The sequence below is a fragment of the Homo sapiens genome, chromosome 11 (genome assembly GCF_000001405.40).
Source record: "Homo sapiens chromosome 11, GRCh38.p14 Primary Assembly".
NCBI classification, from domain to species: domain Eukaryota; kingdom Metazoa; phylum Chordata; class Mammalia; order Primates; family Hominidae; genus Homo; species Homo sapiens.
In genome coordinates, this window is record NC_000011.10 from 42152511 (window position 1) to 42296689 (window position 144179).

At 35.9% G+C, this 144179-nt stretch overlaps 2 long non-coding RNA genes across 2 annotated transcripts, besides 1 other annotated feature; one reads left to right on the forward strand and one right to left on the reverse strand.

Annotated features, from left to right (window-relative positions):
- Nucleotides 1-35232: 35232 nt before the first annotated feature.
- On the reverse strand, nt 35233-101180 carry LINC02740 (long intergenic non-protein coding RNA 2740). Its single transcript, NR_038309.1, has 6 exons — nt 101104-101180; nt 88538-88608; nt 87200-87316; nt 85583-85649; nt 36036-36146; nt 35233-35268 (listed from the first exon to the last, which is right to left on the reverse strand). It is a non-coding gene; the product is annotated as a long intergenic non-protein coding RNA 2740 (long non-coding RNA).
- Nucleotides 69864-70118: a silencer, noted in NCBI's record as "fragment chr11:42243924-42244178 (GRCh37/hg19 assembly coordinates)". NCBI's record gives its function as "represses an EF-1alpha promoter that drives an FKBP-Casp9 reporter gene in an ReSE screen in phorbol 12-myristate 13-acetate-treated (for megakaryocytic differentiation) K562 erythroleukemia cells {active_cell/tissue: K562(+PMA)}" and the evidence as "EXISTENCE:reporter gene assay evidence [ECO:0000049][PMID:32094911]".
- Nucleotides 101181-101301: 121 nt separating the features above from the next.
- Nucleotides 101302-109421, forward strand: LOC105376642 (uncharacterized). The gene is made up of 5 exons (XR_931222.3): nt 101302-101518; nt 103164-103221; nt 105139-105236; nt 105791-105852; nt 109337-109421. It is a non-coding gene; the product is annotated as an uncharacterized LOC105376642 (long non-coding RNA).
- Nucleotides 109422-144179: the final 34758 nt, after the last annotated feature.

A 144179-nucleotide genomic window follows, 5' to 3' on the forward strand; every position in this document is an offset into this window, starting at 1 on the left:
CATCATAATCATGTGATCCAATTCTTCATAATAAATTTCTCTCTAAATCTCTTTCTCTCTTCGTGTGTGTGTGGGTGTGTGTGTATGTATAAAATATATCCTACTAATTCTGTTTATTTGAAGAACCCCAAATAATACAAGATGCACTACCATTTGTTTAACAACTCACATAATGGTGGACATTTGGGTAAGTTTTCAGTGTTGGGTTATTTATCAATAGACCTGCTATGAACATTTACATATAAGTTTCTGTGGGAATATATGTTTTTATTTTTCTGGGTTAAATGTCAAACAGTACAATTTCTGAGTCATATTCTAAATCCATTTGTAGTTTTAAAATAATTGTTAATTTTTTTCTAGACTGGATATGCTATTTTGCATTCACACCAAAAATGTGAGTGATTTGGTTTCTCCAGATTATTGCAAGCATTTGTTGTTATCACTATTTCACATTTTAACTATGCTGATAGGTGTGTAGTGATATATCACTTTGGTTTTAATTTTCATTTCCTCAATAGCTAATAAGGCTGAACACCTTTTCATGTAATTATTTTTAATCTGTATATTATTTTTTAGAGTAATTAACAAAACTGAAAAGTTTTATTAAAAATTATAACAAAATAAGCAAACTTTGAGTGAAACTAATCAAGCAAAATTGTAGAAGGCAAAACCTCAGAGAAATAAAATAAAACGTTGACACAGCTATAAATAAATACAAAAGACCTAAAAAAGAAAGAGAATAATAAAATTTAAAAGTTTGTGCTACTTAATAGGAAAACTTAGACATTACAAACAATTTTCTAGGAAGCAATTACAACTAATCAGACTCAAGAAGAAAAGAAAATATGAATAGGTTCAGTAAAAACAAAACCATACAATGGGGATACTACTTCACATTCACTAGTATAATCAGAAACAAATAATCAGATAATAATGTGTTGGTGAGGAAGTGCCAAAATTAGAACCCTCATACACTGCTGGTTGGGAATATATAATTGTACAGCTGCTTTAGAAGACAATTTGAGAATTGTTAAAATAGTAAAATATAAAGTTTTCATATAATCCAGAAATTCTATTCCTAGGTATAATCACTAGAGAAATGAAGGTACATGCAGAAGCTTGTACATGAATGCTTTTAACAGCATTATTTATTATGGCCAAAAAGTGCAAACAACCCAAATGTTCATCAATCAATCTGTATATTATTTTCAGTAAAATGCCTATGTCTTTTTCCCACTGTCTATTCAGTTTATTTAACTTTTAATTGAAGTTTTTTTTATGTTCTAGATACAAGGCCTTTGTCAGATATATATTTGCCAATACTTTCTCCCAGTCAATGTATGGTTTATAATCCTCTTAGAGACGTTCACACAGCAGAAGTTGTTAAATTTAATCAAGTCCAAGGTATATATTTTCTCTTTCATGGATTATATTTTGGTGTCATCTGAAGAATTCTTCATCCAATTCTAGGTCCTAAAGAATTTTTTCCTATGTTTTCATAAAAGTGTAGATTTATGCTTTATATTTAAATCCATAGTTCAACATGAGTTAATTTTTGTAAAAGAGTGAGGTTTAGGTAAAGGATTATTGTTTGTTTTGTTTCTCTTTTTCTATTTTTTTGGTTTTAATTATTTTTTGTGTTGTTGTTGTTGCCTATAGATGCCAAATTGCTACAGCATCAGGTGTTGAAAAGACTATCCTGTCTCCATTGAGTTGGCTTTGTACCTTTTTGAGAAATTAATTAGGAATATTTTACGGCTCTATTTGTTTTCTTTTCTTTCTTTTTTTTTATTGTTATTTTTTGACAGAGTCTCACTCTGTTACCCAGGCTGGAATGCAGTGGGGCAATCTAGGCTCACTGCAACCTCCACCTGCTGGGTTCATGCCATTCTCCTGCCTCAGCCTCCTGAGTAGCTGGTACTACAGGTGCATGCCACCATGCCCAGCTAATTTTTTGTGTTTTTAGTAGAGCTGGGGTTTCACTGTTAGTCAGGATGGTCTTGATCTCCTGACCTCGTGATCCACTTTCCTCGGCCTCCCAAAGTGCTGAGATTACATACATGAGCCACTGCGTCCAGCCTGTTTTCTTATTAATTTATTTTTTTTGCAAATAAAATTTCATAAAACAAAAAATGATAAAAAATTATGAGATTTCTAATACATGTAAAGATAAAATGTGTGATAAAAATGCTCAAAGATTAGGAGAAAAAATAAAAATATTTTGTTGAAAAATAATTTTTACATAACATGGTAAAATATTGACATAAGGATTATACTGTGAGAAGTATAATCTATACATCATGAAGAAGCTGTTAAAATTTAAATACAAAATTATCGCTATTAAGTCAACAAAAGAAATGAAAAGGGAATAAACAAAACTTAGCTATCTAAATAAATAGCAAAATAAAATGTAAAATTGACAGGAAAGTGGAATACAAATAATAATATGGTAGATTTAAGCCACTTATATCAATGATTATATTAAATGTAAATAGTCTACACAATCCAATTAAAAGGCAATTATTTTCAGATTAGATAAAAATGCAGGACCAACTCTGTACAACCTAAAAGAAATCTGTTGAAATATAAAGACATAAATATGTCAAAAGTAAAAAGGTAGTACAAGGTATATCACACTGTCATAAATAAAAATGAGTAGAGGCTATATTTATATCAAAGTGTATTTTGGAGTAAAGAATATTACCAGAGAAAAGAACACTCGTTTTAACATTAAACAAGTTTATTAATTAAGAGGACAAGCAATTCTAAATATTTTTGCATTTAATAATAGAGGTTCAAATGCTGACACGAAATGTGAATAAAGTGCTAGACTAGAAACATTCAAAACAGTGATGGCAAAACAATTCTCCTCATGATAAATAGAAGTAGACAGAAACTTTGTAGAATACACAAAACTGAAAAAACATGATTAACCAACTTTACATAATTGACATTTACAGGGCACTTCACACAGCAGTAGTAAAACATATATTCTTTTCAAGTACCACAAAATATTTGCCATCCTTGGCCATAGAACAACTAACATGTAATTTTAAAGGAGTCAGTGCATAGTCAATATGCTTTTTGACCAAAATGAAATATAGTTAGAAATTCATTACAGAAATACATCTATTAGGGCTGGGTGCGGTGGCTCACGCCTGTAATCCCAGCACTTTCAGAGGCCGAGGCAGGTGGATCACGAGGTCAGGAGATCGAGACCATCCTGGCTAACATGGTGAAACCCTGTCTCTACTAAAAATACAAAAAAATTAGCCAGGCATGGTGGCGGGCGCCTGTAGTCCCAGCTACTCGGGAGGCTGAGGCAGGAGAATGGCATGAACCCAGGAGGCGCAGCTTGCAGTGAGCCGAGATGGCGCCACTGCACTCCAGCCTGGGCAACAAGGCAAGACTCCGTCTCAAAAAAAAAAAAAAAAAAAGAAAGAAATACATCTATTAAAACTTCAACTATTTGGAATCCAAATTAGACATTTCTAAATAAAAAATAAAAAGATAGATAGGCAGTACTGTGAAGTAAATGCAAAGGAATACAAAACAAAATTAAATATGTAGTTATAGATCTATCTTGGGTTCAGATGACTTCACTGAAAAATTTTACCAAATATTTCTGAAAGAAATAATAATTGGACACAACCTCCTTCAAAAAATTAAAGATGAATGGATGTTATTCATTCATTCTCTGAGGCAAGCACTATGTTAACATTAAAATAAGACAAAGACAGTACGATAAAAAAATCTACTGACTAGTATCACTCAATAACATAGATGTAAACGTTTTTAACAAAATTTTAGAAAATCAAATCAATATAACAATATTTAAAAGCAATAACTCATCATGACAAAGTGTGACTTATTCTAGGTATGCAAGGTTAAACATACGAAAACAAATTAATGTTATATATCGTATTAGTAGACAAAACAAGAACAAATATTAATTATTTTATGAAAAACAAAATGAGTATTTATAAAAAACCTAAAATTCTGTAGAAAGATGAAACTGGATCCCTTCCTTACACCTTATACAAAAATCAATTCAAGATGGATTAAAGACTTAAACGTTAGACCTAAAACCATAAAAACCCTAGAAGAAAACCTAGGCATTACCATTCAGGACATAGGCATGGGCAAGGACTTCATGTCTAAAACACCAAAAGCAATGGCAACAAAAGACAAAATTGACAAATGGGATCTAATTAAACTAAAGAGCTTCTGCACAGCAAAAGAAACTACCATCAGAGTGAACAGGCAACCTACAAAATGGGAGAAAATTTTTGCAACCTACTCATCTGACAAAGGGCTAATATCCAGAATCTACAATGAACTCAAACAAATTTACAAGAAAAAAACAAACAACCCCATCAAAAAGTGGGCAAAGGACATGAACAGACACTTCTCAAAAGAAGACATTTATGCAGCCAAAACACACATGAAAAAATGCTCACCATTTTCACTGGCCATCAGAGAAATGCAACTCAAAACCACAATGAGATACCATCTCACACCAGTTAGAATGGCAATCATTAAAAAGTCAGGAAACAACAGGTGCTGGAGAGGATGTGGAGAAATAGGAACACTTTTACACTGTTGATGGGACTGTAAACTAGTTCAACCATTGTGGAAGTCAGTGTGGCGATTCCTCAGGGATCTAGAACTAGAAATACCATTTGACCCAGCCATCCCATTAGTGGGTATATACCCAAAGGACTATAAATCATGCTGCTATAAAGACACATGCACACGTATGTTTATTGCGGCATTATTCACAATAGCAAAGACTTGGAACCAACCCAAATGTCCACCAATGATAGACTGGATTAAGAAAATGTGGCACATATACACCATGGAATGCTATGCAGCCATAAAAAATAATGAGTTCATGTCTTTTGTAGGGACATGGATGAAATTGGAAATCATCATTCTCAGTAAACTATCGCAAGAACAAAAAACCAAACACCGCATATTCTCACTCATAGGTGGGAATTGAACAATGAGAACACATGGACACAGGAAGGGGAACATCACACTCTGGGGACTGTTGTGGGGTGGGGGGAGGGGGGAGGGATAGCATTGGGAGATATACCTAATGCTAGATGACGAGTTAGTGGGTGTGGCGCACCAGCATGGCACATGTATACATATGTAACTAACCTGCACATTGTGCACATGTACCCTAAAACTTAAAGTATAATAATAATAAATTAAAAAAAATTCTAAAAGCACAACCAAGTAAAATAAATAAAATAAATAAATAAATAAATAAATAAAAAACAAACAAAAACAAACAAACAAAAAAACCTAAAATTCATCTCTGAGTTAAAAAAAAACCTCTTATCAAACTGGAGGGATAAAACAGTAGAACTACACAGCCTGATAAAGAGAATCTTTTAAAAAGTCTATAATTAATGTCATACTTGATAGGTAAAGATAAAATATTTTGCACCTAAGACTATAAAAAAGTAAATATACCCTCACCATATCCAGTCAGCATAGTTGGGGTTGTAGCCAGTGTAATAAAGCAAGAAAAAAAGGTGTAAAATAAATCTATGTTGAAAAATAAGAAAGATTTCTATCAAGATGGGATTATAACCTGTGAAGAAATTTTATACAATTTACCGAATAGCTCCTAAACATAATAAATGAATTTAGGGAGGCTGCAGAATACACAAAAATAAAAGAAATAATAAGTTACTGACATTAACAAATACACGACAATTACATTAGCATCTAAATTCAAGAATATTTTAAAGAAAATCTGACAAAACACTTCCAAAACACAGAAGACCACAAAACATTGCTTAGTGAAATTAAAGAAGACATAAATAACTATATACACATATTTATTATTAAATAACCAGTTAATTTAATATCATTACAGCATCAGTCCCCCCAGACAAATTTTCTACAGATTCAATGCAATTCCAATCAAAATCTCAGTAGTATATTTTGTAGAAATTAATAAGGTGATTATAAAAATGATATGGCCTTTCAAAAGACATAGAATATCCAAAACAACCTTGAAAAAAAATTGAAGTATTTACATTACCTAGTTTTAAGGCTTATGATAAGCTGCAATAATCAATACAATATTTCATTAAATATTTCAATTAAATAGTAATTGAATTAAATAAATAATTATTTAATTAAATATTTCATTAAAGATTTCATAATCTTGATTATTGCAGCTTATCATAAGCCTTAAAATCAGGTAATGTAGTAATATCTTGATTATTGTAACATTATAAGCCTTAAAACCAGGTAAAATCGACTCGCGTCACTTTTAAGGACGCATACACTGAAAATGATGGAATAAAAAAAGAGATTTCAAATAAATTGAAACCAAAAGAGAGGAAAGCTGGCTACATTTATGTCAGACAAAATATCCTTTAAGTCAAAAACTGTAAAAAGAGACAATTAGGGCATTTTATAATGATAAAGGGGTCAATTTATTAAGAGGCTTTAACAATTATAAATATACATATACCCAATAATAGAGATTCTAAATATATTTTTAAAATTTAAGGACTCTGAAGGGCGAGAAAGATTGCAACACAATAATAGTGGGGAATTTAATACCCCATTTTCAACAATGAACATATCATTCAAACAGAAAATTAAGAAAACTGTGGACTTGAACTACACTTTAAATGGAACTAACAGACATATGAAGAACTTTCCATCCACAAACAACAGAATATCTGTTTTTCTCAAGTACACATGAAACCTTCTTTGGGCTAGATCATATGTTAGGCCACAAAACAAATCTGATTAAATTTAAGAGAATTCAAATTATATCAACTATATTTTCTGACCACAATGATACAAAACTAGAAATCAGTAATAACAACAACAAAAAACTTTTAAAAAATCACAAATATGTGGAAATTAAGCCACATGCTTCTGTACAATGATGGGTCAAAAAAATGAAAAGGAAAATTTTTAAAAATATCTTAAGACAAATGGAAATACAGTATACCAAAACTTATGGGATGCAGCAAAAGCAATTCCAAGAGGGTCATATATAGCAACCAATGCTTATTAAAAAAAAGTTCAAATAAACAACCTAATGTTAGATCTCAAGGAACTAGAAAAACAAGGAACAAACTAAAGCTAAAGTTAGCAAATTGAAGAAAATAATAAAGATCAGAGTAGAAACAAATGAAATAGAGACAAGAAAGACAAATTAAAAATCAATGAAATAAAAGTTTTTTGAAAAGATGAACAAAAATCAACAAGTTAGCTAAACTGAGAAAAAAGAAAGAAGTCTTAAATAAATAAAATAAGAAAAAAGAGGAGAAATGACAAATGATACGATAGAAACAGAAAAAGATTACTACGAAAAATTACATGCCAACAAGTTGTATAACCTAGATGAAATGAATAAATTCCTAGACACCAAAAACCTACCCAAACTAAATCATGAAAAAATAGAAAATCCAATCAGGCCAATAATGAGTCAAGACATTGAATCAGTGATGATAATTTATTCTATCAAATAAATTCTCAGTGGCTGGGTTGCGGTGGCTCATGCCTGTATCCTAGCACTTTAGAAAGCCAAGGCAGGTGGATCACTTGAGGCCAACAAGACCAGACTTGCCAATATGGCAAAACTCTGTCTCCGCCGAAAATACAAAGATTAGCTGGGCATGGTGACATACGCCTATAATCCCAGCTACTCGGAAGGCTGAGGCACAGGAATCATTTGAACCTGGGAGGTGGAGGCCACAGTGAGCCGAGATCATGCCACTACACTCCAGCCTGGGCATCAGAGAGACTCCGTCTCAAAACAAAACAAAACAAAACAAATATTCCCAGGGCCTGATGGTTTCACTGCTGAATTCTATCAAACATTTAAAGAGGAAATAATACAAATTCTTCTCAAACCCTTTCAAAACATTGAAGAAGAGGAAATACTTCCAAACTCTTTTTTGAAGTCAGTATTATCCTGGCACCAATGCCAGAAAAAAAGACATTAAAAGAAAAGAAAATTGGAGGCCAACACCCTTGAGGAACATAGACGTAACAATCCTCAACAAAATAAAAGTGAACCAAATTTAACAATACATTACAAGGATAGTCAAAACGATCAAGCAAGATTTATCCCTGAGATGTAAGAATGGTTCAAGATATTCAAATGAGTAAACGTAATAGGTTATATTAACAGAATAAATAACAAAAAACACGTGATCATGTCATTAAACACAGAAAAAGTATTGTCAATATTCAACATCTTTTCATGATGTAAACTCTCTCAAAATTAGGTAATCATGTAATGTGTCTCAACACAATAAAGACCATATATGAGAAGCTCACAGCTAACATTATACTCCATGGGGCAAAATTGAAAACCTTTCCTCCAATATCTGGAACAAGGCAAGGATGTCTACTCTCATCAATTCTATTCAACATAGTACTGGAAGTTCTTGCCAGAGTACTTAGACAAGAGAAAGAAAGAAAAGACATCTAAGTAGGAAAGGAAGAATAACGTTTTCACTATTTCTTGATGACATGATTTTACACATGAAAAATCCTACAGATGTCACCAAAAAACTGAACTACTAAATGAATAAAGTTGCAAGATATAAAATCAATACATAAAAATCAGTAATGTTCTATACACAAACAATTTGGGGAAAAAGCTAAGAGAACAATCCCATTTACAATAGCTCAAAATAAATGAAATGCCTAAGAATAAATTTAATCGAGGTAAAAGATCTGTACACTGGAAACTATAAGACATTGATAAAAAATATTGGAGAAGATATATATTAATGAACAGCTGCCCCATGTTCATGGATTAGAAAATATAATATTGTTAAAATGATTATACTACCTGCTATAGGTTGATTTGTTTGATGCGTCAAACCTTATGTTGAAATTTGATGCCCAATGTTGGAGGTGGGGCCTAATGGGAAATGTTTGGGTCATGGGGAGAGATCTATCATGACTGGGCTAGTTCCATATTTGTGGTAATAAGTGAATCCTCATTCTATTCATTCCCACAAGAGCTGGCTGTTAGAAAAGAAACTGACAAATCCTCTCTCTCTTTCTCATTTCTTCTCTCAACCTGTGATCTCTGCACATACTGGCTGCTCTTCCCCTCCATTTCTGCCATGAGTGGAAGCAACTTGAGGACCACACCAGATATAGATACTGACACCATATTTCTTGTATAGCCTGCAGAACCATGAGCCACCTAAGCCTATTTTCTTTTTAAATTGATCCATTATATCAACATAAATGGACTAAGACAGACAATTGATACTGAGGAGGAAGTTGTGGCTATAAAGTTACCTGAAAATGTGGAAGTAGCTTTGGAACTGGTAATAGGCAAAATTTAGAATAATTTTTCAGGCTTAGAAGAAGACAGGAAGATGGGGGAAAGTTTGAAACTTGCTAAAGACTACTTAAGTGGTTGTTACCAAAATGCTGATAGAAATCTACACTGTAAAGGGCATGCTGAGGAGATCTCAGATGAAATGAGCAACTTATTGGGAAACAGTGAAAAAGTCACCCTTATTACACTGTAGCAAAGAAATTCACTACATTGTTTTCATGCCCTGGGAATTTGTGGAAAGCTAAATTTAGCAGTGATGACATAAGGTATCTGTCAGAAAAATATTTCTAAGGAACAAAGTGTTCAAGAAGTTGCATAGCTGCTTTTAACTGCTCATGGTCAGATATGGGAGCAAAGGAATGATCTGAAATTGAAATTTATAATTAAAAGGGAAGCAGAGCATAAAAATTCGCAAAATTCCAGCCTGGCCATGTGGTAGAAAAGAACAGAGGGTTTTCAGGAGGAATCCAAAGGTGCTGCGGAGAAACCACTTGCTAGGGAGATTTTTCAGAATGGCTGTTATCAAAATCGTGAAAGATAACAAGTGTTGGTGAGGGTGATAACCCTCGTATACTGTAGGTGGGAATGTAAATTAGTATAGCTATTCAGGAAAATAGTATGGAGGTTCACCAAAGAAATGAACAAATAAAATTACCATATGATCCAGTAATTCCACTTTTGGGTATATATTGAAAGGATTTGAAATCAGTATGGTGAAGAGAAATCTACACACTAATGTTTCTTGCCGTATTATCCAAAATAGCTAAGTTATGGAATCAACCTAAGTGTCCATCAACAGATAAATGGATAAAGAAAATGTGGTGGCTGGGCATGTTGGCTCATGCCTGTAATTCCCGCACTTTGAGAGGCCAAGGTGGGCAGATAGCTTGAGCTCAGGAGTTCAAGACCAGCCTGGCAACATAGTGAAACCCCATCTCTACAAAAAAATTTTAAAAATAAAAAACTTTGTCAGTTGTGGTGGTTTGTGCCTATAGTCCCCGCTAAATGGGAGGCTAAGGTGGGAGGATTGCTTTAGTTTAGGAGGTGGAGGTTGCAGTGAGCCGAGATTGTGACACTCAACTCCACCCTTGGTGACAGAGTGAAACCCTGTCTCAAAAAAAAAAAAAAAAAATGTGGTACGTATACACAACAAAATACGATACAGACTTAAAGAGGAAGTTATGTAATTTGCCACAACATAGAATAACCCAAATAAGCCAGGCGCAGAGACAAATACCATATGTTCTCACTTACATATGGAATCTAAAACAATCAAATTCATAGAAGCAAAGAACAGAATGGTGATTATCAGAGGCTGGGGAGTGGGGTAATGGGAAGACAATAGTTAAAGGATACAATGTTTTAGATAGGAGAAATAAATGACAAGTGTTTAAGGTGCCATATATGTTAATCAACTTCAATTATTTGAAATTGTATACATATATCAGAGCATCACTTTGTACCCCATGAATTTTTACAAGCATAATTTATCAATAGTCAATAGAAAATAATTAATTAAATATCAGTGTAAAAATAAAACATTTAGATAAAAATTCAGTGAATCTGCTTTTGGAAAATATTTTTTAATACAAAACAAAAACACAAACTATCAAATAAAGAACAATAAGTTAGACTTTTTCACAATTTAATCTCTTGATCTCCAAAAGTCACTTTGTAAATAAACTAAAAGTAATTATTTGTAAAATATATATCCAACAGATGATCTGTAGCTAGAATATATCAATAACTCATAGCCCAATGATAAGCAATCAACTATTTTTAAAGGGTAATTATTTAAAAAGATATTTTACCAAAATAATGTGCAGATGATGAGTAAAGCCATGAAACAGTAATTAACATCATTTTTCATAGGCAAATGCTAATTAAAATTGCAATGAGATATCACTACGTACCAATTAGAATGGCTACAATTAAAAATACTTACCCTGTCATGTCTGTTGAAGTTATGCCACAAATGACTCTCATACCCTGTTGAGAGAAATGTACAAAGAAAATAAATTTGGAAACACTTTAGGAATTTATTAAAAAGACAAAAATAAAGTACCATTTGACCCAGTTAGTTATTCAATTACTAAGTTTCTACACAAGATAAATGCAAGTATATATTCACATAAAGATTTGTACACAAATGTTCATAGCAGCATTTTTTAAAATAATATTTCCAAACTGGAAACAAGTCAAATATCAATCAACAGGTGGATGAATAAACAAGTCATGGTATACCCATATATTGGAATACTACTCAGCAACAAAAATGAAAAACAATGTATTTATACACAAAACAATATGGGTGAATCTCAAAATAATATGCTGAGTGAAAAAAGCCAGATGAAAACAAAGTACTGCCTTCCTGATTAAATTTGTGCATAAAATTATAGGGAATAAATCTGTATGGAAATTCTAGAAACTACAGTGACAGAATGCACATTAATAACATTGTATATGACAGAGAGAAAGAAGGAAATTCAACAGGGCACAAGAAAATTTGAGGGGATGTCATGTAAATTTTCTTGATTTTGGTTTTACTTTCATGGATATATACATGTGTCAAAATTCAACAAAAAAATATATATATACACACACATACACTTACACACATATACATACATACATATGTCAAAACTCAACAAATTATACACACACACACACACACATACTTACACACATATATGCATCTGCCAATAAATTGTAAGTGCACTTTTAAAAATTAGAACATAAACTATATGCTTTCTATATAAGATACACAATTCAAAAATAGGAAACAAAACATCTCGAAATTAAAATGATAATATATACAATGCAAACACCAATAAAAATTATCATATTATATGAAGCAAACACTATTTTGAGGTGACAAATATTAATGGAGATAAAACATTCCATAATAGCTAAAGCATCAATTCAACAGAGAAATATAACAATACTAAATTTATAGGTTTTATAATATAGTTTTAAATTATATGATGTCAAGCTAACAGAGCTAAAAGTGAAAATAAAATAACCCACAATTAATTTTGAGATTTGAACATAGTTTTGTGAGAAACTGCTAGAAAAAGTTGACCAAAAATCAATAAAGAATGGAAGATCTGTAAAACTTCACAGTAACATTTTTCTCAAGTGCATGTGAAAGATTTCCCAAACCATCTGTTGAGCCATAAAACAAGTATCTGTAATTATCCAAGGTGATATCGTGTTTTGTTTTATGATCACAATTAAATTTCAGTGAAACTCAATAATAACATTATAACTAGACAAACTCTGAATCCTGGACATTAAGAAAGTTACTTCTAGATACTTACTGGGTCAAAGAAAATTATCAAAATGAAAATTTGAGAATATTTTTCAAGGAGTTACAATAGTGTTATCACATGCCAAATGTGTGCAATTCAGCTACTACGGTGTTCAGAGGAAAATGTATATACTAAACAACAAGATAGTTTGATAAGCAATGAGCTAAACTTCTTTCCAAAAAGCTGGCAAAGAACATTGAATTAAATCCAAAGCAAGTAAAATGATGTAACCAAGAAATAGAAAACATTAAGTAAGAAAAAAATCCACCAAATGAGAAGCTTATGTTTTTAAACATAAATTGATAAACAGCCAACTAAACTAATTAAGGGGAAAAAGAATGGACTGATAATATAAGAAATGCAAATGTTGCCATTATTTCATATTCCACACATGTTAAAAGGTTAAAAGAGGCTTATCATTAATAATTCCATGCCAATAAACCTGACAATTTGAAAAACACAGCTTATCAAAATTGATATTAAAAAAGCCAAAATTTGAGTAGCTCTCTACTTACTAATATATTAAATTAATTCAAACCTTCCCATTGAGACAGCTCCAACAGCAGATGGTCTCACTGGTAAAATTTTTCAAACATTTAAGGAATAAGACAATCTTCCACAAACTTTTCCAGAGAATAAAAAATGTTAAAGTGCCTCAATACACATTTTATGACCTGGCATAACTAGGTTATCAAAAACCGTAAGGAATATTGCAAGAAAGGAAATTTACAGATCAGTATCTCCCAGGAATAAGGACACAAAAACCCTCAATGTAATATAAATTATTATAATCTTTGATTAAATAAATATTGTATCTTATTAGCATTAAGTAAAAATTATGTCAATAAACAAATGTTCATTCCAGGAGCATAAAATTCCAATTAAAACTGAAAACTCATGAATACTATGCGCCATGTTAACAGAATAAAGAGAAAAAAATTATATCAGTATCTCAATAAGTGTAGAACAACCATTTGATAAATTCCAATATCTATTCATTAAATAACAACAAGGAATATTCTCAGAAAACGAGGAATAGAATGTTTTCAGTCTAGTAAAAAGTATATGCAAAAAAAGCAATAGACAAACAGTAAAAACTCTCAGAAGAAAAAATACAATAAAACATTGAATGTTTTCTTTTGCAGGATAAAAACAAGATAAAAATGCCCATTACCTCCAATTCTATTAAACATATTATTAGAGATAATGTAGTAAATGTCAGTGCAATAGAGAAAATGTAATAAGGCAACAAAATAAAATATATGAGAAAGTCCAGGCATGGTTGCTAACACGTGTAATCCCAGCACTTTGGGAGGCTGAGGTGGGTGGATCCCTTGAGGTCAGGAATTCAAGACCAGCCTGGCCAACATGGTGAAACCCCATCTCCACTAAAACTAACAATAAAAAAATTAGTCGAGTGTGGTGGCGTGCACCTGTAATCTCAGCTACTAGGGAGGCTGAGACATGAGAATCACTTGAACCCAGGAAGCAGAGGTTGCAGTCAGCCAAGATCACACCACTGTCCTCCAGCCTGGGCAACAGAGCAAGACTCTGTCTCAAAAAAATATATATGAGAAAGAAATAAAAATTACTATTATTTACAGATGACATATTTATGCACACAAAAAACAAAATGATTCTGAAAATAAACTGTTAGAAATAATAAAGATTACTGAATAAAATGCTAATATAGAGAAATCAATTGCATTTCTAGAGATTAGTACCACACAATTGTTTATACATTTTACAGGCATTATTTTCAATAGTACAAAAGATATGAAAATCTCAGGATAAATTTAGAGAAGGAATATATCATATACCCTGTTCATGAATTGGAAGACATAATATTATGAAGAGTCAATTCTCCCCAATTTTATTTATAAATAAATCTAATGCAATCTTAATTAAATCCCACCAGGACCTTAAGCAAAAATGTACCACTAATTTTAATGATTAGCAGTGAAAATGACCTAGGATAACCAAGATGATCTTAGAAAAGGAGTGCAAAGCTAAAAGACTTACAGTATTAAATATCAAGAATTATTTTAACACTAAAATGTCTAAAACAATGTAGTATCCATGCGAAAATCTAATGGAACAGAATAAGCAGCCCAGACACAGATACATATACAACAACACTTGATTTTGAACCTAGACGCCACTGAAATTTGGCATGGAAAGGACAGTCCTTTAATTAGCACTTCTTGCTCCACTGGATATTCTATTTAAAAATGAACTTTTTGGCTTCTACTTTACAGCATACAGAAAAATTAATTACATATAGACTAGAACAAAAATTGGGAGGTGAATTGTGGCAGGAATTAAACTGCAAACTTTAAAGAAACAGGTAAAAATCATGTTTATGCTAAAATTTCAAGGAAAAGTGTTGATTCTTGTTTTTTCAAAATTCATAATCCCTAATAACATGTAAATCGGCATTACATTTAACATAGGTTTCTCAGAATCTGTATTTACTACATATACCTTTATTAACATGCTAACATAGAAAATCATTCCTTGACACAATGGCCCAAGAATGAAACTCAAAAAATGGGAATGAAAACACCCTTATTTTCAACATACCGAAATTTGTATGTTTTTTAACAATAAATTTTGAATGTATGTTTCCTTGGGCAATATCTTTAAACCTAAGAAATTTAATTTCATCTGATTACACTTTAAGGAGGAAGATATCCAGTTTTTGTGTTTTATCTTTTAGTTGTAAAACTTTTATAGTCTTAACATAGGAGGAGAGAAAGAAAAGAGGAGAGTAGATGAGTGAATGAAGGCAGGAAAGAAAGAAGAAAAAGGAGAAATAAATAAAGGGAGAGAGAGAGGGTGAGAAAAAATTGTTAAGTAGTAGAGTTCCTCTTAGGTAAAAAGAATAGTTTGTATTTAAGAATCCACTCTACTGGTTATATTTATTAATTCAGATAAGGCCCTTTGTGAATAGTTTTTGTACAATGTGACCAGAAATTATTTAATTAAATTAAAAGAAATTGAATAATTTTATGATGAACTAGAAGGAAACACAGAAAATTGAGGCATTATAAAGAACTATGAGAAACTAAGAAGGAATTTTAAAGCTGGGGCAATTTTACTTTCTATTTAATTTGCTTATTTATTTGTATATTTTCTTTTTTAAGTTGACATATAACCGTTGTACATATTTTGGGGTGTACATATAATATTTTGGTATCTGTATACAATGTGTAATTATCAAATCAGGGTAATTGGAGTATCCATCGCCTCAAAGATTTATCTTTCTTTTGTGTTGGGAACATGACAAGGCTTTTCTTCTAGTTATTTTGAAATATACCATAAAGTATTATTAACTATAAATTTTTTTTTTTTTTGAGACGGAGTCTCGCTCTGTCGCCCAGGCTGGAATGCAGTGGCGCAATCTCAGCTCACTGCAAGCTCCGCCTCCCGGGTTCATGCCATTCTCCTGCCTCAGCCTCCCCAGTAGCTGGGACTAACAGGCTCCCGCCACCACGCCCGGCTAATTTTTTTTTGTATTTTTTAGTGGAGATGGGGTTTCACCGTGTTAGCCAGAATGGTTTGGATCTCCTGACCTCGTGATCTGCCCGCCTTGGCCTCCCAAAGTGCTGGGATTACAGGTGTGAGACACCTTGCCCGGCCTATTAACTACAATTTCCCTACTGTACTATCAAATAGCAGAACTTCTTCCTTCTAACTGTATTTTTGTAGCCCTAACCAGCTTCTCTTTGTCATGCCCCCTTGCTGGTTGTGTTGACACACAACTTGCATGAGGTCTTCAGTAAAGTTTCATATACCCACAGATGTCCTGTTCAACTAGTATTTGGAGAAAATCAAGGGAAAAGAGAAGAATACCATGCCTCACTGGTGCATGGCTGAGAGAAGGGAAAAAAATGGAATTCAGATAGGCAGGTCATTGAGAAGAGAAGTGAGAAGCTAATATAAACATGTGGAAAATTTGCAAAAATCTATGGAAGATCACTACTTTCACAGGATGAGGGGTAAGGAAGTTCAAACCAATTTTCTTTAAATATCAAAGGACTGAGTGACCTTTGATACTTTAGTTGCAATATAACTAGAAGGTAGAATAAAGAGTAGAAGCAAATGACCTCTAAGGCCTCAACTAACTTCGAAATGCTTTGATTCTAAGAGAAGCATATGACTGTTTAGCAATATATCAAAGACTTGCCAGTGTGACTGTGGTTTGGGCCAATTATTGCATTTATTTATGGTTTGGGAACTTCATTTAGGGCTTGAGGTACAAGACTGAAATAACTCAAGTTCAAAGAAATAACAATGACATTGACATTTCACACGATCAGCAAGTCTTTCAGGGAATTACAGAATGGCAACATTTAGAAGTAAGGGATTAGTAGAGAAAACTGTCCCCAAAGCCTCATTACAGAGTAAATCAAACCTGACCTGCTGGCCCAATGTTGCTGTCACATCAGGAGAGAGACCAAACCACTAAAAATGGCAAATGCAGCAAATCCCTTATTGCTTCTTTAGGGTAAAATAGAAAGAGAGATAAATAAGAAGCCTAAACCAAGCCATTCTGCAAGTTCTTAAAACTGGGAGGCCCTAGATACTGCCAGTTTTTCGATCGGATTACCCAAGATAGTTTGTAGTTAATTATCAAATGCAAAAATCAATGTCTGCTTATTAACTCTGAACAAAGAAGTTTTAAGTGTTTGTCATAAAACTCAGAGTCTAGTTATCTTAATCAAAAGTCCAATGATATGCAAAAGGAGTCACTCATGCTTAGTTCTTTACATGCTGACATTTTGAGACAGCAGAGAGAGGCACTATATTTACCATGATGCTAATATGAATAACAGAGGGACTTCTGAGTCGCAACACATTGACGTATCCATAGTGCCCTTATGAACATCATTCTATGATTACAGAGGACTGACTTGGTTGGGCAAGATCATACATAAAATATGAAAAGGAAAATGTATATTTGTCATTAGAATCACTACTTGAACTCCAGGGAAGTGCCAATGGTTAAAAACCAGAAGGTATCATACCCTATGACAGACATATTTTATTGTGAAGAAGGTAAACACCTTGCTTATAATTTCTGTTTTTGCATTGCAAACTATAGATTATACAGTAGGATGAAATGCATAAAGCTGAGGTTTAGGAAATTCAGGCTCCATTTCTAGTTAGGCCACTAACTAGCTGGGTGACATTCAGCAAGTCACTTCATCTCTTTGGCTTACACTTTCCACACCTGTAAAAAGAAAGAGGTAAATTTTGTGACCTCCCTTCCAGATGACAAGGTTTAATGTTAATTTGCTACTTTTTCTTCATCTCTACATTTATAATATAGAATTCCATTTTGAATAATCAGAGGAGATACTTTCCTGGGTCTAAAGACCTAAGGCATATCTAATCATTCATTTACGTCTCACAGAAACATGTATATCTCTCTTTTTCCAACTTTAAATGCCCCACTGTACTCATTGAACTTGAAGGAGTGTTCCCACTGAGCTCTGTGTGAAAAGAAATTGCCATCACATGAATATCTACCCGTCCACATTAAACTAGACATGAAAATATTCCAACCACTCCACTCATCCTATTAATATTCCAGCCTGATGGATATGGAAGAATCACTGACTCATGATCTCTTTCCCAGCTGGTCTCTGCAGAAAGAACTGGAACAATGTGTACATACATTTCACTTATTAATTGCATAACTGGATATTTCAAGATTACTCTGACCCTCTGCAGAGCAAGATAAACACTGTAATAAAAGATTTCCATATGGAGAGGTTACTCTAATTTTTCAAGATCCAAGGATTTATAAGTTAGTCTTTTAAATTGCAAGGGACAGAATACCACTTTCTAGTTGCCTCAGAAATGAGAGTAAGGATGCAAGAACATTTTAGCTCTTATATATGAAAAATTATATGAGTTTCATTTAACTTTGTGCAAGTTATCCTATTTTCATCCCACTCCCCATGCATTTTCCACCTTTCTTCAGCCTTCTCCATGACACTGGAGGATGATTTCTGTTAATTGCCTCACTGACTTCCTTGAAGTTGAGTGATGACAAAGGGAGGTACCAGCTAGAGACTGAAGAGCTAACTGAGAAAAATACCAGAGCATTTCCTTTCAACTCTCTCCATTCTTCAGGGCTGTGTCCACCTCTCTAGCACTATCTGACACCCCCACAAGACACATCGTGACTATTGCAGCTTTTATTGAGCTGGAATAGCACTTTCTTTCCCTGGTTCCTTCAGTTCCAGAGATGGTAACAACTTTTCATTTTCTCTAGACTTTGAGTGTCTCATCCTTTCTTATTTATTATTATCATTTTTTTTTCTGAGATGGAGTTTCGCTCTTGTTCCCCGGGCTGGAGTGCAATGGCGTGATCTCGGCTCACTGCAACCTCCGCCTCCTGGGTTCAAGCGATTCTCCTGCTTCAGTCTTCTGAGTAGCTGGGATTACAGGCACGGAATTTTGCTAGTCCTTTCATAAATAATTGTACCATTAAAATATGCTTTTTTTTTGTATAAACTGTCTGGAGTGAATTCTGCAGGGCTTGGCTGACATAAGCTAAGGTCTAGAGTTCAAACTATGTTACAAAGACCTACTCTCTATTGCTCAGGTTTACGCTCTTTCATCGTGGCTCAGGTGGAAGCAAGATAGTTACTAGTAACTCAAGACATACACCCTTCCATGTTGGTGTCTAGAAAAAGAACATTTTTTTCCAGAAATTTAAACAGGAATATTGAAGGAGCACTCATTAGGCCAACTGGGGGCATATGGCCATGTCTCAACCAATGTTGTGGCCAGGGCAATGAGAAGCAACTGGTCAAACAAAAATCCTTTCCATACCCCCAGAAATATGGGGTGGAGTCAACAGCAGCCAAAGTCCTTGGACTGAGAGCAGGAGAGATGGATTCCAAGAGTACTCTCTCTGTGTCACTTAGGAAAAAAAAAGGAAAGTAGATAAAGTGGCCACAAATTATTAATTCATTTAGTTGGTACCATGAAGGCTGAGCTTGAAAAAAAAAATGTGTTGTCCTTTATTTGAGCTCACCCTACTTCTTCTTTAGGTCCCAGATCTACCTTTAGTTTACTTTCTATCTCTTGGGTCCCCATATAATTAGGATGCCATAATCGGGTCACTGCTTCCACCGATGAAATATTTTCATAATCCTTTTTCATATGATGTTAGGAAAACTCCGTCAATTTTCACTTAAAATTTTTCTGTATTTAATGTTTATTAAAATTAACATACTCTCAGGATAAAGTCCAAGGATCTTGCCATGATGCAGAAGACTATACTGAATCCAATTCCCTTCCTATTCTATGATCTCATTTTGCACCAAGATATCCTCATTGCTCTCTCTGTTAAAACTTCATTGAAGTATTTTAATTTCTGTAACACACTAAGCTTGCTTCTTCCTCAGGGATTTTGCATTTGCTGCTACCTCCCCTTGGAAGGCTCCTTCCCACATGTTCACAGGCTGATTCGTTCTGATCATTTGGGTCCCAGCTCAAACGTTAACTCCTAACTGAGACTGTCTTACGCCCTCTCACTTTTTCTTAATCCATTTTTCTATTTTATGGCACTGCCATAAAATTTATCTTTGTTCAAAATTACCTTATTAATTTGTTACTTTTCTCTCTCTTGCCAGATTGTCTACTCCTCCTGTCTGACACATGGGAGGCGCTTAGTAAACATTAATTGAATGAATAACCATGGTAACAAAGCAATGCAAAGAAATCATATCTTTTTACTCAAAAGGAATGGCACAATTTTAGATACTAGAGGAAAGGAGGTTGGGGGAAGGTCCCTTGACATCCAAGACATCTACGTTTTATTAGATATATTATTGAAATATATAAGAAAATAAAGTTTTAGAAATACAATGATAAAAATATATTTAATGGTGCTTAAAATAGGTTTGGCAAGTATTTTTATTTCTTTCCCAATTAGGTAAAGAAATTGGATAGTGGGAGTAGAGACCATATTGATAGGGTAGAAACATAATTGTCAGTTGCCAACATTGGCAAATACTGTTGTTCCTAATAGACACACACTGTCTAGTGAATTGGAAATTGATTCAGAAATGGGCTGCAAGATGTCTATTGCAGACCACCTGTCTTCAGATTTTCATATTTTTAGTGCCAACCACTCCTTCCCCACATGCAACACTGAGAAATAGTGAAGATTTAACAGAGATTGATAATTATTATGAAATGCAGGTATACATGAGAACAGAAGGCTGAAATAAATATGGTGTTTTTGTAAATGCTGTGTTGCAATACGAACAATATGTAGTAATGCATAATTGAAAGTCTTGGATAAGTATAGCAGCACTCGCTTGATTAGGTTAAGATTAGCTCGGCTGAAATTCTATCTCCTCCACTTTCTGCTTGACATTGGAAAAATCTCTTTGCTCTTCTGAGCCTCACTTTTCTCATCATAAAAATAGTAGTAAGATATAAAATGCCTAAAATATTATACATGTATTATTGTGAGGGACCAATGTTATAGCCCATGTAAAAAATTTAGCATACTGTCTCATACAGACAGTAAGCTCTCAATAAATGTTGGCTGTTATTAATACAATGATCACTATTGCATTCATTAATTACTCTGAGAATGCAAGGGAGTTATCAATATCTATTTTCAAAGCCAAAATTTCTCCCACTTTAGGATTTATTCCTAAGTATATTAGTATCTACCTAAAAGAAATATCAAAAAATGAAGATTTTTAAATAAGTACAAATATTACTAATGTTTATATTTGTACATCTTATAAAGAGTTTATCTCTTTGAAATTCAGTTTCATTATTTGCAAATTATAAAAGTAAGAAAAATATAAATCTCTCAGGGTAATTAAGATGATTAAGTGAAATAATAATTATAAAAGAGACTTTAGCAGGGTGGATATGTAGCAAACACTCAGTAAATGGCCATTAATATTACTATTATTACACATTAAGATTAATTTTTATGTGGGGCTTTTTAGTATTTGTGACAAATTTTGTAATTCCTTTTATCACTATGAGGAGACTGAGACTCGGAAGCTAAAGACTCACTTAGGTAGAAGCTAGAAAAATAGCATCTTGACCTTAGATCTTTTCAGGTCAATAGCTTTCTTCTTTCCACCACACCTTGTCACTTCTGATGTTTGGTTTGTATTTAAAGTCTCTAGCATAATAAAGAAAAATGGATCTATTATCTTTCTATGGCTTCATTAGAAGACAAAAGCAAAGGAGTATACTTACAAGTATTGCTAATATAACTCAGATACAGTTCCTGAGTTCAAAACTTAATAAGTCTAAATTTATTCAGCAGAAAAAGAAATTCTGCAAAATCCAACTGCAAAACGACTTCTAAGTAGTAGACTTTGGTCCATTTCCCATCTCTGAATACAAATGCTCCAGGACTCAAAAGTGGTAAAACACATCCCCTGCAGTTGGGTGGATATGCCAGATCTCTGAATTCCTAATTCAAACAGTGGTGGCATACATTTTAGGGAAGCCCTTGACATAAAGTCATATTTTATATGAGCCAGAACTAATATTTTTAAGCTGAAGGAACTGCCATTTTTACTAGTTCTTTGCAACACAAGTCATTCTCCTTTACCTGTTTATGGTGCCCCCTGTCCTTTTAAATGTAAGTTGCTTTACATCATATTCTGCATCTTCTGTAAACCACTTTCCTTTTCAGTACCTATCATTCTCTTTCAAAGTTCCATATATTTGTACACATTGTTCCCAGTGCTGGGAAAGTTCCATTCTCCCAATCTCAGTTCTCATTTTCCATTCCACACCCTCCCATATGGCATAGCACCACCGTTTAGAATATTGGCTCTTCTTGCCTCCATGAAGTCTTCCCCCAGGGCCTGTTGTCTCTTCCACCACAGAGTTCATCAGAGTATGGCTCCTTGAATACGATCCTATTTTTTATTTATACCATCCAATATTGTTTTTAATCTGCCCATGAAATATTTGCAGAAGCTTACTGTCTCAGGAACTATCCCAAAGACTCACAGAGTGAACATATCAAATACATTCACTGCCTTCATGGTTCTGCCAAAATAGTGATTATTTTTAACTACTGATCTCTCCTGGATGTATCATGGGTACCATGAAAGCAGAGTGTATCTCATTCATCATCAAACCCACAGTGGCTAGCACAAGGCCTGGCACGCATCAGTTGCTGATTAAATATTTGCTGAATCATAGTGGTTAACAAGCTGAATTCTGTATTATCATAAATATTTGTGATTCAGAGTCAGACAATTCAGTCTAAGATTTGACTTCAGCTTCTTCTCTGCAGATTCCCAAAGGACTGGTTTCTTACATTAGAGGCAACTGAATCTGCCCTTCAGCACAATTTGTTGACTTTGAGAAGTTATTCCCCAAGTATTGTACCAAGTTTTGCTTAACAAGGTGCCAGAGGTGCTGGAATCATTGCAGACAATATTTACTCACATGCTCATGGCCCTTGGAGCTAGGGAAGGCTGGGAGGACATACAGGGAACATTATAGATAAGGACAGCCTAGTTAATATTATAAAAGAAGCAGGGATAAAGCTCCTGTTTCAGAAAGTGTCTTGGCACGAGCTTTCCCTTTGCAAAAGGCAATTGAAAATGGGCAAAGAAATCTTTTAATTTTCTGATTGTCTTCATAATTTGACTAGAGTATCTTCACTTGTGGTGAAATCTGAATCCATTCTGATCCTGTCCTCTCTGGCTCTTACTGTGACTGTATCTTTGAACACATATATTATATAACTTATACAACAAGTACAAATAATACAACTTATTTATTTAATCAACTAGATAAATAGGTTTACCAAGAACCTATTACATGCCAAAGCCTATGATAGACACAGAGATTATAAGGAAAAATAAGACATAGTTACAAATTCACCAATATTTGCTGTTCTCAGAATACAGGGCAGAAAAACATAGTATCAATATAATAGGTGCCATCTTAAAGGTTTAAACACATGCTGGGAAATCCAAGAGGAGTCAGCAATTGAGTATTGTCCATGAATACAGGCAAACATCCAGAGGAGGTGACACTGAGCTGCGATTTGAAAAATGAGGGAAGAGTAATTGGAAACATCTCCACAATAACCTCTTCACTTTTTCCCTGCCTCCATTCCCACACACTTTCATCAGTTACCACACAGCTGCCCAAATGATCTTTTATAATGAAAAATGGAACATACTGCCCACCTGCTTTTCAACCCACTTAGAATAAAATCCAAGCTCCTCACCATGGCCCACACTCTCTTGACACTTGTCTACCTCTGATATCACATCACATAAAATTCACTCCTCACTAAAGATACTCCAGAAATAATATGTTCTGTCTGTCCCTTGGACAAGCCAAGCTCAATTTTATTTCTGTACCTTTATACAGGCTGTCTCTTCTGCCTGAAACTTTTAGCCCACGCCACCCCCAATTTGCATGGTTGACATATTTTTGTCATTTAGTTCTCAGCACAAAAATTACTGTTCAGAGAGGCTTTTTCTAAATGCCCAATATGAATGAAGTGGACTATTCACTTCCAACGTATCACTTTTTATCCTGTTGTTGTTTTTTTTAAGTGAGAATTCAAGCACCAGGAAATAAGATTCATGCATTCAATCTGTCTTGGACATTGTCTTATTCCCAACTCACAGAATATTTCCTGGTACACAGTAAGCACTCTTAATGTTCTTATCTGATTGATTTCTCATCTGTCATCTATTTCATGATGATGTATATATTATAATTCTTATGAAGATAGCTTACTGAACATATTTGGGAGTCTTTAGGAGACTCCAAACTTTTCCTATATATTTGCTTAAGCTACCATAACAAGGGACCACAGACAGGGTGCCTTAAAGCACAGAACTTTATTTTCTCACAATTCTAGAGGCAAAATATGCAAGGTCATGATTTCAGCAGGATTAGTTCATCCCAAGGCTTCTCTCTTTGGCTTGTAGATGGCTGCCTTTTGCTGGTATCTTCATACAGTCTTCTCCCTGTGTGTGTACACAGCCAGCCCTCCACATCTGTGAGATCTATATCCACACATTCAATCAACTGCAGATCAAAATGTTCAAAAAAGATAACAAATAACAATAAAATAATACAATAAGTTTTACAAAGAAATAGCAACGCAACAAAACACTATACAACAATATAATACAAATAAAAAACTACAGTATAACAACTATCACATTTACATTGTATTAGGTATTATAAGTAATCTAGAAATGTACAAGAAGATGTGGATAGGTTATATGCAAATACTATGCCATTTCATAAAAGGAACTTGAGCATCTGTGGATTTCTCAGAGGGTCCTGAAACCACAGCCTCATGGATACCAAGAAATGACTGTATTTGTTCCCTAATCCCATCTTTCTATAAGGATACAAGTCATATAGGATTAGGGCTCACTCTAAAGCTTCCATCAATCTTAGTCACCTCTTTAAAGATCTTATCTCCAAATACAGTCATATACTGAGATGAGACGTCAATATATGAATTTTGGGGGTCCACAATTGAGCCCACAAGGCCATATAATATGTCACTATGAATCTACTAGAAAATATAGAGTTCATGATATAAAATAATTTATAATCCATAAAACTTTCCTGATTTAGACCATGGGTCTTGATTTGTTCTTTATTTCAGCAAACGCTGGTATAATATGATACTGATATGCTTAAGCTCATGTAATGGAGACACAAAATACAGTAACTCAAGAAAGATACATGTTTATTTTTGTTTCAGTTCAGACATAAGTGGCTATTCTATGGCAAGTGGGCAGTTTTCCTTCGGGAGGTTGTCCAGGAGCACAGTTCCCTTCTAACTTGTTATCCACTATTCACTAAGGTGGTTTTCTCATGTCTGCATGGCTGAATCTACCCCCACTAGTACAACTTTCTCCTTTAGACCAAGAGAAAGGGCTAGAGAAGAAATGGTGAACAAGCAGTTTTCTTTTCAGGACATGGGCTTGAAGTTAAGCCCTTCACTTCCTCTCACATTCCATGGAATTAATTTACTCATATCATCATACCATTTGCAAAGAAAGCTTGGAAATGCAGTCTCAATCTGGTTGAGTATGAGATCTGTCACATGATTATACCATATGTGGTGGTTGAGAAGTTCTAGTACTAAAAGAAAGTCGTAAGGAACAGATATTGGGGAACAATTTCTGTTACAAGAGTGGATATTGAGGGACAATTAATCTCTGCCAAATTAATTAGATTTTTAACTATATCCAAAATACTTGCAGCAGTATTTTGGACAGAGAGTAGCATAAGACATGGTCTTTTCCACTTATGTAACATTCTTATTTAAAAGTGTAAGATTAGCTCAATCTGTTGTAATTATCATTGGAACCTGAGATTATTTTTATACCAAGTTTGACAAAAATTCCATTCACCATGGTCATATTTTTTGATCATCCTAGCATTACCTATGAGAAAAACTTAAGTCAAAATATTTTGCATAATGTCATGCTGTTTTATACAAGCAGAAACATAACAGAAAGGCACAATAAATAAAACTATAAATAAAACAATAATAAATAAAACAATAAATAAAACAATTAAATAAATAAAGGCACAATAAAGTAAAAGATAGAGGCATCTAAATGACACAGTTTTGGAAGGGCCCTCACCTGTGTAAGCATCAGCCAATGAACAAAAGAATAACTATAGGCAAGGTACTTAATGCTTCCAAATCTCAGTTTTTATATTGCTACACTTAGAATAATACTTACCTTGAGGGTTCTTCTAAAGGCTTAGGCTGATGTGTGAAAATCAACCTGCAGAACTCAATAAACAGAAATACAATTTGGTGGTTTTCTTTACTTAAGAACATGGTTTCTAGATAAGATTATCTGATATTTGTTAATCATTTGTGACATCAGGTAATACTCTTAAACTCCCTAAGTCTCAGTTTTCTCAACTTTAGAACAAAAATAACAATAGCACCAGATTGACAGTAGTGTTACTGTCAGATTTGAGTAAAACAATGCATGTAAACTGCCTATCAAGGTGCTTGGTGCATCCTAAGTGTTTAGTCAATATCATTGCCATGATTTTTTTCTCTGCTGAATATTGTGGCTTAGGTCATTAGACAAGAGTCTTCCTCCAGCCCCATCTAAGGCCCTGGTTCTTTATCAATTGTCTGCGCTGCTGCTGAGTAAAAAGTGAAGATACACAGCACATCTGTTTCCCATTTAAGAGGCCTTCAGGCTGGGTGCTTTAAAGATTAAACTGCATTATTGTCATTATCCATGTGAAGACTTCTTTCCACGGTGAAGCTATTCATACTTAGAGTGGAAAATTACAACTTCCAAAATTGTCTCCCCAGGGGAAATCTAATGGGTATTTTTTTAATGTCTTTTGTAAATGATTGCTATCAAATGAAGAATTCTGATTAAGGTCATTGAAACTTTTTAACAGATAGTGAGAGGAAAATCATTGGGCATATTCCTAGTCACATTCATTCCCCCATTACCCTTTGACCCATTAATTCAACAGGACTATTTAGCTGCCCTTTTTATGTTAATGGAAACACAAAAAGTTGGAAAATTTCTGACTAAAATTTTAATTGCCCATTTGAGGCAATTAACATTTTACCATCAAGTAATTGCCCATTTGAGGACAATAAGTTCAAGTCATAAGAATAAACACCAGGGGACACCATTCAGTTCTAGGAAGATTCAGAATTGACATCACTCCCTCTCGCAAGACTTATTATTTTCTAATATAGAAGACATGTTATTGGAATATATCCCAAGAACACACTCTTTTCAAGCACTAGGAGATAAAAACCTTTCTTGCATAACACTACCTATATGCTAGTTATTACCATGTCAGTTCTAAAAGTCACGTTGGAACCAGTTAAAATAATTATTTAAGAAAAAACTAAATCAACTTAATTTGCCACCTGTTTGGGAGCCTGTGTGCTCCATCAGTTGACTAGACAAACAGGTAGCTTGCATAGCCTAAGGAAGGAAAAAATCAATCTTCTAAGAATAAAGCTAGTGTCAAAGTAACAGGTATCCTTGAAGCTTGATTTAAGATCAGTGAATTACAAACATTTGTTGTGGTGGAATGAAAACATAACAGAAAAAGTTCTCCTTGACATGGAGGTACTTACTACTTAACAATTAGAAAATCAGATCTTGTCACATTCTGAATTTGTTGATTTCCTCATCATTAGATTCAAGTTAAGACGATTGTGGTAGGAAAACTACATGAAGATGTTTACTTCTTTCTGCATCCCACCAGGAGGCATATATGCTAGGGTTTTCCCACTATCAATGAGGCGAAGACTGAGAACTTGATAAATACGCCAAGTGAATCATTTTATATGAAGGTAAATTCTTCTTTGGAATTATTAGGTAAACTGTGGAGAGATACTTTGAGACCATGTTAATATCCTGCTCCCTAAAAGTATTTCAGAGACAGGGGAAATACTTTCTAGTATCCTTCGATAATGCTTGTCTATATCAGTTACTGCATTGGCTGTCAGAAAATGGTGACTTTGTAATTTTATCATTCCTTTATTCAACCGGACTTGTTGATTTTGGCTTACACATATTGAGGATCTTCTAAATTTGCTTTGTTATGGGGCAGCTCACAGAAAAAATTCAGCAAAATTAGAACTGAAAGTTCTAACCATCTTTCAAAAGCTTACAGTACTAAATTTCCCAACCCTTCTTGCATCTCTCTTTACTATTTCTGCTATTCTTATTTTGTTCTGATTTATTCCATGCCTTTCCATTCTGCCTCAAAACCTTTTTGAAAGAAATTTATATAAGAAAATACTTATTTCTGGAATCTGAATAATGTCTTTCTGTTCTTGAATGGCCAGAAAGGGAGAGAAGAAGGGCTTTTTATGACTGTGTCAGAGATTCTTAAACTATATTAAAGAACTAGCAACATGCTTTCAGAAGAGGTTTTCTGCTTATACACAAACAAAGAGGAGGGCAAGATTAAAGAAATTAAAAATTCTGAAGAAACACACATTACACTGATTTCTAGTCAATGGGACCTGGGTCTGGCATTTGTCAATTTTATACATAAACCGAGTAATACTGGCTTTGTGATTTGTTTAAATACATATCATCTTTAGGAGTAGATATGTCATTTCCTTTCAAAAGGTTGTAAGAAAAGGAGCAGTACAGAGAACTTACTTGAAAATGCAATTCAAAATGTATATTCTTTTTTAATTACTCAGTGTATTATTTGAAAAGAAAAGGACAACAGCTCTCATCATTCATCCATAGGTCTGTGAATCTTTTCTCAAAATAAGTTTGCCATTTTTTGCCAGCAAAATGCATTCAGTTCCAGGCAAGTGGTTCCACATTAACGTGCCATTTCTGTTAGATGTTAAGCCAAATTTTTACACACTCCAAGAATGATTCTGTGAAGCACTTGTGTGAAGCTTTCCAATTGTGCTTCTTTAAAATAGTTCAACAAACTCCCTGGGAGAAGGTTGAGAAAGCTCTTTACCAATTGGCCAACCACAATTATTCTCTAACCCAGAAGTCTCTTCTGTTGACCAAATGGTTGAGTGGTTTACAGGAGAATGTCAATAGGACCAAACATTTTGACCATCCTGAATGGCTTGCATCTTAAGCCTTTAATCAAAGCAGCTATTCATTCATTTTAGAGCAACATATCTATAAGAGCAGCAGTGAGATATTGAACTCTTACTTATTGTTCCCATACTGAGCTGAAATGCTGAGGCATAGATATGGAAGGCACCACAGATACTAGGCACATAAATGCCACTTCACCTGCCAGATGGATAACCCTGAATGCCTTTTGCAAGACATCTCAAATCTCTTCACTAGTGCACAGGCTTCACATGGTTATACAGTATAGCACCACAGATATTCAGGGCCAACAACTCTATGGAAGGCATGAAAATGCTTTGCCTCCCAGAAGATGTTAGGCTCCAAGAGGTTTGTAAATTGAGACTTATCTGAATGTTCACTTCAAATCAGAGAGGAACAATTTTTTTTTCCAAAAATTGTTGATCTGAAACTTGTACAATAAAAATAATATAAAGCTTATATGTTGATCGTTGTCATTGTATTGCAACTCCCTACTATGCTTCACCTCTCTGAGAGGTGTACAAATTCCTAGACAGTGGTAATAATGGGGAAACCCACAACCACACTGTAACTTCTCTCACTTTCTCTTTTCTTTGTCTCTCTTTCACTCAACTTTGCAAGCAAACCTGATATGGTAAAAATAATAGTGGGAGTTAGAATTTGAATAATTTACCATTATTGCTCAAAACTTGGGTAAGCTATTTTCTCAATATACTTTCATTGGTAAAATTAAGTCAGTTGTTTCCACATTGTATGTTTTTTGATGATTGAGAATAAAAACATGAAAGACACCAGATACAGACTCAAAGTCAATATGATACTGACAGTTTGATAGAAAACAATCTCTGAAACATAACCCACAAAGCCTCCCTCATCAACCACCAGATTTCTAATTGCTATTCATTTATTCATCCATCAACATATACTGAGTACTTGTTATGTGACAGGCATTGTGTTAAGAGAAACATAGTCCTAATTCTGAAAAAAAGACATTCCTTAATGACCAGCATGGACAAGTACAAGGATGACTGCCATTTTGTGGAGCTATAGATAATGAAAGCAGTATTTTAAGAGTTGATTTCAGCTTTCTATATGAAGTTCACAGTTATATCATAAATTGTCTTTATAAGAATACTTTAAAAATGATTTAAGAACTTAGAAGCCAAACATCTAAATCCAAGTCCTTTTCTTTTCCTGCTCTCCACTCATTAAATTGCATGAACTTGAAATAGTTATCTAACATCTTAGTTTTATCTAATTTTGAACTTTATAACATAAATGAAATAATATGCAATGTGCAACTTTAGCTTCTTTTGCTTAACACAGTTTTTTAGATATTCTTATTGTTTTTATAAATTAGTAGTTCATTATTTTTCATTGCTGGCTAGTATTCTATGAATGCAGAATTATTTATGTATGCATTTTCTTATTTATGAGTATTCAGATTGTTTAAATTGAGGGTATAAATGAATAAAGTTGCTATGATTATTCATATACAAGTCTTTTTGAAGAAATATGTTTTTATTTCCCTTTGATAAAGAAGATCGAAATAACTGGCTCTTAGGATATGTGTATGTTCAACTTCATAAAAAACTGCAAAACTGTAAAAAAAAAAGAAATAGTTATCTAACATCTTTTACATCATTTCATCTGTGATATGAGGTAATAATTGCATTTATTGGTTCATTAAGATAATTTAAGATAATACCACTAGAACAGTTTGTGGCATGTTTAAATCCTTGACATGTGGTAGCTATTGTTAGAAAGCCACTAACACATATATTAAAAAAATTATTTAATGTCTTTTATCTTGGAATTCATTTGGTTATGGTAATCTAATAGGACAAATAATACAGTTATGAATCCCAAATTTATAGAACTTTGATTCTTGGAAGAAGAGAAAAGCAGATAACAGGATTTTAAGAGATCATCTAGCCAAACATTTTATTGTGCAGATAATAAAACCAAAGCCAAGAGAGATATAAATAGTAGTTTTGAAAGCTACTGTGCACATATCTCATACTTTTTGAAGTACTTTAAATATTTTAATCACAATAAGTCTACAGCATATTTACTGTTAGCATTTTCATTTTACCAGTAAAGAAACTGAGTAACAGAGTTTTCAAGTCAATTACCCCAGGTCACATGGCTAATAAGCAGCAGAGATGGAAATCTGATTTGGACAGTCTGGCTTTAAGAGCCAAGTATTTAGCCAGTAAGGCACACTGCCTTTTAATGTAGAGGACTTGCCTAAGGGTAATAATCATCAACACTTGTGACAAATGAAGAGCTAGATGAAAGTATATCAGATTCAGAGCAATACGGCATCACCACATCACACACCCCCTAATTTGTATTTAAGTACTTCTTACAGAGAAAGCAATTTGAATTTCAAACTTCTTGAAGAGTTTCTAAATATCAGATCACCATTCAGAAAGTCCAACTAAATATCTGCATTAATACTCAGGCACCAAATAAAAAAAATTACTCTAAATCAAAATGCCTAGTCTTTTTAAACAAGATCAGAAATTATCTGAACTGAATTTACTCCATAATAATTTTTTCAAAATACCTAAACTCTTTATCACTTCTTAAAATTGTATTGTCACACTCATGCTTATCAGGTTCACAGAGCAAGAAATATTTTATTTTTATTGCTATTAAAGTAAGTAGCATACTTTTCTGTTAGTCATCAGGAAATTATTGTCCATAAAACTTTCCTAGGAGAAAAAATAATTAAAATTCTTCTTCTTCTGAGAATCCATATTTACTACTACTTGGGTGTATTAGTCAGCTTATAATAGATAAATGGAAAAGCAGCAGTGACAAACATCCCTAAATTTCGTACACTGAAAATGTGTTTCTTTCTCAAATAAACCTCACAGATTGGCTAGAGTTCTTTTCTACTCAGAATCTAAGCTGATAATGCTTCCATATTTTTGTAGTTACTGTATCTGCAAAAAGACTTTAGTGGTCACAACAGCAGGGGAAGAGAGAATTGGAGGGCCACCTACTGGCTCTTTTGTCCTCTTGCCTATATATGAAACACATAGATTCTGTGCACAGTTTACTCACAAAAGCTAGCACTTTTCCCTGCCTAATTGCAAGGGTGTGGGAAACTGTAATACTACTTCAGAAGTGCAGAAGGAAAAAGCATAAGATTTGAGTAAGCACTATAAGTCTATACCACAATGAATCTGTACATACTTCTTGCTGGACAGATAAGGATATAGAATGACTGATGTTAAACGTTCCATCGCAATGCAACTGTTACTACTATTATTACTAAAGCTGCTATACTACTCATATACCATATAGCAAGCAAGTATTATGTGCTAAGTACTATGTTAGCAAATTTTATAGAATATCTAATTTCACAAAACAAGGCCATGAACTATTATTATTTCCAGCTAACAAATAAGAAATCTGAAGTTTAGAAAGTTTAGCATCTTGTTCAAGATCCCACAGATAAGAAGTGATGGAAATACTTTGTTTGCATATAGTTCATTATGACTTCAAAATATTTGCTATTTCCACAGTGAAATAAATTTAAGAGAGCAGGCTGGGAATTCAAAGCAAAGTATATTAGATAAATCTTCTATGTGCTAAACAGAAGAAGGAAGCATCTCTCTGCATTGAGGAATGTACTATTGTATTAGGTAATTAAGGCTTATACAGAAGTAACTATTCTTTGATATTTTTTTCATTGATGACAACCACATTGCTACTGTATTTAGGTTTTATGCACCAGCCAAAGTGTTAGAGCCTATCTGTCTAACATCTGAAATGTTTACTCAAACACTACAAAGTAGGTATTTTTATTCCCTTGTTATGGATGAGAAAAGAGACCCAGAGAATTCAGGTGACTCGAACTAGACTACACATTATACATAGAAGATCTGAGATTTGAATTTATATGCTTTTGGCGCAGAATTCACGTTTTGAACTATGTTAGATCAATTTCACCTGCTAAACTTCTCAACATTCAAGGCTTAGCTAAAGCATTACTTGCCCTGTGAGTCATAGTAGAAACCCCAGTTACAGGTAGGAATGTTCTCTTCTCCACCTTCCAAAAATACTGAGTGAAAGCCACTATGGTAGCCATTATCACATTCTATTGTTACTGTCTATTTACATCACTATCTTACAGACAGACCGCAGACACCGTGAAGTAAGCCTAGGCAAATGAGGTGGTTGTTGTTAGCCTTAAAAAGAGGTGGGAGGATTTTCACAGAGGTCCCCTTGTCCCAGGAAAGCCTCAAAAGATACCAGCCTCAAATTAAATGGACCATTCTATACTTTGGTAGCAGGTAAACTTCAAGCCACTTATGCAGTACCCGCTTTTCTGAACTGGCATAGCGAGTGTCTGGAGTCAAGGACTTGAAGCGTGAACCATCAGCAGAGCTCAACAATGCTCAATTAGTAAACATATATTGAGTGTGCATTTACTATTGTAGGACCTATGCTAGGCACCGGCAATGCAACACTAAATAAGATAGGCATGGTCTATGGCTTCATAGAACTCATTTTTGTGGGAGTTTAGATAACCAACCAGAAAGCAAATTATCAAAACAAAATTTGTGGTACGTAGTGCTTTGCAGAGAAGTTCACAACAGTGGCTCATGCCTGTAATCCCAGCACTTTGGGAGGCCGAGACGGGTGGACCACGAGGTCAGGAGATCAAGACCATCCTGGCTAACATGGTGAAACCCCATCTCTACTAAAAATACAAAAAATCAGCCAGGTGTGTTGGCGGGCGCCTGTAGTCCCAGCTACTCGGGAGGCTGAGGCAGGAGAATGGCGTGAACTCGGGAGGCGGAGCTTGCAGTGAGCCGAGATTGCGCCACTGCACTGTAGCCTGGGGGACAGAGCGAGACTCGGTCTCAAAAAATAAATAAATAAATAAAATAAAATAACAATGATAAATAAATATAAAATGTTAGATAATAGAAAATAGGGAGATAGCTAGCTAGACAGCTGGATAGATAAACTCAAACAGGGTTATATGACACAGTGGATAAAGAAGGCCACTTTGTATAGTGCAGCCAAGGAAGACCTTTCTAAAAAGATGACAGTTAAGCAAATACCTGAATAATAAAAAAGAGCTAAGTAGATAAGATACAGGGTAAAAATATACAAGGAATATATGTTTTTACATACTTTTGCACTCAAGGTGGAAGATAGTCCTCAAGGTGGAAGATCAGATATATTCTGACAACTCCCATGTATAACTGCAACCCTCAATTTCCCCCTGAATTCCAGATGGCACATGGACATTACTACCTGGATATCTAATACAAATGTCAACTTAAAAAAATGATTTTCCCCAAATTTTTGTTCCCCAATATTGGCAAATAAGACCACAATTCACCTACTTGTTATTGCCAAAAAGCTTAATCATTATTTCTGGGATAGAATCAAAAATCCTGTAGGATCTAACCTCAAAAGATTTCCTTGATACAACGACTTCTCAACACCTTCATCTCCACCCAATCACACTACCATCATTTTCCACCTGGACAATAGCAAATTCCATATATTGTCTTTCTGATTCTACTCTTTCATTCTGACATTTTATTTTCTGTTCAGCAGCCAGAGAGTTTGCATCCATTTTCTGCACAAAATATCCATTGCTTCCCTCCATCAGTTAGAATTAAATTTTGAACTTTTACCAAAGACTTGGGGTTGGAGTGAATGGGAAGATATTGGTCAAGGGTATGAAGTTGAAGATAAACAGGAAGAATAAAATGGTAAGTACTGAAAGAGAAAAAAAAAAATCCTTACCATGGGCTGGTCTCTCACTCCCTTTATACCTGTTTTCTTACCTCTCCCTTTATCTGTCACTCTGCTCCAGTAACTGTGACTTCTCTTGCTGTTCCCTAAACAAAGCACGAATATTCTTGTCCCAGAATCTTTGTACTAGATCTCAAGACATACGAAGGGATAGCAAATTCTATTGTGTCCATTCTTCCATCTTCAGCATCTCTCTCTGGAATATAAAAGTTCTCAATAAATATTTGCTGAAAAAATATTTGCTCTGTTGCCCAGGCTGGAGTGCAGTGGCGCCATCTCAACTCACTGCAACCTCTGCCTCCCAGGTTCAAGTGTTTCTCCTGCCTCAGCCTCCTGAGTAGCTGGGATTATAGGGGCACACCACCATGCCCGGCTGCTTTTTGTATTTTTAGTAGAGACGGGGTTTCACCATGTTGTTCAGGCTGATATTGAACTCCTGACCTCAGGTGTTCCACCTGCCTCGGCCTCCCAAAGTGCTGGGATTAGAGGCATGAGCCACCGCGCCCAGCCCCTCTTTCTTTTCTCTACTGAAAAAGTCTTGGTTTTCCTGGCTACTTGAGTGAACTAATCAATTTCATTCCATTCAAACAGTTGAACATTATATTTAACATCCTCCTAAACACAAATAACTGATAGAAGGACACATATGTTGCCTATTTTAACTGCAATAAAGTATATAAGTGCCAGAAGGAGTCACTGAACAGAACCTGATGTAAGAATTAGGTTTATTACAGTTATTTCCTGCACTAAGAAGACACACGGACCTAAGAATGACAAAGACTAGAGTTCAACGTTCAGCCTTTTCTTTGGCTGGGTGACATTAGTTATATAACCTAAACCTCAGTGACACTCTCCGAACCTCAGTGTCTTCATCTCTAAAACAAGAATACTAAAAACCACTATTAAACTTTGCTATGACTAGTAAAATAAAATAGGATACAGAAAGAACATGCAACAGAGTACTTCTTTTTCTGCTCCCAGTGAAGAGTCAAAGAGATCAGCCTTAATTATTGAGTACTTGCTTAAAGGACAAACCACCACCTGTTGTGCTTCTGCTTCATGAACTTCTATCTCCTGCTGACAAACCATAGAAACAGTGAGATATTAATTCATTACAACCATTGGAGAATTATGATATCAGAAGGCAAAGCAATAAACTACAAATGTTATGCCAACATTTGGTGCTGAGACTAGACTCCCTGCCAGTTCAGAGAGGTTGCTTAATAGGAGCATACTTCATAAGGAACCTGAATGTTTGTTTGCTTTTGAGAATCAGAGAGCCCAGGTTCTAGTCTGTTAGCTTTCCGTAGTAATGATTTTTTCTGTTTTCAAATAAAAATGCCAAGCTGAGTGGCTGGTTTCCCCTTTGGGCTATAATGAAGCAGCTTTTGAGAGTTCCAGAGGCCACATTTTCAGAAGGAAGCTGCAAAAGGGTGTCCTACAGCTTTAAGAGGAACCCAAACAAAGCCAATTAGAATAGCTTTCTGTAACCTTTCCAGACCTTCCTAATTCATTTTCTTAACAAGCATCAAATTTACTTACATGTAAAATCTGGTCACGTCTACTTCAGCAATAACGAAAAATGGTTTGATTGGACAGTTACAAATATTTATTGGACAGAACTAAATGTCTTTCAAGATTATCAGGTGTTGCCAGTGTTTATGCCCAGAGAAGATGTAATCATTTTGTTTTCATCACCTGTTGCTTTTTAATTTCCTCTCTCATTGAGAATCCTATTGCCACAGAAACAATAACATCACTGTCTATATGTGTATATACAAACTGCACAGGAGCTTTGGTGCTGGGACAAGATATGCTAAAATAATAAAGAAAAGCAGATTATGCCTTCCAAAGAGCTTTGAAAATACTGAAAACGATATGTTATCAGTGGCCACATTTACACAATGAAGATCATGAGAAGAAAAGAATTATAAATTTTCTGAAATTTATTTGAATATCTTTCAAGGATAAACTAAAATAATCTAATAAAATTATCATTACTATTTAGCTTATTATGGATTACACCAAAGACATAGCTAACTGAAGAGGGATGCAGACTCAAAAGAACCTGGGTCCAAGATTCAAGATGTTGACCACAAAATTGCTATGGGAATTGAGCTGTTTGGTTGTTTGTTGTTTTCTATGAGCTCCAGTCTCCTCAGTTGGAAAATGTGGTAGGAAATACTTATTCCCAGGGTTCTATGAAATGTCACATGAAATCACTGAGATGGAAGCTCTGTGAATATTGCAAATTAGAGTGCAAAATATTGGTTATTATTGTATATTTTACAGTAATATATATTTAATAAAAAACAAATCTGTGCAGAAGACCAGTGGGGATTTGGAGCCCCTCTGCTGCTTGAAAAAATAGTTTCACATTGTGTTTGTTTTCTAGAGCTTATACTAGTAAGGTGGTTTTTTGTTTGTTTGTTTGTTTGTGTTTTTTTGAGATGGAGTCTCTGTCACCCAGACTGGAGTGCAATGACATGATCTCGGCTCACTGCAACCTCCGCCTCCAGGGTTCAAGCGATTCTCCTGCCTTAGCCTCCCAAATAGCTGTGATTACAGGTGCCCATCACCACACCCGGCTATTTTTCGTATTTTTAATAGAGAGCAGGTTTCGCCATGTTGACCAGGCTGGTCTCAAACTCCTGACTTCTGGTGATCCACCCACCTCGGCCTCCCAAAGTGCTGAGATCACAGGTGCAAGCCACTGCACCCAGCCCATACTAATAAGTTTTAATCCTGTCAGGGACATATGGCTCTTCACATAAGTAGGAAACATTATCCTAAAGTAGCCTTGGATGAAGCCAAGCTCAAGAGGCCAAACCTGAGTAGGAAAATCCAATCGCATATTGTCCCTTAGAGTTTACAGTCCTGAATACATCTGAAAATAGGAATCAAAGACCCTCCCACCCCCACCTGCCCTAAGGAAAACTGACTAATTACCATAGAATAATGTAACTTCTCATCCCTTCCAGAGTGTGCTGGTGCTGAAAGGGCAATCAATGGACTAGGGAGATCTGCAGGGCTACAGCTGTGTCTCTGGGGCTTCTTTGACAAAGAGCATGATGCAGGGACCTATAATCCAACCTCAGATTTGAAAGAGTAATTTGTATCTAAGCAAAAAAATATTTAGTGGGAGGAAACACATACTATCTGAGCTGGTTTTCTAACCCTTTGTGAGTACAGACTAACACATACTATGACCATGGAAGGTTGGTTTGCTTGCTTGCTTTCTTGTTTACTGTCCACTAAGACTGAGACCTTTCCTTCAAAAACAAAGGCAGGAAATTCTCAAGAAATCTTTCTCTAACCTCTGCATTCCCTAACCCATCTTTGGTTAGGTACTTCTTCTCTAGCCCACATCTAAGTTACTATTTTCTATTGATTTTTCTCTCATCTCCACTGAACTCCTGGTTCCTTGAGGGCACAGGTGGAATCTATTCAGTTCCTGTTGTTACTACAGTGCTGAAGAACCTGCTGGTCTATATAAAGCATTCAGTAAGTATTCTGGAAGAATTAAAAACACATAGGAATCTGCTGGAAAGAAGTATTTAATACAACCTTTGAAGTTTTCAGAAATGTGATTTTATTATGTTATTGATCAGAACAGGATGATGTGAGATATTCTTTCCCTTTCAAAAACAGACAGCCAAAAACAAGAAAACAACAAAATTCCTCTTACCATTTTAGAAAGGGAATCAGATACTGAGAATCAGATTCTAGCACCTCAGGAATTCAGTCACATATCTTAAGTAGTAACTGTCTCGACTTTGTTGTTTCTGTCACACCATCTTTCTAAAGTAATTGCTAGCAATATCTTTCTAAATGAAAATGTCTGTGGAGAAGTAAAACTGATGTTAAAAATATGATCTTTGCCAGAGTGAAAGAAAAGAAGATAAAATTTGTTCATACCATAAATGGATGTACGGGTGGATAGATGGATAAATGAACCATTGAGAATAATTCAAGCAGGAAAAATAAAAAAAATATTGCAATGAACAGGAAGATGATCCATCCCCATACATACACACATGCATGTATACATGCATGCATATACATATTATATATGTGTTTACAAATATAATTATGTATAGTATACACACATATAAAATAAAGGAGAGACATGGAGCAATATTTAGACTTAAGTTACATGTTCTAATATTTAGTGGGAAAGCTTAGCGCCTATTCTGATAGGTTGAAATGAATGGTTTCCATGGTATTCAGATGCCATTTGAGGTCAGGAGAGCAAGAGATATTTGCATTTATTCTATGCAGTACAGAATAAATTATCTGTGTCCCTATGGTGTTCTCAAAATAGGAATATATAGGGTTGAGGGCAATAGAAGCACTCTATCATTATCTAGGTTGTCCTATGAAGAACATTTTGGTAAGCCAGGATAGAGTCCAGGTCTAGAGGTTCTATCCTTTCTTCTGGGTATATACACAAATATCAATACATTACAACAATCAAGGGGAATAAATGGACATCAGAAGAAAAAAAGAAAGCTGGACAGGTAGCCTTTGTGAAAGACAGGTATAAGTTGGGCACATGCAAAAAAATACAAATATCTTCACATAGATATGGTGACTATATATTCGGATATACCTGAGATAATCCCAGTTTCAACTGTTGCTCACTATAATTTTTAATAGTGCTTCTTTTCCTTTTAAAGGTGTCTTGGTTTAGATGATAAAGACCAAATTTATAGATCATCTTATTACCCAGGACACATGCATGGAAAAGGAAAATGAGCCAGAAGATTTTAATTTTAACATAGACAACCACCCTTCTGGTCAATACATGTGTCAAAGATTTGCCTAGATTTTATTTTCTTTTTATTAGAAATAGCTGCAAAGGAGACAGAAGAATGCTCAAGAATCTCTATCCCCTTGGCCTATTCCAATGTACACCTAAAATTTTAAATTCTTCTAAAATTTTAATTCCTTTACAAGTTTGCTTAGTCCATATGTACAACTATATAGAGAGAGTGACAGAGATTGTGTGTTATGTATATATACTAGATGTGTGTGTGTCTGTATATATATATATATATGTATATATATACACATGTCTACACACACACACACATATACCAGTCCTATATATATAAAGTTTATTCACTCTAGATATGGTACTTTTCCATTCCATACCCTTCATTTCTATCCTTATTTGTTGTGTGAATGAACTGTTTTTCTTCCCTCCTTTATCATAGGGGAAATGTAGAGATAATACAGAAACACTAATGGCAACATTTTTAAATTTTCTACTATAAGCCAGTCATGGATAGTTACATGTACATACACTATCCCTGTTATGGTCTGAATGTTGTATACTTCCAAAATTCATGTGTTAAAATCTAATCCACAATGTGTTGGTATTCAGAGCTGGGGCCTTCAAAAGGTGACTAGGTCATGAGGGTAAAGACCTGGCAAATAGGATTAATGCCCTTATAAAAGAGACCAGCGGGAGCGTGGCCACCACCCCCAACCATGTGAAGACACAAGAAGAGACCATCTATCTACAAGGAATGGGCCCTCACCAGCCCCTCAACCTCTAGATCCTTGATCTCGGAGTTCTCAGCCTCCAGAACTGCTATTAATTGAGCATTAAATTGCTATTGTTTACAAATTGCCTAGTCTAAGGTATTTTGTTATAGCAGGCTGAACAAACTGTGACAGTCTCTTTGATCTGCTTAGCAAAAAGAAAGAGGCAAGAAGTCAAAGAAGAAAGTAGGAGAGGTAACAATGGAGGCAGGGGGTTGGAATGGTGTGAAGCAGAGGTCATGAGCCAGCAAGGCAGGTGGCCCTATAGAAGCTGAAAAAGGCATGGAAACAGATTTTCCCCGAGAGCCTCCACAAGGAACCAGCCCTACCAACACTTTGTTCTTAGTTCAGAGAAACTGATTTTAAACTTTTGGGCTCTAGAACTTTAAGAAAATGAGTTTGTTAAAATAAACAATTTTACAGGATTTTCTATATAATTCCCATAGATATCTAGGGAAATGTATAGGATTAAAAGACTCCTGTGATTGTATCAGCCTTACTCAGATGATCCAGAAGAATGTTTCCACATCAAAATTTTTAAAGTAATCACATCCAAGTCCCTTATGCCATGTAAGGTAACATTCCTAGGTTCTTGAAAATAGAATGTGGATATTGTTTGGTGGACAATTCTTCAGCCTACTGCACCACATATACTGTACTTCATTTGCTGTCTCCGTGGTTTGCACTTTACCTGTAGTGTGAGTTGCTGTTTCTCAACATCCTCCTCAATACCCAAATAATCAGAAATGTATATTTTTGATAAACTAGATGAAAAACAGCCTCTCATATTTTTATCTTATTTCCAGTAAGTTTGAATATTTTTCATACATTTATTGAACTATTTTTTAGCCCTTCTGTGTATTTCTTGTTTAAATAACTTGTGCTTTTCTATTGAGCTGTTTGCTATTATTTATTTGCACTACAAGTTCTAAATACTAATGTTTTGCCTGTTAAAGGTTTGCAAATGTGTTATCCAAAATTGAGTAATCGAATTTGTAAATCCTTTCTTTCATGCTCTATGCTTTCTGCTTGTTATTCAATGAATGCTTTCATATCTGAAGTCAAACATAAGTTCTGTTCCAAATCTTTCTAAAAGTTTATAAGGTTCTGGCTTTTTTGTTTGTCTCATTTTCCATGCTCTGATTTTTAACCCATCTAAAATATATGTATTTTTCTCATATGTAAAGTAAGTACCAATTTAATTATTTTTCCAAAATTGAAAGCCAAATTTCCTAGCACCAGTATTTAAATATACCTGTTCCCCTTTAAACTGTTGGATTGCTGCCATTATATAGCAAGTTTCCTGATACATGTTGGTTCTCAGTTCTCTACTTTGTTCCAAATGGAGTCTATTATTGTATCAGCACTACACTGATTTCATTCACATATGTCAGCATTTGGGGGTGGAGGGTATTAGGGAGTAGTTTCTACATCTTTTATATCATACTACTAATTATGAAATTGAAATTACATATCTGTTTAGTGATATTGTTTTCTGCTTGATCAGGTTCCCAGGGAGTGTGTGTTTAGTCCCTCACTGTATCTGTTAATTTATCTTCATGTGTCCTGTATTTGTTTCTTTAGGTTTATTTGATCTTATATTAAGTTTCAGATCATTTTGACGATAAACTAGGCATTCCTTTTGTCAGTATAAAATATTGTTCCTTGTGCAGACACATTTCCTTTTAGTTTTATTGTATCTATTATTAATATTGCTATAGCATATTTGTTTGGGTTATAATTTTGCTGGCATATTCCTCTCTACCCTTTATTTCCAATGCATTTGGGTTATATTGTTTTCATATGTTCTACCAAATTACTTCCTTATTCTTTCTCTGAACTTCTACATAACTTCCATTATTTCACATTGGCTGGCACATATTGGACATTTCAGCTATGCACAATGAGAGAGAAAATAGAAAATAGATGATCATTATGTAAGTATCTATTAATACACAGAAGGAACCTAGTTTTGTTTGGAGACAGATCAGGATGTGAGAATACAACCTTTCACCATGTTTTTTCATTAGTTAATTTCAGCTAATATGATATGTTAGGATGACACATTCCCCTTCATTCTCCTCTCCACGGGCTTTCCTCCCAATTCTTAGTTCCCAGAAGAGGGAGATGTGAGCCTTACCAGGCTTGATAGCAGATACATGCATGTCAGTGTAATCACTTCCCAGTTTTATAATCCTGTGTATGGTATTTAAACACTCCGAGTCTTAGTTCCATCATTGCTCAACTGGAATTGCTCCCCACTATTTCATGATATTGCTCTCCAGATTAAGTGAAATGCCATCTTTAAAATACCTCATAAGGCTCATGAGGCACAAGGCATGAAGTTGATGCTCTCTGTAGCACCTTCTACATAGTGGATACTAATGAAATGCATGTGAAATGATGTGAAATTATGTTGGGTTACTTGGAAAGAAAAGTTATTTCCATATTTCTAAAGGCATGTAACACTTATCTAATATTAATTACATAAACATCTTAGACTTCTTTTGTAGTCTAACCTTCATCCCCAGGGAATAAGTTTAACAAACATAAATCTCTGCAGTCAGATCAAACGTCTAATAAAATAAATCACACAGATCTGTTTTTCTCAAGTAACAGAGCTAATATCATAAAGGCATCATTTCTCAAAAGAAAAAAAAAAAAGACGCTGAATTGATTTAGGATCTCTGTCAGTGCTACCCCAGCACATCATCAACAAATCTCTCTTACAAAACACTAACTTGTTTTCTATGTCATTCACAGAAATATCCCATAGGGAAAAACTGTAAGAGCAATAGAAATACAACATTATTAGGGGGTCAGACCATAGGCCTTCCTTTCTCTTTCTTTTTCTCCCTCTCTTTTCTTACATTCCTGTTAACACTCATACTTGCCAAGATTCCTTGTTAGAATGGGTATAGAAAATTGGTAAGTTTCAGCACCAAGGTAGTGGTGGAAGACTTAAAATTTACAGACAATGGAGAGAAAGTAACTCTGAAACATTTCTTAGGTTATTTATCAGGACCAATGACTGGCAAAACTACACACTCCGCAACATGTATTTTTCAACACTCTTACACCTCCCTTCTGAGAACTTCCTTCTCACCATTTGACACATTCCCCGTCAGAGCTAAGATTCTCTTGTTCACAGCACAAGTTCTGAGGTCAAGAAACTTGGACTTGAAAGAAATGAAAAACATGGCTTTTATACAAACATATAGTGAGCACATGTCAAAGGTTTATTTAACTCATAAATAGGGTAAGTAGCAGAATATTGTAAAGCTTGCTCGAAGGAGACTTAGAGAAAATAAGGAAATACAGACACTGAAAAACATTGCTGAAGTAAGATTACTGCAGAGATTACATGTGCATGATGCGCAAGTTTGTTACATAGGAAACGAGTGCCATGGTCGTTTGCTGCACAGATCAACCCATCCCCTAGTTATTAAACCCAGGATGCATTAGCTACTCTTCCTGATACTCTCCCTGCCTCCCCCCGAACAGGCCCCAGTGTGTGTTGCTTCCCCACCCCACCATGCATCCACATGTTCTCACCGTTCAGCTTGCACTTATAAGTGAGAAAATGTGGAGTTTGGTTTTCTGTTCCTGTGTTAGTTTGCTAAGGATAATGGCTTCCAGCTCCATCCACGTCCATGCAAAGGACATGATCTCATTCCTTTTTATGGCTGCATAGTATTCTACTGTGTATATGTATCACATTTTCTTCATCCAGTTTATCATTGATGGGCATTTGGGTTGATTCCATGTCTTTGTTATTGTAAGTATTGCTGCAATGAACATACACATGCATGCCAGACCTTAAAATAAAAGTTGAAAAAAAAAAGTCAAAAATAACAGATGTTGGTTAGATTGTGGGAAAAAAAAGGGAATGCTTATATAGAGCTGGTAGGAATGTAAAGTAGTTCAGCCCCTGTGGAAGGCAGTTTGGAGATTTCTCAAAGAACTTAAAACAGAACTATCACTCAAAGCAGCACTCCCATTACTGGGTATGTACCCAAAGGAATATAAATCATTCTACCAAAAAGACATACACATTCAATTTTCATCACAGCACTATTCACAATAGCAAAGACATGGAATCATCCTAGATGCCCACTGACAGTGAAGTGGATAAATAAAATGTGGTACATATACACCATGGAATACTATGCAGCCATTAAAAATAAAATTACGTCCTTTGTAGCAACATGGATACAGCTGGAGGCCATTATCCTAAGTGAGTTAATGCAGAAACAGAAAACCAAATACCATACATTCTCACTTATAAGTGGGAGCAGTACACAAGGACACAAAGATGTGAACAATAAACACCAGAGCTTACTTGAGGGGGAGGATGGAAGGAGGGTAAGGGTTGAAAAACTACCTACTGGATACTATGCTCACCACCTGGGTGACAAAGTCATTTGTACACCAAACTCCAACAACGTGGATTTACCCATTTAACAAACCTGCACATGTACCTACTGAACCTAAAATTAAAGATGGAAAAAAAATACTACAGGGAGAATAAATCCATAACTTTTACAGTTATCATTTCTACTGAACAGAAGTAATTTGCATGCCTACCAGAAAAATGCATCTCAAAACATATAATTTTACAGAGCCATGGTTCTAATCAATAGAAAATAGTATGTCAATCAAAAGTGCATTAAGCTACAGAACTAAGTAATCCTTAAGCAGACCAGTTAGACAATACTCCAGTAAAATTTTGAAAAGACATAGAGTCATCCTTTAGTGCATTTTTCCACATTTTAGATAATATTTCTTAACAGTACAAAATATTTGTCAAAGTTCTTTAATGTTGTTATGCTTTTCCAGATATTCATTATTACTGTAATTTCTACTACTACTATCAACACAATCATTAATTATTTTGAGGGAGCTTATATGCCTAGAAGCCTTTGGAAATGTATTATTTCTTTCATTAGCTTTTTCCCCTTATTTTTTGTTCTAAGTGGTTCAAATAGAGATGAGGAAAAACTTCGAAGGTTTTCTGAAGCTTTTAACCTAAAAAGGAAATATGCAAGAAAATAAAAGGGTAGAATATGTTCTGCAAGAGTTATGTACGTTATGAGGATACAATAAAGCTAGCAACTTTATATAATTTTGCCCAAAGGAGACAAAAAACCTCCATGGATAAAATCTTACTTCAGATGTATACCCAGGCAGCCAATGGGCAGAAGAATGAGACTTTGAGCTAAAGAATTATACATATACAATTGTAGCTGAAAAAACTCATAACCCACACTTAAACATAACTGAAAAGAGTTTATTGTGGCTAAAACACAGAAGGTATGGGGAAAAGTGATAAGAGATGAGAGTGGCGAGGTGAGATATCATCAACTTGCAAAGTTTTCTAGTTTTAAATCATAGAAGTTGCAAACAAATTGACATATTCGCATTATAAGCAAGAGACTGAACTGGGGGCCAAGGTACCTCAATTCTATTTTTATTTTATTTATTTATTTATTTTTGAGATGGAGTTTTTCACTCTTGTCTCCCAGGCTGGAGTGCAATGGCAGGATCTCAGCTCACCACAATCTCTGCCTCCCAGGTTCAAGCGATTCTCCTGCCTCAGCCTCCAGAGTAGCTGGGATTACAGGCACCCGCCAACATGCCCAGTCAATTTGTGTATTTTTTCTTTTAGTAGAGATGGTGTTTCACCATGTTGGTCAGGCTGGTCTCGAACTCCTGACCTCAGGTGTTCCACCCGCCTTGGCGTCCCAAAGTGCTGGGATTACAGGCATGAGCCACTGTGCCCGGCCAATACCTAGATTCTAAAACCTGTTCAGCCAATAGCTGAATTTCAAAATTTTTTCAAAGTTATTTCAAAACTTAGATTTTCTTTCTCGGCCTCTATTTTCTATCTGTAAAATGAGGGTTGCTGGACCACATGAGCTAAATCCCATAAATTGAACAATGCTTATAACATGCTGAGTGCCCTTGGGGTCAAACCTTTGAAAGTGACGGAAAAGGAGTAACAGTGGGCAGAGGGAGTAGTTGAGCCTAACGTAGAATGCAGAGAAGTCTCAGCCAACTCCATTAGAAGCTCTGGAGCTAGAATGGCCCTTCAGAGTAGTCCCGAGTTGGGTGGCCACTTGGGCTACTCCAGGACTTTGGGCAAGGTGGCTCTATAAGTGATTCAATCCTTGAAGGAACTGACAGTGAAGGCTATTGGCCAACAGCACTCTCAACACTGGGAAAAGAAGTCACTGGAGGGAGGCCTGGGTCACACATCACAGTATCCACACCAAAGAAGCTTATGATTAATCACATTCTGTCCTGCTATTTATCTTCCCCTTCTTCTCCCTACCTCGACACTGTTTTACCTATGTAAAATTATTTACAGATCCTCAAACACGACATGAAAGCATTTTTTTTAACAACCTCCAGCATTACCATCCTGACCTACTACTTCTGTGTTCTCAACTTAGGGATCACTTTCTTCTGAATGCTTTCCAGGACAACCTGGTATTGTCCAAGTTTCTTACTCTGTGCTCACTATTGGCCATTAGTCATTCTTTCTTCATGCATCTGACTACCCTTATAAATGGAACCAACTTGAAAGTATTTAATGGGTCTTCTTATATCTAGCACATATGAGGTACATATAGTAAATACCAGATGCATCTTTGTTGAAAACAAACAGACAAGTAAATGAATGCATGAATTTCAGAGATAGTAAATTAAAACGACAATGCAAGTACGTCAATCTAAAAATCTGAGAAACAATCGGAAAAATTAAAAGCTAAATCCAATACCTCATGTTCTTACTTATAAGAAGGAACTTAATGGTGAGAACACGCGGACACATAGAGGGGAAGAACATATTCTGGGGCCTGTCAGAGGTTGGAGGTTGGGAGGAGGGGGAGGATCAGGAAAAATAACTAATGTATACTAGGCTTAAGACTTGGGTGATGAAATAATCTGTATAGCAAACCCCCACGACACAAGTTTATCTATATAGCAAACCTGCACTTGTACCCCTAACTTAAAACAAAAGTTAAAAAAAGAAAAATTATATAATTTATAGTGGCTTATGTTAAAAAATTAAAAATTGTAACGTTACCAATAACAGAAAAAAAACAGGGTTGAGACAGAAACAGAAGCTAAATTTCTCTGAATATATCTTGTTTTGATAGATTCAACTTGAACTAAATAGTTACATAATTATAAAACAAAATACAAACTTTGCAAAACTATAAAAAACAAAATTAAAACAAATTATGAAAAGAGAAAATACCAATTTGACATAGGAGCTTTTTTCGTCATGAAATGTTCTGCATAAAGTGCCCAGGAGTGCACCTGCACTAGCAGAAGCCTGCGGGAGAGGCGCGGAGCTGTCTATGACTCACGGTTGTTTCCCTAACTGCGTTTCTTAGTGTTATCTTCTAATTTTGAGGTTTGATTTCTACTACCCCTTGGTTATTGGTCTCTTTTGTCTTCAGACTTCAAAGAAAAGAAGAAAAAACAAGAACCTCCATGCATGTGTACACTGTTGCACAACCTATAAGCAGCAATTTTAAATCAGTATTCTTGGCAAAGCTGTTAAAATGCCTTCATTCCTGGTTCTTCAGGTATTCTAATCGTTTATTTCCTGGATTTTTTTTTTTTTTTTTTTTTTTTTAGATGGAGTCTCTCTCTATCGTCCAGGCTGGAGTGCAGTGGCAAAGTCTCGGCTCACTGCAAGCTCCGCCTCCCGGGTTGACGTCATTCTCCTGCCTCAGCCTCCCGAGTAGCTGGGACTACAGGCGCCCACCACCACGTTCAGCTAATTTTTTGTATTTTCAGTAGAGGTGGGGTTTCACTGTGTTACCCAGGATGGTCTCCATCTCCTGACCTCGTAATCCACCCGCCATGGCCTCCCAAAGTGCTGGGATTACAGGCGTGAGCCACCGCACCTGGCCTTTACTGGATATTTTAAATGGCATTTCATATCACTTATCTTTAAATCAAATGCTTTTACATTTTTAATCCCTTTTATCATTAAAATAGTCCAGGGTGGGATATATTGGAGTCAATATTTTTCACGTAAATTACAGGAGACTCAGAGAGGCCACAGAGTTGCTTAAAGTCACACAGTTAGGTAGAATCTGCTCCCAAACCCAGTTGTTTGAATTCTACCCTGCGTCCCCTTTATATTACCATAGCTGAAGTAAGAATCTTACCATATTGTCTCTAATACCAACATTAGAGACATATTTATTTGGTACTTACAGGTCTTGGTGCTCTAAGAAATAAAAGACGAATATTCCTAAGAAGGGAATATGTGTCTAATGATGTAAAAGCAGAAAAGAAGCAGCAACTATTGCCTAGTGATTTAAGGTTGCCATCTCCTTTACTTTTTCAAAAACCCCAGTATACACATTCCTTTTACAGACAAAGAAATCAAGGCTCAGAGCGGTTGAACTACTTGCTTAAGATCCACAACCAATTATGGAAAAATTATGATTGGAACTCAATTATTTCCGGCTCCAAAACCTCTTGTCTTTTTATTATACATTCATATACCCTCCAGGTTTCAGACTTTCATCCTCCTTCACACTTAGAAAATAGCATCAACAAGTTTAAATCAAACCAAATTGCTCTGGTCCCTTGTGGGAACTGAAGTTCACGCCCCCACCTGCAATTCTGAGTGAGACTGCTAGATCCAGAGCTATGCATCATTTAAGATCATTAGTGTAAAATCAATAGCTGCAGGAAATAATTGTAAGTATCCCCGTGACCTTGCCCCCTGTGATACTTCATCTTTGAAGGTTATTTAATTAAAGTCCAAGCAAGATGGGTTAGCTCTGGAGTGTCACGTAAAGTGGAATTGACATGACCCAACAGGATAACGGCCTTCACTACTAGCCTTGCAATGTGTGGCTCAGGAAGAGAAGGTCTCAAAATATTTGGAGCCAGAAGACCTAAGATTCTGTGAAGGATCACTGCCTTGTAGGTGATTAGATTGTCTCTGACATTATAAGACATAAGCTGTGTACCAAACGTAGGCAGTTATTTAGTAAATATCTACGGAAATGCTACTGTATGCTAAATTTTCATGCTGTAATGAAGCTGAATATAATATCAACCCTAATTAGCCTCCAGGAGATCATATTTGAATGGAGGCAAATGTCCAATAACTATCTTAGTTGGTTCAGGCTGCTGTAACAAAATGCTATAGCCTAGGGGACTTACACAAAATACATTGATGTCTCACAGTTCTGGAGGCTGAAAGTTCAAAATCAGGGTGCCAGCATGATTGGGTTCTGGGAGGGTTATCTTCCAGATTGCAGATTGTTGAATTCCTCTTGTATCCTCGCATAGCAGAAAGAAGGCTCTCTGGGACCCCCTGTAAAGGGCCACACACTAATCTCATTTACGATGGGGTCGCCCTTATTACCTAATTACCTGTAAAAGACCCCACCTCCTAATACTATCATATTGGGATTAGATGTCAACATTTGAATTTTGGGAGGAAAAAAATATTTCACTTTGTAGCCCAATGTCTTCTGGTGTATGATATCTGCATAGACATAATTGCAGTATATACCTTTCAACAATCTAGATTCTGTCAAATCTTGTAAACATTTTAAGAGGGGGTAAATTTGAATACAATTGACCCTTGAACAACACAGGTTTGAACTTCATGGGTCCACTTCTATATGTGGATTTCCTTTTGCCTCTGCCACCCCTGAGACATCCTTTTCTTCCTCCTTTTAAGCCTACTCAACATAAAGACAACGAGGATGAATGATCTTTATAATGATTTGCTTCCACCTAATAAATAGTAAATATATTTTCTCTTCCTTATGACTTGTTAAATATCATTTTCTTTTCTCTAGCTTACTTTATTGTAAGAATACAGTATATAGTATACATAGCATACAATATATGTGTTAATTGACTGTTTATATTATAGGCTTCTGGTCAACAGGGGAGTTAAAATTGATCCATAGATTTTCAACTATGTGTGGGTCAGCACCCATACCCACTGCATTGTTCAAGAGTCAACTGTGTTTTTGTTCCATGTTGATACAGGAGCTAGAAAGAAATTACTTAGGCAGTTATTGAGGGTAAAAGAGTCCTCAGTAAGACTTTCCCTGTAATAAAAAGCAGCCCCCAAATCATTTCTTTTCTAACAATGATCAGCCTGAAAAATCAAGCTGCAGACATAGATAAGCAAGCTGGACACTTGCATAGGTAAATGCCGGCAGCTGTGCCAGTAGAAAAAGGCTACCTGGGGCCAGGCATATTCAACATGGAGGCTCCATCTTTCCTTTTCTTTGTCAAGCACATGTGCATTAAAGAAGCAGGCAACATGGCACCAGCCAGGTGGAGAACCTATCTGCATAGTAAAAGATTAGGGTGGATTGGCCAGCTTCTTTGCGTGCAGAGTAAATGGCACACCCTGTGCAACCAATCCTTTGTGCCCTATGTAAATCAGACACCACCTCATCAAGCTCGTCTATAAAGCCCTGTGCATTTCACCACAGAATCAGAAGACCCACTCGGGAGCCCCTCTCTCTCTGCAGGAAAAAGACCTTCTCTCTTTCTTTTTCCTATTAAACCTCTGCTCTTAACCTCACTCCTTGTGTGTCCACATCCTTGATTTCCTTGGCATGAGGCAACAATCCTCATGTGTTACCCAGATGAATGATACCACTTCAATGTCACCTCCCTTTGGAATTCAGACCACAGCCTGAATTTCCACGAGAGCATCTCCAATTCCCAGACTGCTGGGGTTCACACTTCCCTTGACAATGCTTGCTTTGCTTCCAATACTTGCAGGTTATTATCTACCCCTAAATTAATGCTGCTTCTATTTTGTAGTAATAGCACACTTAACTACTTGGCACCAAACATAAACTCAGAACTCACTTTATTTTAGGTCACAAATCAGTAAAAACATCCATTTATTCATTATTTCAACACATATTTGTTAAGAATCGACAGTTGTAGTTCTTTTATTAGTGAATAATTATTTTATAATCATATTAAATTATTTTTCTTACCATAATTAATTCTGATTTTATCTAATTCATATAACAGACATTTTCAGTGTACACACTAAGTGCTATGTAGTATTTAAAATGCCATGGATACAACCATAAATGAAACAGGTTATTTGCCCTGAGGAACTTACATTCCATTTGGAGAGGCAAACTAAAGAAATAAAAAGCAAACAAATCAATAATTAAATCTACTTTTATAGTTCTATGAAAAAATACAGGTAAATTAATTGGATACACAGTGTCTGGGGTGGGTATGAATATTCTCATTGATTGGGTGACCCTGAAAGAATACTACAAGAATATGAGAGTTGAGATTCATATTTTACTAAAATATTTACTGAAGACATAGCAAAAACAAACTTTAACCCGGAAACTAGGTATGGCTCTTCTCAAGTCTATAGCCCCACCCCAGCTCAAAGTGTGTACCTCTGTAATAGAGACCTGTGCTTACATTTTGTACTGTCAACTGGGTTCATTTAGGACTTTCATTTCCTAAAAGTCTTTTCTTGTATGACTCTGAGTTATTATTAAAGCAAACACTTACATTCTGAAGGTCTTAGATAGAATGTAAAGAATAGATAAAATGTCTTCTCTGCCTCTTCCCTCACCAAGTCCCACTGTCTTTCCTGATTGTTGACCTTGGGTAACAACAACATCCCCAGACTATTGTACAGTTAGGAAGAAGCTTTCCAGAGATAGCTCCATGGGCTTCCCCTTGGTGATCCCACCTGGCAGTTGGATGTGCTTGATGTCTTAGACTTCCCTACAAGTTCTAATGTATTCAACCATGTGTTTTAAGAGAAATACTCAGGGGCATTTTTAAATTGTCTTCCTACTTCTTTTCTAGACATGAGTCTTCCTATTTCTCCCACAATTCTGTACTTTCTAACTCCTTTTAAAAATATCTTATACCATTCCCGGGCAAGAAGGTCGAATAGGAAGAGTTCTGGTCTGCAGCTCCCAACAAGACCAGTACAGAAGGTGGGTGATTTCCACATTTCCAACTGAGGTAGCTGGCTCATCTCATTGGGACTGGTTAGACAGTGGGTGCAGCCCAAGGAAAGAGAGCAGAAGCAGGGTGGGGTGTCACCTCACCCGGAAAGTGCAAGAGGTCAGGGAACTCCCTCCCCTAGCCAAGGGAAACCATCAGTGAGGGATGGTGCTATCCAGCCCAGATACTACGCTTTTCCCACTGCCTTCACAACCTGCAGACCAGGAGATTCCCTCGAGTGACTATACCACCAGGGCCCTGGGTTTCAAGCACAAAACTGGGCAGCCATTTCGGCAGACACCCAGCTACCTGCAGAGTTTTTTTTCATACCCCAGTGGCACCTGGAATACCAGCAAGACAGAACCATTCACTCCCCTGAAAAAGGGGCTGAAGCCAGGGAGGCAGTCTTGCTCAGCAGATCCCACCCCACAAAGCCCAACAAGCTAAGATCCACTGGCTTGAAATTCTTGCTGCCATCACAGCAGTCTGAAGTCAACCTGAGATGCTTGAGCTTGGTGAGGGGAGGGGTTGTTTACCATTACTGAGGCCTGAGTAGGCGGTTTTCTCTCACTGTGTAAACAAAGCTGCCAGGAAGTTTGGACTGGGCAGAGTCCACTGCAGGGCCACAAAGCCACTGTAGCCAAACTGTCTCTCTAGATTCCTCCTCTATAGGCAGGGCATCTCTGAAAGAAAGGCAGCAGCCCCAGTCAGAGGCTTATAAATAAAACTCCCACCTCCCTGGGACAGAGCACCTGGGGGAAGGGGTGGCTGTGGGTGCAGCTTCAGCAGACTTAAACGTTCCTACCTGCCAGCTCTGAAGAGAGCAATGGATCTCCTAGCACAGTGCTCAAGCTCTGCTAAGGGACAGATTGCCTCAAGTGGGTTCCTGACCCCTGTGCCTTCTATCAGGGGAGATACTTCCAAGCAGGGGTCAACAGACACCTCATACAGGAGAGCTCTGGCTGGCATCTGGCAGGTGCCAGAGGAAGGAACAGGCAGCAATCTTTGCTGTTCTGCAGCCTCTGCTGGTGATACCCAGGCAAACAGGGTCTGGAATGGACCTCCAGCAAACACCAGCAGACCTGCAACAGAGGGGCCTGACTGTTAGAAGGTAAACTAACAAAGAGAAAGCAATAGCATCAACATCAACAAAAAGGATGACCACGCAAAAACCCCATCCGAAGATCATCAACATCAAAGACCAAAGGTAGATAAATTCACAAAGATGAGGAAAAACCAGCGCAAAAAGTCTGAAAATTCCCAAAACCAGAATGCCTCTTCTCCTCCAAAGGATCAGAACTCCTTGCCAGCAAGGGAACAAAACTGGATGGAGAATGAGTTTGACAAATTGACAGAAGTAGGCTTCAGAAGGTGGGTAATAACAAACTCCTCCAAGCTAAAAGAGCATGTTCTAACCCAATACAAGCAAGCTGAGAACCTTGATAAAAGGTTACAGGAACTGCTAACTAGAATAACCAGTTTAGAGAGAAACATAAATGACCTGATGGAGCTGAAAAACACAGCACGAGAACTTCATGAAGCATACACAAGTATCAATAGCCGAATCGATCAAGTAGAAGAAAGGATATGAGAGATTGAAGATCAACTTAATGAAATAAAGCATGAAGACAAGATTAAAGAAAAAAGAATGAAAAGGAATGAACAAAGCCTTCATGAAATATGGGACTATGTGAAAAGACCAAACCTACATTTGATTGGTGTACCTGAAAGTGATGGGGAGAATGGAACCAAGTTGGAAAACACTCTTCAGGATATTATCCAGGAGAACTTCCCCAACCTAGTAAGACAGACCAACATTCAAATTCAGGAAATACAGAAAACGTCACAAAGATACTCCTTGAGAAGAGCAACCCCAAGACACATAATTGTCAGATTCACCAAGGTTGAAATGAAGGAAAAAATGTTAAGGGCAGCCAGAGAGAAAGGTTGGGTTACCCACAAAGGGAAGCCCATCAGACTAACAGTGGATCTCTTGGCAGAAACCCTATAAGCCAGAAGACAGTGAAGGTTAACATTCAACATTTGTAAAAGAATTTTCACCGAGAATTTCATATCCAGCCAAACTAAGCTTCATAAGTGAAGGAGAAATAAAATCCATTACAGACAAGCAAATGCTGAGGGATTTTGTTACCACCAGGCCTGCCTTACAAGAGCTCCTGTAGGAAGCACTAAATGTGGAAAGGAAAAACCAGTACCAGCCACTGCAAAAACATACCAAAATATGAAGACCATTGACAATATGAAGAAACTGCATCAACTAATGGGCAAAATAACCAGCTAGCATCATAATGACGGGCTCAAATTCAAACATAACCATATTCACCTTAAATGTAAATGGGCTAAATGCCCCAGTTAAAGACACAGACTGGCAAATTGGATAAAAAGTCAAGACCCATCGCTGTGCTGTATTCAGGAGACCCATCTCACATGCAAAGACACATATAGGCTCAAAATAAAGGGATGGAGGAATATTTACCAAGCAAATGGAAAGCAAAAAAAAAAAAAAAAAAAAAAAAAGCAGGAGTTGCAATCCTAGTCTCTGATGAACAGACTTTAAACCAACAAAGATCGAAAAAGACAAAGAAAGACATTATATAATGGTAAAGGGATGAATGCAACTAGAAGAGTTAACTATTCTAATATATATGCACCCAATACTAGAGCACCCAGATTCGTAAAGCAAGTTCTTAGAGACCTACAAAGAGATTTAGACTCCCACACAATAATAGTGGGTGACTTTAACACCCCACTCTCAGTATTAGACAAATCAATGAGAAAGAAAATTAACAAGGATATTCAGGATTAGAACTCAGCTCTGGACCAAGCAGACCTAGCAGACATTTACGGAACTCTCAACCCCAAATCAACAGAATATACATTCTTCTCAGCATCAGAATATACATTCTTCTCAGCACCACATAGCATTTATTCTAAAATTGACCACATAATCGGAAGTAAAACACTTTTCAACAAATGCAAAACATGGAAATAATAACAAACAGCCTCTCAAACCACAGTGCAATCAAATTAGAACTCAGGATTAAGAAACTCACTCACAACCGCACAACTACATGGAAACTGAACAACCTGCTCCTGAATGACTGACTACTGGCTAAATGATGAAATTAAGGCAGAAATAAATAAGTTCTTTGAAATCAATGAAAACAAAGACATAATGTAGGAGAATCTCTGGGACACAGCTAAAGCAGTGTTTAGAGGGAAATTTATAGCAGTAAATGCCCACAGGAGAAAGTGGGAAAGATCTAAAATTGACACCCTAACATCACAATTAAAAGAACTAGAGAAGCAAGAGCAAACACATTCAAAAGCTAGCAGAAGACAAGAAATAACTAAGATCAGAGCAGAACTGAAAGAGATAGAGACATGAAAAATCCTTCAGAAACCAATGAAACCAGCAGCTGGTTTTTTGAAAATATTAACAAAATAGATAGACTGCTAGCCAGACTAATAAAGAAGAAAAGAGAGAAGAATCAAATAGACACAATAAAATATGATAAAGAGGATATCACCACTGACCCCACAGAAATACAAACTACCATCAGATAATACTAAAAACACCTCTAGCAAATAAGCTAGAAAATCTAGAAGAACTGGATAAATTCCTGGACACATACACCCTCCTAAGACTAACCCAGGAAGAAGTCAAATCCCTGAATAGAACAATAACAAGTTCTGAAATTGAGGCAGTAATTAATAGCCTACCAAAAAAAAGAAGCCCAGGACCAGATGGATTCACAGCCAAATTCTACCAGAGGTACAAAGAGGAGCTGGTACCATTCCTTCTAAAACTATTCCAAACAATTGAAAAAAGGGACTCCTCCCTAATTCATTTTAAGAGGCCAGCATCATCCTGATATCAAAACATGGCAGAGACACAACAAAAAAAGAAAATTTCAGGCCAATATACCTGATGAACATTGATCCAAAAATCCTCAATAAAATACTGACAAACTGAATCCAGCAGCACATTAAGAAGCTTATCCACCACAATCTAGTCGGCTTTATCCCTGAGATGCAAGTCTGGTTCAACATATACAAATCAATCAGCAAAATCCATCACATAAACAGAACCAGTGACAAAAACCACATGATTATCTCAATAGATGCAGAAAAGGCCTTTGATAAAATCAGTACCTCTTCAGGCTAAAAACACTCAATAAACTAGGTATTGATGGAAGGCAACTCAAAATAATAAGAGCTATTTATGACAAAGCCACAGCCAATATCATACTAAATGGGCAAAAGCTGGAAGCATTCACTTTGAAAACCGGCACAAGAAAGAGATGCCCTTTCTCACCAATCCTATTCAACATAGTATTGGAAGTTCTGGCCAGGGCAATCAGGCAAGAGAAAGAAATAAAGCATATTCAAATAAGAAGAGAGGAAGTCACATTATCTCTGTTTGCAGATAACGTGATTGTATATTTAGAAAACCCCATCATCTCAGCCCAAAAACTCCTTAAGCTAATAAGCAACTTCGGCAAAGTCTCAGGATACAAACTCAATGTGCAAAAATCACGAGCATTCCTATACACCCATAAGAGACAAACAGAGAGCCAAATCATGGTAAACTACCATTCACAATTGCTTCAAAGAGAACAAAATACCTAGGAATACAACTTACAAGGGATGTGAAGGACCTCTTCAAGGAGAACTACAAACCACTGCTCAAGGAAATAAGAGAGGACACAAACAAATAGAAAAACATTCCATGCTCATGGATAGAAAGAATCAGTATCATGAAAATGGCCATACTGCCCAAAGTAATTTATAGATTCAGTACAGAGGTCTCTGAAATAACACCATGCATCTACGACCTTCTGATATTTGACAAACCTAACAAAAGCAAGCAGTGGAGAAAGCATTCCTTATTTAATAAAAGGTGTTAGGAAAACTGGCCAGCCATATGCAGAAAACTGAAACTGGACCCCTTCCTTACACCTTATACAAATATTAACTCAAGATGGATTAAAGATTTAGATGTAAGACCTAAAACCATAAAAACCCTAGAAGAAAACCTAGGCCATACCATTCAGAACATAGACATGGGCAAAGACTTCATGAATAAAACACCAAAAGCAATGGCAACAAAAGCCAAAACTGACAAATGTGATCTAATTAAACTAAAGAGCTTCTGCCCAGCAAAAGAAACTATCACTAGAGTCAACAGGCAACCTGCAAAATGGGAGAAAATTTTTGCAATCTATCCATTTGACAAAGGGCTAATACCGAGAATCTACAAGGAACTTAAATAAATTTACGAGAAAAAACAACCCCATCAAAAAGCCGACAAAGGATATAAACAGACACTTTTCAAAAGAAGACATTTATGCGGCCAACAAACATGAAACAATGCTTATCATCACTGGCCATTAGAGAAAAGCAAATCAAAACCACAATGAGATACCATCTCACGCCAATTAGAATGGCAATCATTAAAAAGTCAGGAAACAACAGGTGCTGGAGAGGATGTGGAGAAATAGGAATGCTTTTACACTGTTGGTGGGAGTGTAAATTAGCTCAAGCATTGTGGAAGACAGTGTGGCAACTCCTCAAGGATCTAGAATTAGAAATACCATTTGACCCAGCAATCCCATTACTGGGTATATACCCAAAGGATTATAAATCATGCTACTACAAAGACACATGCACATGTATGTTTATTGCAGCATTGTTCACAGTAGCAAAGACTTGGAACCAACCCAAATGGTCATCAATGATAGACTGGATTAAGAAAATGTGGCCCATATACACCATGGAATACTGTGCAGCCATAAAGAAGAATAAGTTCATGTCCTTTGCAGGGACATGGATGAAGCTGTGAACCATCATTCTCAGCAAACTAGCACAGGAACAGAAAACCAAACACCGCATGTTCTCACTCATAAGTAGGAGTTGAACAATGAGAACACATGGACATAGGGAGGAGAACATCACACAGTGGGGCCTGTCGAGGGGGTGGAGGACACACTGAGGGACAGCATTAAGAGAAATAACTAATGTAGATGACTAGTTGATGGGTGCAGCAAACCACCATGGCACATGTATACCTATGTAACAAGCCTGCATGTTCTGCATATGTATCCCAGAACTTAAGGTATTTTATATATATATATAAATAAATATATATATATATATATATATATATCTTATACCATAACATTTACAGTACTTCTGTTTCTCTGAAGGATAATTATACTGATCCTGAAAGTGGTTCCAAAGAACATAATCTTAAGAATGGAAATCCACAGTTGGTTCTCTGATGGGCTAGAGTTAAAGACACTAATAACATGTTTGCCAGTAATAAATGGAGTGATGGTAGTTCATAGCATGCAATGGAAGAACTGTCATTTAAATTATTCACCTGTAGTTATCTGGAATCAGATGTGTATAAAAGACAAAGCTTTGTCAGACTATAAAACAATTCAGTAGAAATGAAAAGTATACAACTTATGAAGCTGGTTGATTGGTTGATTAATTTACAAGTGTGCTTATGCATATAGAAAAAAAAATGATGAACACAGGTTTAAATTCTCAGCTCAAGTTTTTGTTTGTTTGTTTGTTTTCAGAAGCTAGAAAGTTGTTATTACTGGAAGGAGGGACTTTGGGAAGAGCAGAGTGAGAACCTCTATACGTTTTACTCTATAGAAGCAAAAAGAAAACTGGCAAAGTTGTTCAAATCAACTTTTTTAGAACTCTGGAAATTAACCAAAGAATTTCAACAATCCAAGGAGCATTTATCTAAGAAAACTGCCTAATTTCAGTAAGAAGAGTGGAGATTTGTGTCATTTTAACCTGGTTGACTCCCATGCCCCACTCTGTAACACCATGGTAAGTCTTTGAAACAGGAGTAACTCCCAATGTTGGACATGTGGCCTAGAGAGAAGTATTTGTATTTAGGGTCAAATTCCTCATAAATGCCTCGGGTCATCTCCTTGGTAATGACTGAGCTCTTGCTCTGGGTTCACGTGAGATCTGATCATTTAAAAGTATGTGGCACCCATTCTTACTATCTCTCACTTGCTCCTGCTTTCACCATGTGACATGCCTGTTCCTTCCCCTTCACCTTCTGCCATGATAGTAAGCTTCCTGAGGCCTTCCCTGGAAGCCAAGTAAATGCCTGCACCATACTTCCTGTAAGTTCCTGAAGAACTGTAAGCCAATTAAATGTATTTTCTTCATGAATTATCCAGTCTTAGGTATTTCTTTATAGCAGTCAAAGAACAGCCTAATACAGAAAATTGGTACCAGAAGAAGGATATTGTTATAAATATACCTGAAGATGGGGAAGGAAAGTTGGAACTTGGTAATGGGCAGAGGTTGAAAAAGTTTGGAGGGCTCAGAAGTCAGAGAGATGTGGGACAGTTTGGAACTTCCTAGAGACTGATAATATGGCTGTGACCAAAATTCAAAATTCTAACAGTGATATGGACAGTGAAGTCCAGGCTGCTGAAGTCTCAGATGGAAATGAGAAATTTATTGGCAACTGGAGCAAAGGTCACATGTATTATGTCTTAGCAAAGAGCTGGGCTGTATTCTGTTCATGCCCTAGGGATCTGTGGAAGCTTGAACTTCAGAGTGTTGATTTAGGATATCTGGTGGAAGAAATTTCTAAGAAACAAAGCATTCAACATGTGGTGTGTTTGCTTTTAAGAGCCTAGCCTCAAATGTGGAAGCAAATAAATGACTTAAAGTTGGAATGTATATTTAAAAGAGAAGCAGAATGTACAGGTTTGGAAATTTGCAGCCTGGCCATGTGGCAGAGACAGAAAAAGCTTTCTCAGGAGAGGAATTCAAGCAGGCTATGGAGCAAACACTTGCTAAAGATATTTGCCTAACTAAAAGAGAGCCAAGTGCTAATAGCTGAGAAAATAGGTAAAAGGCCTCAAAGTCATTACAGAGATCTAAAAGGCAGCCCCTCCTATTACAGGCCCTGAGGCCTAGGAAGACAGGTACCACTCAAGGTACCACTGTTCTGCACAGTCTTGGGACACTGGTTGCTGCATCCTGGCCATCCCAACTCCACCTGTGGCTCAAAGGGGTCCAGCTACAATTTGAGTGGCTACTCCAGCTCCAGAGGGGGCAAACTGTGAGGCTTGATGGTTTCCACACGTGTTAAGCCTGTGAGCACACAGAATGCAACAGGAAAAAGGCTTGGCAGCTCCCAATCAGGTCTCCAAAGATGTATGAGAAATCCTGGGTGCCCAGGCAGAAGCCTGCTGCAGGTTGGAACCCTCACAGAGAACCTCTACTAGGCCAGTGCCAAGGGGAAATGTAGGGTTGGAGCTTCCACACAGAGTCCCAGTAAGGTACTGTCTAGTGGAGCTGTGGGAAGGGGCCACTGTCCTCTAGACCCCAGAACGGTAGATCCACTGGCAGCTTGCACCCTCTGCCTGGAAAAGCCACAAGCACTCAACAATCTGTGAGAGTAGTCACAGGAGCTGAAACCTACAAAGACACAGAGGTGGAGCAACCCAAGTCTGTGGGAGTCCACCCCATGTAGCAGTGCACCTTGGATGAACAAGATGGAGTCAAAGATTATTTTGGATCTTTAATATTTAATGGTTGCCCTGCTGGGTTTTGAACTTTCATGGGTACTATAGCCCCTTTCTCTTGGGCAATTTTTCACTTTTGGAATGAGAATGCTTACCCAATGCCTATACCTCCCTGTTGTATCTTGTTTTTGTTTTACAGGCTTGTAAGTGAAAGAAACTCATTTCAAATGAGAAACTGGGCTTTGGACTTTTAATTAAATTTTATTTAGTTAAAAACTTTGAGGTAATTCTGGAATGAGTTAACACTTTCAGGGACTATTGGGAAGGTGTGATTGTATTTTGCCATGTGAGAATATGAGATGCTGGGACAGGGGGTGAGGGGGTGTTCAGAATGATATAGCTTGAATATTTGTCCCTGCCCTAATAGCATTCTTCTCTCTCTCTCTCTTTTTTTTTGAGACAGAGTCTTGCTCTGTCACCCAAGCTGGGGTGCAATGGCATGATCTTGGCTCACTGCAACCTCCACCTCCCAGGTTCAAATGATTCTCCTGCCTCAGCCTTCTGAGTAGCTGGGATTATAGGCATGCACCACCACACCTAGCTAATTTTTTGTATTTTTAGTAAAAACAGGGTTTCACCATGTTGGCCAGGCTGGTCTCAAACTCCAGACTTCTGGTGATCTGCCTGCCTTAGCCTCCCAAAGTACTGGGATTACAGGCATGAGTCACTGCACCTGGCCCAAATCTGATGTTAAAATGTAATCCCCAGTGTTGGGGGTGAGATCAGGCGGGAGGTGTTTGAATCATGGGATTCATTGTTCATGAATGGCTTGGCCCATCCCCTTGGTAATTTGTGAGCTCTCGCTCTCTCTCTGAGTTCACATGAGATCTGGTTGCTTAAAAGTGTGTGGCAACTCCCCCTCCTCACCCTCTCTCACTTGCCCCTGCTTTCACCATGTGACAGGCCTGCACCCCCTTTCCTTTCTGCCTAATTTTAAGCTTCCTGAGGCTCCCTAGAAGCTGAGCAGATGCCAGCACCATTCTTCCTGTGAAATCTACAGAATTGTGATCCAATTAAACCTCTTTTCTTTATAAATTACTCAGTCTCAGATATTTCTTTACAGCAATGCAAGAATGGTTTAATACAGAGTACAAGATTTGTATACTGAAAATCACAAAACATGACTAAGGGAAATTAAGGATCTAAGTGAATTGAGAAACATACAATACTCATGTACTGGAATACTCAATATTGCTAAGATGAAAATTATTTTCTATCCCATCCCGCAGTCCTGTTGCTTCTTGATCCCTGAAAATAAAAGAGGATACAAACAAATGGAAGAACATTCCATGCTCATGGGTAGGAAGAATCAATATCGTGAAAATGGCCATACTGCCCAAGGTAATTTACAGATTCAATGCCATCCCCATCAAGCTACCAATGACTTTCTTCACAGAATTGGAAAAAACTACTTTAAAGTTCATATGGAACCAAAAAAGAGCCCGCATCGCCAAGTCAATCCTAAGCCAAAAGAACAAAGCTGGAGGCATCACACTACCTGACTTCAAACTATACTACAAGGCTACAGTAACCAAAACAGCATGGTACTGGTACCAAAACAGAGATATAGATCAATGGAACAGAACAGAGCCCTCAGAAATAATGCCGCATATCTACAACTATCTGATCTTTGACAAACCTGACAAAAACAAGCAATGGGGAAAGGATTCCCTATTTAACAAATGGTGCTGGGAAAACTGGCTAGCCATATGTAGAAAGCTGAAACTGGATCCCTTCCTTACACCTTATACAAAAATCAATTCAAGATGGATTAAAGATTTAAACGTTAGACCTAAAACCATAAAAACCCTAGAAGAAAACCTAGGCATTACCATTCAGGACATAGGCGTGGGCAAGGACTTCATGTCCAAAACACCAAAAGCAATGGCAACAAAAGCCAAAATTGACAAATGGGATCTAATTAAACTAAAGAGCTTCTGCACAGCAAAAGAAACTACCATCAGAGTGAACAGGCAACCTACAACATGGGAGAAAATTTTCGCAACGTACTCATCTGACAAAGGGCTAATATCCAGAATCTACAATGAACTCAAACAAATTTACAAGAAAAAAACAAACAACCCCATCAAAAAGTGGGCGAAGGACATGAACAGACACTTCTCAAAAGAAGACATTTATGCAGCCAAAAAACACATGAAGAAATGCTCATCATCACTGGCCATCAGGGAAATGCAAATCAAAACCACAATGAGATATCATCTCACACCAGTTAGAATGGCAATCATTAAAAAGTCAGGAAACAACAGGTGCTGGAGAGGATGTGGAGAAATAGGAACACTTTTACACTGTTGATGGGACTGAAAACTAGTTCAAAAAACACATGAAAAAATGCTCATCATCACTGGCCATCAGAGAATGCAAATCAAAACCACAATGAGATACCATCTCACACCAGTTAGAATGGCAATCATTAAAAAGTCAGGAAACAACAGGTGCTGGAGAGGATGTGGAGAAATAGGAACACTTTTACACTGTTGGTGGGACTGTAAACTAGTTCAACCATTGTGGAAGTCAGTGTGGCGATTCCTCAGGGATCTAGAACTAGAAATACCATTTGACCCAGCCATCCCATTACTGGGTATATACCCAAAGGACCATAAATCATGCTGTTATAAAGACACATGCACACGTATGTTTATTGCGGCACTATTCACAATAGCAAAGACTTGGAACCAACCCAAATGTCCAACAATGATAGACTGGATTAAGAAAATGTGGCACATATACACAATGGAATACTATGCAGCCATAAAAAATGATGAGTTCATGTCCTTTGTAGGGACATGGATGAAATTGGAAACCATCATTCTCAGTAAACTATCGCAAGAACAAAAAACCAAACACCGCATATTCTCACTCATAGGTGGGAATTGAACAATGAGATCACATGGACACAGGAAGGGGAATATCACACTCTGGGGACTGTGGTGGGGTCAGGGGAGGGGGGAGGGATAGCATTGGGAGATATACCTAATGCTAGATGACGAGTTAGTGGGTGCAGCGCACCAGCATGGCACATGTATACATATGTAACTAACCTGCACAATGTGCACATGTACCCTAAAACTTAGAGTATAATAAAAAAAAAAAATTAAAAAAAAAAAAAAAAGAATTGAAGAGGAAAACAGGTCCCATGAAACCACTGTCTGTCCAGAAAAGTAGAGGGCTGACACTGTGAAGTCAGAGCACACTTCTCCTAGGTTTCTGGGTACCTAAGGAAACCAATGAGCCAAGACACTTAAGGCACTGAAGCCTTCCCTCCTCCCAGTAGTTTGTTGTTACTAGCCAAAAATAGCATAGCAAAACAAAAATAAAGGTGCCCACCTTTATTTAGCTGAATCTCCTTGTTGCCACAGAAATTACTTCACTTTTGCCATTCTCATGCTGTCAAAGGCTATCAAATATCCCTCTCTGAATGTAGAAGGGAATAAACTAGACAGAATGTAGGACTGGACTAGCCACATTGTAGAACATAGAGTTAGCATGGTGGAAAGGGAAAGAATCCTGTTTTTAAATTTTTTTAAATTGTCTTTGAGCTGTGCAGTTAGCCTCTTAACATATGCAATGTAGACTTCAGAAGAGCTTACCAGAATGGGAATTTGAGCACGCAAGACGGCCCAGAAAAAGAAGAAGTGATATGCAGAGAAGTTCTAGGTGAAGACAGAAAGTGGAGCCCTGAGATACTCCTATAGCTCATATTTTATGAGGAACAAGTGTTACGATTTGGGTCCTAGAATTGTAGCCTAAGAACTAGTGTCTGGAAAACTGAGGTTTAAACTTGGGAAACATGAGGGTAAGAGGAAATAAATGTTAGGTTCCTGGACACAAGGAAAGGAAGGTGGCAGGAAGGTAATTGGGGATCCTGATGGCGCTTTAAAACGTTCGTCATTTTTGCCTGGAAAGTAAATAAAGATGATTTTCAAACTTCCCTGCAAATGAGGTAAAGCCTGTGGCTGTTCTCTCAGAGGGGGTCCAGTGTTCCTAGGCTGAAGGTATTTACAGTAAAGGTGCATAATCAGGTGTCATAGTCATTAGCAGGTGCCCCAGAATTCTTTATACATGACTAGAATGGGGGATAGAAGTGGACTAAGATACAGGATCATGAAATGGTAAAAAAACAAAAACAGAAACAAAAAAACACAAAAAAAAACCCTACTGTTCAACATATGATTAAAAAAAAATGTGGATTCACCAGAAAAAAATTGATGAAACTGTATTTTAACATTGGCTGATGGCTAGTGCCTTTTACAGTGGGTTTGGCATCATTTAAACAAAATATGTGTCAACCAGAATGGTATGTATGGATAAATATCTATTATCACTTTGGATTTTTAATTTCTAATATGTATTCCATAAGACATAATCTAAAGATTTGCAATCACCTTGTATCCATTTCATGTTATTAGATGTTGCCATAGACTTTCCTCTAGATTAAAATTGACAAAAGATTGCGTGAGCCCAGGAGTTTGAAACCAGCCTGGGCAATATAGTGAGACCTCCTCTCTACTAAAAATAAAAAGGTTAGCTGGGCATACTGGTGAATGCCTGTAGTCCCAGCTACTTAGGAGGCTGGAGCTGAAGGATCCCTTGAGCCCATGAGGTTGAGGCTGCAGTGAGCCATGATCATGCCACTGCATTCCAGCCTGGGTGACACAGTGAGACTCTGTCTCAAAATAAAATAAAATAAATAGGTCAGGAGTTCAAGACCAGCCTGATCGATATAGTGAAACCTCGTCTCTACTAAAAATACAAAAATTAGCTGGGCATGGTGGCGTAGCCCCAGATATTCAGGAGGCTGAGACAGGAGAATTGCTTGCACCCCAGAGGCAGAGGTTGCAGTGAGCTGAGATCATGTCACTGCACTCCAGCCTGGGCAACAGAGCAAGACTCTGTCTCAAAAAAAAAAAAAATCATCAAGTGTCTTCTCTAATGACAATGGAATAAAACTAGAAATCAATAAGAGGAATTTTAGAAACTATACAAACACTTGGAAATTAACCAGTATGGTCCAGAATGACCAGAGGATCAATGAAGAAATTAAGAAGAAAACTTTAAAATTTATTGAAACCAATGTTAATGGAAACACAACATACCAAAACCTATGGAATACAATGAAAAGGGTACCAAGAAAGAAGTTTATAGCTATAAGTGCCTACTTCAAACAAGAAGAAAAACTTCAAATAAACAACCTAACAATGCCTCATAAATAACTGGAAAAGTGGGAGTATAGCAAACACAAAGTTAGTAGAAAAGAAATAATAAAGACCAGAAGAGAAATAAGTGAAATTGAAATGAAGGAAACAATACAAATGATCAAGGAATCAAAAAGCTGGTCTTTTGAAAAGATAAATAAAGCCAGACTACCTAAAAAAAGAAGCCAGAAGACCCAAATAAATAAAATCAGACATGAAATAAAACATTACAACTGATACTACATATGTACAAAGGATCATTAGAGATTATTATGAGCACCTATATGCCAATAAGTTGGAAAATCTAGAAGGAGTGGATAAATTCCTAGACACATACAACCTACCAATATTGAATCATGAAGAAATCCAAAATCTGAAAAGACCAATAACATGTAACAAAATAGAAGCCAAAATAAAAAGTCTCCTCTCAAAGAAAAGACCAGGAACTGAAGGATTCACTGCTGAATTTTTCAAATATTTAATGAAGAACTAATACAAATCCTACTCAAACTATTCTGAAAAACGAGGCAGAAAGAATACTTCCAAACTCATTATATCAGACAAGTCCCACCCTGATACCAAAACCAGACAAAGACACATCAAAAAAAAAAAAACTACGGTTCAATATCTGATGATTATTGATGCAAAAATCCTCAATATAATACTAGCAAGACAAATGCAACAACACATTAAGAAGGTCATTCATCATGACCAAGTGGGATTTATCCCAGGGATGCAAGGATGGTTTGACATATGTAAATCAACCAAGGTGATACATCATATCAACTTAATGAAGGACAAAAACCATATGATTATTTCAATTGTTGCTGAAAAAGCATTTGATAAAATTCAATATCATTTTATTATTATAAATTCCCCAAAAACTGGGTATAGGAGGAACATACCTTAACACAATAAAAGCCATATATGACAGATCCACAGCTAGTATCATACTGAATGGGGAAAAACTAAAAGTCTTTCTTCTAAGATCTGGAACACAATAAGGCTGCCCACTTCCACCACTGTTATTCAACATAATACTGAAAGTCCTTGCTACAGAAATCAGACAAGAGAAAAAAATAAAAGACATTCAAATTGTAAAGGAAGAGGTCAAATCATCCTTGTTTGCAGATGATATAATCTTACATTTTGAAAAACCAAAGACTCCACCAAAAAACTACTAGAACTGAACTGTTAGAACAAATTCTGTAAAGTTGCAGGATATAAAACTGACATACAAAAAGCAGTAGTATTTCTACATGCCAACAGTGAATAATCTGAAAAATAAATCAAGAATGTAATGTAATTTACAATAGTAGTCCCAGCTACTCAGGAGGCTGAAGCTGAAGGATCCCTTGAGCCCATGAGGTTGAGGCTGCAGTGAGCCATGATCATGCCACTGCATTCCAGCCTGGGTGACGCAGTGAGACTCTGTCTCAAAATAAAATAAAATAAATAGGTCAGGAGTTCTATTTGGATCTATTCTGGATCTTTTGTGGTTCCATATAACATATAGAATTTTATAAACTTTTAGAATCAAATAAAATTAAATACCTAAGAATTAAATTAACCAATGTAATGAAAAATCTCTACAATGAAAACTGTAAAACACTGATGCAAGCATTTGAAGAGGGCACAAAAATTGGAAAGATACTGCATGTTTATGGATTGGAATAATCAATATTGTTAAAACACCCATACTACCCAAAGTTAAATCCCTATCAAAATACAAATGACATTCTTCACAGAAAAAAAAATTCTAAAAGTTATATGGAACCACAAAAGATCCAGAATAGCCAAAACTATCCTAAGCAAAAACAACAAAACTGGAGGAATCACATTACCTGACTTCTAATTATACTACAGAGCTACAGAAACCAAAACAGCATAAAAACTGGCATAAAAACAGATACACAGAGCCATGGAACAGAATAGAGAACCCAGAAACAAAACCCTAGATCTACAGTGAATTCAATTTCAACAAAGGTGCCAAGAACATACATTGGGGAAAGGACCGTCCCTTTCAATTAATGAGGCAGGGAAAACTGGATACGCATAAGCAGAAGAATAAAACTAGAACCCTATCTCTTGCCATATATAAAAATCAAATCAAAATGGATTAAAGACTTACATCTAAGACCTCAAACTATTAAGTTGGTGCAAAAGTAATTGCGTGGGTTTTTTTTTTTTTTGCCACTAAAAGTAACTGCAAAAACTGTGATTGCTTTTACACCAACTAATATAAAACTACTGCAAGAAAACATTGGATAAAATATCCAGGACATTGGAGTGGACGAAAATTTCTTGAGTAATAGCCCATAGGCACAGGCAACCAAAGTAAAAATGTACAAATGAGATCATATCCAGTTAAAAGCCTGCACAGCAAAGGAAACAATCAACAGAGTGAAGAGACAACCCACAGAATAGGAGAAAATACTTATAAACTATCCTTCTGACAAAATATTAATAATCAGAATATGGAAGTCGAACAAATAACTCTATAGGAAAAAATCTAATGCTCTGATTTTTAAAATGGGCAAAATACACGAATAGATATTTTTCAAATGAAAACATACAAATGGCAAACAGGTATATGAAAAGGTGCTCCACATCCTTGATAATTAGAGAAATGCAGATCAAAACTAAAATGGCATAGTATCCCACCCTAGTTAAAATGGTTTTTGTTTATCTAAACGACAGGAAATAACAAATGCTAGTGAGGATGTGGAGAAAAAAGAACCGTCATACACTGATGTTCAAATGTAAATCAGCACAACCACTTAGAGAACCGTTTGGAGGTTCCTCAAAAAACTAAAAATTGAGCTAATAAATGATCCGTTAATTCCACTGCTAGGTATATACCCAAAAGAAAGAAAACCAATATATCAAAGGAATATCTGCCCTCTCGTGTTTATTGCAGCACCATTCATAATAGCCAAGATGTGGAAGTAACCTAAGTGTCTGTCAATAGTCGAATGAATAAATAAAATGTGGTATATGCCATCTCACGCCAGTTAGAATGGCGATTATGAAAAAGTCAGGAAGCAACATATGCTGGAGAACATGAGGAGAAATAGGAACACTTTTACACTGTTGGTGGGAGTGTAAATTAGTTCAACCATTATGGAAGACAGTGTGGTGATTCCTCAAGGATCTAGAACCAGAAACACAATTTGATCCAGCAATCCCATTACTGGGTATTTACCCAAAGGATTATAAATTATTCTACTATAAAGACACATGCACACGTATGGTTATTGCAGCAATATTCACAATAACCAAGACTTGGAACCAACCCAAATGCCCATCAAGGATAGACTGGATAAAGAAAATGTGGCACATATATACCATGGAATACTACGCAGCCATAAAAAAGAACGAGTTCATGTCCTTGCAGGGACATGGATGAAGCTGGAAACCATCATTCTCAGCAAACTAACACAGGAACAGAAAACCAAACACCGCATGCTCTCACTCATAAGTGGGAGTTGAACAATGAGAATACATGGACACAGGGAAGAGAACATCACATACCTGGGCTCGTTGGGGGCTGGGGGACAAGTGGAGGGATAGCATTAGGAGAAATACCTAATGTGGATGATGGTTTGATGGGTGCAGCAAACCACCATGGCACAGGTATACCTATGTAACAAACATGCACATTCTGCACATGTATCCCAGAACTTAAAGTATAATAATAATAATAATAAAAGAAAATGTGATATATATACACAATGGAGTACTAGTCAGCCACAAAGATGGAAGAAGATCCTTTCATTAGAAAAAAACATAAATGGAACTGAATGGTTTATTTAAGTGAAATAAACCAGGGACAGAAAGACCAACTTTGCATGTTCTCACTTATTTGTGGAAGCTAAAAATTAAAACAATTGAAATCATTGAGATAGAAAGGAGAATGATGGTTACCAGAGGCTGGAAAGGGTAGTGAGGAGATGGGGGAAGTGGAGATTGTTAATGGGTACAAATAATAGCTAGAAAAAACTAATAAGATCTAGTATTTAATAGCACACCAGGGTGATTACAGTAAATAATAATTTAAATGTACAATTTAACTAAAAGAGTATAATTGGAGTATTTGTAACACAAAGGATAAATGCTCGAGGTGATGGATTGCCCATTTACCATGATGTGATTATTACACATTGTATGCCTGTATCAAAATATCCCATATACCCCATAAATATATACCCATACTATGTACACACGAAAATTAAAAATAAAAAAAATCCACCTATAATTCATAATTAGAATTAGCTAATAGTGTGCTTCATAACTGCAAGATTTCTCTCATTCTTTTTGTTGTAATTTTAATATCTATTTTCCATAGCATACAGGCCTTTTACAAATATCTAAATGAGTGGATAAATGAATAAAATGATGAATACATTATAAGTGTACAAGTTAATATTTTGTATATTTTGTTTTATACTACATTTTCACATATTATTTCTTTTCCTTTTATATTTTTTCTTTATGTTTTTTATTTATTTATTTATTTATTTATTTTGAGACTGAATCTGACTCTGTCACCCAGGCTGGAGTGCAGTGGCATGGTCTTGGCTCACTGCAACCTCTGCCCCCCGACTTCAAGCAATTCTCCTGCCTCAGCCTCCTGAGTAGCTGGGATTATAGGTGCCTGCCACTGCACCTGGCTAATTTTTGTATTTTTAGTAGATACGGAGTTTCACCATCTTGGCCAGGCTGGTCTTGAACTGCTGACCTTGTGATCCACCCGCCTTGGCCTCCTGAAGTGCTGGGATTACAGACATGAACCACTGAGCCAGGCGTGTATTTTTTCTTTTTTATATGATTGCAAGTATACCATGTATACACTATTGATTAATTCCTTTTTATTTATCATTTCTAAATTATCATGTGTCTGTAAACTATAAAATATCAATTAAAATTGCTGTATAGTATTCCACTGAGTGATTGATTAATTTATCTTGCCAGTATTACCTCTTTAGATATCGAGGCTGCTTTCCATTATTTTTATTATAACTAGCACAACCAGCAATATCTTTATTCAGAACCACAAGCATATTTGATACATGGCATAATAACATTATGAACTTATTCCTATCCTCAAATACTTATCTTTACACCCCACCGGCAAAAACACATTTGCTAAGTTTTTCAAAAAAATTTTTTTTGTGTGAAAAATGTTTGTGGGCTTAGATTTTGCTACAAAGAGCATTTAATTTTATTTCTTCTTGTTGTTTTGAGAAAAATGTTCAACGATTTATGCATTATTAACATACTGCACATTGTATTGGATTAAAACGTTCAGAGCCCATTTACATGCTCTGTATGCTGCTCTAAGGTTGAAATTTAGACAAAGCTTTTCCCATATTCCTGGCTGACTTCCAGGGAGAAAATTGCTTGACTAGGTGAGAAGCAAGGTACAAGGCAGGTATTATTCCAGTTGATACAGTTTATACATGTATCAGTGTGCTAATTTGCCAAGGAAGGAATAAATTTTGGACATTCTTCCCACCAACAAAATTTTTTAGAAACTTATTCTTACTCACAGATTTTTATGCTGTATATAATAAAACACTCTCCATTGCAGAGACTTCCTCACTTTATGAACTGATTATGCCACACAGAGGTTTCCCAGGCAGCATCTGTTGCTACGACTATTTGCTCTTTATCCAGACATTGGCTTAACATTTGAACCCACAGGCTGAGTTTAAATACGTTGGATTAGTTATAGGCCACATGCTTTTGTATTTTATTATGTTATTAGATAAAATTACAGATACATGAATTGCTAACCAATTTTGCTTTTGTAATACAATGGACTGGTATGGAAACGCAAGTAAAAAATAGTGGAAAAATTATGTTATAAATCTAAAAAAAGAGGCTGATAAATCTCATGAAGAAATGCAAACTGAGAAAACCTAATTGTGATACAACCCATGGCTTCTTGTAACACATTACATGGTTTTTTGAAGACTTACTTTACTTATCTGTCTCTCCCACTTAAGATAATCTCCTTGAGGACAATAGTTTTGTATATTACATTTCTATATAAGCATAACTTAGCCCAAGTGTCATAAAAGATATTTAATAAATCTAGGCCTATCAAATAAGTATAATATAAACCAACACCAATGGTGTGACACAATTAGTTTTGAAAGAGAACAGATGACATTGTAGGTATAAACATCAGTTTGGTGGATAACTCAGATGGGGCCATTATACGATCACGCAGAGTAATGAAGTTATGCAGGTAAATCTCCTTAAAAGCAGCAAACATCCTTTACCTTTTTATTTTAAAAAATTAAACAGAAAATTAAATGCAGCAACATATATTAATTACTATATTGAGTACAAAGTTAAACAGCCACTAAATCATGAAGTGCAAAAAGTTTTTCCTATAATTGTAAACCCATCCACGTTAAGCAAATGTTGGATTTTAATTTGTAATCAAGCTCCAGAATACATTCTTTAATTAAATAAAAACCCTCCTTTAATGCAAAGTTAAATTTTCAAATTTAAGCCACCAAAATTAAGAAAAAAATCAAAGCTAAGCTTCTTGTGAGAGCATGGAGTACATAATAAACAATGAGCAAATAACATCTTATATTAGATGCTATAATGTAAGCAAATATTGTTGTAAGCAGCTTAGTGTCTGTCTACATTTAACAACTTTGTTGCTTTCATTTTCAAGATTAAGTCCTTTCCATGACTAATGCTTTTTGATAGATATTTTCTTTTTATTTTTTCTTTTTTTGTGGAGGTGGTGGGTGGGGTGGAATTTAAGGCTAGTTGTACTTCATTGGGGGTAAAGTTTGAAAATCTTATTTTCAAACTAAACCTCTCTAAAGAGTGCCTGCCTCCATTTTGTACCTTTATAGCAGTACAGGAAAGCCATTCACCTGCCCCCAGCTTTCAAAGAAAGCATTTGCATATCCTACTTCTGTTCTTGCTTGTGTCCTAGTTCCTTTTTTTTTTTTTTTTTTGAGATAAGTCTTGCTCTTGTCCCCCAGGCTTGAGTGCAATGGCTGGGATCTTGGCTCACTGCAACTTCCACCTCCAGATTCAAATGATTCTCCTGTCTCTGACTCCCAAGTAGCTGGGATTAAGGCGCCCCCATGCCCAGCTAATTTTTGTATTTTTAGTAGATACGGGGTTTCACCATGTTGGCCAGGCTGGTCTGGAACTCCTGACCTCGGGTGATCTGCCCACCTCGGCCTCCCAAAGTGATGGAATTACAGGCATGAGCCTCTGAGCCAGGACCCTAGTTCCTCTTATTTTGAGGCCACTTTTCTTTCTCATCTTCTCTTTCATTTCTCTGTCTCAGATTAACTTGCGCTTTAAACTTTGGTCTTCTAGCCCAGTCAATCCTCAACTGCCACAGGGTCACTTTGGGCATGAATCTGATTCCCAGTATTTTTCTTGGACTTTATTGATGCTTCAACAGACGAAGAGCAGAAATGAACTTGCAAAACTGTACAAATTTCAATAGAAAGCATTGTTTTTGTTGTTGTTGATCTTATCTAGTTTTATAGTAAGTCCCGAAGTCCCAGAAGTTTAGCATTTAAATCTTTGAATCATTACCTTTAAAAAAAAAATGATCATTAACAGATATCAAAGCATCTGAAATCAAAACTAGGCTTGCAAAACTGATACCAAGCACCATTAGAGATCAGTACTACCACTTGTTTGCCTTTAAAAAAATGTGGGGTCACTCAGTAATGAATTTTGCTCCCCTTTAGTAGGATGCTAAATGAATACTGCCAGTAATTGTATAAAATTAAGACTTTATACTGGCTCCATTCAATCCCAGGAATGGATAATGAAATACATAAAGGTCTTGCAATTACTCCAGGAGAGGATGCTTTTAGAATATGGTCTTCCTCTAATAAAACTCATCCCTAACTCAAGCTCATTTACATTGTTGTTTGTGAATATCCCTCATTAGAATCGCCCTTACTCAAAGTATCTTTCCTGTTTGTTCAGTGTTCAGTGTTCCTGGGGGGAAAAAATCTCATACCTTAGCAGTGTTAAGTTTAGTTGCCAAAAACCATGTCTCAAATACAAAATTTTTATAAAGGCTGCTGTTACGAAAAGCATGAGGGGCTTTGCAAGGGATGGGAACACCGGGACTATATCCTGCTTGACCACTTGTTAGCTGCAGAACTGTGGGCAAGTCAATTTACCTCTTATAGTCTCAGATTCCTTGTCTCTAAACTGGACATAAAAATGATTTCTCAAATATTTAGGACTGCATGTGCAATTTAAATGAATGCATATAGTGTAGTTGGCAGGCATAAGAGCTGACAGATACCAGAATCTTCAAATGGTAAATAGTAGCTCTTATTGGCTTTCTGAGTACTTATAACAGTGGCTCTGCAGCTGAGCTGCTTTGAAAAAAAAAGCAATATTTATTCATGTTTTACATTTAAACATTGAGTGAATGAGTAGATTTTTAAAATTTTTAATTTTTTACCCCTGATTGTTTTATCTTTCTAAAACATTAAGTACTTGGCACATTTTTTTCAAATGAGTATTTGAATATGAGGAAAATACACAGAACAACAAAGCAATCATAACCAAACAATTTCTCCTCCTAAACGCCCATGTTAATAAGTTTAGTTTTTATTCTATTAGCTTAATTAGTTTTTTTTCTTAGAATGGTAAGATAGCAGAGTGATGAGAAGTATAAAATCTTGAACCACATTGCACTGGTGGTCTACTAAGTTGTAAGACTTTAGGCAAATCACCTTAGCTCTTTTGTCGCAGGTTCTTCACAGGTTAAATTGATACTATGGTAGTATCTCTTCAGAGCGATTTTGATATAAATTAATCAATATTTTTAAAGATATTACAACAAAACTTAATTATAAAATAAATAGCTAACCAAAGCAAATGGATAGGATGGATTTAATATGCTAGAACTATATTAGTATTTTATGTGCTGCATTGCCTAGAAATTAAGATTTTCCTTGAAATTAAGATTTTCAAGCAGAAAAGATTGGGGAAGAAAAGATGAGAAACTAATCAGAAACTAAAGCCTTCAGCAGTATCTCTCCTAGGTTATTTTAACAGGCATGGGACGTACTAAAAAGAAACTGTATATCCTGGATGTAGATATACAAACTGTATTCAGTTGGCTCAAATGCAGACCTGGAGATCTGAAGTCACATTAATCTCTGCCTGGAGGGCTTTAATTTATTGCTATATTTCCCAGTTGATGTTTCTGTCAAGAACAGCTCTTTTTGGGCCAAACCTGGGTGTCTGCCAGGGCTGGAGGCTTTTACACCCCACATAGATGTAGAGGGCAAAGTTTGGAGATATAATAACATCTAGAGAAGGGTTTCTCAACCATAGCTCTAATGACATTTAGGGCCAGATAATTTTACATTATGGGCATTTGTCCTGTGCATTGTGAGATGTTTAGCAGCATCTCTGGCCTCTACCTACTGGATGCTAGTAACACCTCTCTCCCCTAGTTTAGGACAGCATACAAATTTTTCTAAACATTATCAAATGTCACCTGGGAGACAAAATTTCACCCAGTGGAGAACTGCTGCTCTAGAGATAAGATAACTATAAGAAGCTATAAATTATTGGCTATAAATAATCTCATTGTCTCTATATGAAAACCTTAAGTAGAGTATCACCAAAAGAACACCACAAAGAATTAAAACATTAACACAACCTAAACAAATAATGTAGAAGCTGAGAATGAAGGATGGTTTGATATCAAGAAATCTGTTTATCAAGACATAATGTGGTTGGTAGGTGCCAAGAATTAAAGAACTTAATCATATCTCAATTTCTTCCAGAAAGGTATTTTTTAAAGCTCAAAAATTATTTTAAATAAAAGATACATACAAGAATAATAAATAGTGGGGTATTTTTTAAACATGTAAAAATAATCTTTTAAAATGTGTTTACCAATTCAACAAATATGTTAATATCTGTACTATTTTATTTACTATATGTGTGGTCAAAATATAGCGAGTTTTAGAAAACATAGAAGTCCCTACTTTTAGGGAGCTTACATTCTAGATGTGCTTGTAGAGTAGAGAAAATAAATACACAAAATGATTAAAAACATGAGGGGAAAGAAAGCTCTTAGATAGAGTGGTCAAGGAATGAGCCTTAACAAAGTGGCATTTTAGCTAAAACCTGAGGAATAAAGAACATCCAGCCGCAAGGAGAGCCTGGAGATAAGCATTAGGGGAATTGATGAAAGCTAAGATATTAAAGCTGAAAAGAGCTTAGAACCACAACAAAGGAAACAGAGTAGTTGAGTGTGTGAGCGAAGGAAAGGCAAAGCACAATAAGACCAGAGGGGCAAACAGACACCAAGTATTGATGAGAGATTGGATTTTATTCTAAGTGCAGTGGAAAGCAGTGTTAAGGTTTAAGTGGGAAGATGGCAGAATACGATTTCCATTTTTAAAAGAGTCCCCTGCTGTGTGACAAATGGAATTGAGCAGAGGCAACAGTAGGAGCAGAGAAATCAGTATTTAGAAATCAGTGCTATAGTAGCTTATGCTTAACATGGTTGTGCCTTGGTGTGGAGAGTGGAGATGGAGTTGGGGGAAAGTGGATAGATTTGAGATATTTTGAAGACAGAACTGATAGAGCTTGCAAATTGTGTGGAAGGAAAGCATCAAGACTCTATTACATTATTGGCTTAAGCAACTGGAGAAATAATGATATTGTTTGGTGATATGCAAGACAGAGAGTGATTTTTAGGAGAAGCAGGGGCCACAGATCAAAGTTTCAGTAACAGCAGGGAGACAGTTGCATACATGAACATGAATATGCAAGCTCAGGGGAGAAGTCATAACATGAGGTAAGGCATTTGGGGGTCACTAAAAAATTAGTATTTTTTTTTTGTTTTTGAGACAGAGTCTTGCTCTGTCTCCCAGGCTGAAGTGCAATGGCATCATCTCAGCTCATCCCTAGTAGCTAGGATTACAGGTGCATGCCACCATGGCCAGCTAATTTTATTTGTATTTTTCGTAGAGATGGGGTTTTGCCATGTTAACCAGGTTGTTCTCAAACTCCTGACCTCAGGTGATCCACCCACCTCAGCCTCCCAAAGTGTTGGGATTACAGGCATGAGCCAGTGTGCCCAGCCAAAAATAAGTAGTATTTAAAACCATGGGAAACAATTTGAACAGCCAAATAGATATGACAGAGAAAGGGGAGGAGGAGGATCCCAAACTTGGCCCCGGTGTTCTAAACACAAGAGATTGAGTAGGGAAGATGGAGTAAACGAAAGTAAAAGTTGCAACAACAGGGTTAATAAAACCAAAATGAAAATTGTTTCAAAAAGGCAAAGCATGCTGAATATGCTGATGTGTTAAGTAAGTCTAAGACTCAGGATTGTTCCTTAGTCTTGATAACATCCAGGTCATTGGTGACTGTGACATGAGTTTGGCAGAATAGTGGGAGAGGGAGCCAGAATGAAATGGGTTAAAGAGGCAGAAAAGGGCAGAAAAAAGGCAAAACTTAAGGCAAGATATGTTCTCAAATGAGGTTTTGCTTTGTTTTCAACAGGAATGATACTAGACCATGTTGTTTTGTCGGTGGTGGTAATTTATGGAGAGAGAGGAGGGCAAGGAGAATAAAACAGTAAAAGAGAAAATGAATAAATAAGTTTTCTGCAGAGGCAAATTACTTGCTCAAAGAAAATACACTGGGATCCAGTATACTAATGGATTTATTGGTAGAGAGGAGCAGGGTTCTGTCATTTTAATGAGAAAATATGGATAAAGATGTAGGTGCATTTGTAGATGTGATGAAGGTAAAACAAGGGAACACCAGTCAGATGGTCTCTATTTTTTCAAAGTAACAGGAAGGAAGGTCGTCAGCTAAGAACAAGTGGGTAAGGGGTCTGTGAGAGGTTTCAGGAAAGAAAAGAGGTTATGAGTGAAAATCCAAAATTGTACTGAGTTGTGAAACTGTAGGATTTTTACATTACATGGTAAAGAAGAATAGCCACAATTTAAGAGACATTGGAAAGAAGGAAATTGATAAAGCTCTATTTGCAGATTGAAGTGTTTGTACACTGAGATCCAAGAAATTTCCTATTAATGGCAATTCATTAAAGTGGCTGGTTAGAGAATACAAACGTAAGTCTCAGCAGCATTTATAGATATCGGCAATAATTTCTTAAAAAACAAAATGGACAATTACCACTTTCTCATATTATATCTGTATTTAATATCATGGCTAAGCTATACTTTGAACTATTGATCCATGCATTTTTTGTGTAATTTTCTTCCTTCAGATCTTTCAGTGGTATCTTGAAGGCCCCTTTTCTTCTCCCCTTATGTCTGCTGAGAAAAACACTGGAGAGGTCACAGACCCAAGAGCCAGCAGGAAAGATTCAGATGATTAGAAAGAAAATGAATTGTGAATTGCTCATATATCCTCCCCTGTGAAAAAGTCTTCAACACTCTGGACAACTGTAAGCCCCTCTAAATGGAAGGATGGCAAACTTGTACTCCTTGGAGTCGGAAAAGAGGGGGCAAATATAGAATATTGTTCCATAGCCAAGAAACAACTGGACTTAACTAATTAGAAACGCCACCCCTGCTGCATATGTTTACTTGTTTATTGTCACTTTAACAATTCCCTAATGATAGTCAATAAGCTATTTGCAATATTACTGTAAGGCACATTCTTTGTATGTGTCTTTGATTTCATGCATACTGTGCCTTTTTGGTTGATCCTCAGAATAGGGCCACCACTAATTTTTACCACCACCAGCAATGACTGGCAACTTGTTGTCAAATTGGCAGAACTTTTTGGCTATTTTCTTTCATAACCTTCCAATGAAATTATGTGGCATATGTAACTACTATATTTTGTAATTTGTTTGTATTTGTTTCTACATGTGGCCCTGTTGATGCCCAATTATTTTAAGGAAAGGAGAGAGGTGTTTAAAATGCATTAATATGCCAATTTTCTGGTGTTATTGAAATCGTCACCTAAATCTACTCCAAAGTTGTTCAGGACTCTCTCACTTTAGAGACACTTAACCAAGTTAGTCCAGGGTCAGCTGACCAATTCCCATTTTCCTTCCTTTGCTGGTTTTGTTTTGAGTGTCCAGGGGTTGCCTTAGGCTGGGTAGTTGGTCTCTCTAGTTTCAATATCAACTCTAGGTGTGACCCACTAGAGAGCTTTACATTCTGCGTAGAAAGCTTGTTTCTCGCAGTAAATTTGCACTTAAGTGTCTCCATGGTTCTCTAAGGGGAACCCAGGGGAAGCTGCTTTTATCTCCAAGTCATCTTGTCCCAGACATGATACAAGATGTGAGTTGTCTGCACATCTCTGTTGCTCCATTAGCCAGATCCCTTCTGCTTTCTATGTTCTAGTCATTCTTCAAATGGTCTCAGCAACAATTTATCATTTTTTAGTGCTCTTCACCAAAGAAGAGCACTAAAGTCTTTTAAACTTTGACGTCCTTATTTTTAATTTACAATATTTCGACTATTTCTTATTCATAGAAATCTGTTATTGTTTCATATGCCTTGAGTCCTTCTAGGGATAAATAATTTAATTAAAGGTAAAGTTTTCCATCATTTATTTAAGGCTACCTTGAACATTACTTCTGGTTGTTGTGTGTTTTTTCTTTGGTGTTGCTCTTCCTTACACATTGAGTGAGTTTTGGATATCCATTTATTCCTGTGGTTGAAATACATGAAAATTCCTGTTCACCTGCTGAGACTACGTGATCTAGGTATTGAGAAGGCATCAATACATTAGAGCAGGCATGAGAGAAAATCACTTCGCAGAGCATCCCCTAGTTTCCTGGCTTGAGGGTTCACTGGGGAATGGCTGTCTTTGCAACTTTAAACAGAAGCCTAAAGCCTGCAAAGAAGCCTTTGCCTTCTGCCTCCCTCGGCTATATGTGTGTTGCTTTAGTGATTCTGATTCTTTCTGCATCCCAGCAGTCATGCTGGGAGTCCTCCCCAGGCAGATACATTACCGTTTTCCAGACCATTTTAATACAATCACAGAAGGGAGAAAGAGGAAGCATAGGAAATGTACTAGGGCAAGGGAGGCTGAGCCGCTTTTCTTAATCATTCATTATACTGTGTACATCATGCTACAATGTTTTTATTCATCTCATTTAATCCTCTCAGCAGCTTTTCAAGATAGTTATTATTCAGCATTTTATGGGTAAAGAAAATGAGAGATACAGGTCAAATAAATTGATAGGTTCAAAAGGAGACAAAAAGTTCGCATTTAATTTTAATTTTTATCTTTAGACCAGTCTTTTGCCTTAGGAAGTAGTAATATGGTTTACTTTAACCACACTTAGGTAGACTTCCTCAAACCCAATAACCATCCTTTTATTACTCTCTAGGTTTAGAAAAACCTTTGCTAAATTTTCTCCAGTTTCCAGCTTGGGAAGCTGTGGCTCAGTCAGATATATCATAACAGGTCATATTCCAATAGCAAGGGAAAGTCATTCATTTTGTAAATTAGAAGGTATTTTTCAACAAAGATCATATATTTTAGTTAGGTGTCTTCATCCCCAGCAGCAGCAGAATGTGCATGATATGATTGAGACATTGGCCATATCAGTAGCTGTCACAATTTATATTGATTGTACTAGCTAGGCTGTGTCCTCTTTTCCCCTCACCACCCCTAATATATCCCTTTGGACTCATTCTCTGGAAATAATAATGAAAACCAATCATTAATTATGAGTACAACCTCAAAAATTTTAGAAGTTACCTGGGAAGAGAAGAGGAGTTTATAAGAAGGCAGATATAAACATCTAAGATAATAGGTTGGAGAGATGGAATGATCAGGTTAAAAGGGCCTGAATTTGAGAATCACTTGGTTTTTGAAGTCTGGGACCCAGCTGGATGAAAGGCATGTTGTCTTCAACAGTACTTACTGATAAATATCTATGGGATATTGTTATGGGGATAAAAAGATTTTAGAGGGGCAGCATAAGATAAAAGACTGTCTCCAGTTTTGTTTTTGCCATTAACTAACTCTTCTTCTCCAGCCACCTACCCTCTTTTTGTGTAAAACGAAGCAGTTGCCCTAATTTTAAGTGTCCTTCTAACTTTAAGAGACTATGAAACTGACATGTATCCCACAAGCTAGAGTGCAAGGTTATCTACAGGAAAAGAGGAGGAGAGCAACCAGACAGCACATTTAAGTGCCAGGAGGGCAAGAGAATAAATGTCTCACAAACCAAAGGAAGGAATAAAGCTCATGCCCAGCCTCTTCTAAGGTTTACGTGAGCAAAGGATTTTAGAAGTCCTTTGCAAACTGGGAAGTTCTATATAAACGTGAGAGCTGATTTTCTTTTTTCGTAGTCATTTACAGATCTCCTTATCTGTGCCAGCCACTTTTTTAGGCACCAAAAATGCTAAAGACTCTTGCTTAGCAATGTAGAAAGCAGTCTTTATTGTGGGCAGGGAACATTTTTGCAGATAATATGACTTCACAGAGCATTTCCAATTAAAAGTTGGGTACAAAACAGAGATTTTTGGGTGATTGCCTTGGGGTAAGGCTTGAAAGGATAAGTCATAGGGAACTCCTGTCATAAAGACCATGAGCTGTCTGCTGTAACCCAGCAGCCTGAGGGCTGAAGAGAGTGGTTCTAATAGGTGGATGAAATTATAGTCACTGCCTTCCAAAATATCTTATTCTATTTCCATAATAAGCTAGACTATAAATGAGTTATGTTGAAAGATAATAAATAAAAATGTGAAGGCTTACTTCTGAGTGTATGAAAAACTTGGCTCTCCTTTACAAATCACTGGGATTCCAAAGCACCAGACAAATCCCATCACCAATGACTTCTACTGATGCACTGGAGAGGGATGAGTCATAAAATGCAGAGTAGAGGGAGGACAGACAACAAGCAAATAGTCTTATCTATAAATGCACGCAGTCCTTTGTTCTAATGCTGAAGGAGTAGAACATAGTTCAGTGACAGAGTTGAATAAGAAAGTCCTAATTTAGATTGGGTGGCCAATATGAAGAGGCAAGTTTTAAACTGAGTCAGAAAGAGTGAGTAGGAGTAGCCAACCGCAGACTTGAGAGCCAAGAGTAGCAGCATGGAGGAAAAAAGCCAGGGCATAAAAGAACCGGGCACATTTGAGCAGGCTTCACCTTCAGAAATCCTATTCATCTAACCTGGGAAATGCCAGAGACCACTAGGAAAGCCTCCATAAAGTTACTTTTTTTTTTTCAGCTGCTTCCTAGTCAACAAATCTTTTGTATATCAATGAACTCGTCATTAAAATAAAAACAAGAACAACAAAAACAAAAGGCTCCCAAATTTAGGAAGGCGACATAAGAATAGTAGCCCACTGTTCCATTATTGCTCAAAGTACTTTAACTGTTACCTTATTTATAGAAACTCTCCCATATTTATGCTCAAAGCTATATTTGCTTGACTAGTAGAAAATTTCAAAAAAGACCAAGAATTAGGAAGTTTGTACCATTCTGTCTAAGACAAGGTCCCTTTGCTACATAAAGTCCCCTGGATGGACAGAAAGTTGAACCTTTAGCATTAGTGCCTACCACCTATTCTGTCTCCCTTTCTGGTTGTTCTCTTCCGTTTTAGTAGTTTCCTAGAGTTGTTGTGTTATGTTTATACATAACAGATATATGTAATCTGTGTATTATGTTTACATAATTACTTGTTACATAATTATGTAACACATTCTAATAAAATTAGAGGCTTACAACAACAGAAATTTATTTTTTCATAGTTCTGGACATCAGAAATCCAAAATCAGTTTCAATGTGTCATATCAAGGTATTAGTAGGACTGTACTTCTTCAGAGGTGCTAGGGGAGAAGCTGTTTCCTAGCCTCTTTCAGCTTCTAGTGGCTGCCAGTGGATTTGTCAGTGGCTGCTTCACTGCAATCTCTGCCTGTGTGGTCACACTGCATTTTCCTCTCACATTGAAGACTGCATTTAAAGTCATCCTGGATAATCCAGTATAATCGCCGTATCTCAAGGTGCTTAACCTAATGGCATCTGCAAAGACCCATTCTTTAAAAATCATTCTATTATAAAGACACATGCATGCATATGTTCATTGCAAGACTATTTACAATAGCAAAGATATGGAATCAACCTAAATACTCATCAGTGATAGACTGGATGAAGAAAATATGATACATATACTCATGGAATACTATGCAGCCATAACAAAGAATGAGATCATGTCCTCTGCAGGGATATGGATGGAGCTGGAGGCCATTATCCTTAGCAAACTAACACAGGAACAAAAAAAAAAAAAACAAAGACTGCATGTTTTCACTTAAAAGTGGAAGCTAAGTGATGAGAATACATGGACACATAGAGGGCAACAAAACACACTGAGGCCTATCAGAGGGTGGAGGATGGAAGGAGGAAGAGGATCAGGAAGAATAAGTAATGGGTACTAGGCATAATACGTGGGTGATGAAATTAGTTGTACAACAATCTCATATGACACAAGTTTACCTGTGTAACAAATCTGCACGTGTACCCCTCAGGTTAAAAGTTAGAAAATATAAAAAATAAAAGTGAAAATTTTAAAAATAGTTAATGCATAACAGATGCATATAGTTTTGGGGTACATGTGATAATTTAAAACATTCATATCATCTGTAAAGATCAAATCAATGTACTTGAGATATCCATTACCTTAAATGTTTGTCTTTATGCTAGAAACATTGAAATTATTCTCTTCTACCTATTTTGAAATGTATAATACATTACCATAAACTATTGTCATCCAACTGATCTATCTAACACTAGGTTTCATTTCTCCTATCAACCCATATATGCATACCAATTAATCAAAGACCTTTTCATGTACCTTTTTAAAAATTTGGTTTTGACATTTAATAACTGTATATATGTATAAAGTATAGTGTGATGTTTTAATACATGAATACATTGTGTAAAAACCAGAGTATTTGAGATATCTATTACCTCATACATTAATCATTTCTTTATTGGGAAAACATTCAAAATCTTCTCTTCTAGCTATTTTGAAATACACAATACAGTATAATCACAAACTACAGTCATACTACTCTGCAGTGAAATACCAGAATTTATTCCTCCTATCTCACTGGAACCTTGTTCTCCTTGGCCAATCTTGCCTTATTCCTTCTTTCCCCCCATCCTCCCCAGTCTCTGACAACCACTATTCTACTCTCAACTTCAATGAGAGCAGCTTCTTCTGATTTCACATATAAGCAAGATCATGTGATATTTGTCTATGTTCCTGGCACATTTCACTTAAAATAATATCCTCCAGTTCATCCATGTTGCCACAAATACAGAATTTTTTTATGGCTTAATAGTATTCCATTGTGTATATATACAATATTTTCTTTATCCATTGATCTGTTAGACACTTAGGTTGATTATATATGTTGGCTTTTGTAAATAGTGCTGCAATAAACATGAGAGTGCAGATATCTCTCAGACATACTAATTCCATCTCTTTGGCTATATACCTAGAAGTGAGGTTGTTGAATCATCATGGTAGTTCTACATTTAACTTTTTGAAGAACCTCAAAAAAATACCCTTTTTACATATAAATTAGCATTTCCAGTTTCTAGCCATTAGGTTCTGATATCTTTGGGTGATATTTTTCTGTCTATGACACCCTCCCTCCCACATTACTCTATTGCTCTACTGCCTAGAGGTGTCAGTTCATGGTCATACATTGCAAAATTCTCCAGGGCCTTGACTTTTTTTAGGCTACTACATATCTCTTCTAAGCCTCCAGGGCTCTCCTCCCTCCCCATAGTATGAAAATAATTTTGTTTCACACTTTCTCTTTTTTTACAGGGTGTTCTCACAGAAGAGCTTCTAGGGCTCCTAATTAGAGAGCTTTTTCCTTTATACCAGAGACCTGCCCATGTGAGATGAGTCACAGAGACAAGAAGGAATCCAAGCTGGATCTAGAATTACTAATCCCCCTATCATCCACGTTCCATTCCTAAGTCAGGGATCATTCTGCTATAATGTATTGTTTCACATAATGATTTTCTTATAGCTGTGTGTTTGTCTTTCCCAGTGCCAGGCTTTGTTCAGTCCCTCGATTCACTAGAAATATGTAAGAGTAGAGAAATCCTATTTGCCAGTAGAGTCACTTACCTTCTTATACTGGAGAGAGATTATTCCCCTTATCCCCTGCCCCACCACACACACATACGATGGAGTGCTGTTACAAGAAAAATAAAGCGGGTCATAAGTGAAAAAACATCACATGGGAATTCCATACTAAAGACCATTTGGTGAAAGCACTATGCTAGGTATGTTATGTTTGGCTACATCCTCTCACTTATTTTTTCTGGGGTTAATTAGATTGTTTTGGTTGCAAAAAATTAAGAGTTACTCGAGTAACCCAAGCAATGAATATTTATTGAATGGTAACAAATACTTTACAGCTAAATTACTGCAGGCATCTTGTAGAAATAATTAAGACCTTAGCTGTGCTTCCAGGCCACATCAAAATGAAGATGGTTACACAGCTATAAGCCTACAAAATCGTAAGAAAATCACAAGAAAAGATGCATAATCAGAATTATAAAAACAATAAACAGGAAAGGATGTATAGTAAAAAGTTAAAGAGAAAAACCTAGCTTAGCAACTGAAAGGTTAGTCTGTATTCTATATATATCTTTTGACCTCACTGGCTCTTCTTTACCTGCATAGAAAGAGTTTGCCAATGCCCACTCTGGTGCTCTGTCATTATCCCAAGTAGGCTATTCATTACGTATCTTGGCACATCTACTTGTGGCCCTTCTACCAATCTCCAAACTATCTTTATATATTTCAAGATATAATTCCTCCAGGAAGAGGATTGATCCACCAAGTGTCCATTGGACTTGTTGGGCAGAGCTTTCTTTACAGCTCACCTCCATGGACCTGCAGACTGACTTTCTTTGGGGTAAGTGTCCATTTGTGGACCAATCAGCTATGGATGGTGAGGCCATGTGGTACTGGCCAGCATCATAGATGATTGTAGATGATTAAATTGAAGACCACAACAAATTGGAGATGGGAACCTCATAGAAGGTGAATTTGAGTGTGGAAGGTATGTAAGTCTTAGCCTATGGAGGACACCTACTTGCTCAGAGACCATGGAAATGAGCCCCACATCATTGGCATTTGAGCTTAGTGCAAAGCTTTCTTTCCCTCTCAGAATGACAGCAGGAGAGCTCGGTTATATAACGGATGTATCTGGAGACTAGTAACCATGCACACACAGTCTGACCCTGCCTGGAATGAGATCCCCAAAGAGACAACTAGGTAATGTGTTAAACCTTTAACATGAGCCAAGGGCTGAGTCAGCACTGAGGTAGCCACTCTCCTTGGCGCTGTTAGATACACATGGCAAGACTTCATTCTCATCATGTTTATGGCTCCAGCATTGCCTAAGGGAGTTATAAAAGCTAGTAGCGGCCTGTGTAATTTTTTCTGGCATGGCTAAGAGAAAAGCCTTGAACTTGGAGACTGATCTCTGGGTATAAAGTGGTAATGGGCGATCATTCACACCTTTCCTTCCCAGCTGCATTAAATAACACTTTGGTATTCAGCCATAATTCACAATCTGCAGCGGCTGTGTCAGAGGGAAGGGGGACGTTCATTCACTGTTTGACTGCAATTTCAAACACAAATGCAGTGAGGAATAGTCTTGCTGAGCCTAGAGAAATTATTATTCTAGATGCGGCTTTTTTAATTTGTGCAAATGTTGGATCCTGTACTTACAGAAAAAAAGGAAAAAAGTGGCTGTGACCAGGCAGATGGTTGCATCTTCGAGTAGTGGGGATAAGGCACAATTTTCCTTTAATGAGGTGATTTTTTTTTCTGCTGAAGTCTTGAACTCTGAAAAAGAAAATTGTGTTTGAACATATAAAAGGAACGCAGATGGAGTGTCCTCAGTGAGGTGTTAAAACACAAAGTCATTCCATTTCTGGGAGACGTAACACATAAATTTGCAATCTCAAATGATGGCAATGTCTCTGGGGGTGGGTGGGACTGCTGTCCTTGTGAAATGCCCATCCTGTCCCTGAACACTTGGGCTCAGGAGCACTAGACATTCAAGTTCATGGCAGAGAAGACATGCCCCTCCTGTACATTTCCAGAGCAGCCCCTTCTAATAAGCCACATAAGGTAAAGGAAGAGAAAGCAGAGGTCTGTGAGATAGAGGAATGGATAAAGAATGTTCTTTCCTTGGCTTCTTGGAGCTAAATTGAGAACAAGTGAAAACCATTAATGTCTGATATGCATGGAGGCAGTATAATACAGTTTAATATTAATTATTATTATTATAGATTTCACAGTCAGGTAGGCTTTGATTTGAATTCCAGTCTCTCATTTCCTAGCGGAAAGACCTCAGACAAGTCACATTAGTTGTCCCAATTTTGGTTCCTTCAACTGTCAGAGAATGATATTAATACGTACAAGGTGCTATGATAATTAAATTGGGTAGTGTCTGTAAAGCACTTAGCATAGTGCCTAAAAAAATGAACGTGACCTAGCTCAGCATGAGCTGACTCCTGCCTTTCTTGCCGGCCTCATCTGAACCAATTTCCTAATTTGTCTCTACCCTTATGACACCCTGGCCTTATTTTTTTGTTTCTCAAATCCTTCCGGCTTTTTCTAGTTTATGAACCATTGACTGTAATGTCTCTACTGCATAGTCTCCCAGTCTCTAACACTTCTGTTGCCAGTGTAATGTTTTTCAACATTTACTTTCACCTCTTAAATGAGGTTCCTCAAATAAATACATCAGTCTTTCTTTACACAGAATACGTGAGATTGTGATTATGTGTGTGTTTTGTTTTTTCTTAGCACCTTGCAGTTTTCTGCCACTGCATTTATTATAGTTTTAGTTATTATATAACTTATCTTTTAAAATGTTAGCATCTTGTGTTGAACTGAAAGCTTTATGAAGGAAAAAAACCTGCGTGGTCTTATTCACCAGTTACCTCCAGCCCCTGTCACAGTAACTAGTACCCAGGAGTTATTAAACCTTGTGGATTAAGTGATAATTCCATTCTCTGAATGTGAATCACAGGAAGAAAATCAGTGATCATTACCCACCTGGAAGGATGAGACGGCATCTGTGTAGCAAATGGGAAATATTTTCTGGGTCCAGACAAGCGATCATGGTCCTACAAAGAACAGAATTGCATCTCTGTTTTCCTTTTCCTTCTTCTATTTCTCAATGTATAGTGTCTTAGTTTGAGCTGCTTTAACAAATAGTCACAGACTGGGTAGTTTAAACAACAGAAATGTAATTTCTCACAGTTGTGGAGGCTGGAAGTCCAAGATAAAGGTGCCAGCAGATCTGGTGTCTGTTGCAGGGTGGCTTCCTGGTTTGCAAATGCCCATCTTCTCATTGTGGCCTCACATGGCAGCGAGCAGAGACAAAGAGCATCTTCTCCTGTCTCTTCTAATAAAGACCTAATCTAATTCATTAGTGTTCCACCTTCATTAATGAACTAACTCCCAAAGTCCCCACCTCCTAATACCAGCACATTGGGGGTTAGGATTTCAATATATGAATTTCGGAGGGACACAAATATTCAGTGCATAACATATACCCAACACAAGAGAGTCAATCAGAATGCACGGGCCCTTTACAGATAGGCCAGTTCTCCTGACAGAACTCGCACATGTTTCTCAGCCCAATTTTGATTGTACTCATTGATTTGGTAAGACATGGTCCAAAGGGTTTTCAGGAAGATTCAACATATCTGATAATGTGGCTATGTTCCCAAGTAGATATTTTAATTTCAGGACCATATTTAACTGTGAAATTTAGCTTCCTCAATGCCAAAAGGTAGTTCATACAACTTGACAAAAATCAGCCACAAAGACTCAAACTCCTGGTGTATACACATTCTACTATTATATGATTCTCTTGGAAGAAAGGTGTGTTTTCTTGTTTCTGGGTCTCCAGGGCCTGAAACAGTACCTAATATACGCTGGCACTTCATACATTTGTTGAATGAGTGAATGAATTGCTCAAACATAAGCTGATAACCCACATTGCAAGTATATATGGGAAACAAATTTATTGAGTGTCTGTTGCAGATATGTTTCATTTAGTAACTTATTTATTTCATACAACAATCTTACTGAAATGTAGCCCCTATTTACAGATAAAAATTCTGACCAAATCTGTCTTTTATTAAGCACAACACAGAGCTGGTCCCAGACTTCACGGAGTGTAAGAAAGATAATTACAGTGCTGCCTGGGGAGGTCTAACGTAGAAATTATATTGAGAAACTCTCTGTAAAAGAATATAGGAGTCCGTGAAAGAACACTTAAAATCTCCATGGACAAGATACAATTTTTGAAAGAAGTAATTTTATTCTGAACCCAAAATAATGAGAAGCAAATACTCAGATGACAAGCAGTAGATGAGATTTCCAGAAACAGAAAACAGCTAATGTGAATGCTTGTCTTAGAGGTTTGATTGGCAAACCTGAGAAAGACACAGAATGTTGGTGGGGATGGAAGGTAGAGCTTACGTGAGGAGCTGTGAGAGATTAGGCTGGCAGGGACTGGACTCACAGCAGTCCCATAATCCTAAGGTACAGAAAAACTATTACAAGCTTTTGAGCCAGGAAAGTACAAATATATATATATATATATATATATATATATATATATATATATATATATATTTTTAATTTTCCAAAATTATATTCTGTTATAGCATTGAAAATGGATTGAGGAAGGGTACAACTGCAAGAAGTAAGTGAGGGCCAGAAACAAAGGATTCCTCAGTAAGAAATAAGGGTGGTCCACAATAAAGAAGGTAAATTATCTGGGATGGGGGATACGGATATATTTTGGAATATTCAGAAAAGAATCAACACCTTGTGTAGTGGGTATTATGTCTAATTTATAGATACAAGATTCTAAGGTAAATGGAGGAAAATTGATGTGTCTGATGTGTCTGAGAACAGAGGGGGATCTCAAGACCAGGTAGCCCCCAGAGCTTAACTCTTCTCACCATGTGAAACCGTCTCCCAGTAGCCTAATGACCCAGACCTGTGAACTCTGTCATCTCCAACAGAGACCACCATTATCCACAACACAGCTTGAGCCTTCTCTGTATGGCAATCACACCACCTTCTGTTTCTTCCCCTTAAATATTGGCTGTTGTGCAAAGCACTTCAAATTATTAAATGCAAATTATCTTAGAAAATCGATTTCAGGATGCTTAGCCAGAGACTTTATTAAGCAGTTATTGATTGAAAGCAGAAAAGTTAACATGCAAATCAAATCTAGATTACCGGAGTCTCTCTCACACACATCTTCTAATACAGAGAGGATGCTGCTACTTAAAAAACAAACAAAAATGTTCCTTGTTGGCACCTCAGAAGCAAGCACCTCTTTGCTTATTTGTTTCTCTCCTTGACAAAAATAAACAAATCTTTAAAAACATAATGAGTCAGGACATTCTCTCTGTGGTAAATAAGTGGCTCTAAGGGACTCCAGAAGGCCCCTGTTGAGGGTCATTACCCCTTTGGGGCCCTCTGGGAAGCATTCAGTAAATAATTGCTTCCCCACCTTACATGGACACCCCAGTGTTCTAAGCATGGGCCAGGGCCAGAGAGTAACTTCTAAACTGGGAGGATTTGGCTGATTAACTTTCCATTAAACGTTTCCCAACTCCATGCTGAAACTTCAGGGATCAAGCTGAGAGCGGAGAAAAAAGTAACAATCTGAATGCTTGGCTGGTAATTAACATCACCAGGTGACAAATCAATACTACCTGGCTGTTCCCATAAACAATGATAACAGGGAGGACTAGACTTCCAGCCTTTAGCCTCCTGGTTATTTTTCTGTGGCTCCTATTGCTTTAAAGACAAAAGGTGAAACAGGGCCGGGTGGTATTTCTTCAGCTGTAGGTGGTATTGAGGTCTAAAAATGCAAACAGGTACTTCAAAGAAAAGAGTTTTGGCTGAAAAGTAAATACGATATAACCTGGAATGTTGAACAAAAATGTGAATTTAGGTGAGTGGTTTTTCAATGTTAACATATATAAGAATAACTAGATGATTTATTTATAAAGTAGATTTCAGAAATTAAGTTTCAGGAGTATTCATAAGTTTTCCAGGAGATTTTGGTGTGGGTAGGTCACAAATTACATGTGAAGAATCATGTTAAATACACAACTGTTTCATTTATTAGGTAGTTTTATCCAAAAAACTTAACAAGTATTTGTTTCTTAACAACTTATAGCTCTCTGAAAAAGTAATGCATATAATTTCCAAGAAAAAGTGATGTTCTTCTTTCTTAAATGACCACAAGTGGTGATTGCTAATGGGAGGTATGCACGTGTGGGGCACTGCCCACCTTTTCAAAGCTTGCAATGAGGTCAGACACTGCCCTCCTCATTTCCTGTTTCACATTGAAACATGGGGTTTCATTTTTATCCCAGCAACTGCTGAAAACTCAGCTTCCCAAAGATATGACAGCATTGAAGCGAATGTAAAGCAAACTAGCAATTCACACTGTGCCTGTCAGAAATGAGTATCACTTGGTTTTCCTAACAAGTTAAAATGTCCCAGTGTGTCCCTGGAATTTGGTGTAGCATCTCAATGTGCCTCAGCACACACCTTGGGAATCATGGGTGTAAGCAGCAGTAAAACCAGGCAGATTAGATGGGCTCTGACCCCCAGGGCCTATGTTAATTGGCAGATAATGGGCAGTTGAATGGAAGTTTGAGAATGAGGGATTGCCCATCCTTTTGGAAATAGAAGATGCTTTTTAATTTCAGGGCAAATGGTCTCTAGCATTCTAACTTGAGGCTTCTCAGTAAGCCTAACTGGAAGAATTTGTTACTAAATGGTATGGTTTTGTTAAGCCTAAAGAACTTTTAATTTAGAAATGCTATTTCTTTTCTGCATACCTACTGCGATGACTCGGGAAAATAGTAAAATACATACATTAGCTTATTTAATCTGCCCAACACATCTATGAAATATCGTTAGCCCTATTTTCTAGTTGAGGAAGCTAGAAATCAAATTGGCTAAGATACTTACCCAATATCCTACAGAGAGTAAATACTGCAGTGAGTCCCAGAACCCGTGTCTGACTCAAAAGCCCAAACTCTTTCCTCTATAAGCAAGGGCTTCAATTTTGAGAGAAAGCTACTTCTCAGGTGCCCACTATGTAGATCTGGAAGGTTCAGTTTGAGATTCCAATAAATTCCAGGTATAGATAACTCCCCTCTGACACCCAGATTTTTTTTTTAGTTAAGTTATTTGAGTAAATCATGTTATCACCTTATCTTATTGGGATTTAGTTCTTTTATCTACTTATGTTTACATAAAATAATGTTATCTGTGTTATTCTGTCAACCCAGGTCACTTAAAATCATCAGATTTTCATTGAGCCTTAAAAATGTCTCAAGCACTAAACTATGGGTGACAAATATATGGATTAGAAATTCTCTACACACTGGATGCTAAAAACTGTGTGTGTGTGTGTGTGTGTGTGTGTGTGTGTGTGTATGAGAGAGATATATATATATATAATTGGAGACACAAAAGGAGATGCAGTTTCATTGTGCCAGGATCAATAAAAGGGGATTTTTTTTGTCCTATTTTGTAACTTATACTAAAACAGACACCACTCCTCATATCTTCTGTGCTTCTACTAATTTACTACTCACACAAACAGTTTTTAGCACCTAGTGTGTAGAGAATTTCTAATCCATATATTTGTCACCCATAGTTTAGAGCTTGAGATATTTTTAAGGCTCAATTAAAATCTGATGATTTTAAGTGAACTGGTTTAACATTAGAATAACACAGATAGCATTATTTTAGGTAAACATAAGTAGATAAAGGAACTAAGTCTCAAAGAGATAAGGTGATAACATGATTTACTCAAGTGACATAACTAAAAAGCTGAACAATTTTTTGAGAACCATTTATAGCCATTAACTGTTCTTTTTCCCCTATTTTTAAAAATTTGTTTTCAGAGCGTTAACTATGTGTAAGTGGTTGAAGGAAACATAGAATCCATAAAAACTCTTACCTAAACATAATGCTCTAACCTAACTAAAGGTTAAAGAATCTAAGGAAACTTTGTGTTTAGTACCACTAAAAACACACAAAAGTACTGATATTCATAGATTTTTAGGGCCTACAATTGTCCTTAATGTTATTCAATATTAAATACTCGTATTAGCTACTGTTATTATTAAAGAGTATTTAAATCTCTAACTCAAAATATATAGATGTTATTTGTATAGATAATGACATAGATATGCACACAGATATACATATCGAGTTAAAAACTGTCAGTGTTTTCTCTTCACATTCTGGGATTTCCCTAATATTTTAGTCATATTGATATGTCAATTTCCAAGGCAGGAAAAAGCAAGGAAGCAATTATTTTAATTATTTTCTGTTAGCTTTCTGATCCCAATTACTAAAGAATGGTATTAACCTGAAGTATTTATTTATTCATGTGTGTGTGTGTATTTATATATATATATATATAAAATATAAGTATATATATTTACATACACCACTGTTCAATTGATATGTATATATTGAACCGTGGTTTACAGAGAGTGGGGACGAAGGGGAAGAAGCATTGATTTTGTTTTGGTAATTTTCATTTCAATTTCCATTTCATTATTAAGCAGAAAAACGTGCACATTAAGCTGAAAACATGAGTGACATAATTCTCTTTAGTACTACAGAGGTTTACATTTTAACATTTACTTGACTGTGTTTATGCTCCATGGATAAATGGGTAAGTGGTTAAGAGAGCACATACAGAAATTAAAAAAAAAATATTATGGTATCTTCAAACCAGAGAAGGAGAAAACATTTAATTACAGAGTGAAATTGATGCTGTTTTGATAGCTGAAAGTACAATCTTCTACCTCTAAATTATATTAATTAGAAGGTGGAGGTTTTCAGCCCCTATTACACGCTCAGCATGGTGCTTGGGTTGGGGGTTCAGTAATAAACAAGAAAGATTCAATTTCTTGGCATTTGCGGCATCACTTAGTTTTATACAATCCTCACAGCAGCCTCTGTAGGTAGATCTTGTCTTCTTCATTTTACAAATGTGCAAACCAAATTCAAGGAGGTGAAGTAATTTGTCTATGATCACATATGTAGGAAGTGTTGGAGTCGTAACATGAACTCAAGCCTTTTTTATTTTGAAGTCTAATTATTTTCGCTATACTTGGATTCCTCTCAGTCCAGACATATTAAAGATAAACAACTAATTACTTATTAATTGCTTCTCAATCTTTTTTCAACTTAGACTGGTTTCATAGATAATTTTACACTCTCTAGAAAACACGATAATCTTAACTTTGAATATAGTCTAATATTACATATGATAATGGTAATCACTCATTTCAGAAACCATAGGATTCCCTCTAACTTTTTACATCTCAGGTTTATCACCATTAGGCTTGCAAAAGTAATTAGGAAGAATCACCATGTTCCATTTATACCCCCATTTCAAACAATTAATGGTGTAGAGCTGTTGTATTAGTACGTTCTCACATTGCTATAAAGAACTGCCTGAGACTGGGTAATTTATAAAGAAGAAGAGGTTTAATTGACTCACAGTTCCACAGGCTGTATAGAAAGCATGGCTGAGGAGGCCTCAGGAAACTTACAATCATTGCGGAAGGCCAAGGGAAAGCAGGCAAGTCTCATTCTCACATGGCGGGAAATGAAGGAAGAGAGAGAGAGAAGGGGAAGGTGCTACACACTTTTAAACAACCAGATCTCATAAGAACTCACTCCTTATCATGAGAACAGCAAAGCGGAAATCTGCCATCATGATCTGATCATCTTGCATCAGGCCCCTCCTCCAACACCGGGAATTAGAATTCAACATGAGATTTGGACAGAGACACAAATACAAACCATATCAACTGTCTTTTCTAAATTCTGTCCCCTGATCGACTACTTCATCCTCATCATGGAAGCTTATTAAAAAATAAAGATTCTGGCCAGGCACGGTGGCTCACGCCTATAATCCCAGCACTTTGGGAGGCCGAGGTGGGTGGACCGCCTGAGTTAAGTAGTTCCAGACCATCCTGTGCAACATGGTGAAACTTCGTCTCTATTAAAAACACAAAAACTAGCCAGATGTGGTGGTGCGTGCCTGCAATTCCAGCTACTCAGAAGGCTGAGGCACAAGAATCATTTAAGCCCAGGAGGCAGAGGTTGCAGTGAGCCGAGATCATGCCACTACACTCCAGCCTGGGTGACAGAGTGAGACCCTGTCTAAAATAAAATAAAATAAAAATAAAATAAAGTAAAATGAGATTTTCTACCCTCTATTGAATTAGCATTTCTAGGAGATAAAAAAAAAAAAAAAGCCTGAGGAGTCCGATTTTAATCCATTTGCCTAGGTCATTTCAGTCTAAAACCACTATGAGAACTACTTCTATATGAAATACTATACTATATATGGAGTAGAAGTATATCTCATGCCCTTTATTACTAAAGCTGATTATTAAAAGGTCAAAACCTCAACTGGAATAGTAGCAAGTTCAGTACTGTTCTTTTAGAGGGGACTGGACTTCTCACCACTGTTGTTGAGAAAACAAACCAAAAAATCAAAAAATAAAGATTTATGCAAAATGGATTCTATTCCTAGGACAAAACAGGGAAAGTCCTGGACTATAAGTGTTTTACTGATTTGTTATTGCTTCTGTTTCTCTTCCTGCCACATCATTGCCATTAAAAGTCAGTCTTTGGCCAGGTGCAGTGGCTCACGCCTGTAATCCCAGCACTTTGGGAGGCCGAGGCGGGAGGATCACCTGAGGTCAGGAGTTCAAGGCCAGCCTGGCCAACATGGCAAAACCACATCTCTACTAAAAGTACAAAAATTAGCTGGGCATGGTGGCAGGCACCTGTAATCCCAGCTACTCAAAAGGCTGACGCATGAGAATTGTTTGAACCCGGGAGGCGGAGGTTGCAGTGAACCGAGATCCCGGTATTGCACTCCAGCCTGGGTGACAAGAGTGAGACTCCATCTCAAAAACAAACAGACAAACAAACAAAATGTCAGTCTTTTTAGATTAGACCTCCTGAACATTGAAGAAAAGTGATGTCAATCATTTGAGACTGAGCATGGAAATCTGCTCAGTACTTCAACTCCAATTTTCATCCTCAACACAGCTATCCACCTAAGTCTCCCTAGGAGTTATGTCTAATGTGGCCTCCATATCCTGCCCTCAATTCAAAAGCAAAGTAGTGCCTTCTACTCCCTTTCTCAGTCAAGAGAGCTTGACGGCTTCCAGTGGACATAGACCTCTGAATTAAGACACGCCCATTTGTGAAAAGTTCCCAGTATTTCCTCTACCTTATCTCTGGAAACTTTTCATTCTTTATTACAAAGGATGATTATACTATTCCTTCTTTCCAATAGAGCTTAATTGTCTTTTAAAAGGTCGAGACTTTAAAACCACTAAAGATGTTTTCCTGAGAGGGTCATTCATGCCGGGTCTGCAATACAATTCACTCTTCCCAGGATCACCAAATGAATCTCTGAGTCTTCTTAAAAATAATAAAAGTAACAGCAGAAATTCATGTTAGGGCTTTGTAGCATGGATATAAATGCATGCATTCCTTATTACTGACATCATGGTCTCCATTTTTTTCAATTACTATGTTCCCTATGTCAAGACGAAACAAAGGAGAAAAAGCTGCTTTTTAAGAATGTACACTAATTCCCTCCTAAATCATTGTGCTAAAATATCAAAAGAAATTATAGCTGTCTGCGCTAGAGATGTATGAAGTGATGTGTCCACACCTTTTCAGTTCCTGTTAGTAATCAAAACAAGTGTTTCTAAACCACTTTCTCTTTGCTCCGTAGAACACAAATTCTAGAGGATGATAATATGTTTTACACACACAACACAATTTCCTCCATCAAGTGTTATAGAAAACAACCAGTACAACAAAATCTTTTACTGCAGATTCCATAAATCAATCTGAATCTTCAGAAAAAAATTGTAATTTTATAGTTTTCCTCAAGCTAAATTCATGGAACCATTTTTCCACTGAATATCTTGAATGACTGACATTTTACAAAGTTCACCCTAGGAAATGTTAATTGCAGCCAACTTCTGTTATTCATCATTCAGTCAACCAATTTTGAATACCAGCAATGTTATCAGCAATCCTATGAGAAATGGTGTAGGAATGGAAAAGTGTCTAGGAAGGAAAGGAAAACAATACACAATATGATAAACATTATCTTACTTGTCATACACTATGATATAATAACACTAATAGTTATCGTAACTACCTCATATGCATTCTCATTTAACTCTTTCCAATGTTTTCTGAACTCCAGCAACCGTGCAGAGCACATAGAAGTCACAATAGAAATATGAAGTCATTCACCGACACTTTTTCCTTCCTTGCATAAGAATATGTTTTAAAAATCTGTATCTATGAATACACAAATACAGTATCATAGTCATGCAAAAAGGTATCATATTATACATATTATGACTGTGTGTTTTAAGTGCAATATGTTTTTTCTTTTAGATATACCATCCCCATAATAGATACCGCATGTTAGGCTTATATACCATAGTTTTTTCCATGATCATATGATTACATACATATGCCTGTACATCTTTAAAGCCTGTAGACACAGCTGGAATTCTCATTTAAGAAACATCAGTGGGCCAGGCACGGTAGCTCACACTTGTAATCCCAGCATTTTGGGAGGCCGAGACAGGATGATCACGAGGTCAGGAGATTGAGACCATCCTGGCTAACGGAGTGAAACCTCGTCTCTACTAAAAATATAAAAAATTCGCCGGGTGTGGTGGCACATGCCTGTAGTCCCAGCTACTTGAGAGGCTGAGGCAGGAGAATTGCTTGAACTCAGGAGGCAGAGGTTGCAGTGAGCCTAGATCACGCCACTGCACTCCAGCCTGGGTGATAGAGTGAGAGCCCATCTCAAAAAATAAAAAAAATAAAAATAAAGACACCTCAGTGATCTTGATTTCAGAAGACATTCTATAGAAACCTAAAATATCTAGGACATCAAGCTGAAAAGGGACTCAGAAGAGTTCTGCCATGGATATGAATAAGTTTTAATGAAATTTGATCAATTTTTTTTACATGTTCATTTTTAGGTATGAATAAAGTTATATAAGATAAGCTTCGATACTTAGTAGAATCTAAATGAGCACTTCAAATGAGAGTTAATTTTTTAAGTTATAAAAAAGTCTTCCAGTTCAAGACCAGCCTGGGCAATATGGTGAAACCCCATCTCTACAAAAACTACAAAAATTAGATGGGCATGCTGGTGCATGCCTGTGGTCCAAGCTACTCGAGAGGCTGAAATAGGAGGATTGCTCGAGCCCAGGAAATGAAGGCTGCAGTGAGCCATGATTGCACCACTGCACTCCACACTGGGTGACAAAGCAGGACCCTGTCCCCCTCCACCCCCCAGTGAAAACCTTCTGTTATGGTTTAATCTCAGCATGTTTTCTTATATGAAATGATAGTGGGTTTTGCAATCAATGATACCTTAGGTTCAATAAAATATAGTACATAAACACATATGCATACATATGAATTTTTTATCTTTTTTATGAAAATAGAATCATAGTTTATATAGTTTAATATTACATTGTTTTTCTCAATGCTATCTTATGGAAATTTCTCCAAATCTAAATAATATATCTCAAATTAATCTATTTTATTGGCTAAATATTTCCCAATGAATTCATTATTGCATTCCTCTATTGATAGGCATTCACTTTATTCTGCTTTGTTTCCACTATAAACAATGGTATAATAAATATGCTTATAAATGTGTCTTTACATACTGTAGATTTGTTTATTTGCAATAGATTTACAGAAATGGGATTGTTGGGTCAAGATGAGTATGGCTATAGTTTGAATATGTGCCCTCCAAAATCAGGTATTGCCAATGTGTTAATATTAAAAGCTGGTGCCTGTAAGAGGTCATGGTTGTTCCTCCTTCATTGATGGGATTAAAACCCTTATAAGCCCCACATAGCATTAGGCTATCGTTTGCCCTTCTGCATTTTGCCAAGTGAAGACACAGTGTTCCTACCCTCCAGAGGATAAAGTGTCAAGGCAGCATCTTGGAAGCAGAGAATGAGCCCTCACCAGGCAACCAAACCTGCTGGTATTAATACATTGTTCTGGGACTTCCCAACCACCAGAACCGTGGGAAAATAAATTTATATTCTTTATAAGTGACTCAGTCTGAGGTGTTCTGTTATAACAGCACAAATTGACTAAGACATGTATCCAATATAAAATCTGATAGACCTTGCCAGTTTGCTTTCCTGAAGGATGAAAAGACTCTAACTTATTTTAGCAGTGTGTGAAAATATTTTTTCTTACAATCATAACAGAAATAGATATTATGATTCTTTTTGAAGTTGGCTATACTTTAACTGATTTTTGAATACCTTGTCTATATTTATATGTCATTAGGTTTTTTTTAAGGATTTTCCTATTGATATATTTTATCTATTTTTCTATTTGGCTATCTTTTTGTCAGTTTATAGGAACTATTTGTATATGATAGGTAAAATATTTTTGTTATCAGAAATATATTTGTTCCAAATCTTTGACTACTGTCTTTATATATGAAAATTTTTCCTCATTAAATTATTCTTAATTTTTCATCTTTATCTTTAATCTTATTACTCCAGAGTATGCAGATTTGGTTAATTTCTACTAGATTTTCTTGCAAGTTTTTTGTTGCTCTTTTGTTCTTTTAATTTTTTATTCCTTTTGGAATTTATTTTGTATACATTAAAATCGATGTTGAATTTTATTTTTATCCAGTATGTCATCACCACTTACTAAATATTGCATCCTATCCCACTTATTTGACTGGACTCTTAATTTTACATATACTACCTTCTTATATACACAGATACATGATCTGAATTATCTTTCAGGTTCCGGTGACATGTTGATCTATCCCTCTACCAATAGCACATTGACTATCACAAGGCTTGATAATGTATTAATAGCTAGATGACAAATACCTCTCACTAATCTTTTATTTTCCCCCCAACTCCTTCTCTTACCTATTCCCAGACATTTATTCTGCTATGTAAGCTTTAAGAAATTTTCTTCCAACCCTTTTTAGCAGCTGTCACTGTTTAAAGAAGGAAGAAGGAAGAATTTAACCTAACATTAGTGAGATAATGTATATAAAGTAACATACTTTGTGAATGGCAGAGGGAATATTTTATCCAGCCCAATCTGATAGATCTGATTGTAAAATAATTAGCATTACACCCAATTCTACCTACATGGTTTCCTTTGATGCTTACCAAAGACTTGTAGCTATAGTTTTCTATTTTTACAGATAAGGAAGTGAGATGACTAAAAGGGGAACTAATTTGTGCATGTCATTTTTAGGCATATTTCCTTATTCTTTTTATTTTTTATTTTTTTAGACAGAGTCTTGCTCTGTTGCCAGGCTGGAGTGCAGTGGCGTGATCTTGGCTCACCACAACCTCCACCTCCTGGTTTCAAGTGATTCTCCAGCCTCAGCCTCCCGAGTAGCTGGGAATACACGTGTGCACCACCACACCCAGCTAATTTTTGTCTAAGTACCTGTCTAAATACCAAAATACCTTTATCCTCAGCATGAAAATGCCTGTGCACTTTGCAGAAATCAGTCTAAGCAGCTCTGGACATGAAAGTGAAGCAAAGTGGGTGTGATCATCTGAGGAAAAAAAAAATCTGCATTCAATGTGCAACATCACAATCAGTAGGGCATTCTGTTGCCAGTAACCTGGATACTGAGCCTGGTTTTGACCAACGGCAAATTTTCGGAACTCCTGACAATGCAGCAGGAATCACAAGCCTTTTGAATCAAATCCTGTGATTCAGGTCTTAAAACCTGAACTTGACTGCCTCCCCATGGGAGTCACAAGTTCAGAACTACTGGCTTTTGTAAAATTAGATCAATGAAAACCTTGATACAATCCTTGTCCACATCTTCAAAACCAGAAGACCTCATATTCCAGTTTGCCCAGAATAGTCCAGGTTTATGTCTATTGTCCAAGTTTGCTTAATAAGAAAGTCCCTTTACTCTCAAAATTATCTCAGCAGGGATAATACATTATATGGTCATGCTATTCAGAAAGAGACAATGTGAGACATGGCATATGTAGTAGTACAGAGCTGAACGAGCTCACAGGGTAAGGTTTACAGGGTTATTAGCAGAGAGCCAGAGGGCAAAAACTCCAGGAAAAAACAGCCATCACTTGTTATATGTTATTGCTATCTTAAAGAACCATTTTCTGGTCAGGTGAGGTGGCTAAAGCCTGTAATCACAGCACTTTGGGAGGCTAAGGCAGGCAGATCACTTGAGGCCAGAGTTCAAGATCAGCCTGGTCAACATGACAAAACCCCATCACTTTGCCTGTTGCCATCCATGTAAGATGTGACTTGCTCTTTCTTGCCTTCCACCATGATTATGAGGCTTCTGCAGCCACGTGGAACTGTAAGTGCAATTAAACCTAGTTCTTTTGTAAATTACCCAGTCTCAGGTATGTCTTTATCAGCAGCATGAAAATGAACTAATATAACACTCAACCTCTCTTTTCTGTCTATATGAAGTTACCTATTATCAATATTTTATATAAATAAAAACATACAATATGTGATATTTTGTACACATATACACATATATACACATATACACATTTATAATATAAATAAAGCACATATATAAAATGCATATATAATTTATATTTCTTTCCATATATATAAAAATACAAAAAAAACACATTTTTTGTGTTTATCCATTGATCGACATTTGGGTTTTTCTACCTTTGGTTATTATGAATAGCAGTGTTATGAACATTGATGTGAAATTATTTGTTTTCAGTTTTGGGAGGGTATATATACCTACCTAGGATTGAAATTGCTGTGTCATATGGTAACTCTATGTTTAAATTTTTTAGATGATTGCTGAACCATGTTCTACAGTGGATATCATGTTACATTCCCGCCAGCAATGTACAACTGTTCTACTTTCACCCTATCCTTGCCAACACTTTTTTTTTTCATTTTTTAAAATTCTAGTAGGTGTGAAGTGCTATCCATTGTGAATTTTCTATATCTGGGATTTTGTAATCTGTAAATAGAGATAGTTTTACCTCTTCCTTTTTAATTTGGACATTATTTATTTATTTTTGCTAATTGCTTCACTGAGAACTTCCAGTACAGTGTTAAACAGAAGGATCAAAGTTAGCATTCTAACTTTTCTTTCTCCTGATGTTAGCGGGAGAGCTTTCAGTCTTTAACCATTGAATATGATTGTGGTTGTTGATTCTTCATAAATGACTTTTATCAGGTTGAGGAAGTTATCTCTACTCCTAGTTTGTTGAGCATTTTATCATAAAAGTCTGATGGATTTTGTTATATGTCCTTTCTCATAAATAAGATTCTGGGTAAAACAAAATAAAAGATGAAAAGAATAATGAATGATTGATCAGGAAAACTAAAATTAAAGGATGAGTTGATTTATAATTAGATAGAAGAGAAATGAGAATTACTTTAGATGTAGAAGGAACAACATGATCAAACCCTCATAGGCCTATGTAAGCATGATATAAGAATAGTAGGTGACTTTAGCTGCTTTTCAGTAACTCCCTACATTATGTTTGAAAACAATTCTATGTAGGTGTTCCAACAGCCCCAGCTGAGATCTCAGATAACAGCCAGTGTCAATTGTTAAGCAGGTGAGTAAAGAAGTTTTCATGATGATTTCTGACCAAGCCATAATCTCTTAACTGTGTGATGCTGATTAAGAACCACCTGACTGAAATCAGTAAATCCCCAAACCTATCAGAGATAAATAAAGAAATGATTGTTTTTGCTTTAAGCTGCTGAGTTTGGGGGCATTCTGTCACACAGTAGTAGATAAATGAAAAACAGAAACAAAACAAAAACTCCATAATCATACTGTAGAAGTAAGGTTGGATTATGCAGAGAGAAGTAGATTTCATACAAGGCTTGAGTAGAGTTGTTTATAAATTCAAGTTATTCATTCACTAGGCATTTTATCTAACATGCACAAGGCCAAGTCACAGACACTAAAAAAACAAACATGAGCACAAAATAGTCCCTGCTTCAGAGACAGTCAGTACCCAAGGAGGAGAACAGACCATACCGAAGGCAAGCAACAGTAAAAGAGCATGTGTCCTACAAGAATGGTGGTGCATGCTCAATGTCATGGGAGCACAAAGGAGGAAGTGAGATTCTATGTAGAGACAAGAAAAGGAAGAGATTTTCAAAATAAAAGGAGGAATTCATTTTGAAATGTGGAAAATAGGGAGGAGAATTTCCAGTAAAAAGGAACAACAAGTATATATACAAGTACATAAGTGTTAAATTATGTGGTTTATCCAGGGCCTGTAAGAAGTCAATCATGGCTCCTGACTAACATGGTGAAACCCCGTCTCTACTAAAAATGCAAAAAATTAGCCGGGCATGGTGGCCGGCGCCTGTAATCCTAGCTACTCGGGAGGCTGAGGCAGGAGAATAGCATGAACCTGGGAGGCAGAGGTTGCAGTGAGCAGAGATCGCGCCACTGCACTTCAGCCCCTGGGCGACAGTGTGAGACTCTGCCTCAAAAAAGAAAAAAAAAAAAAAAAAGAGAAGTCAAACATGGCTTGAGTATTGGGGACAGGGAGGGGTGACAAGAAATAGTGCAAGATGAAGTGAGTGACATTTTAAAGTAATTCGGGCTCTAATCTGTACTCTGAAGGAAGACAATCACTAAGATGAATATTAGCATAATATATTATACAAAGATAAAAAGACATCCTGATGACTTCAGATTTTTTTCAGGAGAAAAGGGGTTTTCTCATCAGAATCACTATAAGCTATACTGTCTTTCTTAGCAAACAGTACAGAAAATACAGTCTAGTCACCGTAAGAGCCCTTTGGAAAGGGATTGGTCATTTAAATTAAGTCATAATATGCACGTAAAATTTAACGGATGATATCAAATGGTATCTCTTCTAACTTCCCTCTTCTCTTTTCTGACTATATTTCTCTTTACTACTACTATACACACAAAACCTCCAATTAAATAAGAATTATTCATATATCCTTCCATAACAACTTCCTTACAAAGAATAATAAAATGATAATCACAAATACAACTAAAAAGTGCTATCAAGTGAAGGCATTAGTGCACCTCTATGATCCAATCACCACATTAACACTTGGAGACATAGTTCCAAGCCTTCCCAAAGTATCTTTTTTCTCTGATTATGACAGAGCTCTTGATCATCCTTCCTGGCAGCCTTCTTTCACTGCAAGTCAAAAATTATGATGACCCTTTGGAATATACTGTTCAAATTTTAAAATGTCAGCTTAAATATCTCACTGAAGCTTGTGAACCCCTAGCAAAGAATAGGAATGCAGCTTCCAAATAAACAACTGATTTGCTTGGATGGTGTCCAAAAAGGGTGATAAGTGTCCCCTTGAAAGGGTGCATTGGAATTACATTACCCTGGGTCTATATAAAATATTATTACTAATATATTCTGCATGCATGTTTACTATTAATAATACTATTAAATAATAATAGCTATGTGCCTGATGATGATCTTAGCACTTTTGTTGATTAAGTCATTTAATCTCCACAGTCAGCATTATAAGATAGTTATCTCTCATTTGGGATGCTCACTCTTGGAACCCAGCCACCATGTTGTGAGAAAGCTCAGGCCACATGCAGAGGCCACATGTGAGTATTTCAGCCAACAGCTCCAGCTGAGGCCCCAGCCAGCAAACAACGTCAACTTCAGGCATGTGTACCAATGAGCCTTCAGATACTAGCGTCTCAGCCTTGGAGTTCTGCAGCTGAGACCCTAGAAACCATGGAGCATCCCTCCTGTGCCCTGTATAAATTCCTGACCCACAGAAACTGTGAGAATGGTATGGTAATTTATAATGCAAAAACAGATAACTAATAGAGTAATAGAGTGGGTAACTAATATTTACACATTGCAGATGAGGAAACACTGCTGTAACTATTTCTTACAGTGTCTGTTTTCTCCAATAAGCTTCATTAGGCCAAAGATCAAGTCTTATTCATCTTTGTATTGTTTGCCCTAAGCACTGGTCCTGGCACTAATAGCAAGCAATGAACATCTGTTCAATAAAAGGAGAATGAGAACTGTAGTTAGAGAGTAGAAAGAGCCATTCTCCTAAGTGAACTTATCCTTTCTTTACCCAATTCTCCCTGAGGACAGTCATTATTCACATAAGCAAGAAAACTAAACTATTCATTTATTACAGAAAGTGAAGCCTGTGAAAATTGAATAAAGGAGGTGAATCACAATCTGGAGCTGACTTAAGAGGTATTTTTGCAGGAAGACTGTTGAACCTAAAGTATCTTTCCACCAACTACTGAGACAAAGGAATCTTCTTTTTTCCTAACATTATTTTTAGCAATGGAAGTCTTCTAAACCAATAGATGGCAATGCCAGCTAGTAATGAAAGAGCCCAGAGACCAGAATCCTTCCTATCTTTAAACTTTAATTTATTATACGTTGTCTCCCTCAGATGCTGTGGCCCGCTCCCTGGTTTTATGTACAAATAGCAGAGAAACACCTATAAGCCTCTAGCAATTCTTTCAGTTCCTTTTCTGTGTCTGTGCTTCCCTTGGCAGGATTCTGTGTGTGCTTTGCATCCAGTGGGGTGTTACTGTAATGCTTTGTAACAGAATCTGCCCTTGCACTACTGGTACCATTTGGCAAAAAGGGCTAGGAGTTGAAGTCCCCCTGAGGTATCCCATAGACAATGACTGATGGATGTAAGCTTATGAAGCTCAGCTCTTCTTGACTTAGGAAAAATTCTTCAGAGTGATTTACATTCCAGAACTCCCCTTCAGGATCCATTTGAGGCCAGAACTTATGATTTTCTTCCTTGCCCAGCTTACCTTAGTATCTTAAAGGTTTGTCCTGGGTGTATGATTTTTTTAAAATAAATCAATTGTCACAAATCCTAATCATAGAGTCTGCTTCTGGAAAACTAACTTCAAGCAAAAGTGTATCAGCAACTTTTTTGAGAAAAAGAAGTAAGATCCTGTTAACAAATGATCATAAAGGAGGGCACTATTTTAACTCCCTTAGCTATTATTTAACTTCCCAATTGTATTCAAATTTCCCTAGAGTATTACAACAATGTGCAAAAAACAGGCATCCACCAGGCACAAAGAAAATAGAGAATAGTGACTTCAGTATCAGTGAGAAGTAATGATTACTTTATGACATTAGCTGTCATCTTAGGTGCAAGCTCTATGAGAGCTCACATATTCAAATGTGTCAGATTATACACACACACACACACACACACACAGCATATCACAATTTTCTCCTAGTTTAACACTCTTTTTATGTCCAACAATTTCCATTACCACAACAACTCACATTCCATAATACCCAATCAGGATATCAAGAGATAGTTGGGAGGAGGCAGCTTACAAGTAAAACATGTCCTCCTAGGATGAAGATATTTGTTCTTGGTTGTATGATTTACATCCTCATTTTCTCCTTGTGAACCTTCCAACATTTTCTTGACAACAATGCCAATTGGCACTGCTGAATTCCAAACACATAAGAGTATTTCCAATAATTTTGGATCTGAGTTATATAAATATTGTGTTGTACATAGGTAAAGAGAAAACTACATTTTTTGCCCAAATCACATAAAAGGTCTGTAACCCATCTGAAAGTAATACAAAGTATAGGCAGGTTTCCTTTTCTATGCCAAGAAAATATGAATGTGAAACTAGGTAAAAGCAAAAGATGTGTACTTACTGCTTGAGCAAGACTCACAACTGTTAACCTTAACTCTGTTGGAATATTCTCCTTTGTAAACCTACCTAACAAGATACTTCAACTCTGAAGTAATAGCTTATCATAACTCAACAACATACTTATTCTACCTGTCATACAATGATAGATGTGCCACCTCCACATAATTTTGTTTGACACAAGGACTGTTGTGGCCTAATAATCACCACTCAAAATATAGTCAAATCTTATCAGGGTAAGGAATAAGTTCAATTTTACTACAAGCCAGACACTTTGCCAATAATGCTGATCCTATGCTAAACGGATTAAGTAAGGGTCATTGGGAAGGGCAGAGAAAGACCAACTTTGACCACAGGGTTGACCCCATCCATCAAGTTCAAACCTTAGATATAACAAAATCTAAGTCAAAAATTGCAATCTCTAGGGCATGGTATAAAATAACATTCAGTCTGGAGAACTGTACAGGAAAGTCTGGTTTGGGTGGAAGCTGGGTGATCTACAGAGTGCCGCACTGGGGTTTTAAGCAGCAAATCTTGGTATTGAATAAGAATCAAAATTATCATTTGATAGTAATTCATGTGAGAGTAATCAAACCCAGAATATGAGTCCCTGGAAAAGAAGCTAGCATAGATAAGATGATGGATTCAGATTCAGAAACAGCTTGCAGATTATTGAATAAAAATCAGGCAGCAGAGACCCACGGATGTTGACTAATATGGCACACAGTGAAATTAGTAAAGAGACTGCATTGCAATTCTCCACTGTGTTAAGGATTGATATAGTGAACCCCTCTCTGCTTTCACCCAGGCAAGTGATGCAGGGTAGAGACTTTTGAAGTATGTACAGATCCCACTGGTCATGAGGAAGAGGTGGCAGTGCCCAACTGTACAGGATTCTAATAGGTTCTAGCATCTTCTTCCTCCTTCTCCTTCTCCTCTTCCTCCTCCTCCTTTTCTTCTCCTTCTTTTCATCCCCCTCCTCCCTCCTAATGATGATGATCATCATCAAAATTTATTGAGCTCTTGCCATGTGCCAAGTACTGTTGTAAACACTTCGCATATAATAACTGATTTAATCTTTACAACATTGATACCAGAAAGGTGGTGTACAGACCCAATTTTACAGAAAAGGAAGCTAAAGCACAGAGTTCTTATATAATTTGCTCTAGTTTCCAGGATAGTTAAGGGTGGTTCCAAAAGTTAAACTCAGGCAGGTATTAGAGCCCCACAGTCTAGGAAAATACATCCCAGTGGCCAGTGATTTCTATACTAGCAAGTACTGTTATGCATGGCAGACTGTGTCTTATATTCAAAGGAATTGCCTTTGAATTTGCAGAAAGAAATTCATGTGTCTCTCTTAAATCTCATTTTAAACTATCATTTCTAAAATTCCCCTAAGATTCATCTACTCCACAGGTAGCTCTTCATCTTCTGAAATCCTTTATTGCTTATTTGAGACTTACTGTTTATACCGAATCACTAGTTCTCACTGTATTTGTTTGCCTTGTAAGCCTAACTGTGCTGAATTATTTTTGAAGAAAGATATTAGAGGTACTGCATATATAGAGCCTGGCATAGAGTCAGCACTTAATAGAATCCTGTTGACAGATTAATTGCAGATTTGATAAAACAGGGATTTTCCCGCAATGGGATATATTGCCAAGAAGATGCCATCAAATCCCCTTTCAGGAGATATTTATAAATAAGATTCATTTTCAGCCACTTCAGGTCATTTACTGAGTTCCTACTAGAAGTGAAAGGAATGGCCTCCAAAATTCCCTTCTAAGCGTGTGATTTGTTAACACTGGGAACTGTCTTTCTAAACTCCCATATCCCTTTCCTTCAAGGTATTTACAACAATGAGACTCAATAATCCTGCCCTTATCCATAATATAATGTTTTGGAAAGATCATAAGCTTTGGGATTAGTCAGTTTGGGATATTCATTTTTAGTCTATAATGTAAAATCTTGGAAAACGTGATCAGTTTTTACCTCTCTAAGCTGCTGTTTTTTTTTTTCACTTGCAGAATGAATTCAATGACAGCTACCTCATAGGTTTGTTCTAAAAAAAAATGTAAAATTGTGTAAGTTAACACAGTGTCTGTAAAACCATAAACACTCAAAAGATTTTAGTGCTCTTTAATTTCTTCTAACTTAATCTTTGATAAAAAGATATTCCCATAAGTTATTATGTTTCAGTAGAGAATGGCCATTTGTCATGGGTTAGTTTGTGAATATGCATGAATATATATATAAGATTGTTACACCACAAAGCTCAAATTAATTAGAAGATAGATAAACTCTAGATATCAACCCTGGGGATGGCTACAATCTGATAACACAAAAAAGTAATCCATATAGCACTTCTAAATAATAAAAAAATTACTAGCATTTAGATAATAAATTGTTTGTTTCCAGAAAGTGAGTGGCTATAATACGATGGCCGTCCATTGCAGAGCTCAGAGAGACAAGGACTCCCCAAGCAGTTGCCAAAGCTATAAAAAGAAAATGTTAACAACTGGAAAGATTTTAACATTTATATAAATCAGTGTGGTAGCAAATAACATAAACAGCAAAATAACTAATAAAAATGTAGTTCATTATTTCTATACCAGAATATCTCAGCTTTGAAAAGTTACAGAGGGAGACAAAGAATAACGTGAAATTGACATATTAACATTGGTATTAGTAAGGGGTTGTATCATTTAGGACTGGGAAAGAGTGCTGAAAGAGGTATCAAAAGATTATTTCAAACCAGGACACGGTTCAGAGATACATGAGAGATCAGAACTAAGACAAACATAATCATGAGCCATTCCAGAGTAAGACATATTTTTAATCTCTCTACAGAGTTAAGATCCTTAAAAAACCACTTTAGTTTGTTACAGATAGAAATTTTAACAAAAGGTGTAGTCAATGTCTTGGTTTCCAGAATGGCCTGATTCCAAAGTTAATCAGTGGCTTTTATTAATACAGCCCTAAATTATACTTGACCTTTTGTGGGTGGTAAAAGAATTTGTCATCATAAAATATAAACCAAATATATGCAATGATTTTTGTGAGCATGCACACACACATACTCACTCACAATTTAGTTCCAATATAGTAACCTGTGGGGGAAAAATTACTTTAATATTATAAAATCCACAAAGCAAATAAGTCAATTCAGGATTCACTGACTTCTTAGACTAGGGCAGAATTCCAAACACTTTTATGTTAGAAAAATCAACTCCCAGGAAATGAATGTCGTCAGTAACTAACAGTAAATATGAATGATCTCCACATATAACAGATCATAAATGCCGGAAATATTTATACATATTTAAAATACATGAATGCTTCTCTTTTGGTGACTGTATAAATGAAATTCACTTAAACTTTTGCATTTGTGATGCTTCTTGAGTTAGTGTTTAATAGCAATTATAAATTTAACTTTGTATACACAGACAAATTATACAATCCAAGTTTAAATTAATTTTCATTAATAAAAACAATATAGTGCATTGAGAATATCCAACTGCATTCAATTGCATTTGATTTAGCCACTAAAATTCATCTGAAATAAGCAGTAATTTAATGTCTGCAATATTAATTCTAAATTCAAATGATACACTAATTACAGACTTTTCAGACAGCTAATTACTTCAGTTGGAAATACAGAATTACTTTCATTTATTAGACACTTGTTTAACTTAGAGCATTACACATTTTAGATGCTATTTTTCCTTTTGCATAATGACCCTCTACGGTTCATGGGTCAAAGACTATGAATTAACATATAATTACTTCAGCTATAACTACTTGACACCATTCATGGGAAATAGTTAAGTAAACAGGACATCTAGATCCACATTGCGACTACTTGCAGAAAATTTTAGTTTCTCTGGAATAGGAAACCATGCCATCATCAACTTATTGCACCCATCAGTATCTACCACATAATATGTGCTCTCTATACGCAGTAAATGGAACCATGGATATTATTCTTGGGAGAATTTGGTACGTACTAGTTCATACACACTTTCCTACCTGTAAAACATTAAGCCGTTTTTCAACCAATAAACATGTGTCTTAGTGGTGGGACTGAGGGACTTGGAAAGAAAAGACATTGCTAAATATGGTGAGAAACTGAATATATAAATAGACAATGATCAGATTGTATAGGATGGTGCAAAAGTCATTATGATTTTTGCCATTAAAAGTAATGACTTTTGCACCAACCTGTATAAAAATTAAAACTCTGACCCACAATTGGCATTAATCTGCCTAAAAACTCAACCCATTATCTTCAGTAACCAGCCCAGGAAGCTAGCCTACCATCTAAAGGAAATACCTATAAGAAGTCAGACCACTGTCTCTAACAAGAAATCCAGAAAGCCAAATGATAGCCCCTGTAATGATTGGGCCCCAGTGATCAATACTTGATTAATAACTGACAGCTTCCCTAATTTTTGTTCCTACTTCCAACATAAGACTAACAGCTTCTCCAGACTAACAGCTTCCAATCAGAGCACACCTGAAGGCTTCTTTACTTTTGATGATTAAGCTTTCCCACTCCTATACCTGCTTTTGAGGCTCTAAAATCAAGTGATAGTGGCCACCTCCCTCACTATGGCAAGTTTTGAATAAGTAGCATTTTTTGTTCTCATTTGAGTGGCTGTTGTTTACTTCCTCAATGAAAAAAATTCTGGATGGTGAGTTTATGAATAATTTTTTGAAAATTTTATTCTGTATATTACAAATGTTCTAGTGAGTTTGCTTACTCAATGTTTAACATAAAGAAGTGATACGAACTATAGGCAATAGATTTAGACTAAGTTCCACCTTTACAGTCTGTGTGGTCTCTGACAAGTAATCTAACTTCTCCATAACACAATTTGTACGACTGAAAGATGGGAATAATCCATGCAACCATCCTTTTGGGTTATCACAAATATTAAAAGAGAAAATATATGTTATAACTTATAACTGTATCAATGAGTGGAAGTACTGTGAACCATTCACATCATTTGTAATATACAGAATAGTGAATGAGTAAACTCCTAGAACATTTGTAATATACAGAATAATACAATTTAATAGAGTTTTATAATCAGAAACTGTAAGTGTTATTTAGCCAAATAGAGAAAATATATCCTTTATATTAACATGTTTACATACTCCGGGTGCAGGTGGGTATAGACAGGGGTGGAAGTTCAGGAGACATCTTGGGGAAACACTTGGGAAGACTGTGTGTTATGGCTCCCCAGGTAGAATATTATCCTGCGTTATTGGGAACCACCGTGAAATGCTGCATGTGTTACTCTGAAATGGCGGAGTTCAGAACATGCTACCCCAAAATATGATGCATTTTATGAAACAGCAGAAGCAGAAAATTCTCTCTGATCTCTAGCCTTCTGCCTTGAAGCAAGCCGTGAAAGAATTCTCTGACCTTCCTCTAAGGTAAGTCACGTGACTCTCATTCCAGCGAACCCTTCGCAACACTAGAGAAAGGGAATGTGGCACAAGTACACTAAGAATTGGAATAAACAGGCTTTGCTCATACTTCTGTATGACTGACCATAAAAATACAGAGATTTTTCTGTTCATTGAGTCTTCATTTTTTAAAATATTCCCATGTCACATAAAACTTACATTAAATAAATGGCTGTGCTTTTCTCTTGTTAATTTGTCTTAGTGATAAAGGTCTCAGCCCTGAACCTCACAATGGGTGAGAAATCTTTTCTCCCCTGCAGTACTTTTCTTTCTTACTCAAGAATAAACATGACCAGAGCTCTGATTATCTTCCAACTCTTGACATCCAAGTTTTGAAACGTCCTTTGTAAAGAACTGCTAATTTCTGGCAACCAATTGCTGACAATCTAAAGACATTAGTAACGTTACTGATTTCAGTGTATATGAAGGCTACATATACCTTCAGCATGATGATCTTTTATTGCTGTGAGAACGTATCTTTTTATCATCCCTTCCCATGAAATAAATAAACCCAGCAATAAAGTGATATGGAAAGAAAAACAGCTCTTAAGATTGATTGTAATGTGACAAGGACCTGAATATGTTTATGTATATTTAATTTCATAACATTGCAATAAAATAGGACTATTATTTCTCCCATTTTCAAATTAAGAAACTGAGACCTAAATGGGTAAGTAACTTGTTCAAGATGTAATGTTTAATACTGTCTTAATTTACACAGGTTTATTCCAAAGGTCACACTCTGAATTATCAGTCATAATTTTTCCCAGTCCGTCCCTGAAAAGAAAACACACACATGCACACAGAGACATGATTATAAAACACGGGTCAAGTACTAACAAGAGGAATAAATTGATCATGTTATTTTATATCTTGTAGTCTAATATTCATATTGCCTCTCACATATCTGGGTTTGGTAAAGAATTCATTCACCCATATCTAAGAGGTTAGGATTACCAGTCTTAAGAAGCAAATAAATAAATTATATTTCAAACAGAGTTTAACATATGAAAAGTGTTTTGCTTATTGAAAATTTGAGAGGGGGCTTGTTACTTCCCTCATTTTCTAATATGTACCTTGTGAATTGTATAATATACAGGCACTCAATGTTTAACATAAAGAAGTGATAAGAACTATAGGCAATAGATTTAGACTACTAAGTTCCACCTTTACAGGCTGTGTGGTCTCTGACAAGTAATTTAACTTCTCCATGACACAATTTGTACAACTGAAAGATGGGAATAATCCAGGCAGCTATCCTTTTGGGTTATCACAAATATTAAAAGAGATAATATATGTCATAACTTATAACTGTATCAATGAGTGGAAGTACCTTGATCCATTCACATCAAAATTTCTCTATTTCAAACAACATAAAAGTTTGAAAAAAAATGCCAAGATGGCATATCATTAATTGATAGAGTTTATGCTCTTTCAGAGACTCTTTTAGAAACCAGCTAAATAGGTTTTCAAACATACAATACCATTATGAGAGATGAGGAGAAAGAGAAGAGGAGGGTAAATGAAGAAGGAATAAAGAGAGTGGAGAAGAGAATAGAGTAGAAAGAAAGAAAGAAAGAAGGCCAACATACACACTATTAATTGTTTTATTTTCTATTTATAAAGCAGAACCCTGAAACCCTTTGTCTTTCCTGATAATCTTTAAAAACTCTCCCAATAATTCACTTTTCAGTAGTTTTCCACTTGTTTCTAAGTACCTCAGAGCAGGGAGAAGCAGTTGATTTCCTGATGTAATTATAAGCTGTATTTTAATTAGATTAGTGATAACTAATGCATTTTAAGTTTCTGACTTTGTTGCTTAGGTAGAATACTAATTGAAAACAAAATGGTTAGAAGCAGGCAAATCAGGTTACAGGTTGAACTGACACCATGCTGTCCTCAGTAAATAATCAAAAAGGAATAACAAAGTCTTTCCTGATCCTGTTCTCTGCTTCTTGTTTTCTCCTACGTTGTAAACTAGAAAAAGATATTTAGTGTAGGACACTGTATTTCTTCAGCATAGGTAATGTATGAACATGAACTATAGCACAGTGGATGAGACAAGAGAGAAAGAATGAAAAAAAATATGAGTATGACAGAAAGAGTGAGAGAGTGAGGCAGAGAGAAAGAGAGGGTAAGAAGATAGAGCCAAAGCCAGAAGCAGAGGCAGACAGACACAGAGACAGGGACACATACTGGCTCAGCTGAGGATTCTACTTACTTATTCTATTATGGAAGTTTATCAACATTTTTAATAGAAAAGGTAGTATGTGAGTTTTTTATTCTCATCTATATTAACATCAACAATTCTATCCACAAACCAATCCTATTCTGGTCCTATCAGAACTTCTCTCTCATTCACAATGTTTATCATTTGTTGTGACCTTAAAATTTTTGATTTACCTAAATAATATTTTTCTCATTAATTTGAGCACACAATGTGTCTATTTTGTTTTGTGTCCTTTACACTTATTTTGCTTCTATAGTGCCAGGCTATGTGCATCCTGTCTTCATATATGTTATCTAATACTGTAGCAGGACAAGCAGCAGACAAGTACCCCTCAGACACCTAGTTGTGGAAGGAAAGGGCTTTATTCAGCTGGGAGCATCGGCAAGACTCAAGTCTCCAAAAACCGAGCTCCCCTAGTGAGCAATTCCTGTTCTTTTTAAGGGCTTACAACTCTAAGGGGGTCTGCATGAGAGGGTCGTGATCAATTAAGCAAGCAGTGGGTACATGACTGGGGGCTGCATGCACTGGTAATCAGAACAGAAAAGAACCGGACAGGGATTTTCACAGTGCTTTTCCATACAATGTCTGGAATCTATAGTTAACATAACCAGTTAGGTCGGGGTCAGTCTTTAACTACCAGGCCCAGGGTGTGGCAACAGGCTGTCTGCCTGTGGATTTCATTTCTGCCTTTTAGTTTTGACTTCTTCTTTCTTTGGAGGCAGAAATTGGGCATAAGAAAGTATGAGTTGTGGTCTCCTCCCATATTCCAGGCATGTGCTCAATAAATGCCATAAGAATGTCCTGAGTGAATGAAAGGGTGAATGCGTGGACAGATAATTTGTTTACTTCCTAAACAAAGCTTTTCACATAAGAATTTTTTTAAATTAGCTAATGAGCACCTAATGTATGCTAGGCTCTTGGGAAAAAAAGAATGAACACAACACAATTTTGTTTCTACTCTGTTTAACAAACAGTGATGCAGACTTATTATTTGCCAGTTATTGTTCTACATGCTTTCCAAATATTAACCAATTTAATCCTTTTAACAAGCCTATTATGTAAGTACAATTATATACAGAAACACAGACTCAGAGTAGTTAAGTGATTTGCCTAGGACTATTCAGCTAATAAGAATTTGAATTGAGATTCAAACACAGGTATGCAGGAATATGAATTGTAACTTATTTTTCTTGGATTTTGCTACTCAGACTATAAAAATATATGCATACACAACACACATTTCTGACTTTTTTGTTTAATTACCTTCTTTTTAAACTCATTAATATCCTTGTATACTCATAGGTATTCATCACGTGTGCACGGCACAATAGGTAAAATGTATCCGAGAAAACACCAAATATTTAGAATTAAACAAACACATTCTAGTAATTAAAGGATCAAAGAAAAATTGCAAGGAAAAATAAGGGATGTTATGAATGATAAAAGCATATCAAAATTTTGGAGATGAGCTAAAAAAACTTAAATGAAATATATAGCTTCGAATGCTAACACAAGAAAAGACAAAATGTCAGTGACCTAAGTTTTCACTTTAATATGTGGGAAAATAAAAAAGCAATACGAAAGAAATAAAGATGAGAGCAGAGTTCAGCATAATAAACAGAGGAAAACAACAGAGAAAATTAAGTGTCAAAAGTTAGTTGTTACAAAAATAAACATAATTGATAAACCTCTAGCAAAACAAATAAAGGGACACAATATATAAATATCAGCCATGAAAGAGAGATTATTACTAGATTGTACAGACACTAAAAAGATTCTAAGATAATATTACTTGTAACTCTATGCAAAAAAACATTACACCTGCGTAGCTCAGACAAATTTTTTGAGAAACATCACTGGCCAAAACTGATAGGAGGCAAAACAGAAAATTTGAATAGTCCTCTGAATGTGAGTTTCATTTTGACAACTCCAAAACAGGTAAAACAATAAACCCAGATCATTTTACTGCTAGGATGTATCAAACATTAAAGAAGAAATAACATCAATCTTAAAAAACTCTGTCATGAAACATAAAAGAAGGAAATACTTCCAAACTCATTATGTAAAGTCACATAAAATTGGTACCAAACTACATGACAAAAAAAGAACACTATAGATTTACATTCCATTACTTATGGTCTAGCGATATTCCTAGTAAATAGCAATATTCTTAGTAAAAAATATTTTTAAAAGCTAGAATAGAATGGAAATTCATCTATCTGATAAAGGATATCTACAACAAACTTAGATAATATCAACTTAGTGTTGAAATCCTAAAATATTTTGTCTAAAATCTAGAATAAGGCATTTCTATTCAGTATTACACTGGATGATCTAGTCTTTGTAATACGACAAAAAAACAGAAGTAGCTGAAAAAATACAGCAAAGAGACAATTAAAACTGTCTTTACTTGCAGAAAATATAAATTTTTATATAGAATATCCTTAAAAATTTACAAATGTTAAATAAACAACAGGAAAAATTAAGAGTTGAAGTTGGTTATTTACAAAGATCAACAAAATTGATTAACCCATCACTAGGCATGTCAAGAAAATGACACCATATATTAATATCAGGCATGAAAGAGTGGGTATTACATAGATTGTATAGACATTGAAAAGATACTGAGAAAATAAAATTGAAGATTAAGTTAACAAGTTTGCAGACACAAAGTTAATGTACAGAATCAATCATTATTTTATATGCTAGCAGCAAAGAATTGGAAAACAAAATATAATTCCATACACAATAATCTCAAAAAAGAGAATATTTAAAAAACAATTTTCACAAAAATGTTTGGACCTACACGGGAAACTATAAAATTTTGCTGAGAGCAAAAAAAGCACAATTTATGGAGATTTACATAATATTCATGAATTAGAAGACTCAACATTATTAATGTAGATTCTACTAATTCCAATTGGTTTTTTTTGGAAAAGATTACAAATTGAATATAAAAGCTATATAGGCATGCAAAGTGCAAAGAATATCATAAGCAATATTGAAAAAGATGAACAAAATTGAAGAAATTATACTATATGATTTCAAAACTTACTTTAAAGTTATCACAAACAATATGGCATTGGGCATATAAATCAATAGATTTGAATATAAATTTCAAACATAGACCTACATATATACATCCATTGTTTTAAATGAAGGCACTAAAACAAAATATAATATGGGAATAACTATTTGTTTTTAAAAAAATAAATCTTGACTCCTACCTCATACAACAGTCTTCCTTTATTCACGGGGAATATTCCAAGACCCTCAGTGGATGCCTGAAACCATGGTTAGTACCGAACAATATACATATTTTTTTCCTATACATACATATCTATGAAAAAGTTTAATTTTTAAAATCAGGCATAGTAAGAGATTAACAAAATAATAATAAAATAAATTATATAATATGCTATAATAAAAGTTATGTTAATGTGCCCCTCCTCAAAATATCTTATTGCATGTAATATTTTCAGATCACAGTTGACCCTGTATAACTAAAACCGTAGAAAGCAAAACCATACATAGGGATGAACTAATGTATACAAAAGTGAGTTAGAGATGGATAAAAGATCCACATGTAAAATAAATAATATAAAGCTTTTAAAATAAAACATAAGGAAATGTCTTCACAACTTGGGACTAGGCAAAAACAGGTCATTTAAAGCAATAACCATACAATAACAAATCGATAAATTAGACTTCATCAAAAATAAACATTTTTCCATCTAGGGCATAATTAAGAAAATGAATAAATAAGCCACATACTGGGAGAATATATTTGCAAAATATGTGTGTCACTAAATCTGATATCTGGAAATACCTCCTATGACTCAAAATTAAAAGACAAACAACTCAGAAATAGATGACATATGTGAGTAAGCATTTCACAAGAAAAATACAAATAAATGAAAAATATCTCAACCTCATTAGACTCTTGGGAAATGCGATTAAAACCATAATGTGATACTACTATCACATTTGAATTGAGATTCAAACACAGGTATGCAGGAAGTATTTCACGTTTGGATTTTGCTACTCAGACTATAAAAATACAAGCATACACAACACACATTTCTGACATTTTTGTTTAATTATCTTCTAAATTTCTAAATTTAGAAGAGTGACAAAACCAAAAGCTGGAAAGGATATGGAGCAACTCGAAGTCTTACAAACAGTTGGTGCAGATGTAAAATGGTGTAACTACTTTGGAAGAAGTTGTCCTGCAAGTTCTTATAAAACTATGCACATATTAATCCTGTGACCCAGCAATTCTACACATATGCCTCTATAAAAAATATATCAAAATATATGCTTAACAAAAACTGGACAAGAATGTTTCAGGCAGATTTATTCATAATAAGCCAGAATTAGAAATAGCTCAAGTGTCCATATATGGGCAAATGCATTTTTATTCTTTTATTTTATTTTTTTGAGATGGAGTCTCGCTCTGTCGCCCAAGCTGGAGTGCAGTGGAGGCGATCTCGGCTCACTGCAAGCTCCGCCTCCCAGATTCAGGCCATTCTCCTGCCTCAGCCTTCTGAGTAGCTGGGACTACAGGAGCCCGCCACCACGCCCGGCTAATTTTTTGTATTTTTTTAGTAGAGATGGGGTTTCACCGTGTTAGCCAGGATGGTCTCGATCTCCTGACCTTGTGATCCACCCACCTCGGCCTACCACAAATGCATTTTTAAAAAAGTTTGTTATACTTATACAATGGAATAATATGAAGCCTTACAAAAGAAAGAGAGGCCATTAGAAAATACTAATACAAACAAAATATCAATAATCTATCTCATAATATGATACTGAATGGAAAAAACCTTACACTAAGGACTACATAATATCTTTGATATTCATACACAATACAGTGGCTGTTGGAGCCTTTTGTCTATAGCTTCTTGCATTTCTGCACATTTGGGAACAAAGGGAACCAAATAACATAAATAAGATGTTTACGATACTTGTTGTGCCTTGAACAATAAAAATCTTTTTCTTTAACTCAGGAATCGTGTGTCTCTAACCAGCATCCCTGAAACTGTGGCAGGTTAAATTGTTAGCTTGCCAGTATTGGCAAAAATTTCGGACTTTTCACAGTTTTGACCGTAGCAACATCTGGCTAATTAAATTTAAATTTTTATTAAATGTAATTTATAATTCAATTACTCAGAACTACCAGCCACCTTTCAAGTGCTCAATACCCACACGTGGCTAGTAGCTACTATATTAGAGAGCGTACTTATAGAACATTTGCATCATTGCAGACAGTTTGGTTGCACAGAGGTGTTTTCAACAGCAAAAACTGTAGCGGAAAGAAGTCAAGAGCGGCTGCTGTGCTGCTGGGGCCAGGAAAACGCATGGGCATGAAGGGGTTTCCTGGGTGGATGGTAATGTTCTAAGATATCTTGATAAATATTTAGTTTACACACATATATTCAGTTGTCAAAACTTCGTGAATATACATCTAAAATTTGTGTATTTAATTTTATGTAAATTTTACAGCTACAAATTTGTAAACAGATGCTGAACTAGTTAATAATTTAAATGCTAAATGAATATATTTATGCCTGTAATTTATGTTAGTGAGGAGTGTAGTGATGTCTGCAGTCCACTGTGAAGTTAATCAATAAAATAGGATAGGTTGATAGATACATTCGTATGTACAGAGTTTAATAGTTGGATCTGTGATAAAACAAGTGTAGGAAAATATTGATAGTAATTTTGGGTGGCATATATGCAGGTGTTTATGTGTAAAAAGTATTTCAACTTTGATATATGTTTAAATATTTTAATAATAAATGAAAAAAGCTCATTTAAAATAGCAACAGAAAATATGTAACCACTTTAGAAATAAATCTAAAATGATTTTGTGCAAAGAAAAATTTTTATTTGGAATACACTAAACTTCGTTAAAAGACATAGCACAAAATATAAGCAAGTAGATTGTATCAGGAAGATGGTGATTCTCCTGAATTATCCATAATTTTAATAATTTTAATAAGAATTTAAAAATCTAGAAGTTTTTCTATAAAATATAATAAGCTGAGACTAAAATACAAGTGGAAAATAAATCACTTATAATAATAATTTTAGCATAGCATGTATTAAGTCCTCACTGTATTCCAAGCCTTCTCTGAGAAATTATATTTAGATAGATGATATATAGGTAGATAGACAAAATAAAATGCACATGACAACCCTATGAGTAAGATATTGTTATTTCTGCTAATTTTACACCCTTAAGCATGCATTGGTAAGCGGCAATTTCTCATCTAGGGAAATTCACACATCTCAGAAAATATAAGTAATAATAGTTAATGTAGTATTATTTATGATACTCATTAAATGAAAACAATTTATAAATTTTATATTATAGTAGATAAATAAAACATAATTGTGATTTAGTTATACAGTGGAATACTTTGAGTCATTATAAAAGGAATAAAATTAAAATAGAGGTACCAAACTAGATAATTCTCGAAAACATAATGCGAACTTGAAAATGAAAGCATATGGCAAAAGGACAAGCATAGTATGATGCTATTAATGCACATTATTTTTTGAAACACACAAAACAATATTATAGTTTTCAAAGTAGGCTACCCATGTTCAAATATCAGCATCATCACTTAATAGCAAGGTGAAAACGTCAGCAAAAATACAGAATAGGCATTTCAAGCATGCATCCCCTCATAGAAACATCGCTTTGGACAACCATCCACAAAAATATCGTCACCAAAGCTAGGGAATGTAGATGAGATTACAGCACCTGAATGAAGCACAAAAATCAGAAAAGATGTATTGAACAGAGTCGGAAGGACAGCTTTATATTACCTGTATTTCCCCTCCCCCAGGCCCATATAGCATGGCATGAAGTGGTAACTAACACATGGGGAAGGAGATGAAGTGAGCATCATGGTGGATCCCAGCACTCCCACACCAGTGAACCCCAGACGTAGGCCAACCTGAATGGTCCCAGGGTCCAGGTTGGACTATGTAGACCTAGTTTCCTGGCTTGCCTTAGCACTAAGGCAGTCTCCATGGATCCAGGCTCCAGGGCTGCTCCAGAACCAGGCTGGCTCCCATACCACCATCCTCTGAATCCACCCTTGCAGACCCAGATGTCCACCCCAATCCCCAGCTTGCCCCCACTTCTCCAGCCACAAGGCCAATTCCAATGTACTCGGGCTTTAGGCCAGCCCCTGTGGACTCAGGTTCAAAGCCTATCCCCATACATTCAGGTTCCAGGCCCACCTCCATGCATTCAAGTTCCAGGCCAGCCCACTAAAGAACTCCAGTAACATGCTCTCCCATTTACTGTGCAAACTGGTTTACCCAGAATTTGTTGATATGTTGACAATTGAATGCCTTTTCCTGCTGAAAGTGGTTTATAAAAACAAGAAAAAGTGGTTACTTCCTCAAATGTGCAGACACCAACACAAGGCTACAAGGATCACAAACATGACACAACCAAAAAACGCAAAATGAAGCACGATAACTAACCCTAAATAGTGGGAAATCTACAAACCACCTGACAAAGAATTCAAAATAATTGTCTTGAAGAAACTCAGTATGCTACAAGAAAACACAGATAGAACACTAAATAAAATGAGGAAATGAATACATGAACAAAATGAGAAGTTTAACAATGAGACATAAACAATAATAAAGAACTAAACAGGAATTCTAAAGTTGAGGAAAAAGATAACTGAACTGAAAAATTTGATTTAGAACTTAAAGAGCAGACTTGCTCAAGCAGACGAAAGAATCAGAAAGCTTAAAGACAGTTTATTTGAAATTATCCAATCAAAATAACAAGAGAAAAAAATAATAAAGTAGAGTGTAAAAAACCTGTGGGAATGATGGGAAACCATCAAGCAAACCAACTTATGTGAATTCCAGAAAAAGTGAAAAGGCCAGATAGCTTCTTTATAAAAACAATAATAGTTGAAAAATTCTAAAATCTGGAGACGGACAAAACATCCAGATCAAATATATGCAAAGAATCCCAAATAGACTAAAAATAAAGAGATACTCAAGACATATTATAATCAAATTCTCTAAAGTCTCAGGCAAAATAATAATTTTTAAATCAAAAAGAGAAAAAGCAATTCGTCATTCAAGGGAACTTCCATGAAAGTATAAGCATATTTCTCAGCAAAAACTTCGCAGTTTTGGAGAGAGAGATATGATATATTCAAAGCGAAGTGCTGAAAGAAAAAAAAAATACTGCCAACCAAGATTACTATATGCATCAAACTTGTCCTTCAGAAATAAAGTAGAGCATGCACTTTTCCAGACAAACCCAAGCTGTAGGAGTTTATTATCACTAGACCTATCTTATAAGAAATGCTAATGAGAGTTCTTCAACTTGAAATAAAAGGACAATAATTAACAATATGAAAACATGAGAGTAAAAACTAACTGTAAAGATAAAAGTATAGTCAAAGTCAGAACACTCTAATACTATAATGGTGGTGTTTAAGCCAATTTTAACTCTAGTATAAGAGTCAGAAGACAAAATTATTAAAAATAACTATAGCTAAAATAATTTGTTAAGGAGTACATAATATAAAAATATGTAAATGTTGTAGTATGCAAATATGTAAAAATATGTAAATAATATCAATAACAAAATATGCGGAGGAAAAAAGTAATAGTGTAGAGTTTTGTATGTGGCTAAAATAAAGCTATTATCAGCTTAAAATTGACTGATATCAAATGGTTTATGTAAGTCCCATGATAACCCATAAACAAAAAAACCTGTAATTGATACATGCAAGAGAAAGGGATTGTTAATCAAAGTCTACCACTACAGAAAATCGTCAAATCACAAATGAAAACAAGAGAACAAAAAGGAAAAAAAAACCTAGAAAACATTGAACGATTAACCAAATGGCAATAATAGAGACTTATTTATCAATAATTACTTTAAAGGGATAAAAATTCTTCTATCAAAAGACAAAGCATTTGTATTAGGCTGTTGCTGCACTCTATAAGGAAATATCTGAGATTGGGTATTTATTATGACTTTATACAAAAACTTTAATTGGCTTATGGTTCTGCAGGCTGTACAGGAAGCATAGCAGCATCTGCTTCTCGGGAGACTTCAAGAAGGCAATGGAGGAGGAGGCACATCACATGGCAAGAATGAGAGCAAGAGAGTGTCGTAGGGGAGGTACCACACTTTTAAATGACCAAACTTTGTGTGAATTAAGAGTGAGAGCTTACTTATCACCAAAAGGATGTCCCAAGTCATTCATAAGGGATCCACCCCTATAACACAGTCACCTCCCACCAGGGCTCACCTCCAACACTGGGGATTACATTTCAACATGAGATTCTGGCAGGGATAAATATCTAAACTATATCAGCATTGCTGAATGGATTAAAAAGAAGAAGATCCATATGCTTCCTATAAGAGATTCACTTTAATTTTTAGTATACACATAGGCTAAAAGTAAAGGGATGAGAAATACTTGTTCCATGCATATGGCAAACAAAAGGGATCAGAGGAGGTTATATTTATAACAGACAAAACAAATTTGTATTCAAAAACTGTCATAAAAGACAAAGAGGGTCATTATATAATTATAGAGGGATCAATTCATCAAGAGGATATAACAACTATAAATATATGCATGCACTCAATATTGGAGCACCTAAATATATAAAGCAAATTTTAAAAGAAATAGAAGGCTGGGCATGGTGGCTCACGCCTGTAATCCTAGCACTTTGGGAGGTCGAGGCAGGAGGATTGCCTGAGCTCAGGAGTTCAAGACCAGCCTGGGCAACATGGTGAAACCCTGTCTCTACTAAAATACAAAAAATTAGCTGGGCATGGTGGGGTGCACCTGTAGTCCCAGCTACTCAGGAGGCTGAGGCAAGAGAATTGCTTGAACCCAGGAGGCTGAGGTTGCAGTGAGCCGAGATCATGCCACTGCACTCCAGCCTGGGTGACAGAGCCAGACTCCATCTCTAAAAAAAAAAGAAAAGAAATAGAAAAAAACAGCCATCAATACATCAATAACTAAAGACTTCAAAATTTCACTTTCAACAATGACTAGATCATAAAGAAAGAAATTTATAAGAAAACAGTAAATCTGATGAACATAATAGAACAAAAGTATCATAACAGACATATACACAGCATTATGTACAATAGCAGCAGAATACACATTCTAAGTGCTGAATGATCATTCTCCAGAATAGATAAGCCACAAAATAATTCTTAACAAAATTTAAAAGACTGTATTTCTATCAAGTATCTTTTTCAACTACAATAATATAAAACTAGAAATAACAGGTGGAAAATTGGGAAATTCACATGTATGTAAAATTTAAAAAACACGCCTCTGAAGAATCAATGGGTCAAAGAAAAAATGAAATAAAAAATATCTTGATATAAAGAAAAATGAAAACACATAATATCCAAAACTTATAGGATGCAACAAAAACAGTTCTGACAGGGAAGTTTATAGCAATAAGCATATTCTTAAGAAAAAAGAAAGCTCTCTAATAACTTAACTTTACACATTAAGGAAGAAGAAAAAGACAAAAGAAACTAAGCCCATATTTGGTAGAAGGAAGGAAATGATAAAGATTAGAGCAGAAATAAGTGACAAAGGGACTACAAAAAAATAGAAAGTCAATTTAAATAAGAGTTTATGAAAAGATAAACAAAATTGCTAAATTTTTAGGGAGACCAAGAAAAAAAGAGAAAACAGACAAATATAAATGAATAATTAGACATTAAAACTGATACAATAAAACATAAATAATCAAAAATTTATCATGTCTGGGCATGGTGGCTCATGGCTGTAATCCCAGCACTTTGGGAGGCCGAGACAGGCAGATCACTTGAACTCAGGGGTCCGACACCAGCCTGGGAGACACAGCAAAATCCTGTCTCTCCTAAAAATAAAAAAAGTAGCCAGGTGTAGTGGCACACGCCTGTCCTCTCAGCTACTTGGGAGGCTGAGGCACAAGAATCACTTGAACCCAGGAGGCAGAGGTTACAGTGAGCTGAGGTTGTACCACTGCACTCCAGCCTGGGTGACAGAATGAGAATGAGACCCTGTCTCAAAAAAAATATATGTGTATATATATATATATATATATATATATATATATATATATATATATATATATTTAGGGAGAGAGAGAGAGAGAACAATTTTACATCACCAAGTTAAATAACTTAGAATAAAATGAATAAATTCCTAAAAACAAGTAAACTACCAAGATTGAGTCATGCAGAAATTGAAAATCTGAACAGATCATTAATGAGTAAGGAAGTTGACTCAGTAATCAAAAACCTACCAACAAAAGGAAACCCAGGACCTGATAGCTTCACTGCTGAATTCTACCAAACATTTAAAAAAGAATGAAGGGCAATCCTCAAACACTTTCAAAAATTGAAAGGGCAGGAACACATCCAAACTCATTTTCTGAGGCCAGAATTACCTTAATACCAAGCCAGATAAGTACACTACAAGAAAAGAAAATTACAGACTAATACCCTGACAAACACAGATGTAAAAATCTTCAGCAAAATAATAGCAAATTAAATTGAACAGCCTGTTAAAAGGATCATTTGCCACAATTGAGTAGTGTATATCCCTGGGATACAGGGATGTTTCAATACATACAAATCAATTAGTATGATTAGACCATATTAACAATGAAAAAATAAAAATCTTATGATTATGTCAGTAGACGTAGAAAAAGTATTTGAAAAAATTCCACACTCTTTTTTTTTAAGTCTTAACCAATTAGGTATAGGGAGAATATATCTCAACATAATAAAGGACATATACGACAAGCTTACAGCATACTCGACAATGGATTGGAAACAAGACAAGTATGCTCATTCTTACCACTTCTGTTCAGCATAGCGTTGGAAGTCCTAGCCAGAGAAACAGGCAAGCAAAAATAATAAAAGTATTCAAATCAGAAACCAAGAAGTAAAATTGTCTCTGTTTGTAAATGACATGATCTTACATATAGAAAACTCTAAAGAATCAAAAACTGTTAGAGCTAATAAACAAATTCAGTAAAGTTGCAGGATACAAAATCAGCATACAAAAATAAGTCATGTTTCCGTATGTCAACAATGAGCTCTCAAGAAAAAAATTAAGAAAATAATTACGTTTTGAAAAAGCATTGAAATATTCTTAGGAATAAATTTACCAAGGTGGTAAAAGAAGTATACTCTGAAATCTACAAAGCATTAATGAAATAAATTAAATAAAATACAAATAAATGGAAAGCTATCTGTGTTCATGGATTAGGAGAATCAATATTGCTAAAATATCATTACTGTCAAAAGCAATCTACAGGTTCAATACAATCTGTACTAAAATTACAATAACATTTTTCACAAAAAAAATCCTAAAATTTGAATGGAACCACAAAAATGCCCAAATAGCCAAAGAAATATTGAATAAAAAAGAACAAAGCTAGAGGCATCACACTATTTGATTTCAAATTATACCACAGAGATATTATAAACAAAATATTATGGCACTGGCATAACAACAGCCATGTCAACCAATGGGACAGAATACAGAGCCCAGAAATAAATCCTCATACATTTGCAGTTGATTGATTTTCAACAAAGGTGCCAAGAACAAACAATAGGCAAATGATATTTTTTTTAACAAATTGTATTGAAAAAATTGAATATCCACACACAGAAGAATAAACTTGGATCCTTAGCTCATACCACATAGAAAAATCAACTCAAAATAATTTAAAGACTTAAACATAAGACCTGAAACTGTAAAGCTACTAGAAGAAAGCAGGGGAAAGTTTTTGACATCAGTCTGGACAATGATTTTTTTAATATAATCTCAAAAGCACAGTCAACAGAGTAAAAATGACAAATGAGATTGCATCAAATTGAAAAGCTTCTGCACAGTAAAAGAAACAATCAACAGAGTAAAGAGAGAACATACAAAATGGGAGAAAAATTTGCAAACCACATATATGATAAGGGATTGATATCCAAGATATATAAGGACCTCAAAAACTAAATAGTAAGAAAATAAATAACCCTATTACATATGAGGTGTATTAGGATTCTCTAGAGGGACAGAACTAATAAGATATAGATTGATAGATAGAGAGAGAGATAGATTAGATAGATATAGATGATAGATAGATAGATAGATAGATAGATAGATAGATAGATAGATATAGATAGATAGATGATAGATGTATAGGAGTTTATGAAGTATTAACTTACACGATCACAAGGTCCCACAATCGGCTGTCTGCAAGGTTGAGGAGCAAGGAGAGCCAGTTCAAGTCTGAAAACTGGAGAAATTGTAGTCCGATGTTCGAGGGCAGGAAGCATCCAGCACAGGAGAAAGGTGTAGGCTGGGAGGCTAGGCCAGTCTAGCCTTTTCACGTTTTTCTGCCTGCTTCATATTTGCTGGCAGCTGATTAGATTGTGCTCACCAGATTAAGGGTGGGTCTGTCTTCCCCAGCCCACTGACTCAAATGTTAATGTGTTTTGCAACACCCTCACAGACACACCCAGGATTGATACTTCGCATCCTTCAATCCAATCAAGTTGACAGTATTAACCATCACATAAGGCAAAGGACCTAGATAAACATTTCTCCAAAGAAGTCATACAAATGTCCAACATGTATACAAAGAAATGCTCAACATCACTAATTATCAGGGAAGTGCAAATCAAAACCACAATGAGACATTATCTCACACCTGTTAATAGCTTTAATTTAAAAAGAGAGAAATAAGTTTGGGGAGTATGCAGAGAAAGGGAAACCCTGATGCACTGTTGGGAAAAAGATAAATTGATATAGCTATTATAAAAAATAGTATATTTTTTTTCAAAAAAATAAAAATAGAATGTCTCCTGTAATCCCAGCAACTTGGGGGCCAGGGCAGGTGGATTGCTTGAGCTCAGGAGTTCAAAACCAGCCTGGGCAACATGGCGAAATCTTTTCTCTAAAAAAAATACGAACAAAATTAGTTGGGCATGATGGTGTGTGCCTATAGTCCCAGCTACTAGGGAGGCTGAGGTGGGAAGATTGCTTTAGCCTGGGAGGCTGAGGCTCAGTAAGCCGTGGTCATGTCACTGCACTCCAGCCTGGGTGACAGAGAAAGACCTTGTCTCAAAAAATAAATACAAAACGAAAATATAAAAATAGAACTACCACATGATCCAACAATCCCACTTCTGGGTATATATCCAAGGGAAATAAAATCAGAATCTCAGAGAGATATCTGTATTCCAATGACACTGCAGCATTATTCAAGATATAATATAGAACCAAGCTGAGTGTCCACTGACAGATGAATGGATAAAGAAAATGTGATACATATATATGAGATATATATACATAAAGGAATATATATAAAATGTTATATATGTAATATATATAGAAAATATTATATATAATGGAATATATATATATCACATATATATCACATTTTCTTTATCTATTCATTATATTAATATATATATAATGGAATTTATTTCAGCCTTAAAAAATAAGAACATTTTGACGTTTTTAAAAACATGGGTGCACTTTGAAGAACATTACGCTAAGTGAACTAGTCAGGTACAGATAGACAAATACTGCATGATATATATACATAAAGAAATATATATAAAATGTTATATATATGTAATATATATAGAAAACCTTATATATAATGGAATATATATCACATATATGTGATATATATAATAATATGTGATATATAATGGAAAATATATATCACATACATATCACATTTTCTTTATCCATTCATTATGTTAATATATATGATGGAATTTATTTCGGCCTTAAAAAATAAGAACATTTTGTCATTTTTAAAAACATGGGTGCACTTTGAAGAACATTATGCTAAATGAACTAGTTAGGTACAGATAGACAAATATTGCATGATATATATATATAAAGAAATATATATAAAAAGTTATATATGTAATATATATAGTAAATGTTATATATAATGGAATATATATCACATATATAATGGAATATATATATCACATTTATGTGATATCTATAATAATATGTGATATATAATGGAAAATATATATCACATACATATCACATTTTCTTTATCCATTCATTGTGTTTATATATATGATGGAATTTATTTCGGCCTTAAAAACTAAGAACATTTTGTCATTTTTAAAAACATGGGTGCACTTTGAAGAACATTACGCTAAGTGAACTTGTCAGGCACAGACAGACAAATACTGCATGATCTCACTTATGTGTGTGTGTGTTGAACTCATAGAAACATGGAGTAGAATGGTGGTTGTCAGAGAGTGGGTGCTGGGGAAAATGGGAAGATGTTGCTCAAAGGTACAAAGTTTCAGTTATGCACAATGAACAAGTTCTGTAATATAATGCACACCCTGGTAGCTGTAGTTAACACTGCATTGTATTCTTGAAATTTTCTGAGAGTAGATTTTAAATGTTCTCAACACACACCAAAAAAGTGGTAAACATGTGAGGAGAAGGATATGTTAATTAGCTTGACTGAAGTAATTATTCCACAATGTATATGTGTATCAAAACATTATATTGTATACCTTAAATATGTGCAATTTGTATTTGCCAATTATACCTCAATAAAGCTAAAAAATAACTGGGTGCCTTTGCTCGATTTACTTTACCTTTACATGCATGCGTCTGTATGGGGAACAATTAAAGATCCTTATATGCCAGGGAAAGCCTCACTGTTCTCCTGTTTTCCCAGTAACTTGTTCTTTGCTGATGTTTTTCCTCTCAAAAGGGCTCTGATTTAGTTGATTCACACACAATTTTGCCCACCTAACAAAGCGAGATTGATTTATGTGGAATGGATCTCGGAAAAAAATACAGGCTTTCTAATGCTTTTCTCTGGCTTGACTGGTGTAGCCACCCTGCCCTGCTGTAAGCAGAACTGATTGAAAATTGCAGCCTTCCTCTTTTGCAAGGTTATCACTTGGAAGCTGAATGATGGAGTGTAGAGGAGAATACATGCTCCTGGCCGACTGGTTAAATGAGTAGTGTGTGTCACTTCACTTCGGAAAATCAGTTCAGCAACTTCTCAGACGGGAGTGGGGCCTTGATCCACATCCCCACTCTTACAATGGCCACTAGAGCACTAGGAAATGGGACCAATGGGGCTACATGGGGCCATGTGAAAAATCGAACTTAGAATCATCAAACAGAATTTATTTCCCTTTCCATGTATTCTTTTCAGGTTGGATGTTTAGACTTAATATTAAATTGAACATTCAAAGCAGAAATTATGTCCATTTTTTTTTTGAAAGGGAGTCTCACTCTGTCGCCCAGGCTGGAATGCAGTGGTGTGATCTTGGCTCACTGCAAGCTCTGCCTACCGGGTTCAAGCGATTCTCTTGCCTCAGCTCCCGAGTAGAGAAGCTGGGACTACAGGCACACGCCACCATGCCCGGCTAATGTTTTTTGTATTTTCAGTAGAGACAGGGGTTCCCTGTGTTAGCCCGGATGGCCTCGATCTCCTCACCTCATGATCTGCCCACCTCGGCCACCCAAAGTGCTGGGATTACAGGCGTGAGCCACCCTGCCCGGCCACTATGTCACTTTTAAAAAGCACATTATGGCATAATGGCAAGGTCATCACTTTAAGTTAAAAAAAAAAAACCCTAGGTTCTAATTTTTAATTAATTATTTTATTACTTTAATTTGGGGAAGTTACTTAATTCCTCCAAATTTTAATTTCTTTATCTGATACTGAAGCTAATAATGCCATCATTAGGGGTGTGCTTTGGAAAGATATCTGTCTCAATCACTTGACACCTACTAGTTGTTCTATATGTGGCAATTCATTTAACTATATTTCCCATAATTGTCTAACTATGAACCTTTGCTCTTGGTATTCCGTAGATCATGATCCCTCCTAATGTATTAGTTTGCTAGGGCTGCCATAGCAAGACCTCAGACCATGTGGCATGTGGCTTAAACAATAGAAAGTTATTTTCTTACAGTTCTACAGCCTAGAATCCAGAATCAAGGTGTTGGCAGAGTTTGTTTTTCTGAGGTCTCTCTCCTTGTCCTGCGGATGCCTGCCTCTTGTAGGGTCCTCATATGGCCATTTCTCTGTGTACACACATCCTTGGTGTCCCTTCATCTTCTTGTAAGGACACCCATCATAATGAATTAAGGTCCCACTCATGACTTCATGTCACCTTAAGTCATTTTTTAAAGTACCTATTCCAAATACGGTCAAAGTGGGGGTTAGGGCTTCAACATATGATTTTGGGGGAATTCAGTCCATAACCCATGTTGGTCAAACTGCTCATATCAATAAAGATGGCTCGGCCAGGCGCGGTGGCTCACGCCTGTAATCCCAGCACTTTGGGAGGTCGAGGTGCATGGATCACAAGGTCAGGAGTTCAAGACCAGCCTGGCCAAGATGGTGAAACCCCGTCTGTACTAAAAATACAAAAATTAGCAGGGTGCAGTGGCAGGCACCTGTAATCCCGGCTACTTGGGAGGCTGAGACAGGAGAATCGCTTGAACTCGGTGGTGGGGAGGTTGCAGTGAGCCAAGATCACGCCACTGTACTCCAGCCTGGGCGACAGGGTGAGACTGTCTCAAAAAAAAGGATGGCTCAACTTTCACTTTTAGAGATTCTTCCACATGTTCCTGAATAACATCTGACCTTGAGACAGAGCTTATTTCTAGTTCTAGTTTATTATTAATGCCCTGTTTCCAAGGCTCTTTTGGTTAATATGGCCTTAGTCTGTATACTCTTAAAAAAATTTAGGTGATTGATTGAAACCAGTGGATTAAAAACTGTTCCCCATGTCCAAGGCAATGAAATACCATTTGGATGCTATTAGTGACACTGTCTTCTTTAACAAATGTACAGGTTATTTTTACTTTCTCAGGGAATTTTTGATGAACATGAAATATTCATAGAGGACAGACAATATTTAAATGACATCGTTAAATAATTAAAAATGTGAAGATCTCCACTGGGGATTACCACATTAAGGCTGAGAATACATTGTCATTACCACACTCAATTTCTGAGATTTTGGAATAAAAGGAACTTCTGAATAATTTCTCTATGCTATTATTAAGGGAATGGAAATTTACCTTTAGAGATACTTAAACTTTGCATTTAATTTTCAGCAAAATTATAATTAAAATATTCTTGAATAAATTTAGAAACTTAAAAATCAAGTGCACTATGTAACCAATAAGGAATACACCAAAGGTTAGCACTTCCAAATATTAGTATGTCTAAAGCTACAAAAAAAGCCTTTGCGTATCCAAAGGACTGAGTTTAATCTCAGCCATGATACTTGCTGTCAGACACATATTCTATTTGTTTCTTTTTTTAACTAATGCAGAACTGGTTTATGGCTATGTCTGCTTGTGCATAGCAAGGTAACAGAAAGGAAGATGGCAAGAAAATATTTTTGAGAACTTGTTTATCTAAGTAGTCTCAATAAGTGTATGAAGTAGACATAACTTTATTTTACTGTTTAAGAAACTGAAGTTAGAAATGATTAAGTGAATTTCCTATGGTCACACAAATAGTCAATGGCAAAGACAGTTATTTAAACCCAAACCTAATCATAAGTTTTATTACCTTTTCTGAAAATAATGATATCATATCATGATTTCTTCTGAGGTTGCTGTAAAGTTGGTTAAAACAATGGAAGTTAAGGTACTCTGAAAATTATATAGACATTCACAAATGAGTTTTGTATTACTATTTATTATTTCCAAAATATTGCAGGTATTTTTCTAACCATTTATTGACTACAAGCATCAAACTTACAATACATTTTAAGTATAAGTTAATCATTAAGTATAAATTTCCATTGTTTTGCAAGCTATCATCAATGTCAAGAAAAAGGGAATAGGGGCCGGGAGCAGTGGCTCACGCCTGTAATCCCAACACTCTGGGAGGCCAAGGTGGGTGGATCACTTGAGGTCAGGAGTTCAAGACCAGCCTGACAAACATGGTGAAACCCCATCTCTACTAAAAAAAACAAAAAAACAAAAAACCACAAAATTAACCAGGCGTGGTGGCACACGCCTATAATCCCAGCTAGTTGGGAGGCAGAAGCAAGAAAAATTGCTTGAACCTGGGAGACTGAGGTTGCAGTGAGCCGAGATCGCACCATTGCACTCCAGCCTGGGCAACAAGAGGGAAACTCCGTCTCAAAAAAAAAGGGAATAGGAACATAGAACCATTAATATAAGTGAAATGAATGGTGTTTATTAATAGTTTGATGCGTACTCAGCAATATGCTTAAGGCTGTGAAGGATCGCAAAAGCTACTTAAACAATATATAATATGCACTTTCTCCCTTTTAAACTTAAACTATAAATAAAACATTCTGAAATATAATTGTTATAATATAAAAGGAACAGCAACAACATTTATCATGTGGCAGGAAATACTCTAAGCACAGCCTGTCTGACCTTACACATATATACACAACCATAAAGTCATAGGAAAAAACTTTCCTGACTGCTTCAATTTCCTACCAACCACTTTTCCTTTCAAAATTGTATCATTGTGTTCCACATCAACAAATCCAGCAGCTTTGCTCCTCATTGCTCTCTGAAATATTAATTACTGAGAACTTCATTTTTGAAATTTCGACCTCTTTTGAATGTCATGACATAACATCATCTGAGCTTTCTCCCATCTCTTTGATACTGTCTGTTCCCATTTTATCCCCTTTCTTTTTCATTTAACCTAGTGTGTAGACATACACCAAGAATCTGTTTTAACATAATCCAGCCACTTCTATGATTTCAGTTAGTATCTCCTCAGGTAAAGTGAAGAGTTTTAAAGGCAAATGAAGACAATATAGTGATATACTCTTTTATCAAATATTTATTGCACATTTACTATTTGATAGTTCCTGTTTTATATGATGGTAACACAACAACAAAAATGAGCAGAAATGCATGCACTCATAGAATCTTATTTCTTAGTGATGAAAGGGAAAATGAGCTTCTTCTCTGAAAAGATAATTTTTCTAGTAAAAAGAAAAACAAAAAAGAAGGGTAATAAAAATCTTATGGCAGAGGAAAACAGGTATTAAAATTGTGCATTTAAAAATTTCAAAAATGATCATTTCAGCTTACATTTTTCAATGCCATGCTCATAAAAAGCAAAAAAAATGGATTTTAAAGTATTAAGACACAAGTAAAAGAAAATTCAATGAAACAGTGACTTAATCCAGTCTAGTAGGACTTTTTTTATTTCTTACATAAAAAAACACATAAATACTCCTGATCTTGCAGGAAAAGGCTTCAACTTTTCCCCATTCAGTATGATGTTAGCTGTGAATTTGTCATATATGGCCTTTGTTGTTTTGAGGTATATACATTATATGCCTAATTTGTTAAAAAGAGATGTGAAATGTTGTCAAATACTTTTTCTGTGTCTATTGAAATGATCATATAGCTTTCATTTCTCTCTTTTTTTAATGTAGTGTATTGCTAGAATTGTACGTTAGTATAGCCAGAATATGGAAACCAGTAGGCAAGTTGCTCAAAAAATTAAAAAGAGAACTACCATATAATCCAACAATCACATTACTGGGTATATATGCAAAGAAAATGAAAACAGTATGTCGAATTACAGAACTATTTGCATTATTTGCACTATTTATAATAGCCAAGACATGGAATCAACCCAAGTGTTCAGCAACAGATGAATGGATAAAGAAAATATGGTACATGCAATGAAATTCTATTCATTCATATAAAATGGAATCCTGTCAATTGAGACAACATGGATGGACCTGGATGACATCACATTAAGTGTAGTAAGCCAGACACAGAAAGACAAACACTACATGATCTCATTCATATGCTGAACCTAAAAAACTCTTTAAATAGTTAATATCATGAGAGCAGAGAGTAAAACAGTGGTTACTAGAGACTGGGGAGAGGAAGGAGGGCAGGGAGAGTTCAGTCAACTTGAATGAAGCTATGATTACATAAGAAGAATAAGTTCTGGTGTTCTATTGTACAGTAGGACAATGATGGTTAACAGTAAGGTATTCTACATTACAAAATAGCCAGAAGAGAAGTTTTTGAATGTTCTCATCACGAAAAAACGATAAATACATGAGGTGATAAATATGCCCTGATTTGATCATTCTACAATATACATGTGTCAAAACATCCAATTGTATCCCTTAAACATGTATAATTATAATGTGTTAACTAAAAATAAATTGTTTTATATATTATATAAATGAACTTTATATATATATATATATATATATATATATATATATACACACACACACACACACACACACACATTTGAGAAACAAAAATTTCTGAGATACACAGATAAAGACACATTTACTGGCTAACACTATCAGGGACTTAGATATTGTCTGTATTTTCATTCATTCATTTTTACCATTGCAAGGGTATATACTATCAGCATGTTTTATGATGGTTGATGTTGACTTCCATCATCTGGCTGAAGTAGTGTTATCATTTGTCTGCACCATAAAGTTACTTTAGTTTCCCCCTTTCCCATACTGTACTCTTTGGAAAAAAGTCACTATGCACAGTCCATATTTAAAGAGTTGGGATTTAGCTCCCTCTTCCTGAGTGCGGAGAACCTACATAATTTATTTAGAATTATTCTGCACAGATTTGTTGACACATTTCAATGTGTTTTTTTGTTTGTTTATTTATTTAAGCACTTCTATATTTTCTTGTACTACAAGATGCTCCAGGCTCAGATTGTACATTGCCTATCCTAGTCAAAGAATCAGATATTTCTCTAACAAGCCCTGGGTCCTTTCACTAGTGCATAGTGTTAGAAACAAGATCTGTGTTCTAGAAATGATCATTGCTACTGAGGTGTAATTTCTTTTAGGACCCCCTCAGCAGACAGTACAAATAAATGCACGTCATACTAACCCATGTATATATACATATTTAAAAATATTTCTATATCTAAATATACACATTTATATGACGGTGAACATCAGTTCTTAGCAATGTCTCTAGGTCTAACCTATTACCACATGTGTTATTCTAGCTTCCCCCTCCCACTGTGTGCAAATTCCCACTCTTACAGTGAGAAGTCTGGCTCCCAGCATTCACCATGTATTTACTTAATTGTTCAATTCCAGTATACGCATAGAGAAATATCAGAATTCTTAACCCCTATACCCAAGGAAAGTAACTTTATCAGCCACAGTACAGTAACGATGTGTAATTCCTTTGGCCTTTGTGATTACAGGCCATAATGTTTAATTTTCTATGTCAATTTGGCAGGGCCACAGTACCCAGCTATGTGATTAAATGTTATTTCTGTGTATGTCTGAAAGGGTGCTTCTGGAAGGCATTAGCATTTGAATTGGGGGACACTGTCAAGGAGATTGCCATCTCCAATGTGGGTGGGCATCATCCAACCTCTTGAGAGCTCAAAAAAAAAAAAAAAGATAAAACCAATTCAATTTTCCTTTTTTGCCAGACTCATTGAGCTAAGATATTGGCCCCTGTCCTTGGACTGGGGCTTACACCATTGACACTCCTGATTCAAAGGCCTTCAGACTCTAAATGGAATTTACACCACTGGCTTTCCTGGGTCTTGAGCTTATATACAGCAGATTGTGGGATTTCTCAGCCTCATGTGAGCAAATAGCTTATAATAAATCTCAGTGCAAAAATCCTCAACAAAACACTGGCAAACTAAATCCAGCAGCACATCAAAAAGTTTACCCACCACAATCAAGTTGTATTCATCCCCACGAAGCAAGATTGGTTCAACATATGCATATCAATAAATGTGATTTATCACATAAACAGGAACAATGACAAAAACCACGATTACCTCAATAGATTCAGAAAAGGCTTTCGATAAAATTCAATATCACTTCATGTTAAAAACTCTCAATAAACTAAGTATTAAAGGACTATATCTTAAGATAATGAGAGCCATATATGCCAAATCCACAGCCAGTATCATACTGAATGGGCAAAAGCTAGAAGCATTCCCCCTGAAAACCGTCACAAGACAAGGTTGCCCTCTCTCACCACTCTTATTCTTTTTTTTTTTTAAGTTTTGAGATTTTTTTTTATTATTATACTTTAAGTTCTAAGGTACATGTGCACAACGTGCAGGTTTGTTACATATGTATACATGTGCCATGTTGGTGTGCTGCACCCATTAACTCGTCATTTACATTAGTTATATCTCCTAATGCTATCCCGTCCCCCTCCCCCCACCCCAAGACAGGCCCCAGTGTGTGGTGTTCTCCACCCTGTGTCCAAGTGTTCTCATTGCTCAATTCCCACCTATGAGTGAGAACATGCAGTGTTGGGTTTTCTGTCCTTGCAATAGTTTGCTGAGAATGATGGCTTCCAGTTTCATCCATGTCCCTACAAAGGACATGAACTCATCCTTTTTTTATGGCTGCATAGTATTCCATGGTGTATATGTGCCACATTTTCTTAATCCAGTCTATCATCGATAGACATTTGGGTTGGTTCCAAGTCTTTGCTATTGTGAATAGTGCTGCAATAAACATACGTGTGCACATGTCTTTATAGCAGCAGGATTTATAATCCTTTGGGTATATACCCAGTAATGGGATGGCCGGGTCAAATGGTATTTCTAGTTCTAGATCCTTGAGGAATCACCACACTGTCTTCCACAATGGTTGAACTAGTTTACAGTCCCACAAACAGTGTAAAAGTGTTCCTATTTCTCCACATCCTCTCTAGCACCTGTTGTTTCCTGACTTTTTAATGATCGCCATTCTAACTGGTGTGAGATGGTATCTCATTGTGGTTTTGATTTGCATTTCTCTGATGGCCAGTGATGATGAGCATTTTTTCATGTGTCTCTTGGCTGCATAAATGTCTTCTTTTGAGAAGTGTCTGTTCATATCCTTTGCCCACTTGAGGGGGTTGTTTGATTTTTTTCTTGTAAATATGTCTGAGTTCTTTGTAGATTGTGGATATTAGCCCTTTGTCAGATGGCTAGATTGCAAAAATTTTCTCCCATTCGGTAGGTTGCCTGTTCATTCTGATGGTAGTTTCTTTTGCTGTGCAGAAGCTCTTTAGTTTAATTAGATCCTATTTCTCAATTTTGGCTTTTGTTGCCATTGCTTTTGGTGTTTTAGGCATGAAGTCCTTGCCCATGCCTGTGTCCTGAATGGTATTGCCTAGGTTTTCTTCTAGGGTTCTTATGGTTTTAGGTCTGACATTTATGTCTTTAATCCATCCTGAATTAATTTTTGTACACTCCTATTCAACATAGTATTGCAAGTTCTGGCCAGGGCAATCAGGCAAGAGAAAGAAAGAAAGCGTATTCAAATAGGAAGAGAGGAAGTCAAATCATCTTTGCAGATGACATGATCTTACATCTAGAAAACCCCATCGTTTCAGTCCAAAAACTTATTAAGGTGAGAAGCAACTTCAGCAAAGTCTCAGGATATAAAATCAATGCGCAAAAATTGCTAGCATTTCTATAGGATTTCTCTGCTTGCCAACAACAGGCAAGCAGAGAGCCAAATCATGAATGAACTCCTACTCATAATTGCTACAAAAAAGAATAAAATACCTAGGAATACAGCTAACAAGTGAAGTGAAGGACCTCTTCAAGGAGAGCTATAAGAAATCAGAGAGGACACAAACAAATGGAAAACACCTTATGCTCATGGATAGGAAGAATCAATATTGTTAAAATGGCCATACTGCCCAAAGTAATTTATAAATTCAATGCTATTCTCATTAGACTATCATTGGCATTCTTTACAGAATGAAAAAGAAATAAAAATAATAAAAAATAAACTATTTTAAAATTCATATGGAACCATAAAAGAGCCCAAATAGCCAAGACAATTCTAAGCAAAAAGAAGACAGCTGGAGGCATCACACTACCCAACTTCAGACTATACTACAAGACTAACCAAAACAGCATGGTACTGGTACAAAAACAGACACATAGACCAATGGAACAGAATAGAGAACTCAGAAGTAAAACCGCACACCTGATCTTCAACAAACTTGATGAAAACAAGCAATTGGGAAAGGATTCCTTAATAAATTGTGCTGGGAGAACTGGCTAGCCATATGCAGAAAATTGAAACTGGACCCCTTCCTTATACCTGATACAAAAATTAACACAAGATGGATTAAAGACTTAAATGTAAAGCCCAAAACTATAAAATCCCTAGAAGAAAATCTAGGCCATACCATTCAGGACATAGGCACAGGCAAAGATTTCATGAAAAAATGTCAAAAGCAATTGCAATAAAAACAAAAATTGATAAATGGGATCTAATTAAATGAAAGAGCTTCTGCACAGCAAAAGAAACTATGATCAGAGTGAACAGACAACCTAAAGAATGGGGGAATATTTTTGCCATCTATACTTCTGCCAAATGTCTAATACCCAGAGTCTGCAAGGAACTTAGGCAAATTTTCAAGAAAAAAACAAACAACTCCATTAAAAAGTGGGTAAAGGACATGAACAGATGCTTCTCAAAAGAAGACATACATGTGGTTAATAAACATATGGAAAAAAGCTCATCATCACTGTTCATTAGAGAAATGCAAGTCAAAACCATAATGAGATATAATCTTATACCTGTCAGAATAGCTATTACCAAAAAGTCAAAAAACAACAGATGCTGTCAAGCTTGCAGAGAAAAAAAGAACACTTTTACACAGTTGGTGGGAGTGTAAATTAGTTTAACCATTATAGAACACAGTGTGGAGATTCCTTAAAGACCTAGAGACAGAAATACCATTTGACCTGACTACTGGGTATATAGCCAAAGAATTAGAATTCATTCTGTTATAAAAATGCATGCACATATATGTTAATTGAAATACTATTCACAAAAGTTAAGACATGAAATCAACCTAAATGTCTATCAATGGTAGACTAGATAAAGAAAATGTGGTACATATATAGCATGGGAATACTATGCAGCCTTAAAAAAGAACAAGATCATCCCATTTGCAGGGACATGATTGGAATTGGAAGCCATTATCCTCAGCAAACTAATGCAGAACAGAAAACCAAATACTGCCTGTTCTCACTTATAAGTGGAAGTTGAATGATGAGAACACATGAATACATGGAGGGAGGGAACAACACGCACTGGAGCCTGCCAAAGTGGGGATGGTGAGGGGAGGGAGAGCATCAGGAAGAATAGCTAATGGACACTGGGCTTAATACGTAGGTGATAGGATGATCTGAGTAGCAAACCACCATGGCACACATTTACCTATGTAACAAACCTGCACATCCTGCACATATATTCCTGAACCTAAAACAAAAGTGGAAGAAAAAAAAAGTATAACAAAGTATAGTTTCACCACCCAAAAGCTCCCTGTTGTTTACCTACTCATCCCTTGTCCTGGACTCTGAAACTCTGATCTTCTTACTGTACCCAAAGTTTCGCCTTTTTCAGGATGTCATATAATTGAAATCATACAATACGTAGCCTTTTCAAATTTGTTTCATTCAAGTAGAGATGTGCTTTGAGCTTCCTCCATGTCTTTTAGGCTTGGTAGCTCATTAATTTTTATTGTTGAATAATATTTCATCATAGGGACATGCTACAGTTTGTTAATCTATTTACCCATTGAAAAACTTCTTGGCTGCTTCTAGTTTTAGGCAATTACATAAAAGTTGCAACAAGCAATCATGTGCAGGTTTTGTGTGTTTGTGTAGAATTCACTTAGAATACCTAGGAGCAAAACTACTAGGACATATGATAAGACTATGTTTAGCATTGCAAAGAACTGCCTAACCATTGTGCATAGTTGTCTTACTGTGATTGTATCATATTGCATTCCCACCAGCAATAAATTAGTTTCTGTTGCTCCACATTCTGGTGCATATTTGGTGCTTCCCCTGCTTAGGATTTTAGCCATTCTAATAAATGTATACTAGTATCTCCTTTTTATTTTAATTGGAAATTCTCAAATGAATTATGATATTGAACATAGTTTCATATACATTTGCCACTGTATATCTTCTTTCGAGAGGTGTCTATTCAGATCCTTTGCTCATTTTTAAATTGCATTATTTTATTATTCTTGAGTTTTAAGACTTCTTTGTATATCTTTAACACAAATCCTATATCAGATATGTGTTTTCCAAATAATTCCTCCAAGTCTATGGCTTGCTTTTCATTATCTTAAGTCTTTTTTACAGAGCAAAAGTTTTAATATTAATAAACTTCAAGTTATAAATTTTTTCATAGATTGTACTTTTGATGTTGTACCAAATCCAAAGTCATCTAGATTTTCTCTTTAGTTTTCTTCTAGACATTTTCCAGTTTTGTATTATATATTTAAGTCTATGATCCAATTTGGGTTAATATTTGTGAAAAATATAAGTTCTATTTCTACATTCATCCTTTTACATATGGACATCCAATTGTTACAGCACCATTTGCTGAAAAGAGGATCCTTTCTTCAAGAATTGCTTTCGTTTCTTTTTCAAAGTTCAATTGGCTATTTTTGTATGGGTTAATTTCTAGAATCTCTATTCTGTTTTTTTTAAATATATATATATTTTGCTAATATCATGTTGGCTTAATGACTGTATCTTTAATAGTAAGTCTAGAATTTGGCTATTATCAGTCCTCCAATTTCTTCTTCTTTAGTATTTAGTTGGCCATTTTGAGGCTTGGCTTTCAAAATAAATTTTAGAATCATTTGATTGATATCCACAAAATAGCTTGCTAAAATATTAACAGGGATTACACTGAATGTACAGATCAAGGCGCAAGATTTGAAATCTTTTTATTTTTGAGACACGGTCTTGCTCTGTTGCCCAGGCTGGAGTGCAGTGGCATAATTTTGCTTCACTGCAACCTCTGCCTCCCAGGTTCAAGTGATTCTCATGTCTCAGCTTCCCAAGTAGCTGGGATTACAGGCATGCAACACCACTCCCAAATAATTTTTGTGTTTTTAGTAGAGATGGGGTTTCACAATGTTGCTCAGGTTGGTCTCAAACTTCTGGCCTCAAGTGATCCACCTACCTTGGCTTCCCAAGGTTGTGGGATTATAGGAATGAGCCACTGCACCCGGTCATACTTTGAAATCTTAACATTGATTATATTTCAATCCATGTGCATAAAATCTGCTACATTAACTGATACCATTTTTTATATCTTTCATCAGAGAGTTTTTGTCATAGGGATCCTGCACCTATTTTTATAGCTTTATACCTAAGTATTTTATTATTTTGGCATTATTATAAATGGTATTTATTTTTTCATTATAATTTCTATTTCTTTTATTGGTGGCATATAAAAATCAACTGAATGTGGTATATTAATTTTGTATTCTGTGACATAATTACTGCTTAATATTTCTAAGATTTTTAAAATTCTGTCAGAATTTCTATATAAACAATCATGTCATCTACAAACAAAGTTAGTTTTAGTTTTTTCTTAATCTACTCCTTTTAATTTCCTCTTCTTATCTTGTTGCACTAGTTAACACTTCCATTTTAATGTTGAATAAAAGTTGTTAGAGGGCACAACTTTGCTGGTTGCTGATCATAGCAAGTATTCCTGTTACTTACAGTTAAGTATGATATCAGTTGTAGAGTTTTTCCAGATGTTCTTTATCAAGTTGGATAAGTTCCCATGTATTTCTAATTTTCTGAGAATTGTTATGAATGAGTATCGGATTTTGTCAAGTGTTTTTTCTACATCAATTGATATATTTGCAATATTTTTCTTCTTTAGCCTTGTCAATACAGTGTATTACACTAATCAGTTTTTCCAACATTAAGCCAACATTGCATATGTGGTGTATTACTCAGCTTAGGATGCCTTAACAAAATATCATAGACTGAATATCTTAAGCAACAGAAATTTATTTCTCACAGCTTTGGAGGCTGGAGAGTCCAAGATCAAGATGCTGGCCAATTCAGTTGCTGGTGAGGGCTCTTTTCCTGACTTGCAGATGTCCTGACATTGTCTTTCATTGGTTGCATGCATGGAGAGAGAGAGAAAGATACCAAGAAAGAGAAATATTTCTTCCTTCCTCTTCCTATAAGGCCACTAACTGCATTATAAGAGCCCCACCCTCATAACCTAATCTAATCCTAATTGTTTTCCAGATGCCCCATCTGCAGATATCATGACA